General features: G+C 40.0%; 5 protein-coding genes across 6 annotated transcripts; 3 read left to right on the top strand and 2 right to left on the bottom strand.

The window, feature by feature from the left end:
• Nucleotides 1-2,864: 2,864 nt before the first annotated feature.
• Nucleotides 2,865-14,211, bottom strand: LOC117460038 (myelin and lymphocyte protein-like). Its single transcript, XM_034101250.2, has 4 exons — nucleotides 14,090-14,211; nucleotides 5,822-5,986; nucleotides 4,738-4,911; nucleotides 2,865-3,913 (listed from the first exon to the last, which is right to left on the bottom strand). The coding sequence occupies exons 1-4, from the start codon at nucleotides 14,174-14,176 to the stop codon at nucleotides 3,839-3,841; spliced, it is 501 nt and encodes a 166-aa protein (XP_033957141.1). The 5' UTR covers nucleotides 14,177-14,211; the 3' UTR covers nucleotides 2,865-3,838.
• Nucleotides 14,212-25,742: 11,531 nt separating this feature from the next.
• Nucleotides 25,743-35,575, bottom strand: nphp1 (nephronophthisis 1). The gene is made up of 20 exons (XM_034101242.2): nucleotides 35,288-35,575; nucleotides 34,561-34,622; nucleotides 34,343-34,403; nucleotides 34,076-34,209; nucleotides 32,851-33,034; nucleotides 31,583-31,684; nucleotides 31,363-31,478; nucleotides 31,179-31,221; nucleotides 30,962-31,049; nucleotides 30,686-30,780; nucleotides 30,466-30,594; nucleotides 30,213-30,287; nucleotides 29,948-30,058; nucleotides 29,656-29,738; nucleotides 29,459-29,535; nucleotides 29,273-29,372; nucleotides 29,054-29,166; nucleotides 28,902-28,975; nucleotides 28,389-28,433; nucleotides 25,743-26,763 (listed from the first exon to the last, which is right to left on the bottom strand). The coding sequence occupies exons 1-20, from the start codon at nucleotides 35,351-35,353 to the stop codon at nucleotides 26,485-26,487; spliced, it is 2,037 nt and encodes a 678-aa protein (XP_033957133.1). The 5' UTR covers nucleotides 35,354-35,575; the 3' UTR covers nucleotides 25,743-26,484.
• Nucleotides 35,576-36,110: 535 nt separating this feature from the next.
• Nucleotides 36,111-38,590, top strand: LOC117460036 (C-signal). The gene is made up of 4 exons (XM_034101248.2): nucleotides 36,111-36,465; nucleotides 37,145-37,322; nucleotides 37,449-37,543; nucleotides 38,038-38,590. Exons 1-4 carry the CDS (start codon nucleotides 36,139-36,141, stop codon nucleotides 38,227-38,229), a joined length of 792 nt encoding a protein of 263 aa, XP_033957139.1. The 5' UTR covers nucleotides 36,111-36,138; the 3' UTR covers nucleotides 38,230-38,590.
• Nucleotides 38,591-40,021: 1,431 nt separating this feature from the next.
• Nucleotides 40,022-66,499, top strand: pank1a (pantothenate kinase 1a). 2 transcript variants are annotated; one of them, XM_034101244.1, is made up of 8 exons: nucleotides 40,022-40,837; nucleotides 54,684-54,830; nucleotides 55,320-55,525; nucleotides 56,242-56,495; nucleotides 57,500-57,676; nucleotides 58,429-58,552; nucleotides 60,764-60,889; nucleotides 61,369-66,499. In XM_034101244.1, the coding sequence occupies exons 1-8, from the start codon at nucleotides 40,558-40,560 to the stop codon at nucleotides 61,426-61,428; spliced, it is 1,374 nt and encodes a 457-aa protein (XP_033957135.1). In that variant the 5' UTR covers nucleotides 40,022-40,557; the 3' UTR covers nucleotides 61,429-66,499. The 2 variants fall into 2 exon arrangements, with proteins under 2 accessions (XP_033957135.1, XP_033957136.1); XM_034101245.1 differs by lacking the exon at nucleotides 40,022-40,837 and adding an exon at nucleotides 41,362-41,575.
• Nucleotides 66,500-70,348: 3,849 nt separating this feature from the next.
• Nucleotides 70,349-86,595, top strand: LOC117460033 (monocarboxylate transporter 12-B-like). The gene is made up of 9 exons (XM_034101243.2): nucleotides 70,349-70,491; nucleotides 73,849-74,179; nucleotides 77,163-77,266; nucleotides 77,904-78,047; nucleotides 81,610-81,705; nucleotides 81,880-82,036; nucleotides 82,234-82,947; nucleotides 83,796-84,055; nucleotides 84,772-86,595. The coding sequence occupies exons 2-9, from the start codon at nucleotides 74,043-74,045 to the stop codon at nucleotides 84,957-84,959; spliced, it is 1,800 nt and encodes a 599-aa protein (XP_033957134.1). The 5' UTR covers nucleotides 70,349-70,491; nucleotides 73,849-74,042; the 3' UTR covers nucleotides 84,960-86,595.
• The last annotated feature ends 20,657 nt before the right edge of the window (nucleotides 86,596-107,252 follow it).

Raw genomic sequence — 107,252 nt, 5'->3', positions numbered from 1 at the left:
TTAAAGTAAAATACGCATTCATTTTAAACTTGTGATTGTATCAGTTAATGCAGCTTTTGGTCGTGTTCACGGTTCATTGATTTGACATGCAGTGAAAGAGACAGATGGTAAATGTTTGAACTGTTTTCACTTGAGACGTTCAGCTCTGTCAGTTTAGAGAACATCATCACACATGTGAAGATATTCATTATTATCAATGAATCTTTAGCTTTTACACTTACACAAAGTCAGTCATTCACACTTGAATCATGTGGGGGTCTGATCCTGAGTGATTTTTTAGAGTGACAGCAGCACAACTTATTCTGTTTTATTTGATGAAATATAAGGATTCAAGGATTCAAGGCTTTTATTGTCATGTGTCCATAGCTGGTGCAGATACTTCAATGGACATCTCAGGTCACAGGCTCCTCCAACAGAGCAACACAATAACACAGATACAATAGTGCAAGGAGAGTCTATATACAAGTAATTGGAATATGATATATGAGATAATTGATAAGTTGCGAACGGATGAATGTTATGGATGTTCTTTTAAAAGAAAACACAAGTTTGTTACTTTTCCTCATCATCATCATCATCATCATCATCACCATCATCATCATCATCATCATCATCATCAGCTTCATTGAAGAGACTCAAGGTACATTTTTTAAAGACGTACAACACTCAAATATAAAAAAAGGCAGTGATACCAATGTTTCCACAGAGGTGACTGGTATCGTAAAGTACTGACACAAGGATTTGACTGCAGCATAATGACAACATCAAAAAAGGACCTTATAATCAAGTTTTCACTCTAATTTCTTCCTTTTCCTCCCCCCTCCCTCCCTGCTCCAGTGGGTGTACAGCGGCCCACCCTGAGCGTACTCCCTCCCTCCAGAGAGGAGCTGCAGCAGGGCAGTGCCACTGTGGTGTGTCTGGCCAGCGGGGGCTTCCCCTCCGCCTGGAGGCTGGGCTGGAAGCTGGGGGGCAGCAGCAGCTCCTCAGGGGGGTCCCACAGCCTGGAGGTCCTGGGGAGCGACGGCTGCTGCAGCTGGAGCAGCACCCTGAGCCTCTCTGCAGAGTGCTGCAGGGAGGCGGGCTCAGTGAGCTGTGAAACCAAGTAATATATTATATGTATATAATATAATATATAATATAATAAAAAAAATCAGGTATTACCCTAACATTACACACTGTGATAAGGCAGCCCTGATGAGTATTTTAAAGAGTTAAAAAAAAAAGTCCCCTCTTCCCTCCTTAAAAACATTATTGGTGTATTACTTTACTGTAAATACCAGTTCAACAACCTTTTAACGATTGGGTTTAGTCATGTCTATCAGGTTTCTCACTCAGTATTGCCTTTTTGATGTGAATTCTTACTTTTTTGCTTGTGGATATATTTGTGTCTTATTATTATTAGTGGAATGCTGTTTACAGCACATGATGGGAAACTTTCAACCTTTTCAAAATATGTTGTACTTTTTGAAATATTCAGCTTTTTAAACTCTTTTCTTAACATGGAACTCAATGGGAGGAACCTTCAAATCCTCTTTTAACTACACCGTGCGCCAAATGCTACTGCTCCCACACACTTTCAGCTAGAGACTTCATTCCTACTTTAAAAAGATCACAAGACATTCAGCTATAAAACCTGTTCTTCAGATTTCTGATATCTCTTTAACAAATTGAGATATTTAACTTAGTTTTGAGCATGGTAAAGAGGCCTTCTTCAGATTTTAACATTAGAGTGTATTGAGCAGCTCGTTAAGTCTAGAGTTCTTTGATTTCAAAACAGAGTGAAGGACAGCTTGAAATTTGTCCACATTTTTTTTAAATCTGCCATAATTCCCAAACTCTACACTCCTTGGACATAATTGTTCATGAAACACTTAGGAAAACCTCTCCTAGGTTGTAAAATAATTAAGCTAAATAATTAAACAAAATGCCTCTTGAGGGCATGAAGAGACAAAAACGTTCAACATGTCTCCATTAAGGCCTATTGTAAATACAGCCTGCTCTTTCCTCACAGCAGCAGCCGCACGTATGGTTTTAGTCGAAAAGTTTGCAGTCAAAATATTCTGCTGCTTTCCCAAGCCTTTTTACTTTCTTTTCTCTTCTTAATACAAATTCATTCACTACTACTTACATCTGATATTTAACTCCTTCAGCCTATTTTCAGCTGCAGAAACCATTCAACTATTACATTATTCAGCTATTTCAGGACATTGAGGCTATACATGTTGTTGTTTATACCTTTTTTAAACCTTTTCTTTTAAATATTAAGCTTCTTCGCTATTTTTCCTACTCTTCCAGTTTAACATCTCACTTTCAAGTGTTCAACAAAGTCCTTGCAATGCATTCGAGCTGTAACAATTTTGATTCAAATCATTTCACTTTTCTGCATTTCTCCGCTAATTTCAGCAACACACTTACTTGGTTTCTGTAGCTAAAAGCAGCTACCATTCAACTAATAAAATATTCAGCTTTTTCTGCATTTTCAGCTAAATTCAGCCACAAATCTTCACAGTTTACAGCATTTGCACGCATTTTCTGCAGGAAATGCATTTAGTTTTTCTTTAGTTTTTTTCCCCTTACATTGGAGTATGACAGGGGAGGCTCTCATACGTCGCTGATACTGTATATACATCTAACATTCAAAAAAGCCCTCAGAGCCCTCAGAGATTATTTTCACCGCCACATATATTTAAAATGGAGAAACAAACGTATTGTAATGACTTGCTATTTTTCCTCAATGTTATACAAATAAAAATGGCTGGCAAGCAATGTTTCATGGTGCAGAAAGGTAATGGTGCCCATGGTATTTAATGACAATGTGTTGCTTTATCATGAACAATTTAAAAGGAAAATCAGAGAGTCCAGGATTAATGTCCAATCAATTTATTTTCAAAGATTTCACATAGAAAGACACCTGTAAAGTGAAATGATTTCAAATGATAAATCATGTGGAAACATCCGAACATACTGTATATCCAAACAGAAAGAAAAGAAAGAACTTGTATCAAAATGTAATTTAAAAAAGGGGGTTAAGGGGGAAAGTTGATCCATTATACATTAAGCTTTTGCTCATTGTAAACATGGAGAAAACAAGCAGGAAATCAAGTTTTAAATATTCAAGGTTTCAGGTTTTTATCAGTACAAGCCTCTGAGGAGATCTAAGCATTTTAAATGTGCTAAGATCTGCTATTAAATGTGGATGAAATGTTTTAATGACAGTTTGGTTTGTAGAAATGTTTACAGCCTGACGATTATGAAAAGTCAAATACTTTGACTTGCAAAATAAGTTTGGGGGGGGGGTCATTGGTCCTTTTACCTGTACAGCAAAACCACCTAAAGCCAACGACACTTTATTCAAATTTTGCAGAACGATGAAAAGAAATGTGTTCTGAACTTGAAAAATATCATAATGTATATCCTGCTCCTGGAAATGTTATTACATCTGTGGTTGAATTAGTTATTGACACACATGTACCTTATAGGCCTACTACTGTTTTTTTCTAATATATTATATATGTCTTTTTGTTTTGCAAACATATTTTAACTTTTCAGTCTTCTTTACCTTCTGATGAAACTGCTGCCATACTGATTATAGAATTGTGGGGTAATTATATATATTTGTAATAATAATTTTTGGGAAGACCTTGATAATGAGACCAATAAACAAATAACATTTAGCAATATTCTGGTTGTTTACCTTTCCCTCCTTCATTTGATATTTGGCATTTCGTTTTTTCTTTTAAAGTAACTCATGTTGACCTTGAAATTAAGAGACACAACAACAACAAAAAAGTAATTCTGTTTTTCCTCCAATGACAGGTCAGCTGGGTATTTGGTTTCTTTAAGACCTCTTCCATCGAATGGCAGAGAAAATGGTATGCATGAAGTAGAAAAGAGTGGCCAAATAGGACATCACCTGGAAACACACACACACACACACACACACACACACACACACACACACACACACACACACACACACACACACACACACACACACACACACACACACACAGAGAAAGTCAAATCATCACATTGAAGTAGAATTAAGTTATGTCAACACACTGTTTTAAAGGTCACCTATAGGGTAACCATTAGCCAATAACCAACCAAGGTATAGCTTCACTGAAAAGCTGTAACATACAGAATACATCGTATGTGATACTGAAAATCCCACCTTAAAACTGTAGGGACACTGGAATAAAGCATTTACATAACTAACGTATGGAGTTATTTTGTTAACTAATATTATCACAAACTTTATCACTTAAAAAAAAGCTAAAGTTGGAATCATCACAAAATGCTGATAACATGTTATGATCCCCAGAGTTGTATCTTTATTAAGTTGCAGTTATCAGAATGGTGTAGTATATGTAAGAAGTCTGTATGTGTATGTGTGTGTGTGTGTGTGTGTGTGTGTGTGTGTGTGTGTGTGTGTGTGTGTGTGTGTGTGTGTGTGTGTGTGTGTGTGTGTGTGTGTGTGTGTGGTGTGTGTGTGTGTGTGTGTGTGTGTGTGTGTGTGTGTGTGTGTGTGTGTGTGCGTGTGCGCGTGTGCGTGTGTGTGTGTGTGCGTGTGTGTGTGTGTGTGTGTGTGTGTGTGTGTGTGTGTGTGTGTGTGTGTGTGTGTGTGTGTGTGTGTGTGTGTGTGTGTGTGTGTGTGTGTGTGTGTGTGTGTGTGTGTGTGTGTGTGTGCGTGCGTGTACATGCGTGCTTGTATGTGTTTCTGATTGTTTGACATACCACTGCAGCGATGTGCAGCTTGTAGATCTTGCGAGCTTCAAGGAGGAAATCTGAGGTCAACCCTGACACAGGCGCTAATGCTGCAAATGCCTGGCCCTCCAGGACCGTGATGAAGGCCAGCGGCACCGACGCACCGAGGTAGAACACCGTCGCAACAAAATGATAACCCACATCCTGAAAAGAAACAAAAAAAAGTTGGGCGACATGTTGATGAAGGTATGAAGTTAACCCTTTAACAGCCAGCACCACCATTTGGCTGTGCACATTTTGTGGCTTGATATCTTGTTGAAAAAAAAAAAAGTTTAAGTCCATCTGATTTAGCCATCTCTACCATTTGGTTGACATGTTGTGCACAAAAACACTTCTAGATGCAAAAAAAATTCCAAAGATTCTTTCTTGGTCTGGCAATTAAGGGGTTTTAAAGCATACGAGGACATTTCCAATAGTCTGAATGCTGTGCTCCAACTTTGTGGCAGTAGTTTCATTGTTTTTTGCAGTTAAAACTCCTGCACTTTTGGCCATCTATGTACTGCCTATAGAGCGGTGGGATGACGTATTTTGTAGGCAGACCTGGAAGTAAGCGTTGAATTGGCTCCCTCGACAAAAAGCAATGGGATTTTTTCCTTGGATTTCAGAATATTGGATCAAATAAGCTCTTTGGCAAACATATGTTTATGAAGTTTGCATGTTTTGTTCAGCAGGACAATCTTCACATATTAACACCCCTTTGTGATTAGGCATACATGCAATTGCCAGAAGTAAAAGGCTAATGTAAGGCTATGAAGGAACTACATCCTGGTCTATTGGCTACTCATCACCACCAAAGATGGACTTGTGTTTGCCCTGATGACGTTTTATTAGTCCCATTTTGACGCTTGTCTGCAACCGCCATTAAAATTACACATAGAAGTGTCAGACACTTTTTACTTAAATATTTTCAGCTGGTGTTAAAAACAGATCTCGTCTAAGGCATCCAACCACAAACACAATAAAAATAACGTTGCCTTTAGGACAAGATAAAATGCTAATTAATTTATTATCAGACTCATGTATTTTAATTCAGCTGGTGATGGGCATGTCTAACCAGGGCGGGCCAGCTGCTGCTCCGATTGGCTCCACAGAGGAAGATGAAGAACCAGAGTGTCGTCATCACGAAGCAGAAGATGGACACGAACATCACCCAGCCCATCGGGTTTTCATTTACAACCTCAGTCGATGCCACCAGCATCCAAACCAGACCTCCGAAAACCTGCAGGGTCACACAGGAAGGGGGGGGGGGGGGGGGCATTTTACAGCTTTGTTCTTACATGACACATTTTCAAATTACAATGTTGCATCTTAAAAACTGCCTTAAATTATTTTTTGCATTTGGTTTCTAATTCTCAGTTTTCTCCCATAGATTTCAAGTTATTCCATTGTGAGTTTACTAAGTTGGGTCAAATGGGTCAAGTATAGAACAACATAATTCATATAGTTCATATATACCTGAGTATTAACAGTGTATCCATTCCTTTATTTATAATATTTTTGTTACTATTATGTTAGTATTTATTTGCGTACTTGTCATCTGTTATGTAGTTAATCTATGTACCTAGATGTGTTTATTTTGTTATGTATGCTTTGTGAATATTTTCTTAGAAAGAATCAAAAACTAAATCTTTTTTGGCCACTTGGGGGCAGCAGAAACATAATTTTAACACAACATTGACATATTAAGTAAGCTTTGAAGTTGGTAAAGAAAACAGTTTTATACTTCCATGCGTTATGTACCACGCAGAGGTCGCATTAACCGAATTGTTTTCGTCTATGACGTCATTTTTGACAGATTAGAACAAACTCAGAACAGCGCCAAAGTATCCCCACAGCGGGGCTCTGGTATTATCCTGTGTTATGCATGCATGCCCAAAAGGAAATTATATCGTTTCCAGACCTAACTTTGCCGAACAGATCAACAAAAGTATTTGCTTTACGCTGTGCGCGCTCTCGCGAGGTGCTGTGGGCCTGCATAACACGGCGTTGACAGTTCACGAGCGTGCTCTCTCCGCCCCCCGGCAGAGTTGTGTACAGGCCGACGGGTGATAATTGATTTTGACGGAAATGTTGCGATCCTGTCCGTAAAAATGACGGGCAGCGAAAAAGTCTAGCGCAACCTCTGGTACCACGATATCTTACTTTTGGAGTCATGTCTGTCAGTGATAAAGAACCAAAACAGTAATGTTGTGTGGGCTTGAGCACGAAACAAATATCCAAACCCATTTTAAAGTTCTCGATTTAGGTGGAAATTATCTGTCTGTTTATCACTAAAACTACTGTTTCTACTTTAAAAATGTATTATTTATTGCTTAAATACAACTTGACCCTATGTGATTGCCCGACACACACACACACACACACACACACACACACACACACACACACACACACACACACACACACACACACACACACACACACACACACACACAGACAGACAAATAGACACACTATTTCTGCAGTCTGTCTCATCTCCTTTGACAAACAGTAAGCTCAAAAGAGTGTTTTGGCATCACAGCCATGAAACTAATTTGTTTCATGAAAAGAGGCACTTCCCTGTACACACTGTATACAGGGAAAACCTGTTTCTGTTAAAGACCTTTAATATGGTGGCCAACCATGCAAATGCCTCACAATGGCCCAAACTATTTCCATTAGGGGACACATGCTGCAGTTTCAGAAACGATGCAAATGTTATTGTCCCCGACCATCAACAAGCACTACAGTCCCAGCTGTGTGCTTCACTTTTTAGTGTCCCCATTTCCGATGTGTTTTGAGATTCATTCAGCATTTTTCATTTGAAGCATTTCGTTTATGCAGCGCTTTTCGTAAACACTGGCATGTTTCAATAAGTTGTTGATTGTTACTCATAATGGAAGTGTTTTGGGCCGATGAGGCGTGTTGGCCATCGTACTTTATCTATTATTTTGCAATAAAACTGAATGATTTTGTGGCACAATTAAAACAGGGACTTGTGATGGAAACTTATGAAGCAATGGAGACCAAACTCAGAGAGACACGAGGAGAGCAGGAACTTTGATGGCAAACACTGATGGTTTATTTGGAGCTTCGGCCGGAGAATTCACAAGACATGTCGTGTGCCATGAGTTAACACAATAGATGCCAAACCAATTGTTTAAAACAAAAGTGAAAAGTGAAATGCATAGACATGCACAACATTAGAATTTAGCAATTCAACAACTGACACACCTTTAACGGTCTAACTGTTAAGTCAGCACCAGTTCATTTGGTGTTGTAACATTTATAATACAATCATTCAGTCTAAATCACTGGAGCATAGCTTATTTAACCATTCAACTGTAACTCAAATCATAAAGTAAAGTAAAAGGTGAAATAAAAGTTGGCCTCTATGGAGATAGACATATGACTGTCATGTTTATTGCTTACGCAGGCCTTAGCTAATCTGAACTAAGGCCAGAATACGGCTTTGAACCAGTATTCTTCCATCTTGTTGGCTGTAACACCCTCTCTTGTATATAAGCATATCAAGGACTCTACTCTGGGAACTATTTGTCCCACGCAGCTCTGTATGTGATGACTACTTCCATTCTTGCAAGGATAATAAATACATGTATCTTGATATTGAAGACCAAGCCGGTGACGAGTGATATTTTTCCTAACACTTTCCGTATTGAAACTGAATGCTGCTTAACTGACTGATTTTTTCCAAAGAGACGTGATGGGAACATTTCTAGATGTTTAACGTTACGCTTGAAAGTTATATTTGAAACTTTGCAATCTTGAATATAATTGAAAATAAGTTATAATGGTTTAAATAATGTTTGTCCAATTAACATTAGGGAAAGCTTTGAAATATGTATGTGTGGATGTATAAAGCTTTTTCTATTCTTTATAGTTTTAAAATGTGCTTTCAACTTTTAAAGTAATGCTTTATCTGTTCTGGTTTACCAAAAGAAAGCAACATTGTTCTCTGATTATGCCTCTTCACCTATGCATTTTAGCTCTTACTCTTTCACTTAAATCCTAAAAACTTAGATCTTATATTTAAAACTGTATCCAAAACCTTTCCCCTCTCTGACCTCTCGAGGTTCTAATAGAGGGTAACAGGTTGCAGAGAAGGCCTAGCCCGGCCGGGGAGTGTGGAACGTAGCCACAGACCTACTCCTTACCTCTAACCAATTCAGGTTCCAGTGGGGACCTTTCTCCCTGCGTGTGCCTCTCCACCTCTGTTTCCTACTTCTTACTTGCTACCTTTTTCCCTCAACCTATCCTAAGGGATTGCATGTATGTAGACACGTTAGTTTAGCTGCTATAGGCTTGGACTGTTGAGGGGGGGCACCTTACTCCGTCTTTCTGGCTGTTTGTACCTGTGTACTCTCATGTTCCGATTAACCCAGTTTCCCCCAAATCTCTTTTTTGTGTTGATATATACGCCGGGATCCTGAGTCGAGGCTGATCCTGTTGCTGTGGTCGTGTGTCCTGGATCCTCTATCCTGGACTCTCACCATACTACTTCCCTGATGGCTCCCACAGGATTGCTGACATCCTTGTGGATTCATCTTCATTATAGACACATGCATTTCCAAACATTTGGAGTCAGGCCAGCTTTTACTGAGCAACTTTCATAAAAATTAACAGGGCCCCGCCTTAAGCGCTTTATACAGTTTATCTTAAAGTGGACCTATCATGCTATATTTGAACAATATATTGTAGGGCCATACCTATATAAAGTATAGAAATATAGTTTTTTTTCAAAATACCAAACAGATCATGCATTTTAGCCATTTCACTCTATTTGCTCTTTCCAGCCCTGTTTTTGCAGGGGCTGATTCTGTGATGTAGCTTGAATGCAAATGAGCTGCAGCTCACCACGCCCCCCGGCAGGAGAGGGGAGCATGCTTTGAGATCAGCTGCTGGGCTGTCAGAAGAGGGGGAGAAAAAGAGATCTCCGTCCTCCGTATTTTATTCGTATATGATTATATAGAGTCATTATTCATTTGTTTTAAAGCTCAATAAATAACAAAAAAGACCTTTGACCGGCACTTTTCTAATTTTGTCCGGAAGATTTAAACATGTCTAAAGATTTAAGACATGTTGACCAGCGAAACTCTGCCGCACGGTCCCCTTGTTCCTTGGAAGAGGCGGAGAGGTGGGTGTTTGTCATCTGCTGGTGGACTACCGGAGAGAATTACAGTGCTTGCCTCGACGGGGAGGGATTGCATTGAATTACAGCAGCAGGAGGCGCAAACGCTTGCCTCGGGGAGGGAGAAAAAGAGCCACAGCGGAGAATAAACAGAAGGGCAACCATGCGCGGGAAGTCTTCTTCGCTGCTTTTGTGGCAGACTACAGCGCCACTTACAGGCCTGACATATGTACTACAGTGTCTCCAGCGCTTTCGAGCGGCAATGGCCGGCCGTGGCCCAACCTCTCATTCCCCTGATAGGTGGAGAGTTGCCCATATAGGCGGAGCTCCTCGTTCCTGACGTCAGAGAATTTTCAAATCTGTATCAGTCTGTATCAGATCCGTTGCAGCCCCTCTTTTAGAGGGTTTGGAGGAAAATAGAGAGGGTTGTGTTTTCTGACACTTGGTGAGTTCCTTGACACACCGGGGACACATATTCATGTATAAAAGACGTACAAAAGTGCGTTTTGCATGATAGGTCCCCTTTAATTCCTCCATTTCAAGGATGAATCCAAGCTTTTTTAGAGCCCTTTGTGCTTCCAAGTTGTGAGCATTTTAGAGTCAAGTAGATGTTCAGTGGAGTATCTCTTTAAAGGTCAGTTATTATGCAAAATCCACTTTTTCATGACTTTTATACATAAACATGTGTGACGTGTGTCACTTTATGATGTCATAATGATTTTTTGGCTTGTGTAACCATTAGCCAATCACCAACAGTGTTGGGCAAGTTACTTCCAAAATGTAATACATGCGCACGCACGCACGCACGCATGCACGCACACACACACACACACACACACCCTCAAACACACTCAAACACACACACAAACTTAAATATGAAAAGGCTCAACTACGCAAACACACATCATCTCGGCTCGCGCAGCACGCTCACAGGCATAGATTGTGCAATAATGATGAGCACGAAGGGTAAACACCAGGTTTACTAATCTACCCGCACAATTTTTCTCCGGTGTCGGAATGTCTCGCGATATTAGTGTATTCTTAAAAAACTAAACACCATTTAATTTTTTTTTTAGGTTAAAATGTGTTGTAACTGCGTTACTGAGAATTGTAAAGGGTAGTATATTACACAAATGTCATTGGTAATGCACCATTGTGTTCTTTTTAACCAAATATCTCTCAGAGAGGCGTGGGGAGGGGCTCTTTATTTTCATCTAAAGCAGGGGTGTCAAACTCAAGGACTTCATGTTATGTGGCCCACAAGAGCTTGCAAATAATATAATATGTTTATTATAAGGTTACATGGCGATTTACAGAAGCACGTTGCCCATAAACTACATGTAGCACAATGCCTCTCAAATTTGCCTTTTTTTCTCACAATTTGCCTTTTTTCCCTCAAAATATTAATTTCTTTTCAAAATGTCATTTCTTTTTTTTGATTTTCACTTTTTTTCCAGAATTTGGCTTTTCTTTTTAAATCATTTTGTGACATTCTCACTGAAGAGACTTATAAGTTATTACCCTATCTGATAATAATCCAATGCAGAGGCAATAATGTAATATAATACATTATTTTATATATATATAAAAAAAAAAAAAATGTGTCTTGTATATAAAACTGGCCCTTTGAGTGCAACCATGATGCTAATGTGGCCCGAGATGCAATTGAGTTTGACACCCCTGATCTAAAGTAACAGACAGAGAATCAGCACTTTTGAAACAGGGCTGAAATAGAGGGGATTATGGGATGCTACAATGATCTGTTTGGTATTTCAGCCAAACACTTCGGAGACATGTTGTGTGAGACCTATAATAAAGTAATGAAAAACAGTATAAATAGGTGGAACCTAAACTGCAGTAGCCCATATGACCTTACCTCAGCTTCAAGGTTTTAAAACTACTGCAAACGGCACATACATGTACAGTATTGTCTATGTTCCCAGTGTTACACATTAATATACTCATGTACACAACATTTCAAATAATAAAAAATGTCTTGTGCTTGCTGAAGGCATAGGGTTCAGAGTGTGGATGTCTCATATTTCGTCAATATCCTCTGGCTGGTTTTCTTAGCTTGAAATTGCTCCATCTGTTTCCTTTCCGTGAAAATGAAACAGACAGCTTCTTCAAAACGCCCTCTGTCAGGTTTCCTTCCCGCCCTTTTTATATCCGAGATGGGTTACTTTACCGCGCCAACCCCAAACATTACCAGTACCTTTCCATACCTGAGCAGCAGGTTATTGCATGAAAAGGTGCACTGGATAGCAGCCAGAAAAAAGACCCGAGACAGCAAGTTAACCATGTGAGTGGATGGTTGGTTTAGATTTACACCTCCCTCTGCAATTAAAGCTGGTTTTCCACCTCCTCACACAGATGTAATCTTCAGTTCCCTGAACAGAAACGGCAAGGGGTCTATAACAGAGTCAGATGAGTTATATTCCTTTAATAAAACCTTTACTTTTGACTCATGTTAATCCACAAAGGACTGTCACACCTTATGACACATTTAGGGAATGGCAGGTTTTAAGAGTTTCTAAGCAACTTCATGTCACTTCTTGACTTTTGAATGCAAAACAAAAGCATGAAAAGCCCAACCCAAACTATTTTGAACTGTTTGTAGGCCACGACTAACTGAACTTCTTGTAAAGTGGATGACTACTATTTCATGATCATTGCAACACTTTATAGACATATGGTGCCATTCCAAACGGCTGTGAAAAGCTGGAATAAAAGCAGTATTGAGTATTTATCAAATGTTAAAAGATCTTGACAGAAAGGAATTAAAGAAAGATACGTTTAAAAAGAGGTTATAGCATCAGCTTTGGAAGTGTAACCTTTATAACCTTTGGATTTTCAACATTTTGTTGTTGTTGTATTGTTCCTGCAGAATAAAGACGATCCTCTTTAAAAGTCAGGACGATGCTTTGTTGTGACGTGCAGTGTTTGATGTTTTGAGCTGAATTTTTATAATGTAACTGTTCAGACCCAGATATAGAGCATTGTTAAAAAAAATCCAGATATTGTTGCATCGTCACGAGGCTAACAGACAAGGATATTATATAGTATTCATCATCCATATATATTATAGTCTGCGATTAAGTTACATTGAGTTACTTAACCTATTTTTCTAAAACCTGTTTTACTGTTGCTATGGCAACCTCTGTTTGTCAGCACGATAGACTCTGTGCCATGCAAATGCAATAATCAGTATACAAGTGTTTATTTAATGACATGGCTCTCAGAAACCGGTTTTAGCAACACCACACCTCTTAAATCCTCTAATCTTCCCCGTTTGTTTTGCTGGTGACTCTTCTCGGTTTGCCCAACTCCCTGATGACCAAAACAAGACATCACAGATTCCTATCCGACACAGATAAGCAATGAGAGGGGGGGGGGGCAAGTAATAATAAAATGGTGCTGAGCTGAATTAAGAATTGTATAGTAACGGGGGCATGTAGCGTAGTGGGTAGAGTGCTGGTGTTCGGATCAAGGGAGCACAGGTTCAAACCCCACTGCAGTCAGCATGTCGTTGTCTCCCTGGGCAACACCCTTCACCCCAAATTGCTCCTGTGGAGATTGCCCACAGTATTGAGTATATAAGTCGCTTTGGATAAAAGCGTCTAACAAGTGATATCTAATGTAATGTATAGAGGAAATGTGCAAAAAGGTAACAGATAAATAAAGACATGGGTGATAGAATATACTCTCTCGAATACTTTACTTGAGTACACATTTTGTGATACATTATTTCCATTTTCCACAACCTCTTACTTCTACTTCATTACATTTCTTTCATATTTAGTTTCCTTTTACATAAAAAAAACATTATCTTACACTATGTGTTCCAGTATTTTACAACTAAGTACCTATATTGCCCTAACTACAACATTTAAAACTGTTATATTCATTTATTAGTGGCAAAAAAGTACATCATATCCATAAAAATATAACACTTTTGAAGAGAATATACTAACTCTATATACTAACTCTTTTGCTAATAATATTTGTGTACTATTACCTAAGTAACATTTTACTTGATTATTTTGTCACTGTTACTTTTACCCAATTAAAGGAACTGAGTAATTCATCCGCCCCTGTAACTAAGTCTACACAGATGGGTAAATAGAAAGTCTAATATAAAAGAGGCTATCAAAAAAGATATATCCTTCTGCAATGATCAAATAGGAAACTCACAAACTCAGGGATGAAGAACAGGTCGGGGATGGATGTAAAGACCCGGCCGCCTGTAGGCAGAACATCGCCCATGGTGGTGGAAGCCATAGTCCCAAACACTGTGTGAGTGTGTGTGTGAGTTCCTGGAGAATGATATGTGAAACCTGTTTATTTCTGCCTTTTTAAGGCCATCATCCCCCCCCCCCCCACCCCCATGTTTCCTGCCACACCTCCCTCTACGTCTCCTCCCCACTCCATGTTCCTCAGATAGAAACTTACAGTCTAACAGGTGCTTCTTCTTCTCTCTGTTTGTGCAAGAGGGAATATGTCTGTGGTGTGTGTGTGTGTGTGTGTGTGTGTGTGTGTGTGTGTGTGTGTGTGTGTGTGTGGTGTGTGTGTGTGTGTGTGTGTGTGTGTGTGTGTGTGTGTGTGTGTGTGTGTGTGTGTGTGTGTGTGTGTGTGTGTGCGCGTTGTTAAAAAAAAATGCATATTGATCCAAATATTGTTGCGTCGTCACGAGGCTAACAGACAAGGATATTATGTAGTATTTATCATCCATATATTATAGTCTGCGATTAAGTTACATTACTAAAACCTGTTTTACTATTGGTAAATGATTTAATATCAGATTATAATATTGATATATGCTGTCTCACTGAAACTTGGTTGAGACATGAAGAATATGTCAGCATAAATGAGGCCACTCCACCCAGCCATATCAACACTCATATTGCTCGAGGCACGGCCCGAGGAGGTGGAGTTGCAGCAATCTTTGACTCAAGTTTACTTATCAATACTAAACCAAAATTAAATTATACCTCCTTTGAAAGCCTCGTTTTTAGTCTTACGCATCCGACCTGGAAAACTTTGCAGCCATCTTATTCTTATTTGTTACAGTGTACCGTGCACCAGGTCCTTATTCAGAATTCTTATCAGAATTCTCTGAGTTTTTATCAACTTTGGTTCTTAAAACAGACAAAGTAATTATCGTAGGTGACTTTAATATTCATGTTGACGATGATAAAAATAGCCTTACTGTTGCATTTAACTCTATATTAGATTCTGTTGGTTTCTGTCAGAGTGTAAATAAACCAACCCACTGCTATAATCACACTCTCGACCTTGTTCTGATTTATGGTATTGAAATTGAGCAACTATTAGTCGAACTGCATAATCCTGCTTTGTCCGACCATTTCTTAGTAACTTTTTTAGTACTATTACGAGACTACAAAGCATTAGTCAAAAGCTCTTGCAGCAGAAACTTATCTGTTAGTGCTATAGCCACATTTAAGGAAGAGATTCCACCAATACTTAACTCAATAGCATGTCTGCATGTAGGGGAGGAAACTTATACAAAATGTACACCACCCCAAATTGATCATGTTGTTGATAGTGCTATAGATGCGCTGCGAATAAAATTAGACTCTGTTGCTCCTTTGAAAAAAATAAAAATAAAACAACATAGATTAGCTCCATGGCATAATGCCAAAACCCGCAAAATAAAGCAAAAGTCTAGACAACTTGAAAGGATATGGCGTTCCACTAAACTTGAAGAATCTCGTTTAATTTGGCATATTACTCTCAATGAATATAAGAAAGCACTGCGTAAAGCGAGAGCAGCCTACTACTCTTCATTAATAGATGAGAATAAGAATAATGCAAGATTTCTTTTCAGCACTGTAGCCAGGCTGACAGAGAGCCACAGCTCCATTGAGCCTTCTATTCCCATAGCACTCAGTAGCAATGATTTTATGTGCTTTTTTAACGATAAAATTGTTAACAAGAAACAAAATTAATGACCTCTTGCCTTTGACCAGTATAGTGTTATCAACAGCTCCCGGAAACGTAAGTTCGAATATTACACTAGATAGTAAACTAGAATGCTTTTCAGCCATTAACCTTGAACAATTACATTCAATGATTCTCTCTTCTAAACCATCAACGTGCATGTTAGACCCAATTCCAACTAAGCTGTTGAAGGAAGTTTTTCCATTAATTAGCACTTCTTTATTAAATATTATGAATATGTCTTTATTATCAGGCTATGTTCCACAATCATTCAAAGTAGCAGTGATAAAACCGCTTCTTAAAAAGCACAACCTCGATCCAGAGGTTTTAGCCAACTATAGACCTATTTCTAATCTTCCGTTCCTCTCAAAAATTCTTGAGAAAGCGGTCGCAAAACAGTTGTGTGATTACTTAAAAAACAATGATTTATTTGAAGATTTTCAGTCTGGCTTTAGAACACATCATAGCACAGAGACAGCTCTGGTTAAAGTCACAAATGATATTCTAATAGCCTCAGACAAGGGACTTGTCTCTATTCTTGTTTTGCTCGATCTCAGTGCTGCATTTGATACTATCGACCATGATATCCTATTGCAAAGACTAGAGCACTTAGTTGGCATACAGGGAACTGCTTTAGGCTGGTTTAGGTCCTATCTATCTAAACGCTCTCAGTTTGTACGTGTTAACGATGAATCTTCCACGCAAACCAAAGTTAGCCATGGAGTGCCACAGGGCTCAGTGCTCGGACCTATTTTGTTCACATTATATATGCCACGTCCTTTCTGAGACGTGGCTCAAAAAAAAAAAAAAAAAAAGTCGATTACAAATGATATGATAAATATAAAAGATTACAATGTCTTTAGAACAGACCGTGTGGGAAAAGGGGGCGGGGTTGCGATTTATGTTAAAAACCATTTAGACTGCACCTGCATCGAATCCCTAACAAAACCAAAATGCTTTGAACTCTCTGTAATTAAACTATTGCTCCCAAGTGGTTCAGACATTATAGTGATCGGATGCTACCGCCCGCCCGCTGCCTCAAGCGAAGCCACGAATATACTCTCCAATCTTCTCCATAACTGGACTAAATCCGAGATGGTTTTACTCGGAGACCTAAACTGGGACTGGCAAACGGATTTACAAAACTCTTTCAAGGACACTTGTGACTCTCTCTGTTTGGTGCAACTAGTTAACTCGCCAACTCGGTTAAACCAAAAAGATTTAGAGAAGTCCACTTTGATTGATGTTATTCTTACAAACGCACCTCAGCGTTTCTCCGCAGTAGGCACGTTTTGTAATGATATAAGCGACCACTGCGGAATTGCTTGTGTGAGAACCTGTAAGATCCCTAAAGGAAAGCCACGTTTCATTCACAAGAGGCGATTCAAACATTTCGATGAGCAGGCGTTTCTACATGATGTTTTTAATAGTGATTTACACATTGTTTCACTTATGACCGATGTTGAGTTAGCATGGAATTATTTTAAATCCACCTTCTTGGCTATATGTGACAAGCATGCTCCTTTTAGGACATCTAGGATAAGCGGTAAAGACAACCCCTGGTTTAATGATTCTATATCCTCTCTCATTCGACAGAGAGACACTGCCTGGGCTAAAGCAAAGAAATCGAATATTCCATTAGATTGGAATCTGTATAGGACATTAAGAAACAAATGCACTAAGCTGATTAAAAACTCTAAATGTGCCTACTATCTTAATGCAATACATGACAATTTGAATAACCCTGCAAAGTTTTGGAAACTTGTTAAATCCTCCTCAGGTTCTATCACTCCAAACAGCCTTCCTGATCTCTTAAGGGTAAATCAGAGTGAAATCAAGGGCAAAATGGATATTGCAGACAGCTTTAATAATAATTTTATTTCTGCTGGCTCAATCTTTGATTCTAGCAACTCAGGGATGATCGCTGCAGAAGGAGAGCCAGGTCCTCCGCCACTTGACCCTGATCAACTGTTCACCTTTGCCCCCATCTTGACCTCTCAGGTTCACAAAGCTTTAATGAGCCTAGATGTAAAGAAATCTTCAGGCCCAGACAAGATAGAGCCGTTCTTCTTCAAAGTTGCTGCAGGTCTGATTGCAGAACCCATAACCTCTATTCTGAATCTCAGTCTTTATGCTGGTGAATTACCTAGCTCATGGAAGTCGGCCATGGTTCTCCCCTTGTTAAAGGGCGGAGACCCCTCTGACCTAAATAATTATCGCCCTATTTCCAGACTGTCTGTAATGGCCAAAGTCTTTGAATCTCTTGTAAACGAACAACTGAAAAAGTTTCTAACTGACCATAATATTCTTAGCGAGTCTCAGTCCGGCTTCAGATCAGGCCATAGTACTACTTCAGCGGCTATGCTAGTCTCAAATGACATCATTGAAGCACTAGACAAGAAAAAACACTGTGCAGCATTGTTTGTTGATCTGTCTAAAGCTTTTGATTCTGTGGATCATGCATTGCTACTGCAGAGGCTTGGCTGCATAGGTCTTGGCAAAATGGCTTTGAGCTGGTTTAAAAACTATCTATCTGAAAGAACTCAGTGTGTCTCAGTAGAAGATTATACCTCAGCTGCTCTTACTATAAACAAAGGTGTTCCACAAGGCTCTATTTTGGCCCCTGTCTTATTCTCCATCTTTATAAATGAACTAGGAAATGGGATAAACCCAGCACGGTTTCATTTATACGCCGATGATACAATTGTTTATACAGTGGCTTCCTCTTTAACTCAGGCTATAGAGCTTCTACAGGATGCTTTTAATACACTGCAACACTCCTTGCTAAGGCTAAGACTGGTCCTTAATGCAAAAAAGACCAAGTACATGACCTTCTCTCGCTCTCGAGCTAATACAGCTGTCCCTCCGATTCTTACACTGGAAGGGACATGCCTTGACAAAGTAGCATCCTACAAATATCTGGGCATATGGATTGATGAAAAGATGGCCTTTGATGTTCATATTGGGAACCTACTGAGAAAACTTAGACCTAAACTGGGCTTTTTCTTTCGTTTAAGGAAATGTTTCCCGTCTGAAGCCAGGAAGAGAATTGTGCAGAGTTCCTTTCTGTCTGTATTAGACTATGGCGATGTGATCTATATGCATGCTTCTTCCTCCCTGCTTAAAAAGCTGGACTCTGCGTACCATACTGCTATACGTTTTGTAACGGGTGCAGGCTCTCGCACCCACCACTGCACTTTGTATCAGTCCTTAGGATGGTCCTCTCTGTACCAAAGAAGACAATCACACATGTTGATTTTTATCCTTAAGTCATTGCTAGGTAAGCTGCCCTTATATATCTCCAGACTTCTGTCATTTTATACTTGCTTTTTTAATACTAGACGAGCAGCAAATGGGATGCTTTTAAATGTTCCTTTGATGCAGTCAGAGCTTGGTAAAGCTGCATTCTCCCACTATGCTCCCTTTTTATGGAATACGCTGCAAGTAAAACTTTGTCTAGAGGCACTTCCTACTGTAAATGCTTTTAAAGGTATGCTACGATTAGCCCTTCATGAAACATGTAACTGTTTTACCTGATGCTATTGCTGATGTGATTATGCTTCTTGCCACTGCACAAATGGCCTTCTGTATTTATATTTGAATTGTATGTTTTTTTTGTTTAATGCCTTTGTTTTATGTTGAAACTTGTTGTGTGCCGTGTTGGTCAGGACTCCCTGGAAGAAGAGATCTTGTATCTCAATGGGACATTCCTGGATAAATAAAGGATAAATAAAATAAAATAAAAAAATATGCTTCCGTTAGGCAATATTATAAGGAATCATTCTGTAAACTTTCATTGTTATGCCGATGATACTCAACTATATTTATCAATCAAGCCTGATGAAATTAATCATCTAAATAAAATTCAAGACTGCCTTAAGGACTTAAAAACGTGGATGACCTTAAACTTTTTGATGTTAAACACGACCAAAACTGAAGTTATTGTACTTGGCCCGAAGAATCTACGAAACAAATTATCTAAAGATATACTAACTATGGATGGCATTAATTTGGCCTCCAGTGAGACTATAAGGAATCTTGGTGTTATATTTGATCAGGATTTATCCTTTAACGCCCACATAAAATCAATTTCAAGGACCGCCTACTTCCATCTACGTAACATTGCAAAAATCAGGCATATCTTGCCTCAAAACGATGCAGAGAAACTAGTCCATGCATTTGTTACTTCTAGGCTGGATTATTGTAACTCTTTATTATCAGGGAGTACCAAGAAGTCAGTCAAGTCGCTTCAGCTGATTCAAAATGCTGCGGCTCGTGTACTAACCAGAGTTAGGAGAAGGGACCACATTACTCCTGTTCTGGCTGCCTTACACTGGCTCCCTATAGAACACAGGATAGAATTTAAAATTCTTCTTCTCGCCTACAAAGCCCTTAATGGGCAGGCACCATCTTACCTTAAAGAACTCATTATACCCTACTGTCCTACTAGGGCATTGCGTTCCAAGAATGCAGGGTTGTTGGTTGTTCCTAGAATCTCTAAAAGTACAATGGGAGCCAGAGCATTTTCTTATCGAGCTCCACATTTGTGGAATCAGCTTCCAGTTTGTGTTCGGGCGGCAGACACCCTATCCGTTTTTAAGAGTGCGCTTAAGACCTTCCTTTTTGATAAAGCTTATAGTTAGGGCTGATTAGATTCAGCCCCTAGTTTTGCTGATATAGGCTTAGTTTGTCGGGGGACATCTTACTTCTTCCTTCTCTCTGTCTATACCTGTGTACTCTCATGTTCCGATTAACCCAGCTTCCCCAAATGTCTTTCTTTTTGGTGTCTATATACGCTGGGATCCGGAGTCATGGATGATCCTGCGGTCCTGTGTCCTGGATCGCGAGCGCTGGATCTTGAGTCGTGGCTGTGGTCCTGGATGGATATCCTCGTGGATTCATCTTCCTATTATACACACATGCATTTCCAAACATTTGGACTACCTATGTTGCAAATGTATTATCTTTTCAATTTACACTCGGCATCTATTGCACGTCTGTCCGTCCTGGGAGAGGGATCCCTCCTCTGTTGCTCTCCCTGAGGTTTCTCCCATTTTCCCCTTTAAACTGGGTTTTCTTTGGAAGTTTTTCCTTGTACGATGTGAGGGTCTAAGGACAGAGGGTGTCGTATTGTCATACTGATATTCTGTACACACTGTGAAGACCACTGAGACAAATGTAACATTTGTGATATTGGGCTATATAAATAAACATTGATTGATTGATGGCAACCTCTGTTTGTCAGCACTATGGTTTGCAATTCAAATGGAAACAAATGTAAGGGTTGGTGTTTCAATTGTTTTCTTCCCTAACATTGGCTCATTCACAGTGTTTCATAGTTTATTATACGGATGTTTGAGCAATGCAGATGATGCATGCGTTCGTAATTTAATACAGTGAGGATGTTATTGAAAGGGAAGCAATAAATAATTAATTCTCTCTCTCTGTGTGTGTATTTGTAAGTGCTCCTGAAGCCTTGACATTAATCCACATTTATCCAGCAAGGTTCATGTCTGAAAGAGGCTTTTATTCAGTTGTTATAATACATCCATCGTCTGAGAGATATTAGCATCCAGCAGCAAAACTGTGTAATCTAAATCCGATCTTCTTTTCTGTTTATTTTCGATGTTCATGGATTAAAGGATGAACTTTAAAAAAAGTCATTTTCTTGTTTACGGTATTTTAAACCAAACCAAACCTTTTAACTTATCAGATAATTGGACACCTGAGTTTAGGTTTATTTTTGACAATGTGTTTGTATGAAAACCTGTTGAACTGCATTCCTACTAAGCCAACTTAAAGACTTAAATAAAACACACACATTGATGAAATGGAGTCAAACACAGGAGCCAGCAAAGAGAGCTGGGAGGTGGCTCCTGTAATACTGTAGTTTTCCACCTGACAACTGAAAATAAACTATTCCACCAGCGAACAACAAACCACTCTCGTTGTCCATTTTCTCATTGAAATTTGACTACAAATGCAAACTAGTCATTCCTAAAGTTCCAATATCATTTAGGGTTTGGTTTCAGATGTAAAATATGAATCAGCTATGATGAATATGTTTTTGAGCGGTGTGTTATGAGCTAACCCAAGACCCAGGTTTTTATTGTTTTTTTTTGGATTTTTAAAAAATAATATTTCATATTTTATTCTTACAATACAATACAGCTTTATTTATAAAGCACTTTAAAACCAAAGTGCTGTACAGTCAAATAAACAAACAAACATACCAAAAATCACACAGCAGAGCTCACACACCATAAAACAAGTACAAGTAAAACACAATAGACAATTTAATTTTCTTGTTTTATTCAGTCCTGTGCTCACTGAATTCTCTTGTTATTAAGTGTTTTAAATAATAATAAATAAGGGAAGTTACACATACGTTCCCTGATTACCTGGGAAGGGGAATTAGTATTGTTTTTATTTTGTTTATTGTCTTTTATTTTGTGTCACCTTTTGTGTATGACAAGTGCTAAATTACATTACATTACATGTCATTTGTTAGACGTTTTTATCCAAAGCGACTTACATACATTCATTACTGTGGACAATCCCTGATCCGAAATCCAGCACTCTACCCACTTAGCCACAGCCGCCCTAAATGAATAAAGCTTGATTTGATTTGATAGAAGTCTGATGTCTAACCGTCAAACATGATGTCATAGTTTCCAGGCAGAGGGATTAAAACTTTGTACAAAACAAAAGACGACTCTTCGTCATTTTTAAATCTCTTTCTCAATTCAATATAATTTAGACTGCTGCAGTGTCACAAAACAAGTCACACCATGCAGACTGACATTTTTATTTGTATCTCAGAAAACAAACATGGAAACCATTTAAATGTTAATTTCGAACAATGTATTGACAGATTTTAAAACAATCAGAATCAGAAACAGGTTTATTGCCAGGTAGGCTCACACATACGAGGAATTTGATTTGATGTCATGGTGCATACATCAAATATAAAACAAGAAATCTAATGTAAAACAAAAAATCTTTAAGGACACCGTAATAAAATATAGGCACACGACATTGTGATTCAAAGCTTTTAGTCTTTTTTTTTCTAGATGTGGCTTTGAGTACAGCGTTCTCAAATGAGAGAGTACTGCAAACAAGCTTTGACTCAAATTACACTTAATCCTAATGGCAAATAATGTCTCATTCACTTCAATGCATGTGTGTGTGTTCACTACTTTACCAGCATGAAATCACAGCCTCAATGACGGCTGCTTTTCTTGTATCTTGAGATTTGTGCCAATGACACACTTAGCTAACTAACCCTTTAAAAGGTACAACAGAATTGTAATATTGTAAAGTGAGTCATTCTATCATAGCAGCTTTCATGTGGTCCAAATGGAGGGTTTCTCCTTCAGAGTGGGTAGCATGCTTTGTTCTGAAGATGCTGACACACCCTGAGTCAACCTGTCCATCTGTTAGAGGTCACTGAAGTGTGTGAAGACGCTTCTCTGTCGCCAAAAAGCTAAAGGTCCCCGAGACGTCTTATCAAAGTGACCTTCTTTTCTTCTGATGTGATCAAGTCAGTGGTGGAAGAAGTGCTCAGATCTCTGTTTTAAAAGGAGAAGTACTGGAGTGAAGACTTTGTTACAACAAGTATACGTCTGGCATTCAGTCGTGTCAAATATTAGCATCAAATTAGTTAAAGTACCGCAACTTAGAGTAGGCTATTATTACAATGAAGAAAGTTAAATATTGACTTTAATTAAGTGTATTATGTCCACAGATTACAATTCATTGTTTTAGGGTAGTTGAGAGCAACGCAATGAAGTTTAAATAAAACATATTAGGTTCAACTAACATAATACAATTATGTGTAATCTGTTGACATAAGTTCCATAACTAAAATTCAAAGCACCCGTGGGATGTTTTACTTTGTTTGGATGATCATTTAATTGGATGTGAAACTGTGTTATCTTCCCTAACCACCAGACAAATACACACACACACACACACACACACACACACACACACACACACACACACACACACACACACACACACACACACACACACACACACACACACACGAGGAACGTTGAGTGGAGAGGAGACGTAGAGGGAGGTGTGGCAGGTAAAATTGAGGTGGGAGGGGGGTTACACTCATCAAGGAACCAATAAGATGTTTGCACACCTTTGACTAGCTCCTCCACTGTGGATCTGGTTACATCCATCAGACCCACACACACACACACACACACACACACACGCACGCACGCACGCACGCACGCACGCACGCACGCACACACACACACACACACACACACACACACACACACACACACACACACACACACACACAATAGAAACCTCCATGGGAACCCTTGCCAGCTCTGTCAAAATACAATGGCCGTTTGTCCATGTCAAGTGCAGTTACACACTATAACACACATCCACAAACAATGATAAAGAATGCATTGTGTTCTGAATCCACACTTCTATTATCCATAAAAGAAGAAGAACAACAATTTGACCCCACTCCTTTGAACTCTGACCTTCAGGTGAACGGGGGGTCGGACAGACTACACTTTACCTGGGGGGAATCAACGAGGTCAAACCCTTTTGTGCTCTGGAGCTGAACCTAACCTCTGACACACTGGGAAGATGGCGAACAAAAAAAGGGGCAGAGGCAGGGGCAGGGGCAGGGGCAGAGGCAGGGGCAGGGGCGGGATCAACTCCTGAACAACAAAAAGCCGTTGTTTTATCCAGTTTGTACACAACGATGGAGAAACTTAACAAGCAGCAGTGGTCCACTGAAGAGACCAGCTACCTACTGGGAATCTGGTCTTCCGAAGAGGTACAGAGGAAGCTGGAGCACAATCGGCCATTGTTGTTGTTGTCGGTGTGAGCTGTGAGGGGTTCTGAACCTGAAAAGCTCTAGCACGGAGCTTGAACCGGAGTTACGTTGGTGTGAATGAGGTATCAGAGCAGACTGGGCTCTGGTTCCAGACAGAGGGTGAAAAGAGGTGCTGCAGCACAGGCAGTATGAAAAACACAAATACCTTTTTGAACATTAAAGCATGGAGACATGTCACAGTTGAGGAACAAAATACAAATATGAAACCTGAAAATGAGCAAGAGGCCGTTTGTTGGATGTGGGTTATATGTGAGTTTGTTTTTGTTTTAGGTTGTGGTTTGACAGCTAAGTGTCAGGATATGATTGTGCGAGTTAACAGCAACATTTCCGGCAATCTTTATATCATGAGGAACATGGTGAAAATGTCAGTACTGTTTTTATTCTTAAATCATCAAAAAATATAATCATTAAAACAGCCTGACATGTTTTAAAGTAATTCTCATTATGAAGGAATAAGTAACCTGGCTGTTTGATGCAAATTCCGATGCTGGCAGTTCTGATTTCATTGCCAAAATGCTACTGTATGCTCAACTGTTGCATCATTGTTATAGTAAATGTAACTTAAGATGTGAAGCCACAAACTGATGGCACTCGGAGCCTGTCTGCACACAGACTGATCCAACCTCTCACTGCTCTGGCTTTTATACCAGCCTATAAAAAGAATGAATGCTGCTCTTATACGCTGTAACTCTACACCGCACGCACGCACACGCGCGCACACACACACACACACACACACACACACACACACACACACACACACACACACACACACACACACACACACACACACACACACACACACACACACACACACACACACACACACACACACACACACACACACACACACACACACACACACACACACACACACACACACACACACACACACACCTAATGTTGAACTGACGGGTAGAGATAAATGAAGCAGCTTTGTGTAATGACAGGGTATACAAAATAATGGATTTATGCAAACAATTCCGTATCAAGTTGAAAACGGTTTTTTATTCAGATGTTTATTGCAAAATAGAATCCAAATCTGGCAATAAATAGCTTTATCAAAGCCATGCAAATAAACGTCATTATTAGTTCTGTTATTAAAGAAATGTGTTTTAATCTCATCACAAACTTTCCCTTTTTTCTGTAACACGTTCTAGTGTTTACTTTAAGAGGAGTGGAGTGAACTCTATTATAAAAGAGGGGTCTTTGGTGATCATGTCCACATTGTACACATTCGCTTTTATTTCACAAGGTTCCAGGCAATATACAAGCTCATTATCTGCAATAAAGTCTCATGAAATCCCACACTAAGAATACAGGAATATGGACTGTATGGTATATGTTCGCTCTGTGCTAGCATTCCTCAAAACTGAGACTTAATTTATAAATCTCAACGAGAGACCAAAACTAACAGTGAATTCTTCTTAACAGTTTGTGTATCCAAATGTGATACAATATAACTCTGAGCCATAGAGCTTAAACACATAAATGCACTGGGTGAACATTTTAGATCCCAAATAGACTGTCAAACTGGAGCACCAAATGTGTATTAATGCACATCTGAAATTGTACCAACTGAACGCACTATTTATTCCTGTTTGGAAGTTGGAAAGTATTGAGATTGTGGGATTTATTGACAGTAGCAGAAATATAGAATATCTAGTACAACACAAATGTATGTATGGCACATTAAAGGGCTTTCCTCCTATTATACTCTGAAATAATAAATCCTCTAAGATACTTGATGTCACCGTGCCATATTGAGGAGGTCAAAGGTCAACTCTGTGATATCAAAGGCGTGGTGCTGATGCTTGGGGTCGACAAACACCTCTAGACCTCCAGATGTGCCGCTGGTGTGCTGGCTCTGTTTGAGAGCGTCCAGGGTGGAGAAGAGGACTCTGGCCCGCTGCTCCTCTGAGGGGGGGTCCGCCAGGCGATGGGGGGGCAGCGAGGGCGAGTGGAGCAGGAAATACACGGAGGACATGTAGACTTTGACAAACTCCTGTTTTAAATGGGGCAAGTCTCTCTGCAAACACAAAGAAAGGGACGTTTTAACAGATTATATAACATCAGGGGCGGCCATCAGGCAACAGGGGCCCCGTAACAGTGACCAGGGACGCCCCCTCCAAAAAAAAGGTTACAATATTACGATTTATTGGAACTAAATCAAATCAGAGACCCGTATGTACAGTGGAGATTAAACTGTTCATTATAAAAGCAAATACTGTTTATTTATTTACTGTTCATGTTTTTTTAATTAAATTGTAACTTAAATGTACTAAAACAAATGCCTTTACAAAAACAAATACCAATTACTGTATTTTATGTTTATTTTACACAATTACTTGATACTGTCTTTGTCTTTTTAACCCGCTTTTATTGTGCCCCTCTCATGAAATAACTGGCCCCAGCCTGGCCCCCCCAGAAACATTGGTCTAGAACCGCCACTGTATAACATGATGTATAGTGACATAGTGTCAGTGATTATATGCACTGGACGCACACACACTTTTTAACCTTGGGGGAGAAAAGCCACCTAGTACTGTCAGCACCCTCTAATGGTATGTCCTGGTATTACACACACTCATGGGGCCCTTCTCACTTCTCTTATTTTTCATTTCCTCGCTCCTCGGTCTCGGTCTCACCGGAAGTTGATTTGTCTGCGCCATCTTGAGTAGCGTCCCAATGGCCTTATTTTTGCCCGAAGACCGAGGAGCGATAATGGAGGAGCTATAACAGAGGAACCACCAGACCATCCTTCGATGAAATCCTCAGACACTCGCCCCGCCCCCTTACTGTGTATCGCTCACTGATTGGACGAGGCAGTGCATGCACTGATCTGATGCTTCTTGACATGAGAGCAGTTTCCCAGCGGAGTGAAGAAAACACATGAACCTCACGAGAGTCACTCCTCAGTTTATACCGTGTTTTGTTTCAATTAATGTATCATTTAGTTACAAATATGTGATATATCTGAACAACAAAAGTGGTCAAAAATCATTTTCTTCATTTATTGGAACCATTTTCATGATCACTTTTTTCATTTTACATTTTCATTTATTGTCATTTCCATTCAGTCAGTCATTAAGTGCTATTAAAATGTTAATTTGCTACATATCCAAACAAACAAACAAAGTGTGCAATTCAATGAATGTTAATCTAACTGGGTTTTGATAGATATCTCTTTTTTTTCTCTCAATTATTTTATTTATTTTGTGCACTCTAATCAATATTAATCAAACTATTGTTCGTTTATACATTTTAAGAATGGCGTTTATCTTTTTTGAGAATGAGTTCTTATTTGATTTTATTTATTTGGGTCTACAACAGATGATACAAATGTTTGTGTCAGTAAATGTGTACTAACAGAGGCGGGGGTGTGTGTGGAAATAATGGGGACAGAGCTGCTGTCAGACGATCAGCTGTGCAGCGTCATCACAAACGGACGTCGCTTCACGTGACGCTCCGGAGGAAAGGACGTCCCATTGCTCTTAAAACTCATTTCCCTGCTTCTCGTGGTTTCCTTGCGTCCCTCCATGCTTCCCTGGTGGGAGAGACACAGGGAAACGACGCAAGTGAGGGACGCAAGGAATCCATTTAACCGAAGTGAGAAGGGCCCATATACACACATACACACTCATACACACTGACCTTCTGCGCTCTGCTCATGCTGGTCTCAGCCTCCAGCCAAGCACTCTAAAACAAACAAAAAAAGATTTTAAAAATTGTGCACAAGTCCTGAGTGATATTGTTTTGTAAATCCAATTATTTTAAAAGCATTGATGTATTCAGTATTGTCTGGCTGTAAAACGAAATGTCGCATAAATCACACTCTTACTCTCACTCTCTGACTTTGCCAAGGCTGAATTTCAGGAGGAAATACAGAATACTTTCAAAAAACACTTTTGCGCTGAAAATGCTCACAAAAAGTAACAAATAACAGAATTATAATGTGGTTATTAGGGGTAAAATAAGATAAGAGGTACTTTATTAATCCCAATTTGGGACACAAGGCATTGCACATAATAACAAATCAACAGAGTAGACATAAACATCTCAAAACAGAAATAGAAATAAATCAGCATTTAAATGTAAGAAAAATATACAGATGACCGGAACGATAAAAACAAATATAAACGTATAAACTAAGTTTGACCTACGAACCCTGAGAGCATCCAGCAGGTCTGGTTGGTCGAACAGCACGGGGAAGGTAGAGAGTATAGGACTGCATATCAGATCTGAAACAAAGAGACAGTTTTTCTAAGAACTATGAATATCTGCAGTTTGGATAACAGGGTCCTGAAGGTGTGTGTTACCTGCGTTCTGCATGGTAGACCTGTCCATCAGGAGAGTGTCTGCCAGAAGCTGCCTGTGCAGAGCCAGCAGGTGCACGCAGCTCAGAGAGTGCAGCAGAGTGTCTGGAAGGATACTGAAGAGAAACAACACACTATTTAAATATAAAGTATATGCAATCTTGGCTGAAGGGAGTGTCTCCAAAAATCTGTGGTAAGTGTTTTTTTTGCTGACCCTCCCACCTGAGCTGTGTTCTGGTTCGGCTGTTGGCTGATTTCAACTTTATGATGAGTTTGGGCTGCCGCCGTGCCTGAAGCATCTGCTGGAAAACACTAGCTGGAGCTGAGAGGAGAGGAAAGCAGAGGAGATGACCAATTACAATTGTTTTTGTTGTTGAACTTTGTCACAGATCTGATTGCTCCGCTTACATCCTCTGGTGGCTGCAATCTCCATCGGGACCTCCGCCTCAAATGGAGAGCCACTATTCAGAGTCAGCTCATAGGTCCTGCACACAGATCAGATTAGGTTGGATGAGATTTTAAAGTATTAAGTACACATCACTCACGCAGTGTGTAAGTGTCTATGGCATTTTTCATTAACATAATACTGTGGGCACTGAGTGTACCTGTTGGGGAGTGGATTTCCACTGTCGTCGGTCAGTTTTAAATAAGCCCAGCCGCAGCTCAGGTCCCCTCTGTCACCTGTGGACTAAAACACACACACAGAAAATAAGAGATATGATCACTCTCGGCTTTATGGTGTTGATCAACTTTGGAAAGAGGAAAACTGCTTGTCTTTAATGACAAATAAAAAACATCTAAATAGTAGTTTTCCATTTCCTTTGTGATTTCATGGGTCTGATCAGCTTTATCTTATCACTATCACATGTGTATCTGTTGGTGTGTGTTTGTCCTCACATTGCGTATAAAGGTGACTCCCAGTTCAAAGAGGATTCCGAGGTTAGGATGTGCCGAGTTGCAGCGTAGAAAACAGTCCCCATCGAGGAGGGAAGGTAGGATACCAGTCATCTACAGCAAACAGATTTAAATTCAGCCTTATGCACACGATTACATTTCAAGCTAAAGTTCAGTTTTTGAGCATTTCATGTTTATGTTCAAGAGGTGGTTTGAGTAAAGTTCACAAAACAGTGTGTATTTAATTTGTATAATGCTGTTAACATACACTTGGAGAGAAGCTCCAGGTCTTGGGGCTCTTGGAGTTGTACGTTGCCCTCACAGTGTGGATGTTACTCAACACCTGAAACACAAGCACAGCTCATATGAAAAGTCTATGACAAACCAAGAAAGTGAAAAGTAAGAAAATCTATTGTTGTATTTTTATGATTCTACGACTGTATTTCCTTACTGCAGAGACCTTAGTAGCATAAGGAAGTAAAGCAATGCAAAATGCTGGCTATACAACAGAAATAACCCACTTGAGTTTTATCAAAGGCACAGAGGCGGATGTGTCTGCTGAGGACTTGAACTCCGACCCCAGGAGTTGGAATCATCCTGCAGCTCCACAGACTGAAACAAAGGCAAGTCTGGACCTGCCGAGCACGAACCTACGAGACACAACGGGACGCTGATCAGGAACCACAAATATGAAGTGTTTATGTGAATGCTCTGGAGTATGTCACAGGAGGACTGTTTCACCCTGCCAGTGTCTGGATCCAGGAAGAGGTCACTAAAGGAGAGCTGTGATTGGCTGAGCTCCGGCTGGACGTAGTGACTTCCTCTGTATGTTTGACCTGAGAAAAGACACAAAGAGTTAGTGCTTTGCGTTGTGTAATGTACAGTATTTAGTTAAGAGTACTGGTACTAATACTGACTGGCACATAGTGGTTGTGGTAGACAAAAACAATATATAGGCATACCTTGCTTCGTGTGAATGTGTGTGTTTTGTGTGCTTGTTAGAGAGTGTATACTGACCTTCCTCCTCCAGCAGTTTAGTGAGATGTGATGTTCCGAATCCGGCAGGTATAGCCCCCAATGCTGAGAGCACATCTGTTGCATCGAGCTGTCACATACACACAGTGAAAACTATAAATATATTGCATAAGCAGTTCACGTGTTGTGGATTTATTTTTGTCGATAGGAAAATTAACAGTATGATCACTACAAGAAGCAGGAGTTTGTGGATATTTACCCCACTCAAAGCCTTTTTGACTGTACTCCAGTTGGAATGAGTACTGTTGAAAAAGAGAGAAATTTTAATGAATAATGAATTGTATTGCAGAGAGGTGTCTAATTCCACTACAGCAGCTAAAACCATAAACAGGCTACTTTAAAACAGAACCCTGCAGCCGTATATCTACAAAAAGAATGGTTACCTCGGTTTCTCTTGATCATCAGCCAGCTCTTCACCATCTTCCTCCTCCTCAGATTCCTCCTCATCATTTTCATCATCATCGTCCTTTTCATCATCGTCATCAACACCAGAGCCAATCTGAAAGATATGGGGTTTTAACTGCTAGAGACCTAAAGTTTAATATTTTAAATGAACAGTGCAAGGATGTTTAATGTGATGCAGGTGTGTAGCAGGTTGTGTACCTTCAGGTATGTTTTTGGAACCAGCCCTGTGTTGCCTTTAGTGTCCTGAGCCAGCCACCATCCATCTGCGGTCTTCCTGATGATCTTCAATATCTCCCCCCTCTGAACGAAGCAGATAAACACACAAGTCATATAACGTCAAATACTCATTCATCAAGTGTTTAGTTGACATGATTGTCAGTTATACTTGATTTTCTTCACTTACACATCAGGGCAATCAACAGATCAGCCTACTACCATCTAAAAAATATCTTGCGTATTAAAGACCTTATGTCCGAGCAAGACCTTGAAAAACGTGTCCATGCATTTGTCTTCAGCAAGCTTGACTACTGCAACAACATCTTCACAGGCCTCACAAAAAAATCACTCCGTAAACTCCAACTAATTCAAAATGCTGCTGCCAGAGTCTTAACCCGGACAAAGACAATAGATCACATCACTCCAGTGCTGAGATCGCTGCATTGGCTTCCAGTTAGTGAGAGAATTGATTTTAAGATTTTATTGCACACATATAAAGCACTAAACGGGCTAGGACCCAAATATATCAAGGACCTCCTTCAGCGGTACGAACCCAGCAGACCCCTTAGGTCTTCAGGCGCAGGCCAGCTCACTGTTCCATTGGTGAGATCAAAGCGTGGGAAAGCAGCCTTCTGCATCTATGCTCCTAACGCATGGAACAAACTCCCAGAACATCTGAGAATGGCTAGCACTTTAGAATCATTTAAATCAGGTCTAAAAACATTTCTTTTTAACATGGCTTTTAAAGTTTTCGAACTGTTAAACATTGTTTTCTTTCTTTTAATTATTTTGTGTGTTTCTGTATTTCTTCTCACTTTGACCATCGTAAAAATGTATTGTGTTTTATCGGTTTGATCCTGTAAAGCACTTTGAATTGCATCACTCTATGAATTGTGCTATACAAATAAATTGCCTTGCCTTGCCTTATGATTTTGGGGCATGAGCCCCCTCTTCTGGTAACAGGGTGTAATAAAATGCAATTTTTAAGATGATATAAAAAAATAGGAAAAACTAAAGCAAACTTCTCACAGTTTACTTTGTAAGCACTGTATTTAAGGACAGGTCATTACACTTTTCTTTGCCTGATTATCTTTGTCTGTCTTTTCAGTGAAGAAGCTTTAGAAATATGTTTTAGACATCATGATAATAAGACATGTTGGCAGTAGCAGGGATCCAAGTAAAGTTCTCTGCTCCTAAACCTGTTGATTTCATTAAGTTCAGTATTCTGTGTGAATCTGTAAGTACTTCACCTGCACAGACAGATCACCCTCCTGTTCTCCTTTGAAATCACTGAGGGCTGTGTACATTTGAGAGGGAGTTTTCACAGCTTGATTCTCAACTTCATCATCATCATCATCAGTATCCTCGTCGCTACTGTCTTCATCATCATCTTCGTCCTTATCATCATCATCGCTATCTTCCTTTGAGGAATCCCTGTGGATCAAAACGTAAGTAACATCAAAAAAAGTGATTTAAATCAAATGTCCTTTTTAGCTAAAAATCACTGAGCTTTAGAGTTAAAATGTACCTGATGTGACTTATTTGACTTATTTGTATCAATACTTTGAAGTAGATGTTTCTCTAAAACTCTTTGACAAATAATACATTTAGCCACTGCAGCAAATGATATGACAACGAGAAATCAAGCAATACTATAGTTTTAGACTGGATTAAAAGCTATTTAAGCAATAGACAGCAGTATGTAAAGATGGGAAATGACTGTTCTTCATGTTTGGGGTCAGTGTTGGGTCCTAAATTGTTTATACTGTACATCAATGACATATGTAGAGTATCCAATGTACTGAGGCTAGTTTTGTTTGCTGATGATACAAATATATTCTGTTCTGGGGAGAATTTAGAACAGCTAGTGGAGAACATAGAACATGAAATGCACAAATTAAAAACATGGTTTGACAAAAATAAACTATCAATAAACTTGAGTAAAATTAATGCTGTTCGGTAAACATAGAACAAAAACACAAATGCAAATACAAATAGATGGGGTTGAAATTGAAAGAGTCCATGAAATTAAATGTCTTGGGGTAATAATAGATGACACAATAAGTTGGAAATTACACATAAAACATGTACAATCAAAGCTATCAAGAAGCATTTCCATACTAAACAAAGTAAAACAAGTTCTTGATCACTTCGCATTGTCTACTGTTCACTAGTCTTACCATATCTGAATTACTGTGCTGAAATCTGGGGCAATAACTACAAAAGTTCTATACATGCAGTATCTATTCTACAAAAAAAAGCCATACGAATCATTCACAATGCCAAATACCTTGATCACACTAACGAATTATTCCTGCACTCAAAATTGTTAAAATTCACAGAAATAAATGTATCAATCAATCAATCAATCAATCAATCAATCAATCAATCAATCAATCAATCAATCAATCAATCAATCAATCAATATCAATATTGAATACTATGGTATTTCTTTTTGTCTTTGCAGTGACTAACCCTGCAGCAGTACTGGGTCCTGCAGGTGAGAGCTCCAGAGACAGTGTGGTTACACGCTCCAAGATGTCCTGCAGCCGCCTCTCCTCTTCCTGTTTCCTCTGATTATAGTTCCCCACTGGAGCCAGCTCATCCGCCTAGAAAATCAGGCAACAAATTACAATCTAGAAATCGTTTTTGTAGACTCATTTACTGAAAAGAGCAAGCTATAGAGCTGCTGGTGACAGCTCAGACTAATTCACAATCTACTAACAGTAGTACAGCACCAACCTTGGTCAGTTTCATCAGTGTTCTTTGTGTCTTCTCTGCTGACATTTGCAGTTCTTGACATCTGTTTGAATTGGACAATTAGACACTATTATTAGAATAAAAAGTAGGAGCAGAAGCAGAGTAAATCCATATGCTTTAAATAGTTGTCTTAATAGTCTGGATGTGGATCATATACTGGGGTTAGAAAGAATCAAACTAGGAAGCACTGAGGTGTTTACCTCCGAAATGCTTCTTCAGTGTATCCATTCCCACTCTCCACGTCCTTCACAAGACTGTCAACCTAGATTATAAAAGAAAAAGAAGAGTAATTGAAAGTGAATGAGGGGTGTTGACAACAATGTGAGGTCCAGGTTTAAAAAGCATCTCCATCAGCACACTTAACCACATAGCTCAGAACTGTTCTATATTCTGGATGTTTTTGTTGGCAACAAAACAACAGAGCAGCCTATGAGCCTTTAATTTGAATGTGTGAACAAGTCCAAGCTCAACCAAGATCCTATGCTCCTAACCTAACTTCCTTTAAATTCTGGCTTATTCATGTTTCCCTACTCCTTGGCAGAGCATGTTATTGTGCATATATCTGGGCACTTATTTAGTGCATTGTAGAGAATTCGGCATTCACTTCATGAACCAAAAAGCATGTACTATAAGACAAATGTAAACCTTTACCTTTGTTTACATTGCTAACTACGACCAAACGAGGTTCATCTTCAGTACTGGAAAGGAATGATGGCACAAAGCACATCGGTAAGTAGAATGTAGAGCCCAAGCCTTACAGGATAACTCTATTTGCAAATCGGTTGGTTTAGTGATAATGTTACTACTAAAACAGCCTCTCTCGTCAGTACGTGAATACACTGTAAATCTGGCATCCAACTCAAAACTGTTGTGCACTTCAAACTTCAACTCGAAAAACACACAAACAATCGCCCTTCAGTAACCAACCTGTTTTTTGATTTCGTCCGCTTCTCTCTGGACGAGCTGCAAAGGTCCTTTTCTTCTCGGTGGCATTTGTACGGAGTTTTATGGAGCATATTTAATGTGTTAGCACATTACCTAGTTAGCTAGCAGACGCTACTCTTCCACTGGTCGCTAGGCAACATGTTTTCTCTTCAGGGCTGGAATGGATTTATCGTTTTTTATTCATTCTTTTTTTTATATTTTTTGTTTGTATAATTATATTACAAAACAGGTTTCATGTATGTGTTTTAATATATGAATAATGATGTTATAATTTTAAATACATCTTGAAAAATCTGACGTACTTCCTTCCGGATGTGTCATTTTTGTCAGGGCGTTACTGCAACCTACTGGACTGGAGTTGCTTAAATTGGTGTTTAATTAAATGAAAAACACTATATATATATTCAATGTCTGTATGTACTGTATATTGAATAAAAGGGGATGTAGTTCCACATCTGGTCAGTGCACAGCGCAATGTTATGCACAGTCAGACACATGCATTGCAGAGTTGTGTAAGTGTCTTCCTTATGACCTACAGAGGGCGTACTTTGACTGTTGTGAAACATGCTGCATTCAGCGTCCCCTCGTTAGCTTCCTATTTGAATTTCGTAGAGTTTCTTAAAGTGGAAATTATGATTTAATAGCACATTATCAGCGCTTCTCTAAATAACTATTATACAAGTTGTTAACGTGTGTTTCCACAAGACATTTGTTAGTATATTTCCTTGCCTTTATTCCGGAAAATATAAAATCACGACGTTTTGGGTGTACATGAAGCCAGCAATAGGCTACAACTGCTCTCCATCGCCTCCAGTGTTTGTCACTTACCTGTCATGGCTTCATGTGTGGCTCTCATTCAAGGGGCAAGCAGAGGACTGGGGCTTGAATTTTGCAAACATATCTTAAAAAACAAAAGCCCTGCAGCCGTTATAGCGACATGCAGGAACCCGGACGGAGCGACCGAGCTGCGGGCACTGGCAGACCAACACCCGGGCCAAGTGACGGTCCTCAGGCTGGACGTGAGCCGGGAGGAGGACATCTGTGGAGCTGCTGACCGGGTTAAGGAGAGCTTCGGTCGGCTGGATCTGATCGTCAACTCTGCGGCCATGCTTCATCCCTCTGGGAAAGGAGAGACCAGTCTGAGAGAGGTCACTGCCCAGGTAAACCATGAACATATGGGAGTATGGGCTGCTCTCCCTCTCCCATCATAAAAAGTGAAATAAAAGTGAGGTTCTGGCTCATGGGATGCATACTAAAAGTGCTTTCAATAACATGTATTTTTTTAGATTATCTACTACTCATAACCCGTTCTAAACCTCGTTAACTAATCTCGTAATTGAATGGAGCCTACCTATTAGTAGATATATAACAATTTGGGGAAACACAATTATCTTGGGTGAATAGTTAGTATCTGACTTTCAAATCGGCTTAAATGCAATGTAAACAGCAGGCCATTTAAACGTTTCTGTTCATTTTACCTGCTTTTTATTGTTAATTGACTTTAAAATACACCACAGAAGAGGACAGAAGGAGGCAGTGGCAATGAATTCTGAAAAAATGGATTAGGATTAGATTACAGGTGTTCATGCTTGAGAAGGATTGAAAGTCATCATACTTTCGCCAACGTTTTGTTAGATGTGTTGGATATATGTGTGTACTGAGTGGGTTTGATCCCTCTGTATTAAAAAGTAATTTTTCTATTCTGGTTCTTACACTAAATGTATTCTTACCATCCCATAACCTGTGCCCCGGCTGTGTATATCCAGTGAACCACAGTCACCCATTCACATCCATTCATGCACCATTGATCTGTTTTGATTGACTTTTTTCTCCTTTCAGGGCATAATTTCCACCCTGACGACCAACACAGTGGGTCCCCTGGTCATGGCCAAGTATTTTGCCCCCCTCCTTCAGAAGGGTGGAGGTAGTTTCGGTCAACAGCCTGCTGAGAAAGCCAAGCAGCACAGCGGCATCATCGTCAACATTACCGCCAAAGTGGGATCGATTGGCGACAACGGTGGGTTTTGTGCTACTGCTGGATATTCGGTTGTGTTCATGTTAATGTCGTAAAGTATGATTTTTAATTTGTGCTACTCAAATATGTTTTCCCTTCTCCATCCTCCACCTCCTTTCCTCCTCTCAGGTCTTGGTGGTTGGTACAGCTACAGAATGTCCAAAGCAGCTCTTAACATGGCGACCAGGAATCTGTCTATAGAGCTGGAACGCAGTCGACCAAAGGTACAGGTTTGACTGTTGACTGAAAATGTTATATTTTTCTATTTCTGATTTATTAAAACCAAATATTAGTACCTCTCTTTCAAGACTAGCTGCGAGAACATTGGAAAAGGGGATGCATGATGCCCTTATACATGCATATAAATCCTTAGCCTATATATTTCATAGAGTACATTTTTCTTCATCTTTATTTTATCAAGAAGTAGCCCTGATATTAAGATCTTGTATTCCAAGAAAGGCGAAAGTACAATACATTTTCACAAGAACACAACAGCAAAAAAGAAACAGAACTACACAACAACAAGGAATATTTAGTTTCAAGAATCATGTACCAATATCAGATAATAAATCTTTTAAAGTTGCATAGCACTTGAAACCAGTTCTGACTTTAGATGTATTTTTTACTGGGTCTTGTTCTGTAATCACTATAATGAAATGTATATGTTTGGAAGCTTCAATAATCTAACATGAGATAAATTGTGTCTGTTTTTTTCCAGGTGGTGTGTGTGTGCTTACATCCAGGAACAGTCAACACAGACCTCTCCCGGCCATATCACAGGAATGTACCAAAAGAGAAGTTGTTTAGCACCGAACAATCTGTAAGTGCTCTGATGAACATCATAGAGACACTTAGTATTGAGAAGACAGGAAAGGCGTACAACTGGGACGGGACTGAACTTCCTTGGTAGAAACAGTAGATGGACAAAGAGAGATTAATTGTTTTACCTCTCTTCTTGGTGCTAAATCTCTCAGTGCTTTCAAGACTGTGCAACAAGCTGAACTTATAAGGACATTCCTAGTGGAATGAAAGACAACCTCTTTCAACTTCCTCAGAACCAGACAAAGTGCTTAAATCATCTTTAATATTATCCTGTTCATGATGTGGATTTGACACAATATGTATTAATGATGTAATGTAGCACAGTGAGTTTCTCCCTGTTTCCGGTCTTAGATTTATGCTAAGCTAACCACCGCTTACTTGTAACTTGAGATACTGATCCTCTCATCTTACATGCTGCCAGAAAGCAAATAAAAGCATATTCTGAAAAAGGTTGAATTATTTCTCAAGTGTAACACCTAGAAGGAGTTCCACATATTCTTTGTTGTGTTGCATGCAATATTTTTGAATAAAATCAGATTTTTCTCGTCACATTAGACAACTGAATTATGTGTCACATGATCAAATCTTCAGTGTTTGGTTTGAGTAAAAGACACAAGCAATTACCCACAATCATTGCCCAAGCAGCAACTGTGTGGGACACAGAGGGAACAGCTATGCGATCAATGTGTGTGTGATTCTTTTAGTGGGTTTTAAATGATTTCCATTTGATTTTCCTCTAATTCTAAAATAGCATTTTTGTCCTTTGATATCAAATGTGGGATTGCATTTACCCTTGCAGGCCTTTTATTAAGTGAGTCACATCCAGTCACAACACTGAAAAAAAGTAATGTATTTTTTTATTAACTATATGTCTTTGGATAACTTGGAAAAAAAGAAAGCCCATATCACTGGAATTAGTCCTTTTTTAAATAAAGAAGAGTTACTTATTTTTCAGTCATGAAAACAGGTAATATAACATCTTTCCCGTAGATACGTGCTTTCTGGAGCATACAAACATTGCATCCTTATGAAGAAGAAGAGAGATTTTAGTAACAATAAAAGGTTTACCGCATTCACACCAACATTAGCCTACCAGATTAATTGATTTGAGTATTATGATAGGCATATGGTGCAAAAATTATTATAAAAGTAGCCTATTTATTAAACTATTATAAAGAAGAATAACATTTATTTAAATTACTCAGTAATTAGAAAAGTATCTTGGTACAACACAGACAATGACTTGTTATCAGAAGATGGCAGCATTGCAAGAGTCCATTGCTATTCACAATGTGCATTCATGCCTTTTAGTGTCAGATTCTGACATTATAGGAATTCAGTCTTCATTACAGAATATTTTCCAGTAATTGATAATGTTTGCTGAAGTGGAAACCGTAATGCATACAATGATAGTTAATTAGTGATTGAGATTGAGAGTAGGTCTCGTCAATGGTCCTAGTTTCTTTATCAAGCTGAAATTGTTGTTTGATCTTTGTATCTTCACTGTGCTTCATCCAATGCTCCGTTGATATCAGGTATCTCTTAAATAATTATATCAAGTGTGTCCTTTAAATAAAATCTTATTCTCAGTGGGACTTAAACAAGTTTTTTTTAATTTCTATGTCATTAAATCAAATTATATACAAGATGTCATATTATAGCCTACGGAAACCAGAAAGCTACAACAATTAAAAATGATTTGCAGGATGACGATCCTGCAGAGCAGAAAGACAAATAAAGACATAGACGAGGTTACAAAAGTTCATTTTGGTGAGCTCATGTTGACAGGCAGCTTTGTGAGCACCTCACACGTATACAAAGGTATAAAGCTGATGGGAGTGACAACAAGCACCGACTTTAATAAATAAAGAGACCACAGCTGGGATGTAACCGAACTTCACTGCTGTTATGTTGTGTAGACAATGTTAGACGAGTCCTCTCTTGCATATCTTTGTGTTTAAGGATACAATTAGGGTGTAATGTAACGGTGTTTTGCAGAGACAAGAGAAAACCGGTCGGAGGAGGTAAACGGGTTCTCTGCTGGCTGGAGGAGCTGCTGTGACGTCACTCACTCACACAATATACCGGCTGCTGCTGCGCCGACCAGCGGATCTGAATATGTGGGGAAATGACCGAGAGTGACCTCAGAGGAAACACTGTATTTTAGTGTCCGTTCGCCTTATCATTTTATACTTCATTCAGAGCAGTAATGAACGTCACATTTTAGCGTTATATCACTGTGTGAAATACGTTGCATTAGTGGAAGGATTCGTTAGCTGCCGTGTCACTAAATTGAAGACAGCGGGGGCTAACACAGGCTAAGCTAAGCTACGGTAGCCGGGATTGTCAACGCTAGCGGCGGGGCTTGTACATTTGTTTTCCTCCCTGCAGATGCTAGGATAGGCTAGCTGCTGCCATGGATAAAGCCAAGTCAATGATGGACAAGAAAGGAGCGTCGGGGCCCTTTCATGTCACCAACGGACAGGCATTTCACGCTAACGGTAGCTGCTGCAGTGGCTCCACATTCAGCTCCAGCTCTGGACCCAACAGCAGCTCCAGCCCCAGCAGCAGCAGCAGCAGCTTTGAGGCCAGCATGCACCACCTGCACCGCGGGGAAGATGCAGAGTGCAACGGGTCCCCGGCGAAGAGATGCAGGCTACGGAAAAGGACAGAGTCGGTGAGACGGAGCAGACCCCGTAAGTGTCAAACCGTTTGGGGACATTCGACAATTATTATTTTTGCATGTTCTGACATTTGTTCTGGTGGTGGAAGGAAGCGGTGGTGTGTTCTATTTTGTTGTGTATATGCTGCAACCATGGACTGTGTAACACTTACATCAGCAGGGATTTGCACAACTATGCCCTTTTTACAACAAGAGAGCAACAACCTTTGATTCTTCTTTTACTCCCCTTTTTTATTTCATTGTTCTTTATGTTTTGAGATGACCATATTGTCCTCTCATGACTCCCTTTTTTCCATCATGTTATATGGTTAGGAGATTGATTTGTCCAATCTACAAGCCTGCTGTCGTCAGGGAGACCCCCTTTTGTTATTATGAACCTTCAGTTTGCATTTCTTACGCTGTGATTGGTTGGTCGCCCGCTGGTGAAAAAGCTCCTGATAAGTGGGACTGGCTTGCTTCAGCCAATCAGCACTTGCCTCTTGTCTTCAGGAGGCAGAAGGACCCCACCCCCTTATTAACTGAGTATTCCGGATGATGTGAGTAAAGATCATCCGGGAAAACTTGGATGTTTCTGCGCAGAATGTAGAAAAGTGTCATTTCTTAAGGGTGTGAAGCCTCTTTAAATACCCAAGACCGACTGACACCTTTTAAACGACACTTTGCTTTATTTCCTTTTTGATTAGTTGTTTTGTATACACCTGTGAGCTGATATTTTGCCTCACTATGAAGCTTATAAGTGAAAAGAAACCTGGTAAGTGTGAGTTGGTTTTTATTCAATTGTATTCAGAACAGTGGTGGAGAAAGTATTCACATGTTTTGGTTAAAGTAGAAATACCACAGTGCACACATCTTCTGTTAAAAGTGAAATTCCTGCCTTGTCATGTTACGTGTTATGTAAAAACTACAAAACGATTAGCATCAAAATATACTCAAACTACATGTAGTACAATTAATCATTAACAGAATGGTATACTTCAGAATAATTGACTGAATATGATTTTACTGAATGATCATTACTGATGCATTTATGTGAACATTGATTTAATATTTGTATCTGGTAAGGGTTTTACTAATTTAATCACATTATTGCTCATCATTCAGTTTGCAAAGTAACAAGGAACCAAAGTCAACAGTAAATGTAGAGGATTAAAGTACACTATTTACCTTTTTTATTGTAGTGTCGTAAAAGTAAACAGAGTACAGAGTATATGCTAGTAGGCTACATTAATTACTAAATATATAGTGTTATTGATGTTCCACAACTGATCGAAAGTCTAGGTATTAAAACGGAGAAATAATGAAAATGTCTCTACTTCTTTTATTGTCTTTAATGTCTTAAGTTATTTTCCAGGCAGCTGATTAGTGTTTATGTCTGGGAAATGGGAATGTCAGTGTAAAGTCCTCATGGCCTGTTTTGCATGGCTGTTCAGTCAAAGCCCTAGGGTTTGTTGTGGCTGAGTCAGTGTAGCTGTCATGGTAAAACTCATGTTGTTAAAATGTCTGCAGAGAAACCAGATGCAAGTCTAGTGGCCTTGTTGCTAAGTAATCCCATCAGCATTCCTAAAGAAATCTATCCGTAATTGTTCTAGGGAGAGACTGAGAAAGAGAGGGCAGAGAGGAGACATCCTTTTCAGTTTCTGCTTTCAAGGAAATGTACGTAACTGCCATGGTCTCCTGTGAGAAGAAGCCTGCATAATGCAGTATTGATCCGAATCTGAGCTTGCCAATAGTTAACTAAGATGTTATATTGTCATCCTAAACGATCAAAATTCTATATATAGTTACATCGATATTGTGATAATGTTGTGGTATTTGCTGCATACATCAATAACTGCATGTCACCTACACATACTCAGAAGCATTATTCATTTATTATGTTGCTCCAACTAAAAGGTTGTATGACTATATATTGCATTTCTAATGATCCTCCTCTTTAGATTGAATCCTTTCTAATTGTGTTAAGTGTATGTTTACCAACAGCACTTAATCTTAGTCTGACCAGAGGCCTGTACTACGAAGCCGGATTTTTCCTTAGCGGGCTAACTTCAGGGAAAACTCAGGGTTTCCGGTCCTACGACGCTGGTTCTCTTTTTAGCGGGTTAGATCTCCACGGTAATTTATGCTGAACAGCTAGCCTGCTCCGGAGCAGGTTAGGTTGCAGGATAAGAGATCAACTCAGTGAAAGCACCGCCTGCTGACCAATCAGAGCTCAGTGTGCAGAGTTTAAAGCTATCAAGTAGGGCTGTGCAATTAATCGTATTTTAATCGCGATTACGATTATGGTTTGCGACGATTATGAAAACAGCATAATTGACCAAATACGATTATTTTGCTGGGTGCGCTTTCGCCCCTCCCTAAAAGCCCACTCGGCCACGTGCGAGTGGCATGTGTTGTGAGTGTTCAGCGCGAGCGAATATGTCAGAACAAGAGCAGCAACTCGTTACAAAGAAGGGTAAAACTATTTCCACTATTTGCAAGTACTTTGTCTTTACAATTAAAACAAAAATTAAAAACCTTTATTTATCCAGGTAAAATCCCATTGAGATCAATGATCTCTTTTTCAAGGGAGACCTGGAGATACATTTCACATCGCTAAAGATATGTGCCCAGTTAGCACTGTTAGCAACCAGGGCTTTAAGCAACTTGTCAACACGTTGGACAAGCGTTACGCGATGCCGTCTCGGTATTATTTCAGCAGGTCTGCGCTGCCTGCACTATATGACAAATGCCGTGGGGAAGTTGAGAGAGATGTGGCTTCAGCTGACTACTTTGCGACCACAACGGACCTATGGTCTAGCCCAGGGGTGCCCAACCAGTCGATCGCGAGATGTGTCTAAAAATAGAACAACAATAATCTGTTTTATTGTTAATGTCCTGTAACATAATCTTCCTGTGCTAGAATAATGCACTTGAACGCATCAAAGCTTTGTGATTGGCCGGCGTCACCCCATGTGTCGGGGCGTGGCTGAGGGTCTTCAGTACAGGTGGCAATATTGTCACCTGCCTGCGCTCTTCTCTGAAACCAGACCATGTCAACAGGCTGGTGTTTCTTGCAAAACATCTTTAAGAGATGACATGAGCAGCCCTACCAGCATTTGCCATGGTGGCCTAAACATTTTTATTTGATCTTAAATTGTAGTTCAACATTTATTTCCTGTTACTTCTGGACCATGACGGTTGGCCAGCCTTCAATGTTTAACTGAGTTGAATATGTTTTACCAAAATGTTGGCTATATGTTAAGGAGTTTTCAGTAGGTTGTGACAGTGCACTGCATCATATTTGATTTAATTTATTTTGGTCTAATTTATTTTTATTTATCATATTAATAATATATGTTTAGTATGGTTTTGGAAGTGCGCTCCAATATATTTGTTGATCTTGTTTATTGGTAAAATATTATTTGTTTTAAAGTTCAATAAATGGTCAATGAATAATAATAATAATCGTGATATCAATTATTGACCCAAATAATCGTGATTATGATTTTTGCCATAATCGCACAGCCCTACTATCAAGTCATATTACAGGAGAAAGGAAATACAGTTTAGACTGCCGTTGCAGGAAAGACGGCTGTCAAAAATCACCGACTGTGTGAACGTGAAAATGAATAGAATATCACCTCCCATCTTCAGAGCAATCTGACTAATATAACATTAGCATTAAGAAAGCTTACTTAAATATCTGCCACAACATAAGTAACCCGATCAAAGTAACATTACGTACAGTCCGCGGCACTGAGTGCAGACATCAATGTGTCCCATTATCATTCATATCACATCATAATGTATCATATCTCCTTATCTGACTCAGCTTCTTGAGCCGTATCTGGCGGTGCAACACTTACAGTGTCACATACTGTATGCAGAAGTATTATTTTAAGCAACACATTAAGTTGACGAAACACTCGAATCAAATGTAATTAAAGTCATATCCACTCGTGTCTTAGTGATATCAGTGATATCATAAAACTGTTAATGAACGCATTCAAACACTTTTTCTTTTACCAGCTGTATTCACCTTGCAGGTGCAACTGCAAAGGCTGTTTAAAGTTTAACGTCTTCATATTTGTCTAATATTATAGTTGACTTTTCATTCAGGAAGTATGACGCTGCGGTGTCAGTACGCGGCTTGTCCATGTTTGTGATTGGTCGATCGCTCTAAATACCACCCCTTTTATGTGAACACACACCTAACTAGATAGGGTACGGCTGGCTTGAGTTGATAACCAGTGTCGTAGGACAGTTTAGCGCAGAGGTCGCGTTAACCGAATATTTTCCGTCTATGACGGATTTTTTTTAACAATGACGGACAAATCTTAAAGCAGTCCGTCATTTTGACAGATTAGAACAAACTCGGAACAGTGCCAAAGTTTCCCCGCAGCGAGGCTCCGGTGTTATGCCGTGTTATGCATGCCCTCCAAAAAGGAAATCATACCGTTGCCAAACCTAACTGTGCCGCACAAATCATTGAAATGTCTGTGAGTTTTGGCTTTACGCTGTGCACGCTCCCGCGAGGTGCAGCAGCCATGCATAACACGGCGACCTCTGGTTTAGCGAGAGCGCGTTTGTTTTGGATTAGATCAACCAGCTCACTCAAACATATCCACTCCAGGATATGTTGAACTAGATTCGTAGTACAGGCCTCAGTTATACCTGAATAGTAAACAGCTTTACATTGTTGTCAACAGAAAGGGGCAGAAGTAAATAACACAATTTCTCTCTCTGATAGTTTGCGCTGTATTTCATTTCAGATGGTTAAGCATCGTATAACAGTACATTTTCTGTACATTTGTCCTTGATTGATGGATCCATGGAACTCATTAAAGTTTGCAATGGATATGCATTCAACATTAACAATACCACTGGCTATTTCCTTCCACTGTAATAGAAAAAGATGACGAGTAGTTTTTCTATCAGTAGTTTTTCTTTGAAAACACAACAAGATAAAACCCAATCACCAAGTGCAAAAATGTACAAGAACGTGGTGATCATTTATAAGACACACCACACACAGTATGTACTCCTGATTCTGTATCTGTGAGTAAGATCTTGTTTGTAAGATGTACTAAGGTATGAAAACATTGTGATAAAACTCTACCAAACACACAAATGACATTCTTCTCATATCTCATAAAAATGGTTTGATTAATGATGGTAAAAAAGAAAAGTCACACTGCTGACCACAAATTGATTGTTTGCCGTGGTTTGTTGTGTTGCTCAGTCGCCTGAGAAAGCGAGAATCCACCCCAGCATCAACCCAGATTACGCCATTAAAAGGACTTCTCAATAATAAACTTTGAAATGTCCGGTCATAGCTCCTGTCCTTTTTGGCCGAGTTATCCTTGGATAGAGTCCAGCCGTCCTGATAAACCCGGATAACCCTCTGAGCTTTTCCCCAGTGTGGTCCGACCCAGGAATGTGCTCCCCTCTGGGATGTGATTTTTCACTTTTGTTCTAGGGTCCTTTTTCTAAGTAGGGTTTAGGGGGGTGTAAGATAGGGGTTACTTTGGGGTAACGCTGCCTGGCTGCAGTACCTCTTGTTTACACCAGAAGTTACACTCGGCAACCTTCACTGACTGTCTAATGAGAATCAGATTCAAATTACAAAGAAGTTGAACCCTTGGATGTTTTGGTTTTAATGAGGTGGTGACTTATTCACTTTTAAGTGAGAGGCTCTGTAGTAAGAGAATAACTCCGATAAAAACACACGGGTCTGCCACAGGTCGAGTCAATGTTCCACCGCTTTCTGTTGCATATGGATCGTGAACAGGGCTAACTAGTTTCAGTAAGGGTGAAGGGGGCCGAAACTCGTCATTCAATCTGAAACTGTGCACAACTGTATAGTCTTTAACCTGTTAGGCCCCGAGCCTGTTTTTCAGGTCTCAGGCTCGAAAATGACATTCCCAGAACAAATTACCATATCTTCCCTTCTAAAAGGGTTAAATTAATAATCTTTTCTCTCAAAGTAATGATAAACCTGTGAGTTGGATGTAGAAAAGTCAGAATCAATACAGATGTTTTTTATTTTAAAGAAAATTCAGATTGAACATGGTAAAAAACTGTAAATTATACTGTCCGTCCAAATAATATTTTGTACTTATAGTGAAAACTAACCTTGGATGATGGGTTAGTAGATTAAAAGCTTTAGGAATCCAAAGTGCAACATATAATAAGTACCCTGTATCAAGATTGATGCAAAACACGTGATATTTGACTTTTTTTAGACAGATTTAGCAAAAAAAACCTTCTGGGGCTATTTGGGTGGATTTTCCTTATCTCTGGCCCCCCTTGTTCGATTTTGACATGTGACATATCTTTCTGACCGTTAGAGCCAATGGAATTGAGGGGAAATCGTCCCATAGGCTCTCATGTTAAAAACAATGGTAGCCTCTCTGCGAATGCTAGCTTGCGGGGGAGAAATATCGCTGCTCTGATATCAAGCAACGGAAAAGCTGTTTTATTGCTTATGGATTATCAGAACATTTCAGAGGGGACACAGACACATTGGATTAACATATGGATTAACTACACCATCGTTTTTATCGTTTTAATGCCATTGAAGACCAGTTTAGACCAGACAAAACCAAGGTAAGACATGTTAGCGTTGTGGGCTACCGTTAGATTCTGTGTCTCCTTGCGATCATAAACGATGTGTTGGATGTGCACCTTGGATAAGTAATAAGGGAGCTAGGAGTGAGTATCGGTGCAGTAATAGGTTAGCATTTTTTGCTCGGGTCATTTAGATGCTTCTTATGAGACTTGTGTTTTGTTTTGGTAAAAATGGTTTGTATCATCAGTTAGCTGAGATTATTCCCGTTAATCTGGTATAACACATTAATAGGTTCTTAAATATTAAGATCCCCTGAGACACAGTGTCCTTCGGGTACCTTCGGGCTTAACAGGACCAAAAAACAAAAAGGATTTCTGTACTCATTCTCTGTCTTCCCTTTAAATTGATTATGCTATTTATTGTATTAGACAGAGTAGGGAAAGGAGCAGCCACATTGTCTGTTTGTTTTGCCAGCTTTAGAAATCTAGTAGTAGTAGATGAGAGGGCAAATGTTTGAAATGTGGTATTCATTTTATACAGCAGTAATATTGCACCACTTTAAGAAATAGTGGTTGTAGTAGTTGCTGGTGTGTTTTCTTGTCCTATCACACAAACTTGATGTCCAAGTGTTGCTCTTGTCCTTTGCTTTCTGTGCACCAGACCTCTGTGTTAAACCTGTGATTACATGTTTAGCAATAGGATGTTGATAATCGCAGGAAATGTTGAAAATCTGTGGAAAAACACGTATTTATGATCCCTTCTCGTCAGGTTATTCAAGTCCGACTGCGCTGTGCCAGGTATAGATGTGTTAGGCTGGAGAACTTTCCCCTATTTACTTATAAATCACCCCCCTACCCTGCTCCTTGCCACACTGACCTTTGGCTTTATACAGATTGTGTGTGTGTGTGTGCTTTTTAAATATAATGCCAGGATAAGTGTGCGCCTTTGAGTGCTAATGGACATTTTCATTTCAACTTCATTTTTCAAGGAAGGTTTTTAAGTTTAACAACCATGCTTTTAGTTGGGAGATACATGCAATGGTCAAGGACAGTTGGACAGAAGATATGTGTATAATTAGCCACAGCGCTGCAGTGAATGAAGTCGAGAAAGAATGTAGGCCAGCACGTTGTATTCCTGTGATGCCTTTTTAAGTCCGTGCTTCATGTGTCTTGACATCACAGCCAGGTGACAGTTAGCCCGTTTCCTCAGGCAAAGCCAAGCGGCTTCGTGGTTAGTGTTTTTTCCACCGCAAGTTAATGATCGTCGCAGGAAAGGTGCAGTCAATGGATGTCAAGAATCCTAATGACAAAACCGGTTTCGTGAAAAGGCCCTTGGTTCAAATAGCAGCTCAGACGTTTGAGTGATTGCCATTGGGACAAAGTTATCAAGCTAACATATTTAAGACTGATGTCATTTATTTCTGTAAAACCTGTTTCAAGTATTTTACCCTCAGGAGAACATTTTAACGATGCATAAATAATTGTATTGTTTCCCACACATCGTCTACCTCCTAGCCGCACAGTGAATAGAGGTCACTCTTGTTTAGTTTCTGAAACACAAGCACTTTTTCATCAAGAAGAATATGTCGTCACGAGAATGAGTGTCACGCAGTCTCTTAGTATTATTAGATCTCAGTGCTGCGTTTGACACTGTTGACCACAACACATTACTTGACCGACTGGAAAACTGGGTGGGACTTTCGGAAAAAGTTCTAAATTGGTTTGAATCCTACTCAAAGGACAGAAACAACTTTGTTTCTATAGGTAAATAGTACACATCTGAGTTGACAAATATGACGTGGGGTACCTCAAGGCTCCATATTGGGGCCTCTTCTCTTTAACGTCTACATGCTACCACTGGCTCAGATAATGAAGAACAACAAAATAAGTTACCATGGCTATGCAGATGACACACACATTTACGTAACAATTTCACCAGGAGACTATTCTCCAATTCAAACACTGAGTAAGTGCATTGAACAAATCAATGACTGGATATGTCGGAACTTTCTCCAATTAAACAAAGATAATACTGAGGTAATGGTTTTTGGAGCCAAGGCAGAACGTATAAAAGTTAGCGCTGAGCTTCAGTCTGCAATGTTCAAAACAACAGATAAAGCCATAAATCTAGGTGTAGTCGTGGACTCTGACCTGAGTTTCAACAGTCACATTAAAACAGTTACTAAATCAGCCTACTATCACCTAAAGAACATATCTAGGATTAAAAGACTAATGTCACAGCAGGATTTGGAAAAACTTGTCCATGCTTTTATCTTCAGTAGACTCGACTACTGCAATGGTGTCTTTACAGGTCTCACTAAAAAATCTATTAGAAAGCTGCAGCTGATTCAGAACGCCGCTGCTCGAGTCCTCACTAACACTAAGAAAGTGGATCACATCACTCCTGTTCTGAAGTCTTTACACTGGCTTCCTGTGTGTCAAAGAATATATTTCAAAATACTGCTGCTGGTTTATAAAGCACTGAATGGTTTAGGCCCAAAATACATTTCTGACCTCCTGCTAAATTATGAACCATCCAGATCTCTCGGGTCTTCAGGGACTGGTCAGCTTTCTGTCCCCAGAGTCAGAACTAAACATGGAGAAGCAGCGTTCAGTTATTATGCTTCAAATATTTGGAACAGACTCCCAGAAACCTGCAGGTCCGCTGCAACTCTGACTACTTTTAAATCCAGGTTAAAGACTTTTCTTTTTGCCGCTGCTTTTAATTGAACTATTCACATCTTAAACTGCACTGTAACTTTTATCCATGTATTTTTTCTTTTAATGTTTCTTTTATTAGCTTTTCTTTTTAATGACTGATTTTAAATGCCATTTTCTTAATGTCTTTCATTTTTTGTAAAGCACTTTGAATTACCTTGTGTTGAAAAGTGCTATATAAATAAACTTGCCTTGTCTTATAATTTGAGCAATTTCCACTTTAACTACATTATTGGTGTTCCATTTCCCATACTACCATATTATTTAAAATGCCAGAAAGAAATGAGTATGTCACGTTATGTCAAATGCAGAATGCCTAAAATACCAGGACGTTTTGCTTGCATTTGCAGAGACCAAGCCAGCTGACTTTTCTGATCCTCAACCTTTTGCACAGCAGATTTATGAGCAAGAGGCTCAAAGTTCACGTTGCAATGTTATGCAGACGTAGTATGTCCCAATTGTACGCATACTGCATGCAACAGAACAGCTGCAGCACTTACCGGTACTTAAAGTAAAAATAAATAGTATGCCATTCATTATGCATCCATTCTTTTTGCACAAATGTAAAGAAAGGTTCAATTTGAGGATATAGCATTAGCAATAATACTGTTTCGTAGTAACTCAAAATATCAGTAAGACATGTATTTGTTTGTTTCAGAGAACAAGCTGTGATTTGTGGTACTGTTATGTCACAATGATGACATTTAAATGTATTTTTTATATTTAGATAATGTCATGGGTTTGGTTGTGAAAGAGTTTTTGGCTGAGGCTGTGGAGGAAGATGTGATTGTCACTTGAGGAAAACACCGTCATGTACCTTGGGTGGCCTCTAAAAGTGTTACTCTATATTCTATCAGAGAAGAGATCATATTTCTGGTTACTAGTTCTGCCCAGGATTTCATACTTTAACTTATGTCATTAAGGCGAACAACCTCGATAAAGAATCATGTTTCTGGCAAAAATGTTTGTTAAAAAACATCAAGTTGTTTTTAAAGATACTCTATAAAGCTGTGTTAGCGCCAAAAATATTTTCCGTAACAAAATCTATGCCTCTTAGCTCGTGTTTACAGACATCAGAACAGGTCAGTAGGTGAAAGGGGACTCTAACAAAAAGTCAAACCAATAAAAAGGAGGTGATAGGTGACCCCTGCTGAAAAGTAACCAAACACCAACCTGTAGTAGAGCAGCAGCAGGTGGAGAGCTAACGCTTACAGCATCAGCAGCGATGGTGGTGCTAACACTCAAATACTTTCAGTAACTACAGGTTTCACAAACCTAGTGCACTAAATACCATGAACTCCTCAACAAATGAAACTACGGTCTATGACATACTTCTAATACAAAATATGAAGTGTAATGCAGATGTATAGGGAATATCATGAGCATAACGGCATAGAAACCAATATCAAAGGGACAGCTACGCCATCTCCATTACCAGCCCAACCCTTCCTTTAAAGAACAACAAAGTTGGTGTTGCATCATTTTGAACTGACTGAACCCCAGTCAATAACTCATAACTTAAAATAAATAAATCCACTCACACTGTCACTAATCTAAGTCACTACGAACAATATTCTATCAAATGTGACATGATGAACAGTAAACACTAGATTAAATGTGGAAGGTTATTCAAGTTCATTTGTGGGCCTTGTAACTCACTGCTAATACAGAACATGACACCAAATACTACTTATTATTACAAATGGTTATTTTTTACGTTAGTCTAGTATGCATGGATTGCTCATACCATTATAAAGCATGAAATGCATGTTTTTGGTGGCTCTAATCTTAAAGTGGACTTTGCCTGAGTAAGTCGGACAGAATCATTAAGATACCTTCAACTCACTGCTGTCAAAACAGTTGAATCTTCTGAACGACACGCAGGAGAAATGCTGAAGGCACGGACAGGACCAGAGTCACCACAGTTTAACAAGCCTTTACATCTAAAAGTTAAGTGTTACTACTGTTAAACCAGTCAGGAAGACTAATTTATTATTCTTCAAAAATCTCAGCATGATTTGTCTTAACTGTTTAACTTGCAATACCTAGAGCAGACACATTACAAGGTTATTCAATTAACTTCTATTTCCAGCTTCTTTACAGATAATATTGTTTGGCTGTATGCAGGTCAACACAAGATATTTCAACTTGAAGACAATAGCTCGGGCTTCAGAAACAATGATGGCTGTCTTTTCACTTTTTATTCAGGTGATCCGATGAATTCACTTTCTTATTTGAACAGATTCTTCATAACTACAGTTGTTTATATATGTGAGCTGCCTGTCATCAGGTCGACATGATGAGAGCATGTTGATGTTGGGACAAAAATAGTGTTTCTCTTAGACACAATGTATTTAACTTCACTGAATGTCTGTCTGCAATGTTCAAAACAACAGATAAAGCCAGAAATCTAGGTGTAGTCATGGACTCTGACCTGAGTTTCAACAGTCACATTAAAACAGTTACTAAATCAGCCTACTATCACCTAAAGAATATATCTAGGATTAAAAGACTAATGTCACAGCATGATTTGTCTTCTCCATGCTTTTATCTTCAGTAGACTCGACTACTGCAATGGTGTCTTCACAGGTCTCACTAAAAAATCTATTAGAAAGCTGCAGCTGATTCAGAACGCCGCTGCTCGAGTCCTCACTAAGAAAGTGGATCACATCACTCCTGTTCTGAAGTCTTTACACTGGCTTCCTGTGTGTCAAAGAATAGATTTCAAAATACTGCTGCTGGTTTATAAAGCACTGAATGGTTTAGGCCCAAAATACATTTCTGATCTTCTGCTAAATTATGAACCATCCCGATCTCTCAGGTCTTCAGGGACTGGTCAGCTTTCTGTCCCCAGAGTCAGAACTAAACATGGTAAAGCAGCGTTCAGTTATTATGCTTCAAATATCTGCTATATAAATAAACTTATCTGGCCTTGAACCAGAATAGCCAGATATGTGTTAAACTGCCAATGTAAATACAAGTGAATCAATGCTGGTGGCTTTATCAAATAGCAGCATATGCACGGATGAAATAGAAAAGATCCTTCTGCCAAGAGAGAAAACATTTGAAGTAGGATTTTCTTCAAATGTAGTTTAAACCAAATAGGATTTTTACTAAGATATATCTGTTGAGTTCTGTATTTATTGATTTGCGTCTGTTTTTTTTTAACATTTTCAAAAACTAATGTTATCTCTATGTTTTGTTTGATATAAACCTCATCAAATACACATTTTTTTTTAAATATTTTTTATGAAAAACTGTTACTTACATTTCAAGGAAGATTCTTACAGTTTGGTAACTTAAATGTTTTTAGATATGTGATAATTAGGGCTGCAGCAATATAATCTGGTGATCAACACAATTAACTAATATGAAACGGGTACTAGTAAATGTTTGAAATATCTTTGCTTGAAAAATGCAGATTGCAAATCATTTCCGCTTTAATTATATTTCAAACAAAGCACACTGGAAAGTCTTAGAAAGGCTGATGTGCCTCTGAGTTAAATGTCACAGTTGCTTTGCAGAGCATTAAAAACGTCCTGCAGTATCACTTCTCTCCCGTCCATGCCAGTAAATCGTACTCTGATTGAATTAGATTGATCGAGAGACAAGAAGAGAGCGAAGCCGGGAAGCGTGGCGTTCGAGGATGAGAAGAGGAAATGGAAAACTGAGAGAGCTGGAAGGGAGGTTTAGTCGTGAAAAGGGAATAGACCGAATGGCAGATAGAGAAAAATAGGCAGATGGAGATGGAGCTAAATGAAAGAGAAAATAGGAGGCTGGAGAAGAAATGATGGAGGGGGGTAGTCTGTTTCCATGGCGACTGTGGCTCTTGTTGAGCTATGGTGGGGGTTTTTTCTCCCTCTTGCCGGTTGTGCTGGAGGATTTATTTTTTTACTGTTCTCCTAAACCAAATATCCAGACCAGACTGTGTCCTCACTTCCTCTGCAGGAGGGTTATACAGCTGCTTTTACACAATTGATGCATATAATGATGCAGGCTGGACCCCTTTAAATAAGAAATGTATATTTGGTGTAACAGGTTGATCTCGGGTTTTCATTAGTAGCAAAGACTCCAGTCTGGGGCTGCTGCTATTATTATTATTATTATTATTATTATTATTATTAATAATTTTTTATATAAATTGGCAAAAATATCTTCTGCCATTAGGATTTCCCAGAGTCTTACAATTTTTTATTCAAATATCCCAATATATTTGACCATTTAGTATTATACAATGGAACAACAAAAAGTAGAAAATCGTCACAATTGAGAAGTTGCAAATATCTGTTTTTTTACTTGAAAAATGGTTAATCGGTTATTTAAAATGGCAGTTCTTTTTCTATTAGTTGTATTAATTGAGTACCTGTTTTCCAGTGCAATGTAGTTCATACACTTAACTGCTAAAATAATAGAAATACAGAATAACACTGACATGTCATTATTTCTAAATGAATATCCTTTATTTCTTACGTTTTTTTTGGTTGTGACTTTGATAATGTGTATGTCAAGATGCTCTCTCTCTGGTTTTGATCTTCACCATGTCTTGTTGTTTGAAGTAAAGAGTAACATTATGTTGTCATTCTGCTCTCCAGCCTTCCCCTGGTTTGGTATGGACATCGGCGGCACGCTGGTGAAGTTGGTGTACTTTGAGCCAGTCGACATAACAGCAGAGGAAGAACAGGAAGAAGTGGAAAACCTCAAGTCCATCCGGCGCTACCTCACCTCAAACGTGGCCTATGGTAAACACACACACACACACACACACACACACACACACACACACACACACACACACACACACACACACACACACACACACATATTGTTACACCAACATTCTTGCATCTCTGGACTCATTTGTGTACCTAAGAAAGGGCAAGGGAGGTCAAGGAAACTATGAAGATAGCAAAGATTATAGAAAGTAAGTCTCAGTTGAACTTTAACCACTGCATTAAGAAGAGTGTGTTTGCACTTTCTTTTTTCTTTTTTGAATTTCTTTAGTAAGGAGTGCAGATTTACCAGACAATACAAAAAAAAATGTTTCACATTTTTTGGTTTTCTTATTACAGAAAATTGCACTACTACCCCTCTTTTGTTACATATAAAACAGAATCCCTCCCACCCTCACAAGAACTGGAAAGTTGGTCTTGTGTTTGCACTTTCTAAATGGACACGAGTGCATTGATACAGAATCGTATAGTTTGATAATCATTCCCTCCCTCGCTCAGGTAAAACGGGCGTCCGTGACGTCCACCTGGAGCTGAGGAACCTGACCATGTGCGGCCGGACGGGGAACTTGCACTTCATCCGCTTCCCGACGCAGGCCATGCCCCGCTTCATCCAGATGGGGCGGGACAAGAACTTCTCCAGCCTGCACACGACGCTCTGCGCCACCGGGGGCGGGGCCTACAAATTCGAGAATGAATTCAGATCGGTGAGGCCAGAGAACGTGCTTGAATAGTTTTAAGCAAAAATGTCCAAATAACAACATTTCTCATTGAAAGCATATGTTTACTGCTGCAAATACAGGAACAATGCAGAAAATGAATGTGTCTAATATGGCAATCAATTATTCACCAGCTTCTCAAATGGGAGGATCCTCAAATGTAATTTCTTGGGCTGCTGGTTGAACAAAAAAACACACCTTGCCCCGTAGAAAATACAACATGCATTTTCTAGTAGTTCTATTGACCACACAATTAGGCGAAAAAGTAATTGGCAAATGAATCAATAATGAAAACAACCATTAGTGCAGCCTCAGTCCAGGCTAACAACACCATGTAAACAGCGTTGTCATATTTCCAGTCAACAGAATTAAAATTCCCCCCAGTTCTAATCTGATTTGAGCAGAAATGTCTGTGCTTCTCAATGACGTTGCATTTTATTTAGGTTAGTAGCTCATTCTTGCATTATGATTTTTGGACGTGAGCACATTTTGTCCGTCTCAGTGCCTGTCTACCTGAGTTCATTGACCCTCTCTGCAGTGCAGTATTAGATCAATGAACTCTCTTGGCTCTGCAGGAGAAACTAAGCAGAAACATGCACACTTCCGACCTAAAGTGCTTTGTAAATCATTCTGGGTTAATGGCTGAAAAGCTCGCTGATGTGTTTATTTGAACAGTTTCTCTTCCTCCGCTCTCTGTGCTGCAGATGGCCGACCTGGAGCTGCTGAAGCTGGACGAGCTGGACTGCCTGATCCGGGGTCTGCTGTACGTGGACAGGGTTAGCTTCAACGGACACCCAGAGGGATACTACTTCGAGAACCCCTCGGACACGCAGAGCTGCGTGAAGAAGACCTGCACCCTGGACAATCCTTTCCCCATGCTGCTGGTCAACATCGGCTCCGGGGTCTCCATCCTGGCCGTTTACTCAGAGAACGACTACAAACGCGTGACTGGGACCAGGTGAGGAAACCAGCTCAAACCCACGGGAAGCTTAGACTGATATAAATAACACTAAATGTTGTCCTTTGAGCTTAAAAACACTAACAAGAATCAACTTGTTTTGTTCTACTAAAGTCCACCTTGAGCCCTAAAGTAGCGAGTTGTTTTGCGTGAATGAAAATGTGCAAAAGGTGAAGGTGGCTGCATACCTTTTACAGCTTAAAAAGATAAGCCAGAAGCGGTTGTTTGACTTCCAGCTGTTCTTTATCTATGGTCACCTTATGTACCTTCTATGTAATAGAACGACGATATTGTGATTAGATAGTGAGCTGGTGAAAACAACGAAGTCCCGCCCAGATATGATGAAAGCATCTTGACGACAGAAATAGTATACTACGTTCCTAAGACTGAACACATTGTCTTTAAATATGTGCCTAACTGAACTGGAACTACCAGATACTTGTTAAATTGCCAAATAAAGGTGAATCACTGCAAGTGGTTTCTTAAAATAGCCAAATGTTCACAGCTACAATAGAAAAGATTCTAAGGTCAATTATTCCGATTTAACCGCCTTGATTTTATAGGCTAGGAATTTATTGTTAAGATTATGCGATCATATATTTTGATCTAAAAAAACTAAAAAATGTTCTTGTTTTAGTTTTTCTTACAGATCTGTCAACCCAGATCTCATTTCATCACATTATCATAAATGTCCTACTGATAGATTTTTAACAAAAGATGAAATAATGCTATTTCTCAGAGCTCATTATGACACTTTCCAGATATGTTCATTTTACAATGATGCATGACATTATTTGCATATTGAGAGCATATTGATGTGGAAAAAGTAGTTCACCCATGAAATTAGCCAAGGCAACACAGTTCATTCATCTTAAACTTATTCCAAATGTATGGTATATTATTAATGGGAGAAGTTGAATTATTCGGTTCAAAACGACTCTCCCATATTTTCCTGTCGTTCCCTTACTAGAACTAAGCTTGTTCACTTCCTCTCTCACCTTTAGTCTGGGTGGCGGTACATTCCTGGGCCTCTGCTGCCTGCTGACGGGCTGCGAGACGTTCGAGGAGGCCTTGGAAATGGCCAGCAAGGGCGACTCTACCAACGTGGACAAACTGGTGAAAGATATCTACGGAGGAGACTACGAGCGCTTCGGCCTGCAGGGCTCTGCTGTCGCCTCCAGGTGAGAGGGACCAGGGTCTCCTGAGGGTCAACATGCAACACTTCAGCAAGACCTCCTCTGATTGCTTGACTTGGAAAACACTGATTTCGGTACAGCCGTGAAGTATATCTCAAAAATAGTGCTCTATATATTGCTTAGTACAAATCTGGATAAACCTACACTGAACTTCTTGGAACAAAATATACAAATAATTAAGTTATATGATATAAATAATTGCATTAATTATGTAAAGTGGACAGAACAGGCTTTGAACTTGCTCATTTATTTTTTCAAATGATTTAAGGAAGTTGGTCAAACAACATAAACATGAACTAAATGAGTGTGAACCCACAGTGCCGTGTTGTGCTCTGTATGTATGGCTGCACAAAGGATAAAGTAATAACACAAATACACCTAACAGCAAATGCGGTATGAATTCATATCACATAAACACATTCTTACTTGCGTGCAAACTTGGACCTTTGCTTGCTAATCTGGGTTTGGTTATAAATGAAACCTGCAGCTCTGTGTTCAAAGGTTGATCCATGAAGCAAAGTGAGAAGCAGATTGTATCAGTCTTCACATTATTATCACCGTTTCATTTTTTTTATATTGAACTTAAACACACACTTACTGTTTTTAAGGTTAGTGTGACATCACCAGAGGGTCATGTTCTGTGCGTCTGGTCATAAGTTCATCAAACTTGAGTAGCACTCATGAGGAAAGTGTGTCTGTGTAAATGTCAATGTTTCTGATAGTCTGTTTTTTTGCAGTTTTGGTCACATGATGAGCAAAGAGAAGCGAGACAGCATCAGTAAGGAAGACCTGGCTAAAGCCACACTGGTCACCATCACGAACAACATAGGATCCATTGCACGGATGTGTGCAGTCAACGAGGTAAACACACACACACTCACTCATGCTGCAACACATGTGCACCCTTACAATTTTCTGAATGGGATTCATCTCTACTTAATAAAAAATAAAGAAATAGAGTAACTTTGACAAAGGAACATCTGAAACAGCTTAGGTCCACAGCTGCTTCCTGTCGGATGATGTCATGAAATAAACTGGGACACATTCAGAATATTTTAATCTTTGAAAGGGTGTACAGTTCGCTCTGTCCGTCAGTCCATAACATCTTCCACACCCTCTGGTGACTACAGTTCCCGCTCTCTGTGTCCGAGGTCAGGTGTTGGGGAGGTTGTTTGTGTGTGAATGCATGAACTAAGCATTCATGCACATAACACATGCACTCATAGGGGGGAGCACATTTGCACTTAAATTCATAGGCGGAGTTTGACATTTGCGCTTGGGGGGGGGGGCAAACCTTTCTTACTGACGTCAGTACACAGTCCCAACTATTGGGTGGGGTGCTACGGATACAGTAGCAATAAAGCCAGCGTTCACCGCACTGAGTATGACTTTTCCACATACGATCACAACTCGTCCCGTCATGCACGCCTCATGCCCGCCGCACACACACACTCATATGGAAGGGGCGTCTCTCCCCCCAACAACAGTGCATTACAACTGTAAAACTTATCATAACTGCGCACATCTTATACTTATTTACTATATCCCTTGGTTACTTGAACACGCTACAATATTATTAACCAGTGTCCTACCTAGTGCAGAAGTAGATGCCTTAAACGTCCCAGAAATTGGACGTTTTAAAAATCGCCGCATAGCCATTACTGCTAGTTATTGTAATACAATAGCTGAATCAATTGTATGCAAAAAAAGCGAGGGAACTTGTGTCCTTAACCTCATACGTCACACACACACACGTCACAACATGCGACTGCTCAAAAATAAAATTATTTCAAACAAAACATGATATTATTCAGATTTGTATTGTAACAATCATTATAGTACATCTATTAAAATATTGATATACGAAATATTTGTATTGGAACAGTTTTAGACGTATGCTGTAACATATTTCAGCCACTAGGGGGAGCAATGCCCCCCCGCAAAATCCGTCTATATGCTTAAATTGTAACTGTTTTACTAACTGTACTGCATGGTTTTAAGAAGCAAAGATGTAATGTTTTAAACACAGATTTACTGTCTATATTTTGAAACTCAACAGTGAATGAATTTCAGAAAATCAACTGTAAGCATGTTTGGGATTGTGGGTGCTGCTTATTTTTGTCAAATGAGCGTATCAAAGAAACAAACAACCAAAAGTGGAGCAGTCTAATAGTTCAGTGACTGCAGTTCACGAGTAGATGGTTACATGAAAAATACATGTAGCATCTGTTAAAGCTGGATTTTTTTTTTTGTGTTGGCAGCCAAACTTGAACTAGTTATTTTCCGGAGAGAGGCACCAGCCTGGAGTGAGTCTGTGTGCTGTGAGCTTCTTTACAGTGTTGCCTTGTGGCATGGGGATCAAGCAGCATTGTACAGGGCTATCACTGCACACAGAGCTGCAGCGAACACGCAGGGACACCAGGCATAGGGCTGGGGGCCGCTGTTGGTATATAATAGGTTTATTGTATTTGTTTATCGTTAATATATATCTTAGTTTCCCATCAAATGGCTTTAGGGATAAAATGTAGACACAAACTTTTTACCAGCTCTACAGCACCATCATGTGGCGACAAAAAGGTGTTGCATTTTGTCTAAATGTACTAATCTGTAAGCTTTACTGCATTTATATTGTCCATATCTTTCTTACTTTAAGGTCTTGTTCTTTTATTGTGACTGTTATGGATTCTTTTCAATGTATTAATTTGCTCGAAGATAGATTTAAAAGACATAATAAAAAGACTGACAGTCACGACGTCTCAGAAAGAGCACGGGGCATTATTTTGGGCAATCAGTATTAGTCTAATTGTATGTTGCAAGATTTGGCTTTTTCTCGTCAAGTTTTATATAATTTTCAACGCATTTGATGCCTTTTTTAATAATGGTTGATAAATGAGTTGGAGAGAGAAACAGGAAATGACATGCAACACAGGTCACTATGCAAGTGTCACATATGTTATGTTTTCAAATGATTGACTAAGATGTATGTGAGTGTTGATAGATTTCCTATAGCTTTCACAAACATAATCGAGATTAAAAAAAAAAACTGACTTTTCAATGTATTTTTTGTTTTAGAAAATTGAGCGTGTGGTGTTTGTCGGGAACTTCCTTCGTATCAACACAGTGTCCACAAAACTGCTAGCCTACGCCATGGACTTCTGGTCCAAAGGACAACTCAGAGCCCTCTTCCTGGAACACGAGGTGAGAACCGATCAACTAAAGGAGGAATCTAAGCAAGCTTTACCAGAAGACCTGAAGGAAATCAAAGTGTCCTTATCTTGTGTGTCATTAGGGCTGCTATAACAGTACATGTATTATTGATAAATCTGCAGATTATTTTCCAGATTAATCATTAGATATATGAAATAATTGTAAATGTATTGGAAAATGTCCATCCCACTTTCTGACAATCTAAGGTGATTTCTGTATACGTCTTGTTTTGTTAGTCCAAAGATAATACATTGAATCTTATTGAATAGAGAAAAGCAGGATTTTTCCATATTTTAGAGGGTGAAAAAAACAGCATTATTTGAAATGTTTGCATTACATTAACTATGACGATTACAACAATAGTTGGCGTTTATTGACCAATCGATTAGTGACTTAGCAGTTAAACCGTTTTCTCCGGCTCTCGGTAAAACTCCCATTCATTTTGTGTAACGTGTGTGTGTTTGCACCAGGGTTACTTTGGAGCTGTCGGGGCGCTGTTGGAGCTGCACAAGACAACCGAGGACCCATAAAGTGAACGATGTCATGACATCATCAACCCTCGACAGGAAGATGTCATCCAACCCTGAATGCTGTGATGTCATCAACTCTCGATGCCGTGATGTTGTCAACCTTTGCTGCTGAAAAAAGGTCCTGTTCACAGAGACCCCTAAAGGAACACTGAGCGAGAGACACAGAAACTGAGAAAAGCCATTTTAATAATTTAACTCTTGTAAATAATGTAAACCTCTAACATTCATCTCCTAAAATTCCCAAACAGAGTCCCCCTATCATAGAGGTTTTAATATTTTAATCTTTAATTTATGGTTTCCTGTAACCCCCTTGATTCCTGTAATCAGCGATGTGTCAGGAAGCACAGAGACACAGAGTATGTTAGTGTGTTTTGTCTTTTTTGTTGTTGTGAATAGCTACTGTAGCATAACATCCTTGAGGCTGTGGCTCCACGGGAGACTGTTTGTGCAACAATTATTCAAGATAAGATGTCTGCACAGAAAATAAGTCACTCTTGAATGATTCATTGGGCATTTTATGGACTCGTATAAATTAATTCTTTGCGACCACAGAAACTCAACTTGAACACCACACCTCCAGCCTTCAGCTGCCTAATCGGTTACTGACGCTGTAAAACCATAAAGACCAAAACTAGTGGTTCCCCTGCGTCAAACTGCAGCTGGACAGCACTCATGGCAGCAGTTAAAGGTCCGGAGGCATTTTGTTGTTGCACAAAACGTTTCCCACAATGCCACAGTCCTCTTAGGAGTGCACTGAAGCCAAATCCTGTTGAGATTCGTACGACACCTTCAGCCCAGATGGGGGCAGAAAAACTTTTTTTTTCATTTCTGTTGCTCCACTGCACATGGCCTTTGCTTTTTTGTTTATTTCTCCTCCTTCTGCCTACCAACATTAACAACACCATATTGCCACACATGCGTACCTAACCTGCTGAGTTTAGTGTTTGATGATGGGACCAAGACATTGTCTTCCAACAGATGGCGCTACAGACTGCCTGCGTTGTTGATTTCTGTTAATGACGAGCTACAACTACAGTTCAGGACCCAGCCTGCCTCAGCGACCAGTGTTTGTTATTTGGGATAACCAATGGGAATTTTCTTTTTTATCACTGTAAGGAATCATCCTTTTCTTTTTCTCTTACTTGTCCCTGTCTGCAAGTGTCACTTCAGGAGATGGACATCTGATTCCTGTCCCACTAACTGCACTGCCTCCCCTGCTGCCTTGTTTGGATGATGCTAATGTGATTTTATTAGGCTAATATCAAAATAAAATGTGAATCCTAGCATTTAAAAGGTTTAGTACACCGAGCTCTACATTAGATAGGAGACTAAAAAGCAGAATTGGTTAATCTCCTGTAAATTAGACTGTATTTTTAGTGTTTAAATGTATTGATTTGTTCTGTAAAAGGAGAAATAACAGTTATTACTACACTCTTGGAAATATATGTTATAGCAGTTGGCCAGCATTCCCCAGCTTCAACCCAGATTATCACTTTGTATTCTTCTTAGAGAATGTCAATACTATGTGCCTCTATTTTAACCAACCTTTAAACCAGGGGGATTGAACATGCCCAGGTACAGATGAATAATTCTGCCAATATCTCTTCGAACACAAACTTCATTAGAGTAAGTCACACGTATGCAAACCATGTAGGAGGATGTTTGTCCATATCCAAACTTGCACTGTGCATCACCATATTTTAATTGACTATTTGTTGAAAGGGAAACATAGAGCAGTTTTGTAAATGAATCTGAAGTTATTTTAAGCTTTCCACAGCTTCTCGAAATACACGAACATTAGAAAACTGTCAAAAATTATGAGGGTCCTTTTTAATCAAATAGTTAATTGGCTAACAAAATAATCACAAATGTAAAGAGTGGGTGCTCTGTAGTAATAAACTAAAAGCTCAATATTAGTATTTTTCTGTGATTACTTTGATTGCAGCAGCCTTCATTAACAACCTAATCACTTCAATAATCAAAATGCCAACACTATTATATATATATATATAGCGTTACTATTTAAATAGTAGCGACTTTGTTGGGATTTTCCCACCATTTTCCTCTGTTATAAAGCTGCTTTTTGGTCTGTATTTGTTTTTACATGTTCCTTGTTTCAACTCCTGTTTGGATGATAAGGGTGACCTCGACCTGTACCATCGGCTTTAAATCCAGCTGGTGTTTGTTATCTTGTGCAATCCCCCCCTTTCTCACCTGAAACCCTATCAGTTGCCTTCAGTGTGTGTTCGCCTGGTTTCACCATGTATGTGTGATTTACCTTCAATTACTCACCTGCTGAACTTTAACTCAATGTTTCTGTACCGCTGTGCATGCAAACATGTTTCTGCTCATGTTTCAGACCTGCTTCCTATGCTTGTTTATAGATGGTTTGTTTTTATGCCATGGTACTCTAGCAGAAGACTGTGTGTTTGGTATTCACAACTCTACTGCTAACCCTAAGTGTGTCTTCTTAGTACAAGAGCAGAATTAACTTCCACTAGCACTGCAATGGTTTTGATTATAGTGTAATCCTTTGGAAAGCTACAACAATATTTGGGTAACATAAATAAGAAGAACTGGAAATGTTGATGTTATTCCAGGTTTTCTTCATTATTTTTCTGGGCAAATGTGTGGTTTGGGAACATTTAACGGAATTTAGTTTTGTCCTATAATTGGTTTAAGCCTTTTTTGTGGCCAGTACGAAGTAAATATGTGAGTGTTTTCCCATGTGTTTTTAATATACTGTACAGCATTTTCATGTTTTTTTTTTTTTTGGTTGGCACAAAAGAACCAGTGTGATTGTTTCCAGAAATGTCACTTTCGTGTGCGATCAGGCTGAGAAGCCTTTTAAAACGTGCTGATTTGCATAACTAGAAAAAGTAATGACTGTGAGTTGATGATTCTTTTCTTTTCAAACACACCTGCTCACTGTCCTGCAGGGCCTATTATCTCACATCAGCTGAACACCCAAGTACGAGGAACATTTAAACATAGAAGTCCGTTAGAACTTTTTACAATCTGCTGTTCAACATCTCGCTGCGTCCTTGATGTCCGTTTTACGATGATGCATGGTCCCCGCATACCATAGATTACTGTACATGTTTGACAGCATTTTAGTGTACTGCTATGTTCCTAGTAGTGGTATAAATGCTAGTTGTAAAATAAGTCTACTAATCTAAAACAGTTCTACGCCAGAGTTTATGTAATGCCATGGGGATGTCATGAGTTCAGATACTTGATGTACCTAATTATTGTATTACTGCTGCAGCTTCAGTTTTTTTAATACAAAAACCAAATGACACTGGCTGGAATGTAAAATGCTACACATAAATTATGTTTGTATGTTTTCAGCAACAAGAGTCATGAAACCCATCTTTCAAAGCAGTGTCACATCTTGCACTGACACACGTTTGGTCCTTTTCACATCCTTACTGTGATAACACTGACACGGCATTAGGCAAGAGTTCAGTCAATTAAGTAAACTAGCTTTTAAGCCTACAGTCAATTTTTTTGTAATGAAAAGTCAACAATGTGGGTGTTTATCTGCTTTGATGATAGTCTGAGTTAAGATTTTTAGAGTCTGGGGTTTGGACCTCAGTAAACTTTGTCTGAGGTTAATTTCCTGCTGGGACCATCCAACCCACATCAGTATTATTTCCAGTGATACTAGTAGGCGTTTTGGCTTTAAATGTCATGCCACCCTTAGTGAAATCTAACCAACAGGCTATGCAGTAACTCACCCATGGATCTCTTTTTCCCTTTCAAAAAACTCACCTCTTCTTTAAAGCAACCAGTCTATTGGACTTGTTTGTAAATGTTTTTTAAAATTATATATGCAACCCATGTGAGTTTTCCCCTGTTAAAAATCCTTTGAATCTTGACGGAAGATAATTTCTCCTCCTGAAGTTTCTGTCCTGCTGATTTGTTAACACTATTCAAGGTGAATGCTCGCAACAGAATGTTTTAGGCCGGATTATGCACCAAAATGAGTGTACCATGCATGTTTCGTTGGTATAGTCTGTGTGACTAAACATGTATGCACAGTAACACATGCTGTAAGAAGCTCTGTTAACACACCTACAGCTATTTTGGATTTACATCTAAACTGTCAATCTCTGTTGGATGAATGACCCGGGTTCACTTTTATCTTGAACAGTGTTTGTTTACGATATAAATCAAACTGTAAACATCCTGTCAAACCTCATGTTGCATACTATAAACCGTGACATAATGTTCCTTGTGACCTTCTGACCTTAGGCTTGTGTGATAGTTTGCACTCCCTTTGCTTAACCTTTTCTCAAAGGGCCTAATCCAGTTAACACCCTGTTGCGTGAATACATCCCACCTTTAAAACTGTCTTCTGGAATGCTTGACGAGCAGGACAGACATTTTCAACCTTGTGTATTTGATTGTACAGAGATTTTGTAAATAATATTAATATGATATATTCTACACCAGCAATCTTTCTGTTGATTAAGTTGTTTCAACAGTTCTTGGCTTCCCAAATATGACCCGGCACTTATTTTGCAAATCCCAACGTAGACAGAAGATGCACCGTGACAAACCACTTTGAATGACGAATAGCGTTAAATAACATACGTGTAGATGTTTATTATTGGTTGTATAGAAGTGTTGTCATCCTTTGTACATGTGGTAACCCACCAATCAGATAGTATTTCTGTACATGTATTGTAACTTTATTAACATTTTCTTGGTTTTATTCAAGTTCAGACTTTGATTAAAGATAATCATGCTTATTATGTCAGTTACTTCGATTGGGAATTGTAGGGAAAATGTGGTATTTTGAAAAAGTGTTAAACAGTCCGGATGCCTTTTTCTGTTGGATTCTCTGTGATGTGGATCTGGGTATGAGCATTTTGGGAAGCCTATAGGTGCTGGTTATTGCGTCAATTCTGCTGCTGCTTTTAACTCTGGGTTTGGGAAAAATAAAGGGTTAAAATAGAAAAAAAAGACAAATAAAAATAATGGCTCCCTGCCTTGTGCAATGTGTATGTACTGAAGTGAAGAGATTCTTTTCCACAAAGGAATTAAACTAAAACTGGATGAGCAATATGTGTTCTGGATGTTTCTTTACTCACTTTACTCTGTTTTTGGAAATAAATAAACAAAGAGGGATGAGATAAAACAAATGGAAAAAACAAAGACAGACTGAACAAGAAAACATTTAACATTGTTTGTTTTTTTAAGTTTGTTGTAACTTAAAGGGGACCTATCATGCAAAATGCACTTTTGTATGTCTTTTATACATGAATATGTGTCCCCGGTGTGTCAGGGAACTCACCAAGTGTCAGATAACACAACCCTCTCTCTTTTCCTCTATACCCAAATCTCTAAAAACGGGGCTGCAACGGATCTGATACAGATTTTAAATTGTTCTGACGTCAGAAACGGGGTGCTCCGCCTATATGGGCAACTCTCCACCTATCAGGGGAATGAGAGGTTGCGTGGCATGGTAACAGCATGGTAACATGACGCTCGTGCCTCGCCCCCCTCCTTTGCAGGGGGGCGTGGTCAGCTGCAGCTCATTTGCCACAGAATCAGCCCTTGTGAAGACAGGGCTGGAATAGAGCAAAATGAGGCATGGCTAAAATGCATGATCTGTTTGGTATTTTGAAAAAAAAAACTTCAGACATGTTTTATATAGGTATGGCCCTACAATATATTATTCAAATATAGCATGATAGGTCCACTTTAAAATCAGGGAAGGAAGTGACTGTTGACTCAACAGTTGTACCTACCTTTAACATAATCATTTGCATTACAATCTAAAGGTGCTGAGAGTGAACAGCTTCAAATTATTTTCACTGTATTTGCAGAAATACATTTGCAATCAAAATGGCACATTCACTTGTATAGAGGATTGTTTAATATTAACTTGACCATGTCCCTGTAATTTAAGCTACTTGAATACATTTGGAAAGGAAAAGGTTCTTTTAAAAATAGTAAGTTAATGAAACGACTGAATATATCAGTGGATAGAAAAGAAACACCCACCATTTTTGCTAGCCACTTTCAGCTAACGTTCATTTGTTAGCATTAGCTTGCATGCTAAGCTACTTGGGCCACATATCCATAGATATATATAAACACTAGATGGCTCATGGGAGATTTTCCAGTGTAGCTGACCGGCCGCCATCTTGCCACAGTCAACAGTTAAAGAGTATTTTTGTGCAGATCACTCACCTTACAACAGCTACCATAACGCGAATCAGAGTTGTGCACAAGAAGGGATATTAGAAGAAGGATATTAATTTCCATATTACTATTATTTATATATTCGTATATTTTGCCAAGGCAACAGGGAGCCGCAAGCGGCAGGGCACTGACCACCCATATGCATTGCCTGCTTGCCCCGAGGCTATAAAGGCCAAACTCAACGGAGCCTCAGCAAGTTTGAGGAAACTGCAGCGGGAGAAGACCAATGCCTTGGCGAGAGAAAGGAGGGCCAAGAAAAACATGCAGGCTCTTCTGGAGGAACGAACTGAAGGAGAAAAATATCATAAACAAAGAGCTGAAAGACAAGCTTGAATGCTACTCAGGTAAAATAAAAAATATTGCATTGAATATTTTATGTTCTTTGTTAGACTTCCTAGTTCCATGAGACGCAGCACTATGTTCCCCACATATGTTTATGTTTGCTCAGTCTAATAAACCCATAACATGTTTGTGAAAGAATACCAAAGCTGAGGCTGGACGATGATTGATTGTTGGTGTGCCATGTGTCTAATTGGTTTTGTGTTATACTGTATTGTATTGTGTGCAGCTGGTCCTTATCTCCAAGACACATTTAAAACAAATAACCTTGAACCTTGAAGCCCCATCTCTCCCCACCTGCTCCTGCTTCCTACATCCCCTCCACACTACACAAAGTTGTTCTTCTTAATAATAATAATTCCTAATATCGGACCGATAATTATCGGCCCGATAATTATCGGCCCGATATTAGGAATTATGACGTCATCCCGATAAACCCGATACCAGTATTAATAGCCCCGATAATATACAATATATTTTTTGGGTAAAAAAAAAGAAAAAAATACTGCGGTGTGGGTAGATTGGGATGAGGGGCGCTTGTTTTTCACTCGGCTCCTCCCGTTTTGCCAGTACTGTGGTATTAGTGGTTTAGGAAGAGGGGAGTTCTTCACAAATCCAGCGCTCCCTAATACTTCGAACCTGATCAGTCACCTGAAACATCGCCATCGAAGCGTACGAAGACAATAATACAATACAAAGTGTGTGTGTGTGTGTGTGTGTGTGTGTGTGTGTGTGTGTGTGTGTGTGTGTGTGTGTGTGTGTGTGTGTGTGTGTGTGTGTGTGTGTGCGTGCGCGCGCGCGTTGGAGCTATGTGCAACTGAAGGCATATGCTCGAACCGGAGCTGTCTGGAAGCTGCAATCATGTTCATGTATCCGAGCTGAGTGTGCTGACTTCTCGTACAATGTCCCACTGTCTGCTTCCTGCATAAAGTCAAGTGCTCGGTGCAGTTGTGGCGAAATGTCGCTCCTCTGTTTTCATTTAAACAGCTCCTTATATCCGTTAGCGCAGCTAGCTAGCACCAGATGCTAACAACAACAATGCACGTAAGGTCTCTCTCTCGCTCGCTCGGGCCACACACACACACACACACACACACACACACACACACACACACACACACACACACACACACACACACACACACACACACACACACACACACACACACACACACACCCTCCCGGTCCTCCAGATGGCCAGTCGGTGCCTGCCGGTGAGCGTGGAAGTGTGGTCTGCTCTGCTGCAAGCAGGCGGCAGGAGCGGGGCTGTCAGCATCAGCGTGGTATTTTAAACTCGATGCGCTCTGAAACTACAGGGCGGCCGAGGAAAAAAATGTGTTAAAATAATTAGTGGCGTACATTTTTTTTATTATCGGTTATCGGTATCGGTCTTGAGAAGCAGGAAGTTATCGGTATCGGTTTCAAAAAACCAATATCGTGCATCCCTAATAATAATACATTTATTTTGGGGGGCCGCCTTTCTGATTAATGTTATTTTCATATGAAATTCCATGATTATATGTATGCAGTATCATAACTACATCTTTGATGTTTATAAAAAACCAAACCGTTTGAAAATTGGTTGAAAATTGAGTAAGCTATGGTTATTTAAATAGTAAACCATAATGTTATGAATGAGAGAACTGCCTGTGGCAAGATGGCGGTCAGCAGCGCGGGTGAGTCATCTAGTGTTTATATATATCTATGCACATATCTACTGCATTAGTTTAAGATGCTAGCTAGCTAGTTTTATGTTAGCAATGGCTAGGTAGCTAGCTGAAAGATTAATCGTTTTAATTAACTTGTATAAACCAGTTATTTATTTTTTTAATAAGTGACTGGAGGTCTAAGATAAATATGAAGCTTAGCCTACATGTATTTTTACAATGCAAAAATAACTTATTTAGCTATTGGCAATGTTGTGGCTTCAAACATTACCAATACAGCCTATGCGTTTTTACATTGCACCATCGGTCTTTAAAAAGCAACATAAAGATGCGAAACTAATTCCATCATAAATGTTTATAAGAAAATGATAGGAGGTGAGATAACGCTATCTTTACCACAATATATTAAAAGTTGATTACATCAAACAGTAACATGGTCAGGCGACATTAAGGGCTCTGTTGTTGCTGGGCAGGATTATATAACGTTACTCAACATTCTAGAATGGGACAAAACAGCAATAAAAACACTCTAAAGTACACTTTTCCGAGCTGCTTTGAGTCACACGTGGTTTATGTGTGTGAAGCATAGACTGTATTATATAAAGGGTGTGAAGCCCTTCATTCCTTCTCCTTCATGTCCCCCTCTTCCTCCCCCTCCCTTTCCCCCTCCACCTCCATATCTTCAGCTTGCGGGCTCACTTGTGTTGCAGTCTGCAGAGCACCCTCGGGGTGTGTGCAGCTGGGAAGCTGTTTTAGTACATTTTGTTTTTTTATTTTATCACCGGTTTGTGTTTCTGCCGAGCCATGACACAGAGGAGCAGAGACCGACTACGAAGCTAATGTAAGTCAACACAAACTTTTATGATACTTGTTTTTGTGTGTTTTCTTGGTTTTGCAGTCTCTGTCGATTCTCAGTCTGTCTATTTATTTTCCTAACTTTTTGTTGTTACAGCAATGCAGTGTAAAAAGAGTAACTTCTAAGTTAAGAGTTTATTTTGTGCACAAAACTGCTGCAAAAACAAATACTTTGTAAAGTACAAAAAGTACTGTATTTAACAATGTATTGTGTACTTCAAAATACATTGTTAAAGTCTTCAAAGAAAATGTGCAACTGGATGTCATTAATTGTAAAGTTGGACATAATAGCCATATCTATTTGACAAACTTTAAATATCTAATGACCAGCTTTTTTGTTGTTGTCATGTGCAGATATATGAATGTTCCTGACCATATGAATGTTCCTGACCATTTATGTGACAACCCGTAATGTTTGTTACTGATATTCTGTACAAACTGTGAATGTAACATTTATGATATTGGGCTATATAAATAAACATTGATTGATTGAATGTATTTTATCCTATATATTGCAAACTGGTGAAAACCATGTGTGAACCAAGTCTTCTCATTCCTCTGAGTAAATTGACTCTGCAACAGTAGGGACATGCTCTCTTGTGTCACACACACACACACATATACGCAAACAGTAGCCTACAGGTTGTTTGTCAAGATGACAAAGCAACATTATTTTCACACAAACCTTTGGACGGCAGGTGAAAGTAGTTTCAACCGGACATAAATGAAGGCCGATATACGCCATGTTTTATCTTTCAAATAAGATTGCCAGTGTTTCTTTTATTGCTTTATTTCCTATTTAATTGTGTGCCAGCCTGTAACTGAAAAGCCCCCTTAAACGTAGGCCAACACAGCTTGATTGTGCAGATTCTTCCAGACTCATTGAGTTTCTTTAAATAACCAAATACAAACCGAGTAGGTGGAATGCAAAAACGCTGGTGGACGGGCCAGAGCTTTTAAAATGTAAAGAGTGTGGGTTTATCAGATGCAAAAAAACAGGATCTAATAGTTAGCACTTTAACCCCCTTGAAATTCAACTTCAGACACACTGAACGACTACGTTTTTACATAAACTGTAGCTGACCCCAGTGTTGTAGTCAAGTCACCAATTCACGAGTCCAAGTCCGAGTCACCAAGGGAGAGTCGTAGTCGAGTCCGAGTCCAAGTCCGAGTCACCCAAGGAGTGTCCAAGTCGAGTCCGAGTCCGACTCATCATTACCTGTGTTCGAGTCCGAGTCCAATTCCGAGTCACTTAAGAAGAGTCCAAGTCAAGTCCGAGTCACAAGTCTTCATGTATTAATCTTCGTGGATATATGTTTTGAAATGTAGCTGCTCCTCTACATTGCTGTTATCCTGTCTATTGAACTGCTGTGAAGGGAGTTTGGCTACAATTCTTGTAATAGGTGCTATACAAATATAAAGCTTATTTCTAATATTAATATTATTATTATATATAAATAAACTATATTTAAAATGAGTTACCTTTTAGAGAAGTGATTATATTTGTATGCCAATATTTTTCTATGGTAAGGTTTTCATTTTGCACTTTTATTTTGATAGTAATAAGATCGGGACTCTTATTTTGAAGGAACTTTTACGGGTTAAATCAGTTTACAGATAAAGATTTATCCCCAGAAAGCACATGGCTACTTAGCATGCAAAATGACGTCATTCTGCATGTTAAGTATGTGCTTTCGTTATCGGCTGAATCTTTATTTATTGATTAGATCACGTTACTCTGATGATAGTGCTCAAGACAGCCTATATGTCTGAACTCGATCCTTAGAGTAATGTGTTACGGAGCCTTCTCTTCTATATTGTTTCCACATAACGAGCATTTTGCGCTGCTCTTTTCCAATGTGGAAGCAGAATGTGTGAAAGCATGATGCGGGGTGTGTCTGTAGACATCTCTAGACTGGAATAGCGGGGCCCAGTACGTGAACTCGCCATACAGGATAGAGGACATCAGACTCCAGAGAAAATGTGATCGAGTCCGAGTCCAAGTCGGAGCGTCAATGTACGAGTCGAGTCCGAGTCATCGTGGGGGGGGGGAATTCACGAGTCCGAGTCCGAGTCCGAGTCCAAGTCGTCTTGTGCGAGAATTCACGAGTCCAAGTCCGAGTCGCGTCAATCAGTGCGCGAGTCCGAGTCGAGTCACGAGTCCCGAAAATCGGCACTCAAGTCCGACTCGAGTCCGAGTCCAGGACTCGAGTACTCCATCTCTGGCTGACCCTGACTTCTGTTCTGGTGTTTGGCCACATTCTTATGGTTTACAATTGTGTAAACCATAAGATTTCGAGGTTATACATTGTGGCACGAAAATGCACAAAACAACTCCATAAAGTGCTTATTTTTATCCGTAAAATATTTGTTTTATGTCGCACAAACATCACATATTGTGGTGTTTTTGGTTGGGGCAACACCCCCCCCCCCCCCCCCCCCCCGTTTAAATGCCAGGAATTGCACCAAAAACAGTTCTAGATGTGTTGTCATTGAAATACAGATGGAGCTTTTACTGCTACTTTGTAAGATGATCTGTCTCCATCAACAGACCATCACGTGCAGAACATTTGCATAACTTTTATCTTGCAGCAAGAAGAATATGCTAAATGTGTCCACACTGAGAAAGATGAACTCAAGTGTAAATACAATGAAATGTCAATAAGTGTTTTCAGGTTCATTCAAAAAAAGTTCTCTATTGAAGCTGGACAAATTGTTCACTTTTTTTTAATTCATTGCTATTATACACCATTATGATACTCACCAAAACATATAATTTAAAAGACATGCCTGCCTCCTCTGTGTATGTGGCAATCTCTTTTCTCCCAATGATAAACGTTGCAAATGTGGCCGTGAATGTGGCAGTGTGAACTCGTCAGTACTGGACTTCTGAAGTTCTGACATAGATCAGTGTTTTGAGCTGGAAACAAAATATGATCTTCTGCTCACAGAAAAATCTCAAACATGAGGTGCTTCATCCAAAGAGTGTAAGATATAAACACTTTCTGTTAATGTCCAAGAGAGTGTACAATGTTACGATGTCATTTAGGAATTTAAAACAAGTATGTTGACATACATCTTAATGATGAGTTTTGTGTGTAGCTGCCAAGCCATTTGAAAGAAAATATATACAAAAATTGGAATTAAGATTTCTGCAAACGTGTTTTTAGATATACAGATGCAATATTTAATGGCATCAAAGCTTTAAACTTTAAAAAAAAAAAAATGTACACAGCGGACACTAATATTTAAAGTCAATTAATTATAATTTAAATGGATTTAAACTCTGTTATGAAGCTGATATTCATGGTTTCTGCCTGTTATGCTCTTTGTGTTTCCTCAGGGACAGAGGAAGAAGAGGAGGAGCAAACAGAAACATCGGAAGAGCTTTAAAAAAGTAACTGCGGTTTGACAGCCAATGGAAATACGCTGCACATTTAGTGCCAGAAGGACAAAAGAGGACTTGTGACCTCCAGCTTCCCTTGTAACAGAGAGAGCAGACACTGATGTGAGCCGGCCTTCTCATTGGCTGAAGCAATGGCACTCACCAAGGAGAAGAAGCTCGAGGGAGGCAGGAGGGTGTCGGGGGTCACGACCCCACCGGAGGGCGGCTGGGGCTGGATGATCGTCGCTGGCTGTTTTCTCGCCACCATCTGCATTCGGGCTGTAACCAGGTGTGTGTGTGTGTGTGTGTGTGAGGACCAGCCTGTCATATTGGTAAACTCATCAAGCATCAAGTTATGAATTCCGAGCTGGGCTATAAATATCCGAAACAAAAATCTCACTGAAGTAGTAAGCATAATTGGGTGTTTTTGTGTTTTCTTTAAGGAACACCACCACAAGTTTTTGAAAAAAAAGTATTTGCATGACTTGCATTTTCGATGGAGCCTTACTAATTAAAACATTCCTGCACGAGCCAAAAAGCATGTGTTTGGGGAGTTGAACTGAATCAATGAGACTTGAAATATTATGCCTTAAAGCTTTAAATATTCTACAAATGTAATGTAACACAGGATGATTAATCAATATTCAAATAATCACTTAGGGGGTTTGTTCACGATGATGCTTTGTTTTATGGATCTGGAAGATTTAAGAGATCTTTTGAGAAGGATTTGTAGCTTCTGGATGTGTTGTGTGGCACACTGGTTCTTCCATATAGGCTTTGGGTTATTAGCTTTGGTCATCACCTCCTCTGTTATTACTTGGCAACACTTCATTACCACTCAGCTCACATTGTGTAAGCCACTTACCCGCTTCAGCAGCAATATTTTTCTTTTTTTCCACTAATCCTGCTGAGATGTTTCCATCTTAATTTGGCACAGCAAGCCCCTTTCATGCACCCCTGAGCTGTTGGCTGGTTTAGATTTCCACTGCTATTTGCATTTTAATACGTTAAGATTAAAGCTAATATGTACTACAGGACGGCTGAATTGCTCATGTTGGTTTGCATGTGCTGAGTAAGAAATAACAAGTAAAAAGATGGTGGTCGACCTTTTTACAACGAGTATGAACTGAGGGAGGTGATCAGTAACTTTTCGTTTCAACTTCACTAATGTCTAATCTGATCCAGTCAGATGCCATGAGAACTGAGAGTTCACCCTGAAGTTACAATATAGACAATAAAATGTCATAAACAATAAATGGGAGGACAGGACCTTTCGATTATGGAAAGAAAATAAAAGCAATAAAGTGATAAACACGATATGACTTAGATCGTTAGTTGTCAAAGTCTTTCCCCTTTAGAAAAAAAGTGTCCCCAGTTGGTATCACCTCACCCTAACTTACGGCCCGTCCACACAGCGTTGTGCGTTGAAGCTTGCCGGTTTGATTGGCTAGAACTTGTACTGGCATATGATTCGATTGGCTGACGCTTCTGCCGAGGCTTCAAAAGTTAAACATTGCTCAACTTTTGCCGCGAGCCAAGCCAGAAAAGCTCTGCGTTGCTTCCCACAATGTAGTTCGGCAAAAAGTGACGTCACCCCATTCAAAGTGAATGGTGAAGCTTTCAACGTACGCCGCTGTGTGGACGGGCCGTTACGCAGCGTCCACACGGCGGCGTGTGTTGAAGCTTGCCAGCGGGCGTGTCTGACACTCGACCAACAACCAATCACATGAATATCCCGCCCCGGACACACAAGCACGCGGTTTGATTGGCTAGAGCTTGTACTGGCATATGATTTGATTGGCTGACGCTTCCGTCGCAGCTTCAAAAGTTGAACATTGCTCAACTTTCGAAGCGAGAAACGTGAGCCAAGCGAAGCGACGCTCCCACAATGCAGTTAGGCAAAGTGTGACGTCACCCCATTCAAAGTGAATGGGCAGAAGCATTGAAGCTTCAACGCACACCGCCGTGTGGACCGGCTGTAATAGGCTGGAGCCACACGGAGACGAAACGCGTCGTATCCGCTCCAGTTCTCTATCTTATAGAGTCTAGACGGTTCGTCCACACGAGGCAGACAGGGAAATGCAGATAACGATAACGGGTCCCAAGGTGGGTAGATTTGTGGACGCAACGCTCTTGGGGGCCAAACGACTCCGTGATTACGCCCTATACGATCAATTCCTGATAACGATGACGCCATAGGCCCAGCCTCTCCCCACCTCGCCAACAACAGTGTTTCGAGAAAGGTCCCGGTATCTCGCAGGACGGAGCACCCAGGAGCCTCCAGCAGACCCTCCCCCCGCACGGTTCCCTCGTCCCTTGGAAGAGGCGGAGAGATGGGTGTTTTTCATCTGCTGGTGGACTACCGGGTGAACGTCCTGCTCGGGAGCCAGGCTCAGAGTTAGTGGCAGTGGGTGTGGTGCACCTGCCTTTTACAGCAGGAGCACACGCTCGCCTCGGGGAGGGATAAAAAGATAAACAGAGGCCGCCGAAACCAAGCCCCCAGGAAGTGCGCTGGACTCTGAAAAAAATTGGGAAAGAGACGTCTGTAAATCGTTGGATAATTTTTTTGAACTAAATAAACTACCCAGTATGAACATTTGTATAGCCCTTATTAAAAACATTCGGTCCTCAAGTTGTAAAATGTGCTAATGACGTTATTCTGAGAGTTATTTTCCTCGGTGTGACGACCCCTGCTTTGAGGTCTCCTGTGGTGTGTATGGCCCTTTAATGTTCCTCCTCTGCTTGTGCCCGCACTGATTGAGGACACCTGATTCACTGATTGAGGACACCTGACGGCTGGCACCAGAGGATTAAGAGGCCAGAGCCTCGAGCTCTCTCCCCCCAGAGGACCGGACCTCGAAGAGCAGCGTCGCTTATTCTTTTTTGCCTTGCCCTTTTGTTTGTTTTTTGGCCACATTGAGTTTTGCCAAATAAATACATTTTCATATACATATTCTTGTCCTTCCCACGCTTTTTGTTATGGCCAAGAGCGAGGCCATGGCACTCGGCATTATGAACGCGCATCTAACCCACCACCTCGCCGCCCGGTCTCGTGTGGACAGGCACACGTTTATTGAGCCGATACCGTGTGGACGGAAGACTTTTTTGATATCGAATTCGGTTAGTTTTCGTTATGGTCTCTGTGGCTCCAGCCTTAAACTCTTCCTCTGTTTGTCCCAAACAAACAAAGCCATAGAGACATTTACCTACATGCCATTTTTGCAGACAATTATGGAATAAATGCACTAAATCCATGTTTTCTCTGTATCCAGATGTGTTTCCATGTTCTTCGTGGAGTTCCAGCTGCACTTTGGGAAGGATTATTCCACCACGGCCTGGATCCACAGTCTGATCGACTCTACCACCATGCTCTGTGGTGAGACTTCAACACACTGCAGTATCTGAATGCAGATTAACACTGAAGTTAAACCAGATTTGGCAATTCAAAAATTACTTTTTTTTGTTGGGAATCCCATTTGACTGTTTTGTTAAGGAGGGCACTCAATGTTTTCTTAAATCTGTGAGCATTTTTTTGGTATTTTCGTGTACTCCAGCCCTTACATATTGAAAAAAAATCACTTTTTCCTATTTTTCATTCACTAATTGTATTTCGATGCAGATCCAGATGCAAATTACAAAATGGAATGTGATGGGAAAACATTTTTGTTAAAGACCCAACATCTAATAAATGCACTCTCCGAGACAGTGAAGATCATAAATACGTAAAAATTCAAGTTCTCTTGTCTTTATAGTTTCAACTTCTTGAATTTAAATATTATTTCATGACCAGGATACAGAAACTGATCAATAAAAAGGCAGACAAATGATAATGACATTGGGATAAAAAAAATGGGGTATGGGTACTTTTAAGACTACAGTGCAATAAAATATGTGTGCAAAGAGATGGATCTAAAGTTCACAGATTTTATAACCCTCATATATGTGAATTGTAGTGAATATAAAAGGCCAGTGCTGAGCCATCAGTCAGTGAAATAATCCCTTGGTGTTTCCAGCTCCTCTGGGTGGTTTCCTTGGGAACCGTCTCTCCTGCAGAGCCACAGTGATGCTAGGAGGTCTGCTGTCATCTGCTGGTCTCATCCTCAGCTCCTTCGCTTCCAGTCTGGAATATCTGTACGCCTCCCTGGGCATCCTCACAGGTACACAGACACCTTACACCCCTTTATACGTGGGCACCCTATGATGTTTTATACAAATATATTTCAAAGAACACAGGGAGAGACTTGGCAAATGAGAAACATGCAGCATATTGGTGCTGTATTCTTAAAACATGAACAGATGCATGTCTGAACTAATCATCAGTGAGGTCAACTTCCAAGTAAAAGGCATGTAGTCAAAGTCAACTTTATTGTCAATCTTCCAGTTTGTGTGTACAGACAGAGATATCGAAATACTGTTTCCTACATGTAAAGGTCTGAACTATATTAGTGACTAATATCTTTGTCAAATCATCATATTGTCAGAGAATTCAATGTATTCTTGTGCATATTTCTCGTCAAAACCTTCCCCATGGAAATGAAGGCTCTACTTTAACATGAATCTGTCCCTTTGAAAGTATTTGTTTTTTCATTCTCCAAAAACATCCCATGCAATCATATAGTAATGTCTCATTGCTTTTCAAAGTTTTACTCAACAAACCGTAGTTGTTTTTTAAGGGGCAATGTTTTTATGAGTATCTAATGATGTTACATGTTCCTGTTAAGTTTAGTGCACTTTTTGTCTGTCAGGGGGTCCGTGGGGTCTTAAAAAGTATTAAAAGTTGATAAATCAATTTAGCGAAAATTAAGGCTATTAAAAAGGCATTTTCCAAGGTATTACATTTTGTAGCTTGTTTTCAATAAGTATATAAATGGTCCAAAGAGGTTGTATTCTACAGTGTGCCTGAATGTAATCATTGCGTAGGTGTGTAGTGTGATTCTGTGTAGTTTATTTATGGCATCCCGTTGGATTTGACGTCATCTGAACAGGACATTGCGCGCTCACTGCTTGATTAGATTAGAATCTTTAATGACCACACAGCCAGGCTGGTGGAATTCGTGTTCAGTGCAGAGTATTACAGCTTGTTCCAAACCATTCAACATACAATAAACATACAATAAAAAGTACAACACACAGCACAGGGCAAAGATATATCATAAAGTTCAAGGTGTGGTGGGTTGTTATTGTTCATTGGGGTTATGTAGAGTCCATTTAAAAAGCTGTTTTTGAAGCGGGCGGTTTTGGCGGACAGTGACCTGTAGCGCCTCCCTGAGGGCAGAAGTTGGAAGACATGGTGACCTGGGTGGGAGGGGTCAGAAATTATTTTCTTTGCCCTGGTGACAGTTCGTTGGTGGTGAAGTGATTCGAGTGATGGAAGGGGACTGCAGGTGATTTTTTTGTTATGCTTTATTGATGATACGTTGAAGTTTATTCCGGGAGAGGTGGTCTGAACTGCTGTACCAGACTGTGATGGATGATGTGAGGATGTTTTGGATGATGGCTGTGTAGAACTGGATTACTGGATTTCCTCACTCTGTATTTCTTGAGCTGCCGCAGAAAGAATAGCCTTTGGTTGGCTTTTTTGTAGATGTGGTCTGTGTTGGTCTTCCATTTGAGGTTATTGCTTATGTGAGTGCCAAGAAATTTGAGTGATTCTGTGGTGGAAATGAGTTTGCCGGAGATCGATAGAGGTGATTTGGGCTGTGGCTTTCGCCTGAAGTCGATGATTATTTCTTGTGTTTGTGCTGTGTTAAGTAGGAGGTTGTTTTCTGAGCACCAGGGCCCAGGAGTTCAAAACTTTTAATCCCTATCTGATCGGATCAGATTTGGATTTTGGGGAGTTCAAAACCAAAAAACAGGATTAGGATCACTTTGATATCCGATCAGATTAGGAAATCCTATCCAAGCTTTAATCTGGATCAAATCTTCAAAACGGGTAGTTCAAACCGACAACACAGGATTGGGATCAATTTGATCCCAAAAAACTGGATTATCCTGATCCCACCAGAGGGGTGGATTTCCAGTGGATTACCAGAGCAAAATGTACTGTACCATTGATTTAAAAATATGTTTCAATTTAAATTAGATGGCAAAGTTTGTTAACTGAAATAATACACAATTGTTAGCCTTCATGGGAAATACATTTTATTTTTCCATTTTTTGCTCACGTTTGTGGTGGCCTATTTTGTTTTCAACCAAATGTTGATGACATAAATGTTTATGCTCATAAAATTATCACAACAAAGATTGTCAATCACAAATGTAATTTAGATTAAATTAAAAATATCTTCAACAAAAAAAAAGTCCATCACCTTTCAAAAGTAATTGCGGACAATAGATGTCTCTGCAATGTGGTCTTTTGTCTTCCTTGTATTATTTTTCATATCCACTAGATGGCGATTGGTAGGATTAAAGCACTGATATTCAGGATCTAGTCATCTTGAAAAGTCGTAATCTGGATCAGGGTGATCCTATCCTGAATTGCTTTGAACTCCAGGGACAAAATGTGTCCGATTTGTCTGATCCAGGATCACAAAAAATGGGATTTCAAAATCTGATCGGATCTGATTGAGATTAAAAGTTTTTGAACTCCTGGGCCCAGGTGACTGCTTGATGTATCTGAGTGAGGTATTGTGTTTCATTATTATTTGAGATGAGTCCTGTTATTGTTGTGTCATCTGCGTATTTATATATGTTGACTGTGGGGTGCTGAGATGTGAGTTGGTTTGTGTAGAGTGAGAATAACCAGGGGGATAGGACACAGCCTTGTGGAGCTCCTATACTGAGGTGCAGAGGGAGAGATGTGGAGTTATTTATTTTGACCCGTTGTTGTCTGTTCCAGAGGAAGCTGTGGACCCAGTGACGGATGCAGGGGTCAGTGGGTCAGATAGCGCGCGAAGGTCCGTTTACGCCGGTTGTTAAACAACATCGTTATGGGGAAATGCAAGTTTGCGTCCAAATGGTTGGAAGATAAGGAGGAAGGACAATCAATACTGTATATAGTAAATGTGAGGTAAAGTGTGTCGCCAATGTAACCGGTTAAAACTCGAAGTCAATTCAATTCAAAACCTTTATTTATCCAGGTAAAATCCCATTGAGATCAATGATCTCTTTTTCAAGGGAGACCTGCAGCAGTAGGTTCCACAAGAAGACATAAACAAAACAACAGAACAACAAAAGGACATCACACAGCAAAATGTACAGGGATTACAATTTACATATTTAACCACATGTACAGGTACCAACAGCAACTGATTTTGTAGCATCCAACCGAGCTTTAAAAACATGTAGTGGTACTAGCTTGGTAATTTCCCATTCTTTTTGCAGACTGTTCCAAGTTAGTGGAGCTGCACATCTAAAAGCTTTCTTCCCTAAGACAGTCCTAGCACTTGGCACATTTAATAAAACCACAGCATGCGATCTCAAGTACTTTCAATTTGCAGAGAGATCAGGGAGCAGATATAAGATGGTAGTTTATCCAACATGGCTTTGTAAATGAAAAAGTACCTGTACCAGAAGTGGCGATGAGGTCTTAAAATGTATGGAAAGGGTCTTATAAAAGGTATTACATTTGACTTCAGGATTCCTGCATATACCCTGGTCTGTAAAGAGAATGTAGTTGAATGCATGTAGTACGTGCATTGCAGGGTGTTTGAAGGAGTCATATTCTTTGACATCCAAACAACCTGTGATCAGATTTTGTATCATATCCATTCTCCACAGGTCTTGGCTTTGCTCTTTGCTACACCCCAGCTATAGCCATGGTTGGGAGTTACTTCAATGAGAGAAAAGCCCTGGCCTATGGCATCGCCTTGTCTGGTAGTGAAATCTTTACTTACCTTATGTCTTGTTCTCTTGTCATTTACACCTTACTTTTCCATCTCCTCTCTTCTTCTTTGATTTTTTTCTTTGATTTTCTCCCATCTGTCTCTACGTTCTGTTACCATCTTTGCCTCGTGTCATCTCATCAAATCCATTTTCCCTCATCTTCAGGGAGCAGCATTGGCACCTTCATCCTGGCTCCTTTAGTCCAGCTGCTCATAGAGTATTACTCCTGGAGAGGAGCTCTGCTCATCCTGGGAGGATTTGTTTCCAACCTGTGTGTCTGTGGAGCTCTGATGAGGCCGCTGGAACCAAAAACAATTAAGCGGTAAGTCCTCAGCTGCAGTTTTTGTCACTTCTGCATGGACAACATAGGTCAACCCTTGTTTAATAGTTAATGCACAGACACGAGAGTGGTATTGATAGCTACCAAACTCTTAAACTTTGAGAATTTAAGTATGTTCAATTATACGTCTTGGTCCATTTCAATGTATTTTTTGCTTTTCTGATCTACTCCACTTGAAGGATATGGGAGAACAATATGGCGCTGGTTTCCAAAGACGCTGAACAAGCCCCTGCTGACTGCAACCAAGTGGAGCCAAAGCAGCTGGAAATAAGCAGCTTAATGGATACTCAGAGGCTCCTCATAGCCAATGGAGCGCTCAAAAACGTTCGCCTTGAAAACCTCAAACTAGCTCAGGGGAACATATCAAGGTCAGGCCTGCCTGATCCAAATTTAAAACAACTGAGGATAGCTGAATGTATTTTATTGAGCAACAAGCTAACTGAGAATATGCTAGGGGACAGCAAACTCTCAGATCCTAAAGCAACAAAAGATAGCACAAATAAGGACTTGAAATTAGTGGAAAGCATGAACTTGATCAACAAAACAGCTGACATGGATACTAAGAAGGAAGAATCAGGACTCACTGAAGCCAAAACAGCGAATGTCTGTCACTTACACACAGAGCCTTTAGAGAGCACAAAACCTTGGTCCAGACGCCCCTTTCTTAGTCTCGGGTCGATGGAAGAGTTCAGATTCCTCCTGATGCCAGACTTCCTGATGCTGTCTGTGTCCCTCCTGTTCATGGCGTATGGCTGCAGCGCTCCCTTAGTTTACCTGGTGCCTTACGCCCTCAGCGTTGGGCTGGAGCACCGGCACGCTGCCTATCTCATGTCCATATTTGGAGTCTGTGGCATTGTGGGTAACATCACCTTTGGATGGATCACAGATAGGAAGTAAGTAGCGTCTCTATATTGTGATATCAGACTAGATACTGTTTTGGTTACGGTTATATATTGCATTAGTGTCTTCCCTGGTTTTACCGGCTGCATTACAGTAAAGTGACATCATTTTCTGAATCAAACAGACTGACCTAGCTGCCCTTTTATTTCCCTTTTCAAACGTATAACTATATCCTACATACTATATGTATATTATACATATTTGTATTTCTACCGTACTTTTCGGACTATAAAGCGCACCTGCATATAAGCCGCAGCAGCTAAATTGTCCGTCTGTCTTGCTCTCGTTCTGTCTCTCGGTTCCACTTTTACTTTGGCGCGCTACCTGTCTCACTCTTTTCCGGCCTCCAGCTTTTCCTGCTGGAGCCCGCCCCTTAGAGGTGGCGGGCGCGGACCGGTCATAGAGCCCATAGGGTTAAAGGTGGTTAATTTTACCTGTAAAATCCATAGATTTAGGAGGTTCCCTAGTGGCCGTTAGCTCTACAAAAAAAATGGGGGAAAAAGTCGCGGCTTATAGTCCGAAAAGTACGGTATATTCGGAATTGTGGGAAACGGTATTTTTCTATCTCTCTGTCTGTACACACAAACTGACAGATTGACAATAAAGTTGACTTTGACTTTGATATCCACATAACTCAACTTTTATAGTGTGAATATGTTGTCAAAGCACCAATATCTACCCCTAAAATATCGCAGCGATTTCGATATCATGGCATTTGATCATACTTTTTGTGATATTTCATTTTCGTCATCTTGCCATAATCTAGGTTTTTTTATTGTGTGTGAAAGAAGTGACAGATGTTGAATCAAAACCAAATACTGATGTGTTTCTGTCCCTCTAGGTGTCTGAAGAAGTATCGCATGCTGAGCTACATGCTGGCGATCGGCATGGAGGGGCTCTGCTGTATGTTCATCCACCTCCTGCACTCCTTCTCCCTCCTGGTCCCCTTTTCCGTACTCTACGGCTACTTTGACGGGGCATATGTGGCGCTCATCCCAGTGGTGACCTCTGATATCGTGGGCTCCACCGACCTGCCCTCCGCTCTGGGTGTGGTCTACTTCCTGCACGCCATCCCCTACCTGATTAGCCCACCAATAGGAGGTAAGAGTTCTTCATTTTATTTCAACTACTGTAATTTAAAGGTCACCTATTTTGCAAAATCCACTTTTTCATGTCTGTTATACATAAACATGTGTCCCCTCTGTGTAAAGAGATTGTGAAAGTTTCAGGAAAAAAGATTCTCTCTTTTTGTCCTGATCCATTTATATAAAACCCTGTCTGAAAATGAGCTGATCAGATTTTGGCCACTTTATGATGTCATAATGAAGTTGTGGCTTGTGTAACCATTAGCCATTAGCCCCCCCCACACACACACCGTTTTAATCTCTTGTGGGTATCACTGGCATATTGATTTTGACATCTTCGCATATACATGATAAACAAGTAGACCAGGGTTAATAGGATTTGCTTGCTTCAATTTAATTTCAGAGGACATGATAGCTTTAGCTCTCATCTTGCCCTGTTTGGAAGGGATAAATATGTTGCCAGTTATTATAACATTAACATTTTATGTTATCAATCTACTGGTTCATGATAACAAAAACCACTACTGTCCACTTGTTTGTGTGTGATAAAACAGTAATCGTGATCATTTTCCCATTTCACAAGTAACTACATCCCTCATTTCAAAAGTATTTCTGTAAAGTTTTTAAGGAAAACAAGTCTGGGATATTTTAGGAATTATATAATTATATAATTAGTCTTGCAGATTGTTTTCCCCCTGAGGTATAACATGTTTCCTGTTTCTGTGTCTGCAGGTTGGTTAGTAGACAAGACAGGAAACTACACAGCGACCTTCTTTCTCAGCGGGGCTTCTTTCATGTTCAGCTCTGTCGTCCTAACAGTTGCTTTGTTAGTCACACATTTCCAGAGGTCCAAGTTTAGCTCTGCTCCATGCTTAAATCACAATCACAATACTGCTGCAGCTCAGCAGGGAATCGTATGACAAGATGCTGCTCCTCCATCTGCTCAGAGGAATATTAAGGTCCTATTTTGATATGCATCATAAGAGCACAAGGACTCAAAGCCCAGGGGCCTACGGAGATTGGGGGCCTATCATGAGCCAATAATAAAAAATAAAATAAAAAATTCCATTCTTTTTTTAAATTTCGGATGTTTTAATTTTGTTTTAAATAAACAAAGTGTTGGCTTTCAGAATATGAAATTTTTATTTCCAAAATCCCACGATAAATACATTTTTTAAGCTTGTAAATGGAAGAAGACAGCTCTCCCTCGCCACTCTGCTGTTCCCCTCCCTCCGCTGAAATTGTGAATGTTAGCTGTATAGTAATCATAGATAACACGGCAGGGTCCGTTACAGTTTGTTTTCATCTGGTTTCAAATAAACAAAGCATTCGCTTTCAGAATATTAAACTTGTTTCGGCAAATTCAGATGATAAATACAACTTTGAAGCTTGTAACGGCATAATTACAAGCAGAGAACGGAGTGACTTGACGTCACAGCAGGCAAAACAACAGCCAGTGTTTCTCGTGAGTGTTTTCCCCGAGAAACAAACACAATACACACAAATGCAAAAATACACAAACACACACACACACACACACACACACACTCGCTTTCCCCAGACCAGTAATCCAAACAAAAATATCTTCCCTCCATATTATTTTGATCATTTGCTCCGCTAATCAATCAGATCGATGGATTCCAGAGATTTTTCTCAAACATGATGACTCCGAAACAGTCAGTGGGCACCACTTAACAGCCAATCAGAATGAGAATATGTTTCACATGTGACTTATTCAAATTGCGAGTGATTGAGTGACAGATGAAGGTTGTTTAGGAGAAAATGTCGGAGAAGAAAAAGTTTGAGAGTGGCGCTCGGAAAAGGAAATAGTTGAGGGAAAAGGAGTTTCGAGACAAGCAGCTATTACAAAACATGCCGAATCTTACAGGTTATTTTAAACCTGTAGGCCAGGATGAGGAGGAAGGACAGATGAGTTCTATACCGAGCGGCAGCGGTGCCGGCCTCGGAGCCAAGTATGCCGTCTGGTTCTGATAGCGATGGAGTAGCGGGAGAGGAAAAACAGACAGGAGGGACATTATCTGTTGGAGATGAGGACTTGCTACGTGGAGGGGAGCCAACGGCAACCGGACAAATACATGAGGGAGGCCCGATACGTCACTCATCTGGAGGAGAGGACCAGGCGCGCGTGGAGCAGAGTGGAGAAGTGCGATCACAGAGCCTGCCGAGGCTATAAATGACTTTGATTTGTTGTTTAAATAGGGGGCCTACAAAACCTATCAGCCCCAGGGCCTGATGGCAGGTTAAGGCGGGCTTGGTTGCTGGCTGTCAGTTTTCAATGTTTGTTTCATATCAGAAAGGATTTGATTAATATGCATGTATCATGGAAACATATGTGACACAAATGTTCCTTCACACCAAACCAAAACATGCAGACTTACAATTAATCAAGAAATACTGCACATTTCAGCAGTTTGACCTTACTTTAATTTTTAATTATGGCATTATACACCCAATTCATAATGATTTTATTGTCAATATATAGATATATATTGCAGGGACTTGCTGGGATGGCTTTTGTGCAATAATTAAACTTACCAACCCTTGCTCCAGAAATGACTACATTGTTGTTACATATTTTTCATGTTTTAATTGTTGGATTGACACAATGATAATAATAAATCATTTGTTATTATTTAAAAAAAAAAAGGAAACCCTTCAAGGTGGGGTAGGTAATTTTGGCGAAACCAGCTCTAGTGCGCTAGAATTTGAAAATGCACAGCCGGAAGAAATCTGCCACTTCCTTACAGAGCCCCTCCTCCAACACACAGGAACGCGCACATGACCAATGAGGGCACGAGAGTCTGTGCACAGATGGAAGGCTGACAGGCAGGTAGGCCATCCAGTTATTTTAGCCGGGCTGGCTAAAATGATTGGTCGTGCTTTTTATAGTACTACGGCTTCCACAGATGACGTTTTTTTATGGATTTTTTTTCAAAGCACTTAAGATATTCATTGCTATCGGGATGTTAAGAGCATTCCATGGAATATAACAAAAAGTGTATCTCGAGCCGGTTTCTCAAACTTACCTACCCCACCTTTAAAGGTTTCCTTTTTTTAAATAATAACAAATTATTTATTATTATCATTGTGTCAATAATAAACGCGCGGATAATGGCGCAAATGGCTTTCGATATTTTCCGCTCGTGAGTAGCTTGTTTTACGCGCTAGAATATTGACCCAAATCTGACTCCTACCCTCCTCCAATCAATCAATCAATGTTTATTTATATAGCCCAATATACATATATACATGTATACAGAATATCAGTATGACAATACGACACCCTCTGTCCTTAGACCCTCACATCGTACAAGGAAAAACTTACGGAGAAAACCCACAGTTTAAAGGGGAAAATGGGAGAAACCTCACTTAGAGCAACAGAGGAGGGATCCCTCTCCCAGGACGGACAGACGTGCAATAGATGCCGTGTGTAAATTGAAAAGATAATACATTTGCAACATAGGTAGTCCAAATGTTTGGAAATGCATGTGTGTATAATAGGAAGATGAATCCACAAGGATATCCATCCAGGACCACAGCCACGACTCACGATCCAGGACACAGGACCGCAGGATCATCCATGACAGTATTCATGTAAACCCTAACCCTAACCCCCTGAAAGCTGGGTTTCTTCCCGTTAAGTGAGTATGACACATTCATAGTTTATTAAATGTTAAGAAGCCCTCAGACGCTGTTTCTTGCAAGATGTTGCCGGTACTGGGGGCATGGGGCTTAACTGGTACAATTTTGAGATACATTTGAACATGTACATTTTCTGTGTTGCTTTATAGATAACGGTTTGATAAACCTCTGACTGACAGTAGTGTTGCTCATTAAAGACAACCTGTATCCACATCCTGGAGATGAACCACATCAACTCCAAGAAGGAAAATCACAGCAGCATATTTGTATTCATCTCATAATTTGTTGAGAGTTGCAAAGTTGTCAGGCAGCCACAAGAGGGCAGTAGACTCACATGCTGCTTTAGGGGGTTCAGGAAATCAATCATTTTTCAGTCTGTTGCTTTCATAAATAAATAGTTAAAGGTGGGGTCGGTAATTTTCAGAAACCGGCTCGAGATACACTTTTTGTTATATTCCATGGAATGCTCTTAACATCCCGATAGCAATGAATATCTTAAGTGCTTTGACAAAAATCCATAAAAAAATGTCATCTGTAGAAGCTGTAATACTGTAAAAAGTACAACCAATGGTTGGTTGTACTTTTTACAGTATTACAGTATTACGGGCCTACCTGCCTGTCAGCCTTCCATCGGGGCAATAATTTATCTCGTGCCCTCATTGGTCATGTGCACGTTCGTGTGTGTTGGAGGAGGGGCTCTACAAGGAAGTGGCAGATTTTCTCCGGTTGTGTATTTTCAAATTCAAGCGATCTCGAGCCGGTTTCTCAAACTTACCTACCCCACCTTTAAAACATTGTTTAAGTTATACTTATCTGTTTGATGTCACTATTCCTTAAGGCTGAAAGACTATAACATGTATTAAGTACAGTTTCTTATATAGATATTATCTAATCACTTGTGGTGAAACATAAAATAGCAGGAGAGCACTACGCCACAACAAACCGTGGTGAATTTAGTTTTAGGTTGGATATTCGACGGACATTCGCGGACCCGCCAGCAGCGTCAGTTTCCCGGACCCGCCAGCAGCGTCAGTTTAACAGGGAGATCTTCTCCGCGAAACGAGGCTTTCACTTAGGGACCATCAACAAATGACTTTTACAATTAGACAAGAAAAATGTTCTTTTTAATAAATCGACAGCTTCTCGATCGTGTGAATGTGAAGCAAATTCACTCTAGAGCATACATTTATTGAACACACCTCTTTGTATTGTATTTTAACACTCTATCTATTTTTATATTAATATTTTGATGGAAAAATGTGCTTATTTCTTCAATACCTTCCAGGTCATGTGACCGATTCACTCAAAATCAATGTTGGGTAAAAGAACTACACTGGCTGCATACACACCTCTTTTTATTGCATATTAACACTCTAAATATTTTTATATTAATAATTTGATGGGAAAATGTGCTTATTTCTTCAATACCTTCCAGGTCATGTGACCGATTCGCTCAAAATCAATGTTGGGTCAAAGAACTACACTGGCTGAATAGGACACACCTCTTTTTATTGTATTTTAACACTCTAAATATTTTATATTAATATTTTGATAGAAAAATTAGCTTATTTCTTCAATACCTTCCAGGTCATGTGAACTAATCACTCAAAATCAATGCTGGGTCAAATAACTACACTGGCTGAATAGGACACACCTCTTTTTATCGCATTTGAACATTCTAAATATTTTATATTAATATTTTGATGGAAAAATGAGCTTATTTCTTCAATACCTTCCAGGTCATGTGACCGATTCACTCAAAATCAATGTTGGGTAAAAGAACTACACTAGCTGCACAGGACACACCTCTTTTTATTGCATTTTGATACTTTAAATATTTTATATTAATACTTTGATGGGGAAATTAGCTTATTTCTTCAATACCTTCCAGGTCATGTGACCGATTCACCCAAAATCAATGCTGGGTCAAAGAACTACACTGGTTGAATAGGACACACCTCTTTTTATTGCATTTTAACACTCTAAATATTTACACTAGGGCTGTCAGTCGATTAAAATATTTAATCGCGATTAATCGCATGATTGTCCGTAGTTAATCGCGATTAATCGCAAATTAATCGCACATATTTTATCTGTTCGAAATGTACCTTAGAGGAATATTTTTCAAGTTTTGAATACTCTTATCAACATATGAGTGGACAAATATTCTTTATGCTAATTTTTATTATCATTTGAACAATGACAAATATTCTCATGAATATTAAACACAACAACCTCTGAACATTACAAATATTCGCCTCAATTCAACCTGGAACCTCTCTGATACAATAATACAATACAGTGTGTGTGTGTGTGTGTGTGTGTGTGTGTGTGTGTGTGTGTGTGTGTGTGTGTGTGTGTGTGTGTGTGTGTGTGTGTGTGTGTGTGTGTGTGTGTGTGTGTGTGTGTGTGTGTGTGTGTGTGTGTGTGTGTGTGTGTGTGTGTGTGTGTGTGTGTGTGATCGATCGTTGGAGCTATGTGCAACTCAAGGCATATGCTCGAACGGGAGCTGCCTGGACGCTGTGATCATGTTGCGCGCACTATCCGTGCTGACTTTTCGTACAATGTCCCACTGTCTGGCTGCCTGCATAAAGTCAAGTGCTCGGCGCAGTTGTCGGCGAAATGTCGCTCCTCTGTTTTCATTTAAACAGCTCCTTATATCCGTTAGCGCAGCTAGCACCAGATGCTAACAACAACAATGCACGTAAGGTCTCTCTCTCGCTCGCTCGTGCCACACATACACACACCCTCCCGGTCCTCCCGATGGCCAGTCGGTGCCTGCCGGTGAGCGTGGAAGTCTGCCACAAGCGGGCGGCAGGAGCGGGGCTGTCAGCATCAGCTTGTAGATGGTATTCAAACCGATTCAAACTCGATGCGCTCTGAAACTACGGGGCGGCCGAGGACAAAAAATACACATGCGTTAAAATAATTAGTGGCGTTAATTATTTTAGCGTTAACGCGTTAATAACGCGTTAACTGGACAGCCCTAATTTACACACATTTATGCATTTAACCTCAGTCCCTTTTAGAGTTTTCACTAAATGACATTAAACAGGCTGCTCAGGAACAGAAACTGTAATTGCAGTTTAAAGTCTGATTTGGACAATTTACACACTTTGAACATAGTAAGTCTTAGAGAAACTCACATTTCCCTGTGCGTCTTTTTCCTGTTGGTCCACTTTTATTTTCTTCACCTTTGCGGCAGGTGGGCTCTTGGGGTTGGGTAGTGTTTTTGGTGGATTGAAGTACTTGGACTTGGACTTGGTGTGACCAGCAGAACTTTCCCGCTTGTTCCACTGTTCCTCGTGGTCATCATCTGGCCTGCTAGTTTGTCCAAAGTTTTTGTCCAGAATATGCATTGGCAGATTGTGTTGCTCAATGTGCTCTATATATCTTCCTTGTATTGAGGCATACATTTTGGAGACGAACTCAGCTGGTCTCAGGTACTTTTTTTTGTTTAAAGGATGGAGTGTTTGACCAACCCAAACCAGAGCTCAACATGGCAGTTGGTATCCCTGGTTTTATGACTTCCATCTTTTTTAGAGGTACCTTTTCTATGTAGCGACAGATCCCCAAGCAACAAACCACTCCACAATGGGAAGATCCCCATGTAGTTTTTTAACAGTGCATCAATGACACCAGGACAGAGTGCAGCATCTGATATTTAAGAAGTGTGTTACATTTGAAATGGCAGAAAGTCTTGTTGCAATTTCCAGATATTAAAAGAGGTCCCTTGAGTTTCTCTGGTAATTATCAATAGTAGCAGTTAAGTGAATACTGTTCAAACAATACTTGTGTTTGTGTTTTATATTGATTTCTCTGTTTTATCCTTTCATAAAGGTGAGGACTAAAATGGCTCTAAACAAGGGCTGTTTAGAGTAAACAGGGTTTTATTGCCCTGTGGGGGAGGTGTAGGCATGCATGACAGGGTGCTAGGTGGGGGAAGAGTATATTCTGCTTAAGATCTCTAGCATGTCATGTTTCAGGGAAGTCTACATATCTTGAATAGTATATGTGTGGGTTTAATTACTTTGTATTCTGTGTAACTAGAAGTTGGAGATATGAGAGATGAAATATTTGTGTTATCTTAAATATCCTTTAAGACACATCTGAGGTCTCTGGAATGTGGGGGGGGGGGGTGTGTGTGTGTGGAGTCTGAGTAAACTCCACCCCTTCCTGTTTCTGTTGGTATGAAAGCCTATTCAGCTTTTTGTTCTGCCTCTCTCTTCTCGCGCCGCCCGGACCGGAAGGTCGTGGCAGCCTGTGAACAAGGGCCAGGAGTAGGCATACTCCTGACATTACGCATATGATATGATATGGCTTTGTATGGTAATGTATTGATTGTATTGCATTGTTATATTACCATTAAAATAGATTATTGTTTTAACGGATAATTGTATGCTCTGGATTCCTTCCTGTATGATAACCAGCTTGTTAGGGACGCGCGGAGATTTGGAAAGCGGACCAGTTGTCCCTCAAAATCTCTATCAAGAGGTAGTGGTTTTTTACATGAACAGCATCGTCAGAGAGAATGTCACTCTCTGCTTGGTCCCACCTGACTTGAAAAGCTTGTGTAAAAGGGGACTTTCCAATAATGCTATGAGCATTTGTTTCCATTTTGCTTTCCTCCTCTCCCATTACATGTCCACTTTCCTCCAGTTTCAAGTCCTGAGTTTGCAAAATGCACTTGTCGAGGTACATTTTGCTCTGTTTCACCGAATGAATGTACTCCTCTGCATCAAAAAACACACACATATGATAAAAAACATCAAGGGCTTCCTGCATACTTGTGCAGTTCAGGATGTACGACGCTGCTGGCGGTTCCGCGAATGTCCGTCGAATATCCAACCTAAAACTAAATTCACCGCGGTCCACAACAAGGATTTTTATAAAATAATCTAAAATGTTAAGCAACTTTGGAGCAGGCATTAAGTCCAATAAAGTATATTTCCATTTGACTACATTTACAAACCCTCTTTTTATGCAGATTGAGTGTGTGTGTTCAGGTACAACACACTCTCGCTCCCTAAGCGTCCAATAGCGACGTTTGGTCAGTGTCTGTGGCGTCCAATTGTGACGCTCCTAGGCTCCTTCAGCGTCATAAAGGGACGCAAATAGCTTTCAACTGATTGCAATGTATTCCCATCTGCGTCTGGATTTGACGCTCATGGAAGCACGGCATTCGTTTGTGTCGGCTGCCCTTAAAGGTAATGTGAGCGTCCATTCCCATTGGATAACGGAGAATTGTACACCCGGAAGTAAGTATTCCTCTTACTGTCGATTGATTTTACAGTGATATCGGCACTACTCATCGACTAAAAAACACCAGATTATCCTTGTTAATTACACAACATTGATTGGCTTAAATTGTGTGATGCTTTTGTATTTTTCCCCTTCGATTCGGAGAAACAAATATTTGTTCTGAGTAAAGGATGGCAGAAGACACTACACTACCCAGAATCCCCAGCTATCGTTTGGACTACACCATGTGCTCTGTTTGACAAACCCCGTGATAGTCCTCAAGCTCTGTGATTGGAGAGTGTGCTCCGAGGGTTAAGCCGATTCTCGAACAGCACTTGAAATGGGATGGAACCACGGCAGACAAAACTGGATTTGAACGGGTCCACCGCGTCCCCCCCTCCCCCACCCCGTCCCCAGAACTACACATGCTGGCTATTCTGTTTCGCAACATGTTCTCTATGGCACGTCTCTACTGGGAGTTGTAGTTTTAAAAGACGTTTTCGTATTTCCCATAATAAGAAGTTGCCAGTATTAAACTGTGTACATCTCTGGAGGTTTAGGGGACAGGAAACACTCACATTTAAAACATATAATTAATAAATGGGTGAAAATTGCTTGTGCCCATTATGGGCAGCATTAATATATATACCCACATGCCAGCTAAGGTCAGAAGAGCTTTATTTAACAGCTGGTCTTATGTTTGTGACCCCTGTGATAACATTACATTACATGAATTGATAAGCCTGAAACATGCACTTGTCAAGGTTCAGAGGGACATTTTGCAAATATGGCAGAAGCCATCGATCAGCTTAAGATAAGATATACTTTATTGATCCCAAGTTGGAACATTTGCGTTACATCAGCATGTGTAACAGTTAAATATGCAGTTGTGTTTATTTGAAAATCATTTAGTATAATCACACAAATTCTGTGTTTTATATTCAACAATTCTGTGTTCTTTATTTATTGATTGTTCAATACCTGACAAGGCCGGAGATGAAATATCTACATACATCTTATAAGAGTATAATACATTATGTATAATATCAGTTAAAATAAGTGCTTCACATTGCTGGAGGTATGCACAAATATTGATAGATGTCTTGTAATGCACTATTGAGGAACCTGCAACCCAAGTTTTTCATTCAGTGCAGAACTACACCACAGTTGTGTAGGCCTATATGATATGTCAATAAACCTTAGAAAATCTTGAAATCTTGAAAGGGATGTGCAAAATAGTCATTACATACAGTCTTTAATTAACAATTAGTAGAGAATAACGAGTAATGAATATACTTTATAGGGATCGTATTAATATCTAATAATAAAAATAATTAAATGCTTTAACCACCAGGTGTCCCTTTATATCAGCTGTGCACCTTTATGGTGTAAATACAGCCTATCTACCAATTGGATCAAATATAAAAGTGAGCCGAATTAGTGTTGATACTGCAAGGAGACGTATTGTGTGAAAAGAAATGTAAGATGTTGTTTAATGGCTGATATATTTATGATCCACGTCACGTTTTCAGTTCCTCATGTTTGTCTAGAGGTCTTCTCATCAGGGCTCTATAAATACAGAACTACGGCAGATATGTAATATGTAATGCAGCCGAACCGTGTATTACAATGCCGTTATGTGATGACTTTCAAAGAGAAAAGCAAGCACACTCGGAATAAAGTATTATTTATTTATTTTTTAAATGTTTTCGGTCTGTTTCCGGTATTTGTTAATGACGATGTGCTGTGAGATGTGAGACTGGAATTGCACAGGGGAAAATAACGTAGGCTATCTTTAGATGCGGATTTTGTTAAACTAATATGTTTGCGCTGTGGACCAACACTATACATTGACGGGGAAGGGGGTAGCAATAAAGATAACACCATTAAACAGTTACACAACATAACAGAAATAATATCGATAGCAGCGTCCCTAGCAACCACCTTGGTAACAATGAAAACGTCGCGATTTCCTGAAGTAATCTTCATAATAACTAGCAAACTAAAGATCATGTACATCCACTGCACACATAATCTGAAATAACAACTCATATTTCTCACATCAAATGACATCAACACGCATTTTAATGGCCAAACTAACTTTAAAATAGGCATTTTCCACCGAGAATAAAACGAAGTTCGGCCATGTTTTCTTTTTCTGCAGGGAGAAATTTGAAGATCATGTGACATAGGCCAGCCATCGGAATGAATGGTGAAAAAAACGGGGTTTGTCAAACAGAGCAGATGGTGTAGTCCAAACGATAGCTGGGGATTCTGGGTAGTGTAGTGTCTTCTGCCATCCTTTACTCAGAACAAATATTTGTTTCTCCGAATCGAAGGGGAAAAATACAAAAGCATTGCACACAATTTAAACCAATCAATGTTGTGTAATTAACAAGGATAATCTGGTGTTTTTTAGTCGATGAGTAGTGCAGATATCACTGTAAGAGGAATACTTACTTCCGGGTGTACAATTCTCCGTTATCCAATGGGAATGGACGCTCACATTGCCTTTAAGGGCAGCCGACATAAACGAATGCCGTGCTTCCATGAGCGTCAAATCCCGACGCAGATGGGAATACATTGCAATCAGTTGAAAGCTATTTGCGTCCCTTTATGACGCTGAAGGAGCCTAGGAGCGTCACAATTGGACGCCACGGACACTGACCAAACGTCGCTATTGGACGCTTAGGGAGTGAGAGGGTGTTGTCAGGTAATATGCATGTAAGACTGAAGTGTGTATTTGTGTTGTATTGCCTGCATACAGTTATGCATCTGTACTATTGCATTCAGGAGTGTGTTTGTACAAGTTTGTGGGTGCTCTGTGTGTGTGTGTTGTGTGTGTGTGTTTTCAGAAGTGAACATCCCGTTCTGAATGTATCTGCCCCCACACGGGAGCCCTGCTTTGTTCCGCTGTTGCAACCATTGTTGCATGTTTTCTCTGCATCCTCCAATGTGACATGTGTGCTGCAGTATGTCTGTACGCATGCCTGATCCGAATTTATTTTTCACTAACACCTTAAGTGTCATATTTTATAAATCTGCTTTTCTTTATAGACTTTATATGCCTTGGTGAGGTCAGATATCAGGCATCACTCTCTGAAATTAAGTCACTTTGTCAAGTTAGGGGCTTGTGCAAGGCAGGAACAACACAAGTCATATTAAGTAGAGATGTCAATAGTAGGAGTTTGCTGTCTGTAAAAGTATTTCATGTTACAGTCTGTTGTGTTTTTATGTCAAGCATTTCTTTGTAATCACATTTGTGGCATGCTCAAAGCACATGATGTTCTCTGAGAAAGCATTGGTTAAAGAGGGATGAAAAGTTTGCTGTAGTTTATACGAGGATGTAATCAGTGGTGTTACTTTTAAAAGGTATGTTTTCAGTAAAACAATATTGCCTTCAACTCTTATCTGTAATCCAAAACTGATCTGAATCAGCTATTTAATGCCACTCTTTAATCTAAGCACAAAGCTTTCAATGTGGTTGCCAGCAGGGGCGTGCATCACCTGAAAGCCTTCACAGTTTATGTGACAGTGTGTGGTTTTTTTCTACATTTTTTTCAGTCAGAAGTTTCCACTGTGTAGGTGTATGCGTGGGAGGCAGGCGGAGGAGGAGGGGGGGGGGTTTCCTCTGAGGTTGGCATCCCCGAACACAGAAAAAAAACACAGGAAAAAGGACTTCCCCCTGCTTCTGTAATAACACACAGCCACACACACACACACACACACACACACACACACACACACACACACACACACACACACACACACACACACACACACACACACACACACACACACACAAATGTAAGTATTATTCTTTGTTTTCTCTTTCTCATTGTCCTTGGTTTTACAGACTCCTTCAGTCACAATGCCATGCATAGCAAATGTATGCAATAGTGTTTATAATCTCTGCCAGCATACTAATTAAACATCCTGGGTTCCCTCTGAAGTTATAGACAGCTCATCCACATGGGGGAGGCAAAGTCAAGGTGCTGCTAACATGTCATCAACAGCACTAAAAGTTAAACAATGGTCTCTGCAATATAATTCTTGTAGTTACATTTGTTCACAAAGGCAGAGCATTGTCACACACTGTTGAGGAAGTGGATTAAAACGATAGGATTTATATGGGATGATAATACCAAATGTCTTTGTTGAGGAACTCTTTATGTGTTTTACTAGAGGGGATGAGTTAGGGGTTCATAGAGTATTGTTGCCCCCCCAAAAAGCAGGTAATGGCAGCATGTGTGAGAAGCAAAGTTGGACCCAAAGATGAAAGATAAAAACTCTGTGGCTGTGCAGAAGCGAACAGTTTCTCTATATGCAGCCACAGAGAGCTATGGAAGGAGCTGCGTCTGTAAAGCTGGATGGGTCAAGGTTCAAGGCGTTTATTTGTCATACGTACATAGCTACAGTAGTTATGTCGATGAAAATCTTAGGTCACAGGCTCCTCCAACAGTGCAACACAATATAAACAGATACAATAGTTAAAATAGTGCAATAAGAGTCTATATACAAGTGATTGGAATATGATATATTAGATAAATAATTGTTATAAGTTGCAGCCAGATGAAGGTTATGGATGTTCACAGTGTAATGATGTATGTAGGGAATCAGCCCGCCACTAGGAAGTCACCGGAAGCATTTGTAAGTCAACGTTTTTCTCCCACCACGAACAATACTCACCTTTCACTTAATTAAATTACCCTGACACATTAACATTATACTGCCCCTAAAAGCTATATTTTAAAATAAGTTTTAAGTTGGATTCAAATCAAAAATTCTGTTCTCCTGCGAAGATGAGACTGTTGAGCTACAGAACAGAATTACTGATGTCAGCCAGGAAGCGTGATCACACACACACACACACACACACACACACACACACACACACACACACACACACACACACACACACACACACAGAAACACCTGCGTTGTTGGTTTATACTAGATTCCCTCGCTGATAAACTTCTGTTGTGCTGCAGCCAGGTGCATAATGCCACTGTGTGTGCGTGCGTGCGTGCGTGTGTGTGTGTGTGTGTGTGTGTGTGTGTGTGTGTGTGTGTGTGTGTGTGTGTGTGTGTGTGTGTGTGTGTGTGTGTGTGTGTGTGTGTGTGTGTGTGTGTGTCCATGAGCATTCATGTGTGTTACCACATGACTGAAACACACTTGTCTGTGGGTAGACAAACACTACTAAACACAATACAAACCTGAGGATTGCACAGATGAAAAGGACAAATGTAGACACTTCCACACACAGATATTGTGTGTTATCTCTCTGTATTCCTCTCTCACATGTCTTGTTTATCATTTCGTGTATTTCAGCTGTCACATCTACTCAAACTACTATTGTGACTGTCATAAACCTTTGACAGTTCATAGCAGAGCAGTACAGTCATATATCAGTGTTAACATGCTTGAATTATTCCGTAATGAGTTAAAACAATACACAATGAAAACAATGTCACACAGATTTCCGGCGTGCACATTTCTGAAGGAATAACACACAACAATATCTACTTTGTTGTTTATTTCCATACAATCTATCAAACAGTCAATAGCTATTGTAATTTCAAGCATAATCCCTTGACGTGTGATTTCTTAAGACATACTCTGGGTTTATTTAACATCTCTTCTCTTCCTGTAAAACATTATATTCTCAAATTAGACTGAACTGTCCTTCACAGCCAGTGTCTCAGTTTCCACATTTCTGATTTGCACACACACACACACACACACACACACACACACACACACACACACACACACACACACACACACACACACACACACACACACACACACACACACACACACACACACACACACACACACACACACACACACACACACACGCACACACACACACACACACACACACACACACACATCCAGAGGTTTTACTTATCTGGTCTTACTGCACCTTTGTAAACACGGACAGTATTTGTTCACAAAAGATTGTCGTGTATCCAACCAACATAAATTACAATATTTGCTCGATGTTCTCGGAACTGTCACACGCGTAGAATTATCAAACACAATATTTAGAGATTCATGTTTCTAATGAACCCCCGTAAAAAGCCATTTCTTAGAAGTGTGTCTTTGTGTGTGTGCAGGGATCAGGTCCTTCTGTATTTTCTGATATGCGTTGATGTAAGCAATTTATCTTTCTTGCAAACTCTTGAAGCTAGTCAAGGTGAGGAAAACCACAGACCTTTTCACACTTTTAAGACCAGAACCTTTCCTATGTTTGTTCACCTCCCTCCCTCCCACACACACACACACACACACACACACACACACACACACACACACACACACACACACACACACACACACACACACACACACACACACACACACACACACACACACACACACACACACACACACACACACACACACACACACACACACACACACACACACACACACACACACACACACACACACACACACACACACCTTTGCAGAAAGTGGCTTTAAAGAGACAAATAAAGAAGAATTGGAAAATAGTTGTAGCTTCAGATATGAGGTTACATAGATTGAAGAAAGGAGAGTGAGAGAGAGTTTGCTCTTTAATAGTTAAACATCACAGTGTGTAAGATAAAACACAGATGAAAAACAAAAGTTTAAAAATGAAAAGCAAAAGGTGTGCTGCTTTGTTGTGGCATAGTTATTTGTGTTGCAGGTGGTTTCCTTTTTACTCCTGCTATATTATGTTTACTACTATATATAATAACCTTTTTCACTCGTTTAGCATTAAGGAATAGTCATTGTGCTACTTGCAAAGATAAAAAAGCAAAGAAGATTCAGTATTTATTTAAAAAAACAAAACCTTTTTCTTTGTTATATGCCTGAAAATCACAAGTCGCTAATTCATTCTTAAATGATGTTTGAATATAGTGTGATGCTGCCTGTCCAGTGGTACTCATGGTAAAGCTTGTACGTGTGTGTGTGTGTGTGTGTGTGTGTGTGTGTGTGTGTGTGTGTGTGTGTGTGTGTGTGTGTGTGTGTGTGTGTGTGTGTGTGTGTGTGTGTGTGTGTGTGTGTGTGTGTGTGTGTGTGTGTGTGTCTGCGTCTGCACAGTTACCCTGGAGCCGTTTGCTTTTGCTGTCGAACAGTGCCAACCGCGCCTCGTTAACAAAGGTATGCGTGTGTGCGTGCGCGTGTGTGTGTGTGTGTGTGTGTGTGTGTGTGTGTGTGTGTGTGTGTGTGTGTGTGTGTGTGTGTGTCTGATGCACAGTGTATATGATGTGTATGGGTCCATCTCCGTGTGTGTGTGTGTGTGTGTGTGTGTGTGTGTGTGTGTGTGTGTGTGTGTGTGTGTGTGTGTGTGTGTGTGTGTGTGTGTGTGTGTGTGTGTGTGTGTGTGTGTGTGTGTGTGTGTGTGTGTGTGTGTGTACAGCATGTTGTTATTGTGTATAGGTTGGTATGTTTTTGAAGAATATTGTACGTGTTTGTGTGAAACCAGTTTTCCACTTGCCTTCTGTCTCTCAGGCCCGTAGAGGAAACCCTAAGTTCTCATTTTGAGTCAGCCCACTGTTCTCTGTGGAAACTTCACACACAATGAATAACACACACAAACAAACAGACATGGCACATGCCGTCTACATGTGTTCTTCTGTCAGGTTTGTCACAGATGGAAAAATAATGATCAAAATATAAAATTCTTCAACTAACTGAAAACAAAACGGTTCCAAATTAAAGTTGCAAAGGCATTTGTTTTCTTCCGTCTAAACCTGAAATGGAAACCCTTTTGTGTTGTGCTTATATATTTAGTTACTTCCTATTTTAGAGCATAATTGTGCAGAAAAGCTACCTGCTTTAGTTTGGTTACCTGTCATCAAAACAAATCGGTGTAACTTTCCACCAGCCGGGGTGAGTGTGTCTCTTCTCACTGAGTAACTCCATTTTGTTCCACTGAGCTCTGTTCAAATGACACTGTGCTTGTCATAAGGGTCCTGGCAGGTATATGAACATATTATCACTGCTTTATACAAATAGTGCAAAACATTACACTTTTGGTTTGCTCGATAAATCACGACAAGAATGCAATATGTTTGGCTCAAACTAGTTATTTAACGTTCTTTTCCAAAAGATTGACTTAAAAAGACCCCATTACGCTTTTTGGGGGGGTTTCACTTTCCTGTAGTGTGTTGTATACTGTAGGTTGCATGTGGTCTGCAAAGGCTAAAATCCCAAAGTTACCTCCAGAGGGAGTTTCTCTCCCACACACTCCCCCCTCCTCCTTGCCTGAAACGCCTCCATTGGACTCCTATGATTATTTTGATAAAATGATGACATCGCTATGTAACATGTTTGCTTCTAAGCTCTCCAACTCATTGTACTGTGCGTGATAGGCTAAGTATCGGGACACCTCTGAGCAGTTGACCAATCACAACAGAGCAGGCCAGCTAATAAAAGAGCCCCTTTAACAACTGCTTTCTTCTTAGAACAACAATAACAATGATATAGAGATCTCAATCATTATAGTATTATAATGACATATTTGTGTTGCCTCTCTTAATGTGGGGCTAAACCCCACCAAACCGTCTGCAGGGGGAAACACCGAGTGCACGTTCTCTCTCAGGACGCAGACATTTAGCTTCTTTCAACTAAATATCTGCATCCTGCCTCTGAAATATCACATTTTCTTTTTTAGGGGGTTTGTGTTTTGTTTTTTTCCACATGTGTAAGAGGGGGTATGTACTGCAAGAGAGTTGAGCAATAGAGCAAAACAGTGAGGTAAACGCTTCACTTTAAATGAAATTATAGCAGAATTTAGTGTTTCAGGTGACAAGATGTCATCAGTGCACACCCAGTGCAGTCTTTTTGACATTTCATAATCAAATCAGGTTTTATTTATATTGCACATTTTTAAAACGATTTTTGGTGGAGCCAATTTTTTACTATGTCTTCTAATCTTTAAACATGCATACTTGTGCAAATTACTTTTACAAATGGAAAAAGTGACGTGTGACCTTCTATTCACATGTAAATCATGGTACTGACAACATTTGCGTTTGAGTTCAAATGAATAGCGTGTAAAAGTATTTGCATATGTATATATTTCATATAACTGTGAAGTAACCAAAACTGTATTTTAATAGATAACACATTACGGGTGTCACCTCACTGGTTTCTGTTTGTTGAGGCGCTTTCCTTCCTTGGGGGCTGATAACCTTTAAAGTTCTACTGCAGACATTTCTACATGTCACACACACACACACACACACACACGCACGCACGCACGCACGCACACACACATATCATTATTATAACACATAACTGTCACAATCTGTCAGTGGTTCCTTGTTTTTCGTTCAATGGAGAGTTTTATTCTGCTTGGTTGGCCTTGGCTCTCTTCTGACAGGACTATCCACTATTAAAGGTGTTTTTCTGCAGAATTATTTGTCAGTGAGATAGGGAGGGGGCGAGGTTATGGAGGGCTTTGTAGGTTAGTAAGAGGTTTCGCAGAGGCGGATTTAGGATTGTAGGAGATCCGGGGCTTAGCCCAGGAGTTGTTGGGGTGGGGTGCAAGTGCTATTTTTTTTACAAGTGGGGGGTGGACCAAACATCCTCGTCGCCTCCTCTAGGGGGGTCCGGGGGGGAATTTTTTTTTAATATTGAAGTTAAAAGCATCAATCCGGTGCACTTTGAGAGCAACATTAACTCTACCTTAATAATACCTTAAAGGGGACATATCATGCTATATTTGAACAATATATTGTAGGGCCATACCTATATAAAGTATATAAATAGTTTTTCTTTCAAAATACCAAACAGATCCTGCATTTTAGCCATGCCTCATTTCGCTCTATTTGCTCTTTCCAGCGCTGTTTTTGCAGGGGGCTGATTCTGTGAGCTGCACCACGCCCCCCTGCAGGAGAGGGGCGGGTGCTCTGAGATCAGCTGCTGGGCTGCAGAGGGGAGAAGAGGGGGAGAAAAAGAGATCTCCGTCCTCCGTGTTTTATTCTTATATTATTATATAGAGTCGTTATTCATTTGTTTTAAAGCTCAATAAATAACAAAGAAGACCTTTGACCGGCACTTTTCTAATTTTGTCCGGAAGATTTAAACTTTAACGGACATGTTGACCGGCGAAATAAAAATCTAACTGAAACTCTGCCGCACGGTCCCCTCGTTCCTTGGAAGAGCCGGAGAGGAGGGTGTTTGTCATCTGCTGGTGGACTACCGGAGAGAATTACAGCGAGGGAGGGATTGCATTGAATTACAGCAGCGGGAGGCGCAAACGCTTGCCTCGGGGAGGGAGAAAAAGAGCCACAGCAGAGAATAAACAGAAGGGCAACCATGCGCCGGAAGTCTTCTTCACTGCTTTTGTGGCAGACTACAGCGCAACTTACAGGCCTGGCATATGTACTACAGCGTCTCCAGCGCAATGGCCGGCCGTGGCCCAACCCCACATTCCCCTGATAGGTGGATAATTGACCAATAAGCGGAGCACCACTTCTGTGACGTAGAAAATAATTCAAGATCAGTCTGTATCAGATCCGTTGCCAGAGATGGGGTAATTACTAAAAAAAAGTAATATATTACATATTACTTTAAAAAAAAGTAATATATTACACTACTTCGTTACTCTCTACATAAGGTAATTAGTTACTTTACTCGTTACTTTACTCGTTACTTTACTCGTTACTTTACTCGTTACTTTACTCGCAGGGCCGGCCCGCCCCTCCCTGCAGGCAGATCACGCAGACTGCTAAAGTTTCAAATGTTCTCTTTAGTTCAGTTTCCATTGTCGCATAAGACTGATCCAGATAGCTCCTGAATGTTTTCCTATCTGACCGTGGCTGTCCTCTGCTCATGCTGTTGCGTCAGCGTGTTCTCCTGCGTGTTGGCCATGTGTTGCACTGGAACCAGACACCGCAAAGACTTCAGCCGAGCACGTACGAACTGCGCATGCGTGAGTGGCAATAACTCTCCTTACCAGCAGCCGGCGGTAGTGTGTATTCGTCATTCAAGACAGGCAACAACCGGAAAACAGAGAAGAAGAACAGACTGCGTGATATAAATAAACAATAGCTATGTGCGTTAGCTTCACCTTAGCATGTGTTCTTTGCAGGTGTTTGTTGAGGTTTGATTATGACTGATTTTAGAAAGTAACGAAGTAACGCGTGTCGGGGCAATGTTAGTAACTGTAGTGTGATTACTGAATTATAAAAGTAACGCGTTACACTACTCCGTTACCGACAAAGTAATATTATTACTGTTACTTTGTAACGCGTTACACCCAACTCTGTCCGTTGCAGCCCCGTTTTTAGAGATTTGGGTATGGAGGAAAAGAGAGAGGGTTGTGTTTTCTGACACTTGGTGAGTTCCCTGGAACACCGGGGACTAGGGGTGTAACGGTTCACAGAAGTCACGGTTTGGTTCGTACCTCGGTTTGGGGGTCACGGTTCGGTACGGTTCGGTACAACAAGAAAAAGCAAGATAAAGTCCCAAATGCATAATTCCAGGTTTGTTGTTATTTACTTTTGAACAATAGTGCAAGTTTCAGGTCTCTCGGCTTTCATGTCTATTGGCTTCTTAAAAACAGCGGGGATCAGCTGTTGAACTGCTGTTGTCTTTTGCCGGGCTCCGGTGATTGGCAAATCTGGGTGATGCCTTCTGATGTGATTTAGCATGTTTGGCGTGTGTTCTCATTAGCATACCACACCGCTATCGAACAACGCCGACACACCATCCTCTTCCGATCCACTGCGCATTGCTTATCGTTTTATAGATCTATTCTCATCCACCATCTTTGTTTGTGACGTAAAGAGTGTAAGAGTCACGTTTCTGAATCGGGCACTCTGAGTGGATGCAGTCACAGCCAATCGGATTCAGAGTGTTGCCTGTCAGTTCCGTTGCCTGTCAGTTCCGTTGCTATGGTTCCGTTGTTATGTGTACTGAAACGAGAGCCGGTATAATTCCACGCGCGAAAACAAAATAAAAATTGGAATATGTTATTTTAGTGTCTTAAAAGTAGACTGAGGTATGAAGGGTTAACGTTACATCTTAGAATAATTTGTAGTCATGTTCTGTATACATACTAACATATAGGGGTATTGACATAGTGTGGTTTATCTTTTTGTCGCTGCTTTTAATTTAAACTGAGCTGTTGTGTTCATCAGTAAAGTGGAACTTCTGTGTGAACTATTCATATCTTAAACTGCACTGTAACTTTTTATTCATGTATTTTTTCTTTTAATGTTTCTTTTATTATCTTTTACTGTTTTTAAATGCCTTTGTCTGAATGTCTTTCATTTTTGTAAAGCACCTTGAATTGCCTTGTGTTGAAAGGTGCTATATAAATAAACTTGCCTTGCCTTGGTTACTCCATGTTTACTAGCTATAAGATTAACGTTACAGTACATCACTCTTTTTCACTTCTTACTCAGTCAGCCAGAGTGCAGATATCACCATTAGATTCACAAACCTGAAACATCATCCATTTCTTCACTGCTGGTGATGACATTGTTGTCAGCTGCTGATACTGCTGCTGCTGATACTGCTGCTGCTGCTGCTGCTGCTGCTGCTGCTGCTGCTGCAGCTTGTGGCGCCTGCTTCGATGAAAATAACTTTATAATATCCATAACTTTATAGGCTATTAGTTTAAAACTCGCCAGGCACTAGGAAGGATCACTTCTTCTTCAGGGCAGGGAAGGCTACACAGTACGCAGGCTAATGTCCCGCAGCGGCTGCCTCTCTGGTGGACTCCGGTACTGCACATTACTCCCGAGACATTTTCCAAAAACAAAAATATATATATATTTTTTTAAGTGAAACATCCGGGGCTTTTCAAAAAACATCCGGGGCTTGAGCCCAAGTAGCCACCCCCTAGCGCCGCCTCTGGGTTTTTGTATTCAATCCGGTGTTGAACAGGGAGCCAGTCAGTCGGAAGAGGATGGGGTGATGTGGTCAGAGGATTTGATGCGTGTAATAATCCAAGCAGCGGAGTTCTGAGTTCTGTATCGTATGGAGCTGGTTGAGGAGGCTGTCATCTGTAAGTGTGTGTGGTGTGTTCAAGTGCAGAGTTTAATATAAAGAAGTTTCTGTTGGGCTTTGTCACCACAAAGTGTGTTGAATGAACTCAAACAGGATAACACCACAGCACAGTATTTGTGTGTGTGTGTGTCCATGCTTGTGTGCACAAGAGTGTGTCTGTCACTGCTGGTGGATCACAGCAAAGTGAGAACAACTGTACTACCACACCACTGATGGAACAGATCAACAAGCAGAGCACACACACACACACACACACACACACACACACACACACACACACACACACACACACACACACACACACACACACACACACACACACACACACATATAGACACACTCATACATACAGCAATCTTTTTCGGGCAGCATAACGTATCGTGTTTCACAGTTTGATGTATGGAAATAAATAGATGGAGTTCCAGGCAGAGTTGTAAGATAAATGTCGAGAGAGGAGACGCATGGATTGACGGGGAACAAGTTGAATGAAACAGAGAAAAAGACAGACATGCAAACACACAGAGATTAGTAGTGTGTTTAGATTTAGATTGGTTTAAAGGACTTTGTGCCATGCATTCAAATGAGACGGTTTTGTGTCTGAACAGTGGGTTGGTGCAAACCAGTATACAAAGCACGGTCAAGCAGCGTTGGATTTTATCTGTCAATTTCCAAACGATGCTGAACACCTGCTTGGATATTGACATGATGTAATGCAGCAAACATTGGGAGAAACACAGCAATACATGTGTGGCTACTGAGAGTTCATTAGCACCCACATTTAGAATTAAAGCCATTAAATGGGACTAATGTGTTTCCATATCTCCATGCAGATGATTAACATCAGGACTTAATGAAATTGAGGCATATGCAAAGAGAAAACACTCCGTTTAAGTTGCAGTATGAGCACTGATTTACACTTATTTTTCTCCAAGGCAGGTCATGGGCCGGTTATGAGGTGGTGCCCAATTGCAAACTAGTTTCTTTGTGTTTCCACTGCAGAGCCTCACATCCACAAATTGGTTTAACTTGGGCACATACTAGTTGCCTCACGGGCATACATTGAAGGCTTAACCAGGCATAAATTAGACATATTATTTATTATTAACCGCCTTTAAATGACTACCCGTTTGTATAGATGGACAAGTGATACTGAAGTTAAAGCATGTGTGTGTGAGTGTGTGTTTTTGTTTCTTTGTGACACATAGCTGTGATCTCTCTCAGCATGGTGTTAGGTCTTCAGAGTTACAGCGCTATTGTGTCCTGACTTCTCACATTACAACCAGTCAATA

The sequence above is a fragment of the Pseudochaenichthys georgianus genome, chromosome 15 (genome assembly GCF_902827115.2).
Source record: "Pseudochaenichthys georgianus chromosome 15, fPseGeo1.2, whole genome shotgun sequence".
In the NCBI taxonomy this organism is placed as follows: domain Eukaryota; kingdom Metazoa; phylum Chordata; class Actinopteri; order Perciformes; family Channichthyidae; genus Pseudochaenichthys; species Pseudochaenichthys georgianus.
Note: the sequence above shows the minus strand (reverse complement) of the source record. Positions and strands in the feature narration are given on the sequence as shown.

Bases quoted from the DNA above. Each gene is read 5' to 3' on its own strand.
- pank1a (XM_034101244.1), top strand. From the start codon at position 40,558: ATGGATAAAGCCAAGTCAATGATGGACAAGAAAGGAGCGTCGGGGCCC. The intron at 55,526-56,241 runs GTGAGGCCAGAG...TCTGTGCTGCAG, and splicing joins TCGAGAATGAATTCAGATCG to ATGGCCGACCTGGAGCTGCT. The intron at 60,890-61,368 runs GTGAGAACCGAT...TGTTTGCACCAG, and splicing joins CCCTCTTCCTGGAACACGAG to GGTTACTTTGGAGCTGTCGG.
- LOC117460036 (XM_034101248.2), top strand. From the start codon at position 36,139: ATGGCTTCATGTGTGGCTCTCATTCAAGGGGCAAGCAGAGGACTGGGG. The intron at 37,323-37,448 runs GTGGGTTTTGTG...TCCTCCTCTCAG, and splicing joins GGGATCGATTGGCGACAACG to GTCTTGGTGGTTGGTACAGC. The intron at 37,544-38,037 runs GTACAGGTTTGA...GTTTTTTTCCAG, and splicing joins TGGAACGCAGTCGACCAAAG to GTGGTGTGTGTGTGCTTACA.
- LOC117460033 (XM_034101243.2), top strand. From the start codon at position 74,043: ATGGCACTCACCAAGGAGAAGAAGCTCGAGGGAGGCAGGAGGGTGTCG. The intron at 81,706-81,879 runs GTAGTGAAATCT...CCTCATCTTCAG, and splicing joins CTATGGCATCGCCTTGTCTG to GGAGCAGCATTGGCACCTTC. The intron at 84,056-84,771 runs GTAAGAGTTCTT...CTGTGTCTGCAG, and splicing joins GATTAGCCCACCAATAGGAG to GTTGGTTAGTAGACAAGACA.
- LOC117460038 (XM_034101250.2), bottom strand. From the start codon at position 14,176: ATGGCTTCCACCACCATGGGCGATGTTCTGCCTACAGGCGGCCGGGTC. The intron at 5,987-14,089 runs GTGAGTTTCCTA...GTGACCCTGCAG, and splicing joins TGTTCTTCATCCCTGAGTTT to GTTTTCGGAGGTCTGGTTTG. The intron at 3,914-4,737 runs GTATGTCAAACA...GTGTGTTTCCAG, and splicing joins AGCTGCACATCGCTGCAGTG to GTGATGTCCTATTTGGCCAC.
- nphp1 (XM_034101242.2), bottom strand. From the start codon at position 35,353: ATGCCACCGAGAAGAAAAGGACCTTTGCAGCTCGTCCAGAGAGAAGCG. The intron at 34,210-34,342 runs GTTGGTGCTGTA...CTGATTTTCTAG, and splicing joins CACTGATGAAACTGACCAAG to GCGGATGAGCTGGCTCCAGT. The intron at 31,479-31,582 runs GTACACAACCTG...CATATCTTTCAG, and splicing joins TTCCAAAAACATACCTGAAG to ATTGGCTCTGGTGTTGATGA.